Below are 113967 nucleotides of genomic sequence, written 5' to 3' on the forward strand. Positions count from 1 at the left end.
CATGAGTAAGTTATTACCCATAAGCAGGGAGTCGTGGAAACCGTTGTTTTGGCAGAAATACTGGAACACTGTTTCTGAGGGATTGAAATGAAGCTAGGATTGTTGTTTTCTTAAAGCTGCTATTTTGCTGCCTCTGACTGTCGAGCCATATCAAAGTTTACTGCGGCAGGCCGCGACACATCCAAAGCTACCAATTACAAAGCTGTCATGTTTTCCTTCTCACTGACAAATGATGTCAAACTTAAACACTTAGTAATGCCAGATTTAGATCAGGTTACTACTTACAAAGTAAGACATCCTGCAACTTCTCCATTTCATTTCTGCAATGTGCATGGAACATTTCTTGATCTAACCTACTTCCCCTGACGAGTATGGAAAATAATTTGCAAGTCAAGAGTTAGTTTTTCCTGCCATCTTTTTCAGACACAAAGTGGTGAGATTCTAACATCTGGTTGCCACGTGGAGCTAAACGACCCTGTGCTGCCAAAAAAAAAAAAAAGAAGAAGAAGAAATCTCTGGCCATCAGATCAAAAGCAGAAAACATCTGGATGAGGCCCAAGACGAGGCCTTATGAGCAGCACTCTGAGTTTTTAATGTCTTTTTTTAATTCTTACTTTTATTCAACATGCAACTAACATGGATGTGCAAGGCAAGTTTTAACTAATTTTTCCTTACTGAATTTCACTTAAAATTAATCATTTTCTGTGTTATAACATACTTTAAATAAAAATCAATTGAATTCTAAACAATTTAACTACAAAGGCTATTATGCACAAGTTGCTTAAACACAATTGCTCTTCAGAAATTTAACTTAAAGCTAAATAAAGGACACAAAACTCCACCCAATGGAAGCAACCTAATAAGAAAAAGGTTTCTGTAAAGTGGAACGACTGTGAGCAAGTACAATGTGTACAAACAGGCTTTAAAAAAGCCACAAAGACATCTGATCATTAAATACCAACGAGATCAGTTAAACAAACAGTGATGACTTGGGATCCCAGTCTGCAAACAGGTCATGGCGTAAGTGGTGGATGGTAAACAATTTTAAGAAAGCAGAAACTAAGAACTGGTGATAGAAGAGCCAACTTCCTGCCAACGTTCAAATGGGCAGAACAGCCCTTTAGATTTCCTTCCATTTGTATAACCTAAAGGCTAAGAACATAAATATATCTTTTAATCATAGCAGTCTGTAAAACTGCAGAGTGCAGCAAGATTAGATCTGCAGCTTGACAGATGCATACAGAATTTCTTTTTTGTCAGAGCAAAGGCATGTTTTAAATGAAGACATGTACTGAGCATTGTAAGAGTAAAAAATTCCCTGTGTTTACAATTTTCTTTATTTGCTTCCATAGATGCATATATAGTTTCTTAAACCATTTGTATTTTCTTTTTTGTGTGTGCAACATCACTATTTATCAGAATTTATTCAAAAAAAATAAACCAATTCATATAAAGGCCATTATGTTTTCTCATTATAAAAACTGTTTTTTCCTTCCTGTCACATACAGATCTTAATAAACAAAGGAATCCTGAGCCGTTTTGAAAAGTGTGGAAAATTGCAGGATCATATCAGTTTTTTCCATAATTGGACAAGTATGGAGAACTAAAATGAAGTATGGAAAAATATTCCAATGTCTCTCAATGTGATAAATACAGGGATCTGTAACCAATCCCTACCATTTATCTAATGCACATATGTGATATGTTCCTGCCTTGTTAATTCTTTTGTCATGATCATTTTCTTCAATCCCATTTGGTTTTCCATAAAGCTTCCTCCCCCCATTTTTCCCTGAAATAGTCATTTTCCTTCCTTTCTACATTCTTTCCATACACTTCTTCTTTCCCACACTCTGTTCTGTTTCCTTCTTTTCATCAAACACCCACTTAAAACAATCTTTGTTTTCCCATCAGAATCCCATTTTTCAGTCGGTTTCTTGCATCCTTCCACTCAATTTTCCTTCCTCACCGTCAGTCTGGTGTTTGCAGGTTCCGTATTTAAATTCAGACGACTGTAGAAACATCTGCTGCTGAGACATGCAGGACTTTTGTATGAAAAACAGATCCTGACAGTAAGACAAGTCAACAGCGATTTGAAGAAGCGTGCCAGTTTTAAATCAAGCGGTACCCGGAGCCCGCAGCCCCAGGACCAGCAGCTACACATCTGGCCTGGTTAAAAATGCCCCTGAATCTCAAAGATTCCGCAAAGAACCAGGTGAAACACCAGCCTGTAAACCCACCTCTCTCAGCGCCATTTACCCTCCTCTACTTGCTGTGAACGAACTCCTTCTGTCTGAAGCCAAAGGCGGCTTAAAATTGATAAACATGTCAACTTACCAACGTCCGTGAAACTGCCGAAAATTCGAAGAGGAAACGGACAAGGACCTCGATCTAAAATAAAAAAAGAAACGCCCGACACACGGCGGTTGTCCTCACGAGAATTTCCCCGCTTTTCCCTCCTCGGTTATTAGCCGCTCCACGTCACAGCGGCAATATTGACAACATGTTGGCATTAAATGAGAGAATAACTCGATGTTTCGACGCTTATCCCGGCGGAACTTTCATAGAGAAGTCGAGAAGCCTTTTACCGTTGGAAGGGAAAAAAAAAAAAACACACTGTCGACACGAGCAACACGAAGCAGAGGGAACTCGCCTCTGATTGGCTAACTGCAAAAGCTCGATTGTAACACTGCCTGTGATTGGTGGAAGCGTTAAAGGGCTATTCCGCCTCTTTGACAGCTCAATTCTTTTTCTACCACTGGAGACTAAAATTACTTTACCACATCGATTGGTTTGCTTTCAGCGAAAGCCCACCGGGGAAATTTAATCACAGTGAGGGATTTACTGGAGGTTAAAGCCGCCACGTTTAATTTAACCATCTTTTCATTAGCAACAGATTTTTGGTTTGCTCTAAAGTTACAAGGATCTTCTTGAGGAATTAAAGCCTTCTAGAGAAGGCCAAGTGTTACCAAAACATTTAAGCAACGTTGTGAAAACACAATAAATAAAACATCAAATAAGCACTTTTTAGATAAATAATGAGAGGCATAAATAACTGAAACAGTGTTTCACATAAAATAATAAAATAGTGACCTTTTTATTAACACTGGATGACAATAACCATGCATCATAATATTGACAGACATACAACTGGTGTAGACATATGCTGTCAAAAAGACAAAATGGCTGGGCCCAGCCAAGAGAACATTAAGTCAATAACACATTACTGCTGCTTTATGTTAATGCACTGAGACTGAGTATGAAATAGTTTTATACTACTGGGATTACATGAGCTGCAGCCAATCTATTAACTCTGTGCATCCCAGTCTGTGAACTCTGAGCAGTTGCCACTGCTGTGGTGCTGTTTCCTGCCTTCATTTTAACCTAAATCCAGAGAAATGAATTGTTTTGCAACTCAAGGTTGTATCAATACATGTGTGAGTTATACTGAGTCCCCACAACAACCACAAAATACTGTGAAGCAAACAGGAAATTGTGTTGAATGTCACACATTTTATAAAACAAAACGGAAAACAAAAGATGTTTAGATAAACTCTGAAATGTCTTGTGATTTCTGGATTATATAAGTTTCAACAACTTAATATTTCTCAAAACATGCAATAACTAATGCCTTGTAAAAGCATATATTTTATTCATAAGTATCAATGTAACTATGAGAAGTATTCTGAACTGGTATAATATATGGCTAAAGCTAAACAGAAATGCTTTTCACCAAACCATTCTTTTGTTATAATATTCCAGTCGAAGTCCATCCACTCTAAGTTAAATGCAGCAACTTGGAAAAAAAGCAGCATACCCCAAAATACATGCCTCCCTAATGACTAATTATGCTAAGCATAATAGCATTCCACACTTTTAAATATTTTTGGTAAAACAAAAAACAAAAAATGCACCATTTTCCTTCCACTTAATTACAAACTTGTTTGAGCTTCTCCTAACATGAAATTATAATAAAATGCAGTGAAGCAACAAACTGTGAACAAGGAGTACAAATAATTGCAAGACACTAGAAACAGAAGCCTTTGGTGAAATATTTTTCTCTCTTTTTCTCAAGAGGAGTTCTAGTTTTCTACCACTAACCTTTCTGAAGAGTTGTTTCTGTATTTCTGTCTTCTTATATGTGTCCCGTGGAATGTGTGAAAGGTTTAAGCTGGCTTAATGAGGTCAAATCAGGCTAAATCCCTGGTTTCAAGTGGCAAACACAACTAACTTCTTTTCCTCTGTGCTTCCTCGTACTGCATACAGCAGTACATTTAAATGAAATGAATAGAAGAAACACGATGCCTGAATGGTGAGAGAATCACTTATCAGTCTTGAAAGAAACCTAAAACCTTAAAGAACTTCAATAAGAATTCTTGTGATATCAAATTTCGACATGTTGAAATTTGTAAACTTTTATTCCCTTCTTAAGAACCACTTGTTTTATTGCCTTTGCATAAACAAGTTTTCTAAGTAGAAATGTAGCTGAAGCACATTTATTAGTCTTTATTTCAGTTTATCGGTCATAAATTTCTTGAGGGACTTTTCTCGAGAAATTTATGACTTTATGTTTACCAAGAGATGTGGCATTAAAGGTCATTGTTAGTAAACAGAAAAGAGAACTATTTCAGAAGCACAATAAGAGAAATAATTAAAATGTTTAATATGACAAAGGTTGGAAGAGGACTCAATCACACCTTGTCACTATTAACAATGAGCACAATGGTAAGGGAAGTAAAACATTAAATGTACAAAGCTCATCATTAGAGCTGCATTTTTTTCAATGTGGCTTAATTATATGGAAATTTAACATAAATTTATAGCAGCACTTTCTGCACACCTTTATACTTTATTTTCTTTCAGAAAAAGATTCAAATTCATATCTGTCATTTGAAAAATGTAATTTCTGTATTAGTATTTTAGGTTTAATGAGCCAAAAACAAATCAAATAATCTCCAAGTTTTCTTGGAGCTGTTTAAGGAATTTAAAAAAATGTTTGGTGCTTCAACTGTTCTCTACTTTTTCAAGGTTTTATTCTACAGACAGGCTCATCAAATTATCACAACCAGACAAAACATATTAGTCGAAGGCAAAACTATATAAATAAGGCAATCATGCAGTCATTGGGTGAAAAGTATGAAGAGCAATTTTCTTGCTGAAATAAGGAAACCACATATGTTACTAAGAAGAAGTTGAAGTTGTGTTATGAGATTTTGTTGGGATGCAATGACAAATGAAAAGATATTCTATCTTACATGTGAAGCTTACAGTTTCTATAGCTTTACACAAAGACATTTTTTTATTTGAAGTTGTAGACTCATGTCCTCTCTACTTTTCTTCTTCTTGATGAGTCTACTCTTTACTGTGGGTTTGTATACCAACTCTTTGTGGAGCTGAGTAAGAACAGGAAACTGACGTGATATGCAAACAGGAAGCCAAAAAAGCAGAAACCTTCACACTTGCAACCTGAACATTCTTCCTCTGCTGCAAGAGAACAGCAGCAAAACACAAACTATCCTCAGTCTGAAACTGAAGCATGAAAGGAAAGCAAGAGATACAAGGTTCCATCTCCCATCAATATAAACAAAATTAAAAATGAATATTGTGCTTTTGAATTGGCACAAAATTATTTAATTTATGTTTAAGGCTGCAGGTTACATAAATGTTATTTGACACATAAAACTGAACATCTCCGCTTTTGAGAGCACTTCTCTGTGCAATACTGACATGTTTTAAAGAGATTAATCTCTTCTGTGTGAAAGTGAGCACGTTTTGGTCCAACTGTTTTCATTGCCATATTAGCTGAATAAACAGGATTCACAACTCAGCTTTTAACTGCAGTCTTGTAGTCTCTGTGCATCCTGTCTTTGTGTGAAAAGTTCTGCAATGTGTTTAGCCATGAAACCAGTTCTTCACATGGAAGTCACCGTGTCACGACTGTTCTCCGTCTTCATCCATCTCCGCATCGGCAACCGCAGCTACGTTTTTCTCCTCTGGGTCACCTGGGAGGACATCTGCCACGTTCTGGATGAGCTCCTCGATCTGCTCCTCCGACAGCCGCTCTTCACTTTCCTCCACCATCTCAACACAACAAGAAAGTGGGGGCCACGTTTAGTCATGCCTTTTATGACACCTTACAGTTTTAAGGGATTTTCATTTTCTACAGAAAACCAATTTGTAGACCCAAAATTGTGTAAAAGGGTTTTAAAATATAAAGGTAAAAAAATGAAGAAAATGAAGGATGGATAGAAGGAAACAGGAAGAATAAGGAGGAGATCACAAGAAAGCAATGCAGTCAAGAAACATGAGAAAATGAAGGAATAGGGGAAGGGCAGAAAAAATGAGGTCAAGAACATGGGATGAAAGTAGAAAAAGAAAGAAGAACCCAAGGAAGGACATAACAAAAATACAGTCATGGAAGGAGGGAGCTGGAAGAAAGACCTGGGGGGAAAAACAGGAAAAATATGAGGAAGCAGAAGGACAAAAGGAAGCATAGTAGGGGGAAAGGCACAAAAAGAAAGAATATAAGTACACAATATTTAGACACCATAAGGAAACTTTGTAAATACAAATATTTCCCTCATATTCATATTTTCCTGTTCCAAAATTTTCCACCTGTCTAGCAGCTTGAAACAATACTTCAAAGGTTTTTGATTTCAAACTAAAAACAAAAGTCAAGCTTTTAGGAAATATTTCTACTTTCCATGATTTATGTAAGTCCATAAACTGGCTAACGAATCATCTTGCTAATGTCCCGGCATTATCCGGCAACAGCCATTGTGATTTGAAAAGTACTTCCAATTATTTCTCAGGACTAGTTCTGAAATTAACTAGTTTTGTGAAATAAAAGAACAGAGTCTCACAGAGTTTTGGTATCAAACACCAGCAGCAGATTTGGCAGACAGAGTCACCATGTAAAGGCGTCAGTAATATTAAATTATGGTAAGTAAAGCTTTTACACAGATATTATGATGGTGAAAAAGACTTACAAGCTGAATTTCCACTGCGGTCTGCGGTCGGTGGTTTAGCAGTTGTAGTTTTTCTGCCCTGGTGCAAGGAAACACATGAAATTCAGACTTAAAGAGACAGCAAGCATCTAATCAACTCTACAGAACTCTGCAGACATTTCAGGGCTTACTGACTTTGTGAGCTTGTGATGCATCATGGTGCCGAGGAACTCTTTGACGATCTCAGGACTTTGTCTGCTGCACGGCGTCTTCGACAGGTACTTCAGAGTCTGACGGAAAAGACAGAGGACGCTACTTCCATGCTTTTTATGGATAAAGAAAAGACAGAAAAGAAAAACAGAGGCGTGTGCCTACCTCATACATGATAGTATTGAGGTTCTGCTGCCCAACACTGTGTTTGCTCTTCCCGGCGTCTCTCCTTTGCTCCTTGAGGTCTGTTAGGAGTTTGAACACCTAGAAAACATGAAAGAAAACATAAAATCCACTTAGAAGCTAATGTGATGCTTTAACAACAAAGTTGTGTTAAGAGGGACTTGCTGCCTCACCTCATAGTTGCAAAGCATGGCAGCATTTGCATTTTTCCTGAGAAGACACAAACACGCAACAGTTCATTTATTTCATGCTTCAGGTTTTTCTGACTAAATACACAAGTTTTGTTGATTTATTTAAATTACTTTAGCTGCTTTGAATTACTTTGTCTTGATTTTTAAGAAGTCAGATGAAATTTCATATAGAACAGAAACATGGAGAAGAGCCAGGTTCTGTTTTAGACGTTGCTTTCATGTAACTTTTTATGTACTTTCCATAACTGGGATTATTTTTTTACTTCCTGGACAAAGCCACTGAATAAGTTACTGTTATCACTAAATCTACTACCCTCTTTGTTTTACATATATAAATGGTAGTAATGGATCAGTTATTGTTTTTAGCTGAATTTTTCTCTAAACACAGCAGCTAACACAGATGTTAGAACCATTTTCTCCGTTTTCCATAGAAAGCACTTCTGGCTTTTTCTCTATTATTGCCTTAATTCTTTTAAATAAATAAATTAAGACATATTTAACTGAACCTTCTTAGCTAAATAACATTTTACCATTCAATATTAAACCAACTAAATCTGAATTGAATATTTTAAGATGTGAATCATGCGATCTGAACTTGTGTATGTGATTGGACCGTACTAGAATCAATTGGATTCATTGATCCAAATTGATATAAAACCCAACTGCAATCTGTATAACGGATATTAATTAGTTTGCATCGAGATGACATTGTTTTACATAATTTGGTGCTTTTAAAATAAATTGACCTTTACTTAATACACATGTAATTAGTAAAATATGCGATTTAATCAGAGAGAATACGTTTATTATAAGTGGCCATTTGTTTTATCTTAAAATTCGCTTTAATTTGAGTAAATTTAGTTTAGTGTTAAAATTCAACGCTAAATCCGCTAGAAAAAAGCCAAATATCTGAGAAGATGAACCCAAAATGACTCAAATAAACCAGTCATTTAAAACCAGCGCAATTAGCATTAATACAGTGTTAAATGTTTTCCTGAGGATAAACGTACTTTCTTACACCGTTAGTTTGTACAATTAGTAACATATAATTGCAACTCAAATAGCTACGTAGACAAAATAAATGAAAATAAAAAAGACAAACTTACACTTCCATTTCACTCGCCGCTTTGATCCGTTATTAAAAAGAGTCCGTAGGAAACGAAAGAATTGCGCAAACGTTCCGCTGACTTAAAGCTACGTGTTTGGTTTGTGCTTACCCCCTTCTCTCTGTACTTTTTACTCCTAAATGGATCCATAGAAACACCATGCATCAAAATTTATACATGCATTAAATCCATAAACTCAATATATTAAATTTCATAGATTTAATGTAATAAATGACCTTTGGTTAAAAATGAAAAAGCCTCCAGCTCAAATTAATTTCAGCTGTCTACTGAAAATACAGTACAGTTCAGTACACTATATTCAATTCTGTAATAAAGACGGATTGAAAATCAATTACTTACAATTGACCCTAGATAAAACGATTACTAAAACATTGATAAAAACTTAAGTTTTAGTCTAGATAAAATTGGTAGATAAGCTCCAAAAAGCATTGACTAAGGCAGTCATTTCAACCGTTTTTGAAATGTAAAATTAATCATTATAAAAAATATATTTTACCTTAAAAGTATTTCAAAGATATCCAAGAATCTCATCAATACATATTTGTTTAATACTAATATATTTAAAGAAATGCAGCAAATCTTGAAAAATGAGTATTTCATTCATTGACATTTTATTACCCAGCAAGTCCCCAAATAAGACACAGTATTAAAAGTACTTTAAAATGGAAGAACATAGAGTTTTATTTCCTTCTCATATTGTATTGTAGTTAATTTTAAATGAAATAAGTGATTATAATATTTGATCCATTTTCACATTTACCTTCAAAAAAACTAAATCCAGATCTACAAAAAGCATGTGTTGTCAAACAGTTTTATTGAGGAATCAGACATGAAGATTGGAACAAACAATACAAATCCATCCTCTTTTTGATGTGAGCATAAAACAGAAAGACAATACAAAGTCAAAACAAAGGTAACATAAACAAGGGCATTTCAAAACCCACCCACCTCCTCATTCCCTAGGACTTGTCTTATCACACCGAGAATCAAATCAGATTTTTTAAAATGGAGTTATCAATATATTGTCGAAGGGGTTGCCAAGTTTTATTGAATCGCTTTAAGTTATTTGTTAGTGAAAACCGTATTCTTTCCAGATGAGAGCCTTACCAGTTCCTCCAGCCACAATTTGACTGATGGAGCCTCTGATTTTTTCCAAAACATCAGCACTAGCTTTTTTCCTATGATGAAGGCATTACAAAAAGCATGTGTACATAATTTTAAGTTGTTTAATAATAAAATAAAAAAAATGAGAAAACAGATCCCTAAATAAAACCGTAAGAAAATTTTGTCAACACTTTACCAATGGCATATTTAGGAAATCTCCATCGAGACATGCTCGTGTTTTTGACTGAAGAACTTCAAAAATTTGTTCAAAGCCAAATCATTAAAATTATTAACAGTGATCAAATTGTTGACTGCATTTTTAAACTCTATGAGATTTTCTTTTTCAACCAGCTTCTTTACGCCTTCCATAATGATTTCATGCTGAGTGTAACTGAAAGCCAAGTATTCCTTCAATGCCTGAACCTTCTCTTTCACAACCATGTAGATAATGAGTCGCTCCATAATGTCTAGCAAAGGATGAGCAAACTCTACCACACTTTTGGTTTCACCGTTGGCAGAATGGTACATGTACCCCCCTGAATGCATCGCCACAACATTGCAGTGTTTATCAAAAACAGGAGAACCAGAGGAGCCATGATAAAAGCAGGATTTGTACGTAAGAAAAGATTTTCGGTGAACAGATTTTGCTATACCCTCAAAGAAAGATTGAGTGACGAACTGAACGGGGCCCTGATTCTCCCTCCAGTGTCTTTCAACAACCTGAAGGCGATTTTGTGAGGGAACAATCAGACATGGATCTATTTTCTTCACTCCTCCATCTGGATGCCCAATGATGCAAATTCCACCATCTTTGGGAAGAAAGCCAATATGCTTCACCAGAGGCTCACCAGGAAGGAGGCTCTGGTGAGCACTGAGCTCTAACAAAGCCCAGTCACAACCGGGCACATCAGGGTTCATCTCAAAGCAAACAAGCTCCAATACATCCAGTTCTCCATCAGCCTGGCCCACACTTTCATAAGAGAAGTGTACAGAGACTCTCTCATTGAACCTGCACCTCCTTTCATCATAAATATCTTAAACAACGTGGCCGTTAGTGAGAACGTAGTTACTAAACCAGAGGAACCCACTTCTGTTTGGCTGGCCATTTATTCTCACCTGACAAACTGAATCACTGAGACACATCAGTCTTTTCATGGTTCTCACCTCACTGCACATCTGAGAATTCTGACCAAAATCCACACTGAACAGATTCTGCAAATGAGACAGGGTAGGAACCTGAGTTTTTATGCCTTTCACAAATTCCTCAAACTGGAAAAATAACTGGTTCTGCATCCTTTTTGAATTGGGTATTTCCACCACTAAATTTCTTGATGTCATTTTCTCATTGGGCTCCAATTTCTGTTTTATTGTGATGTTATTCTCTGCCTCAGAATGACCCTGGTCTTCACTTGACATCAGATATGCTTCATCAAGGCTACCAGGCAAACTCAGTGGTGGATCTGACTTGTCTAGCAAAATAATCTGGAATGTTTCATCATTAAGCTCATCAACAGGGTTAAAAAGCTCCGTTTTTAACTGATGTGCTTTTATTAGAAAGCACAAAGTTCTTCTTAAATATGGAGCTGTGAAGACGTCCATCTCGTTTCAGAGCCGCCTTCACTCGCTCTCCTTTGTAAGCATAAACAGAAATCTCTTGGAATGCTCGCAGAGCAGAGTTTTTCATGATTCTAACTATATTTTTACCTCCCTTTGTCAACACATGGAATATTACAAGGTTAAAATGCGGTTTGTTCCTGCAGAGAGAAACATAGGCACCAACTGGTTTCTTTGGCGGCTCTACAGCTTTTACATACTTCACAGTCAGACGGTCTCCTTTTTTAATTAAACTGCAAGGAAAGTGTGGACTGATGGCTTTTCCATCCCTTACAATAACAAGTTCTTTCTCTTTGTTCTTTGCTCCCATTTTTGTAAATTTGGAGCTTTTCTTAAGTGATTCCTCTACAGTCCCAGCTTTATTGCAGGTCATGCTGTTGAAATCTTTCTCATTCCCTCTCCACAAAAACGAATGAGTCGGATGCAGCTCTTGGTCCTATTAGAAGAAAAAATGTAGATAAACTTACAGCCTATTGTCAAACTGCTTTTCACATTCAAACCATCTGTGCCAAACTGCACTATATTATTGTTGACTTATCTTTTAAATGTTATAATAGAAAATAAATTGCATCAAATCTTTAAAAAATTGCATACAGTACGCGGCAGAGGAGTTTCATCTTTCTGGTTGGCCATGTTTTTTCTCTCTCTGGAAAACAGAAAACAATCAAACCTGGAAAAATAGTTTTCCAGGTTTGATTGTATAACAAGTTTATTAACGATTATGACTACACAGATTAATTTCTTATGTCTTAAAGTTAAGGATAATCTGACTAAAACATCTGATTTTTGTTTGCAACTTCTCCAGTTGTTCTCTGTCCTAAGTAATTTTAAACTAAACAGGATTAACAAAGTCAGGACTCTAAACATTTTTACTCAAAGCTGTAGCTATCATTAAAATAAGCTACTGTTCAGTACAAGGACCTGGTCACAATACGAAGAAAGTATGGATTAAACATTTAACCTTGTCAGGAATGAGCAAGCTGCTGGAACCTGGTGAGGCTGGTGACGCTGTTGTATTTCCCGTTAAGTAACAAAAGAAAGTATATTTTTAATTCTAGTAAAAAAAAAAAAAATTAGGGTAATGATAACTATATATACTTTCATTACTAGAAAGTGTGGAAAACACACCTTGAAAGTGAAGAACAAAAGTTAGCTAATTAAAAAACTGAGGAAAATAACATCCCGTTACCTTGTTTTAAGAAGCTAATATTTAGGTTTTTTGCTTTAAAATAAACTTTGCAATAAACTCAAACTCCAATTATCAAGGGCCAGGATCCTACAACCTTAGATTTATTTCTGCTTCAGCAGACCTGGCTCCAATATTATTAGCTCATTAGCAGAGCCCTGGAGAAGAGGTTTTGTGCAAAAATCTGTTCCCCTGTGAAAATTTGTTCCCCCAGTTTCGAGAGCGCGCATTGCGTCGCTTCTGACCGATTTCTCGTGAATTTATATAATATGTGATCGGTGAAAAACGAGCCAAGCTTACCTTAAATCGTTCACTCGAGACAAGAATTTCAAGCAATACTTCACACTTTATTTGACTGTTTTGGTTAAGGAAATCGAACTACGTTTACGCTCTATATCCAAGAGTACGATCAGAAAAGCTGTAAACACATATGAATGCTGTATACCTCTGAATATTATTGCATTTGTTATGTCTTTGATATCTGTTTTGTACTTTTTTGCTTTCATAGTTTGGCAGTATGCCCTGGAGGTTTTGAACGCACCACACAAGTGCTGGCATTTAATTGGTTGTGGCGCTGTTTGTATATAAGGGGCCCTCCCTCACCTGGTCAACAAGTGTTTCCGGTTTAGACCTCTGTTGCTGTGCAGCGCCAGTAGCACACTCAGGTGTGCACGTTGATCGCTCCTTCTTCTGGTAAGAGGCCGCTCCTATACTTGCTGTTTGTTAGCCTAGCCTTCGCTTAGCTTTAACTGTACACCTAGGTGGCCTGTGTAAATTGCCTGATCCTCCTCCCAGCCAGAGGCACTACACATAGAGCTTGTGGTAAGTGAAAAGCTCATTACCTGCATGCTTTTAGATTTGAGGTTTAACACTTATGTTTGCTATAGACGCTGCTGTTTGTCCTTGGCCGGCTGTTTGCCTGTTGCCCTGTGGTTCCTGGTTGATGTCAGCTGTTATTTTGGTTGTCCGTCGGCAGTCCATTTGTCGCTCTGGTTGCTGGCTCTCTGCCAGCCGTCGTGGTCAGCGTGAACCTGACTCCTGCCCTTTGTCCAGCTTGGCTGGTTCGGACTGGCGACCAGCTTGGACGGACTCTGCTGCCGCTCTTGAGTGGCGTCTGTGGCGTGGCATCCCAGGACGAATTCTTAATTGACAATTGCTGCTGATTGATTGTTGACTGAACGACAATTATGAAATGACTCATGTAATTTGAATGTCTTTTATCTTGACAGGAAAGGCCAGTTCGTGGTGTTGATGGTGGACTTTCCGGGTGGTGGTACTCTTTTGATTTGCTGCACAATTTTCTTTAGTTTTGTTGTTTTGTTTGCTGTGTTTCTTTTATTTAGGTCACTACCCTGAACTGCACTGCCACCCTTGACTTGAGCCGTCACTGTTATTTATTTAATGTGAGTGGTTTTAACTTAGTGTATTTTATTGATTAGCATGAACTGATGTAATAAATAAAATTATTGAAATTAGTGAGATTGTCTCAAGCCTCATATGTAGCGGCCTGTGTGCCTTGAAGATAACTTTTTGGGGATAAATTATTACAATTTTGTCTTAAAAATAGTTCTATTGAACCACACCGGTCCCACCACATTTTGGCGCTGTGAGCAGGATTCTGTTTTTTAACAGTTTGAGGCTGAGACTTTTTCACTATTTTATTGTATGTTGTGCCATTGATGTTTGAGCAGTAATCTTTATTCTTTTGGTGTGCTAAGGACAAACAGCAGCGGTTCATTTTTTTGAGCTGGTCATTTGTAGTCATGGAGGAAGAGCTACTTGAATTGAGGAACTTGGTTGCTCAATTGAAGGCTGACAATGAAAAGCTGCGTACAGAGCATTCACCTTCCACATCTAGCTCCAGTGCTGGGCCGTCTTCAGCCTCTGCAACCCCCACCGTCCAAGTAACAGACAGGTTAGTGTTTATCCCACGTGACCGGAAGTGTCCCATGTTTAGGGGGAGGATGGGGATTAGTGTGAGTGAATGGGTTGAGGAAGTACAGGCGTGTATGCGGGCTCGAAATTTGTCAGTAGCAGATCAGGCTTTCTTTTTGTATGACCATTTAGAAGGTGAGGCCAGGGATGAGATTAAATATCGGTCTAGTCAGGAAAGGGGTGATCCGGCAAAAATTATTTCTATCCTCAAGGAGCTTTATGGCTACAATGAGTCGCATGTTGCATTACAGGAGGCCTTTTTCTCCAGAAAGCAATTAGAGGGGGAAACGTTGCAAGAGTTCTCCCTCGCATTGATGAGCCTCATGGAGAAAGTAAAAGCGCAGGCACCTAGGGATATGCCTAATGCTGAAGTTCTCTTGCGTGACCAGTTCATAGAATATGTCCTTGATGGTGCGCTCCGTCGTGCGCTAAAACAGTATGTACGTCTGAAACCGGCAGCAACATTGCTTGATGTTAGAGGTGAGGCAATGAGGTGGGAATTAGAGGGTTTGCCAGCTAGTATGAGAGGCCGGAGTAATTCTCTGCCTTCAGCGCCCAGTTTTCAGTTTGCTGTCCATGGTGGGTCACCAGCTACTGCTAGCCCCACTCATGGTGAGGTCAAAGAGTTAAAAGAGCTTTTAAAACAGCAACAGGAGCAGCTTAATCGGCTTACTCAAAGCATTACCCTCCTCCAAACTGCCAAAGAGCGCAGCCGCTCTCCACGTCGCCGTCCTATCATATGTTGACGGTGCCAACAGCCTGGACATATCGCCAGGGAGTGTGGGGGGTCACAGGTTGCCTTCCATCAGCCATTTTTGCCAGGGCCACGTCAGGGGAGTCAGCCTTCGGAAAACTAGCGCCCACCGCGTTGCAGAGCCACAGCTCGGGTGGGGCTTCTATAGGCTCAACTAATGGTTTGTGTTCGGCAGATGCACCTACATTAATTGCTTCTTGCCCACATATTGAAGTGAACATGGCTGGAGTAAAGGTGCCTTGTCTGGTTGACACTGGTTCAATGGTGTCCACTATTACAGAGAGTTTTTTTACTGAATTCTTTGAGCCTTGGGGCGAAGAGCGTTTGAGAGCTTGTCACTGGTTACAATAGCAATACATTTACTGTTGAAGCCTACACATACTTTTTCATATTTTGTGTTTTATGTCTTTGTTTTTCTTAGTACATCTACCTAATCTGAAATCTGTCAGTTATTTTCAGCAAAAAAACTGTAAGCTGTAGTTTTAATGTTAATTTGCTTAAATTGTATCATTTCCATGTTTTGAACATGGACATTTTATGTTTCCATAAATATGGAATCAGAAAGTCTTCAACTGAGTTTATTCCTCTAATTATTGGCAACAAATCATATAGATTTGGAAACATTTGCTCTTTATTTGCCAGAGTTATGACGGATGAACAAAATATTTTAGCTGTCTGAAATAAGCTGTTCCCTCTCTGTAACATGGAAAATATTTTTTTTTCAAAAACTCTAACTGTATTTATTTCTAAAAACAAAACCTCTACATTTGGAAACATTTATTCTTTTTCTCTACACTGTCATGTTGGGAGAAAATTTTCATTCTTCATTTTTAAAACAAAAAAAATCTAATACATAAATAAACGCGTATTGCGATTGTTAATCTTTTTTAAATTAAATTTTGTTTAAATGTCGACTCGCTAATATACAGATAGCTCCGCAGAAATTAAATAGAAAATATATTGTTTAACAATACATCAAAACTATTATAAAACCTGCATAAGTAAAACCTGCGTCTCTTCCTGTTTTCCGGACTGTTTCCTAGCAACAGAAGACGCACTGACGTCTCTGCTGACGCCCTTTAAAGCGACACCTACTTGTACGGACCCTTGGCTTCTTTCCTTCCCACAGCGAACAACTATTCCCAGTTACGACTCTTCAAATCTCCGAGGACTAAAAGATGGCCAACACCGAGGTACGATTCAGCTGAAGAGACAACCAACAGTTGTTCCGATGTTGTCAGCTGGACTTTATCAAATCACGCTGTTGTTTTCACCGAAAGCGAAACTCACAGCTAGCTGTTGACACACTAAAGCTAAATCATAGCTAGCTGTTGACACACTAAAGCTAAATCATAGCTAGCTGTTGACACACTAAAGCTAAATCATAGCTAGCTGTTGACACACTAAAGCTAAATCATAGCTAGCTGTTGACACACTAAAGCTGAACGTTTTCACCCCATTTGTTGCTCTTTTGCTTGTTCTTCAGGGAAGCAAGCTGTGGGGAGGCCGTTTCGTGGGAGATACCGACCCAATCATGGAGAAATTCAATGCGTCCATCACCTATGACCAGAGGATGTGGGATGCTGATATCCGAGGCAGCAAAGCGTATGTCAAAGCTTTGAAAAAGGCGAATCTGGTCAGCACGGAGGAAATGGAGCAAATACTGCAGGGGATGGACCAGGTATGGATGAACTATCTGCTGGACCTGCGTTACTGGATTTTATAACAGACAGAGTTAGGCAATAACTTAAATAATATTTCTGGATACTCTGTTCTCTAAATAGAAAACAAGCTTGTTTTAACCAAAAATTATTGGACACCAGAGTTGGGTAGTAACTAGTTACATTTACTCAATTACATTTATCTGAGTAACTTTTTTAAAATTATTTTTTAAATGTGTTTTTTACAACACTGTACTTTTTACCTTTATTTTAGTAATTTTATTATGAAGTCTCTCCTATTTGAGAAAAGTTTCTAGATTTTCCACCAACTGAATAAAAAAATTACCAGACACAGACTCACAGCTGCAGTATTTGTTAAAGTTTCATAAGTTTTTTATGACAAGAAATTAACTTGGAAACATTTATTTTTTCCTGATTTTGTTGTATTTTGTTACTTATATAAATTATTGTAATTTTGGTACTTTAAAATTTTAGCCAAATTTTCCACATAGCTTTATATTTTGGTCTGTCTGGTTATGTACTTTTTAATTATTAAATATTTAATACATAAATATGTTATTTTGATCAGTTACTCAATACTTGAGTAACATTTTTACCAAATACTTGTACAACTACTTTTTACTTTTAGTTGAGTAAAATGTGTTGAAGTAGGGCTACTCTTTCTTGAGTACAATGTTTTGGCTACTTTACCCACCTCTGTTTTTATAATAGATTATTATAATAAAGGAGGTGAATACGATGCAGGCCTAACTCTAACCCCCTTCACATATTTATGTATAAAATATGACAACTAAAAATCCCAACATGATATACTGCAATTTATAGTTGTAATGTGGCAAAATTTGGGAAATTTTATGAGGACAAACAAAAGTACTCAACATTTGGACAGGGCTATTACTATGTTAAAACTTGCAGAAGATTGGTTCTGTGCATAGCTGTCTGTTGGACTTAATAGATGACAACTGAGAATGTGCCATTGTGCAGGATTCCTGCTGAGCGAGTTGCACACAATAGAGTCACGTGATGACACCTGTCATGTGACAGATTGTCAGCTGGCTCTTTCATTCAGGGCGGTTTTTGCATTACTCCATCTCATACTAGTGCTTGCTTCATCAGTGCAAGAAACACTGGAAAACCCGACTATCCAGCCTGCTTTACAGAATTTGAAAAATGTAGCTAATTATGGATACGTTTTATAATTATTTAATGTCATTATAGTTTAAAGGGGCATTATATATTTTTAGTTTTAGATCATTTTCTAATATTTTTCCTCAAATCATATCTGGAAAGCTGCTTTGACTCTTTCATGGATGTCTGAGAAATCCTGTATTCACTATAGCAACCATTCAGTTGTGCAAAAAGCCTCTGAATGGCTCCACCTTCAAAGTTGAAGCTTCTCCTCAGAGCTGCAGTTTCCAAACTTCAGAGCTTCTGCCTCACAGAGCAGCCCTCCCAAACACAGTTCCTTCAGACTAGCCAGCAGCAATTAGACACCTGGTGGAACTGTGCATCTGCTGAGCTCAATATACGAACTACTTATTGTGAAATACTGCTTGTTAAATGTTGAACAGAGGATCATTGTTGTGATTACATCCAGTTTTGGAAAGAACAAGAACTTCTTAAGTAGATAGAAAGTCAATTTTAATTTACGAAGTAAAACTGGCTGTTGGTCACATTTGGCATACACCTTTTTTTATAATGAAGATGTATATTATAAGATATAATATCTTACACCTATTTTTAAATGAAGGTATATATTATAAGATATAATATACACCTTCATTATAAAAACAATGGTGTATGTTATTCCATTATAATATTAACCTATTATATGTTGCAATCAACATAGTTGCTTGATTGTGCTCTGAAATGATTCTATGTGACTGGAAAACACAAGTTACACTTTAACAAAGTGTAACTTACAAGACAAATAGGTTCAATAACCAGGAATACTGAACCCAGCTTAGCTAATATTTTTGTTTGAATCAGTTTGGTTCATTCTAATTTCTATGAGATAATAAACATTTACCCTGGTTAACCCTCATTTTGCTCCACAGATTTCTGAAGAATGGTCTAAAGGTGCATTTTTGATCAAACCTGAAGATGAAGACATTCACACAGCCAACGAACGCAGGCTTAAGGTGATATACAGCTTGTCTCTTTCAGGATGGTATATAAACTTGTCCAAACTACTGTTTATACTAAAGATATAATAATGAATTTTAAAAATATGTAAAAAAAAAATAAATAATTGTTTCTTTGTTGCTGGTTTGTCCAGGAGCTGATTGGTGCTCCTGCAGGGAAGTTGCACACCGGTAGGAGCAGAAATGATCAGGTTTGTTTTTCCATCATTGAATCTGTAGTAAAGGTCAGCTGAAGGTAAAACATATCTATTGTGTGTTGTGATTCATTTAAACAGGTGGTGACGGACATGAGGTTGTGGCTACGAGACGCCGTCGCTACGCTAACAGATAACTCCCTGCAGCTCATCTCCACCATGGTGGAGCGGGCAGCAATGTAAGACCATTTTGAGTTTAAATAAAGTAAATTTTTTTACTCTACTTCATTAAATCTTTTGTGAATTACAGAGAAATTGATGTCCTTTTTCCTGGTTACACCCACATGCAGAGGGCTCAGCCAATCAGATGGAGCCACTGGATTCTGAGGTGTCCCTTTAACAATGAAATCCTCAGAGTTTATTTTTCTTTTTTTTTTTTTATGTTAATGGATGTTCACCGTGTTTTTCTTTTCTCATTTTGTTCTCTCAGCCATGCTGTAGCTTTAAGCAGAGACGTGGAGCGGCTTCTGGAGATCAAGAAAAGAGCAAATATTTTACCTCTTGGCAGGTGCAGTGCAAACGCTTCCCTCCGTTTTGTGATTTTTATTCACTGATGTGATCAAGTAACAAGAATGACTCTTTCTGTTTTCAGCGGTGCCATCGCGGGCACACCTTTTGACATCGACAGAGAACTACTGCGGGCAGGTCAGATCAGTTTGAGTGTTGTTGTGTTACTAATGCTAATAAAAAAATATGCTGAACATTTCTTCTTCTCTGGGTGTAGAGTTGGGATTTGATGGCATCAGCCTAAACAGTTTGGATGCTACAGGACAGAGAGACTTTGTTGGTATGTCAACCGTATATTTCAGCCTTTGAACATAAGCAATTGTTTTAAGCGAAGCCTTCTCATATTTGTGTTTTAAAGTACTTGTTTTTTTTAAAGCGGAGTTCTTGTTCTGGGCTTCACTGTGTTTGACCCACCTTAGTAAGATGGCCGAGGATCTCATGCTGTACAGCACTAAGGAGTACTCTTTCGTCACGCTCTCCGATGCCTACAGGTAAACTTTGTTCTTTTTTGTTTTGTTTCTTTTGCTTCAGTTTGTCAAAAGTCTTCACAAATGTGAATTAAATCTAGGAAAAGTTTTATTAACTGTTAACTATTAACGCCATTGTTTTAAAAAATGGCGATGAAGTTTGACCTGCAGATTCTGATTTAGACTTATCCTAAAAATTAGGACTAAACATTTTTGATTAAAAAAAGCCTGCTGTATAATCCAGCAAAAAATGAAAGTTTTGTAGATTTTTTCTTACCTCATTCATTGTTATATTGGTGAAAATAAAACCTTTTAGAATACTATGTAACTTAAGTACGTATGAGTTGTTTTTTCTTATTATTTATTGCCAAAATGTACAGATAAAGCAGAAGAAATTAACAATTGCATTTTTTTTAACATGTACCTTTTTTTTTTTTTAGTCCACGGATGCTTAGTTGATTGACTTCAAAGGTTTTTACAACCTGCTTTTATAAAAATTGGCCTCACCATTTTGGATCCAGTGGTATATTCAGCATGCACTACGTAAAATATGCCACTCAATTATAATAGTTAGGCTAATAAAATTAAAAATACTTTTTGAAATGTTTTTCTGAAGTACAATAAGATTTAAGAATTTTTACCCAGAAACGGGATGGTTATTTGTGTCCCAGTGAAGAACCATTGACTTTTATGTAAAACGATGTAAAAACAATTTCACTTCAGTTTAAAGTTGTTTTAAAAATTGCTCAAATAAACTGTTGTGACATGATTGAAGTCACAACAATCTGATAACTTTTTGATGTGTTTACTTTACAAAGTATCAAAGTGAAGATGCTAAAGTTTTCTTAAATATAATCTATCCCTGTCTACAAAGCAAATTAAAAGTTTGTTTTGCATATCGGATACATCTGTGAAATTAAATTATATTTTGTAAAATATTTATCTTACATCTGCCTGTCACTCCTAGAGTCAGTGTTGAGAACTATAGTTGGCTATAAATTATATTTATTGTCTTCTAATGCTTATTTTCTTTAAAAGCTGCTTTGAAATGTTGCCCTTCTGCAACACTCTTCTTCATCTTCTGACACTTATTTGTGTGATTTGTAGCACAGGCAGCAGTCTGATGCCGCAGAAGAAGAACGCAGACAGTCTGGAGCTGATCAGGAGTAAAGCAGGTCGTGTCTTTGGCAGAGTAAGACAAAAGATTAGTTAAAAATCTACTTTATATTTGTTTTATTGTAGGACTGGTTTATACCGAGGGATGAAGATTCATGATCATAATCATTTGTAGAGAGAACAGCATGAACTGTAAATAAGAAGTATCATTTTAATGCTTACTTAGTTCATTCACTTTACCAAAGCGACGATGCTCACTTTGATCTGTTGCAATAAATAATTAGAGGTATAAAAGCCGTTTCACTTTCAGAAATAATTTGATTTGGCACATGAAAACACCAGGTGTCCTGTCTGACTTCATAATGTTCTTCTGCAACCTCTTTTTGTTTTGTAATAGTGTGCAGGATTCATGATGACTCTGAAGGGTCTGCCCAGCACATATAACAAGGATCTGCAGGTTTAAAACTTTATCTTTTCTAATATTATAACTTCACTTGAAGATTTAAATGAAACCTCCTGTTATGTTGTGGTTTCTGGATTTTTTCAGGAGGACAAAGAAGCCATGTTTGACTGCTATGATACTGTCCATGCTGTGCTGCAGGTGACAACTGGAGTCATGTCGACTCTAAAGGTGAAAACATAAAAAGAAAAACCTAAATAATCCAGAGAGTTGAGACCCCAAAAATTAACATAATCTATCAGTCATTTTTTTCCACTGTACATGTTATTTACATCTATTTTTAAAGTTCCTGCAAGATATACATATTGTGGAGAATCTAACCTTCTATAAACCATTGTTAATCCTTTTGGATTTTATCTTAATATATTTTAAACGATAGTTGTGAAAGTTAGATTTCTTATTTTTCTTTAAATAGTGAAATGTTATTAATTTGGTTCTCTTGTGTTTCAGATCAACCAGAGTGTAATGGAAGCTGCGCTCAGTCCCGACATGTTGGCCACAGATCTGGCCTATTACCTCGTGAGAAAAGGGGTGAGATGCTCCAACAATATTGTGTAATATGAAGTAATTGTAAAACACTGCAAAATAACAAAATCTTACCAATTCTAGTCTAATTTCTAGACTAAATTAAGTGATTTAAAATATGTTCACTACTAGTCTAAAATTACTTGCTAAGATTTTGTGTTCTTGCAGTGAAAAAGTTTTTATTGTTTTATAATTTGTTAATGCTTATCTTTTGACACTCCTCTCATTCCAGGTGCCATTCAGAGAAGCCCATGGTCTCTCTGGAAAAGCTGTATTTACAGCTGAATCTAAAAATGTCTCCCTGAATCAACTGACTGAGGTGGACCTCACTGCTGTCAGGTAGTTTACACTTTTGTACGGATGCATAAATGTTTTTAATCAGATGAAACATCAAATTAATAGTTAGAGGAATAAATTATTGTGGGTTTAACTAAATAATAGAAGTTCTGCTAATATTTTTTTTAATCAATCTTCCTTTCCTCTGTCTGTGTGCGCCATGTGGATACGTGTGTGAACTTTAGCCCGTTGTTTGGAAGTGATGTGTCTTCAGTGTGGGACTACAGGAGCAGCGTGGAGCAGTACAGCGCTTCTGGGGGAACATCGAAGAGTAGCGTCTCTGCCCAGGTGGAACACCTGAGGAACTGGCTGAAAACTCAGTCGCAGTGACCTTCCCTCTGTGACCTCCATCTGTCAGACTCCAGTCAAAGTGAATTACTCACACCTTAAATCACACTGCCTTTATAAAGCTTGAAATCAATTTGCTTTAAGTGACTTTCATCTTAAGATACTTTTGTTGATCATGTATTCTTACCTGAGCAGTGGTCAATAAGTTATGAAATAAAGGATAATGTTACAGACTTCACTCAAATAAACCATGAGTGTTGATTTATTTAATTTCCAGCTGTTTTCAGATCATCCACTGATGACTGCATAAATTCCCTCCAGTTTTTACTGTTTTGTGCCTGTTGACACGTCTTCCATTCCTTCGCCCATTTTATACCAATGTACTGAAAATTTCTGATACTGTTTTTTTCTGAAAGACTTGCAGTATTGAACTCTATTTGCTTATGTGATTTTGCATCAATATGTATTATTTTATTGAAGACAATATAAACATGCTCTTTCTTTTGGTAAAAGTTTAATGTTCGTCTTTATTTTAAAATCTAAAAATGGAAATAAAATGACGGTTCTTTTATTCAAAAATAAAAACACCGAACATACACCATACCTTTGCTGGAAGATGGCGGCACAACCATGCTGTATGAATTGTTTACTTCAAGAGTAACAGGAAAACTTGTCATAGGAATCATTACATAACATCTATTGGAGGCTGTGTAATTTGAAACAAATTGATTTTTCTATTATATGAATATATGTTCTAAATAATATGTATCAGGATCATTGGCATGAACAGAGCGGAGAGGACGACGAACCACATTTGGTTCACCCTCTTCTGAGCTGCGCCTGACTTGGAGCTGTAAACTACTCTGCCATCCAGAGGCTGCGTGGGTCTGAAGATGTTGGTCATGGGCTGCCCTGTCCAAAATCTGCACTGCTTAAGTATGGCATCCAGCTGGGGAGCAGAGGAAAGAAAAGATGAGACTGACAAAAAACAAAAAAACAGCTGAAGGAAAACAAGTTTTACCTTTTTTACAGAAGTAAAGGTAAAATGTTCTGCGTAGTAAAATACTCATAAAAGTAAATTTTCTAAAAAAGTTACTCAAGTGAGTGTAATTTAGTAAATGTAGCTCGTTACTACCCTATGCAAATAGATCGTCATTAACTAGCAGATTTAAAATATATGTATTTTTTTAGATAAAAATCAGAATAAAATGTGACTCCTCACCTGTCGACTGCTGATTGACAGCATCCTATGAAACACAGTCCATGCAACCGCCTGCTCACATCCTGGAGTTGTCATGGAGCCCACATAGCGGTAGTAACTGTGAAGCTCGGTGGCTGGAGGGATGATATAACTCAGTCTAAAGTTTGGAATCACTGTGCTGCTACCTTAACACAGTCAGAAATAAAGAAGTAGCCAGAAAAAAAAATAAGTTAGCAAGCTTGTTTCTGTCAGATGTGACTTATAGTGAATTCCTTTGGTGCTGTTTCTTTAGTTCATGTGTGTCCTATGGTTGCCCTGCATGTTACTGCGTATAGCTGGAAATTTCGCGCATGCGCTCAGCGCTGGAGGGCAAAAGGCTCTTCTTTTATCTGCCATCTGTAGCCGCAGTAGAACGATACCATTAACTGACTAATTAAACCCAGAAATGTAGGTATTGTTAATTTAGTGCACTGCGCCACAGCAAAGAGGAAAATAACTCAGAAAGTCGTTAAAGGACAATTCAATCCCACTTTTTACTCTCGGTTTCTGTGTCGGCCGTTGTGCGCCCGCGCACACTCGTTGCCATAGCAACTGACAACAACGCCACGATACGTTTCCGGGTTCAACATTTTTAAAAAAATACTAAAACATTTAGTCCGGTAGTGTTTTTAGACTTGAGTCTAACCTAAGACCTTTATTTTGCGATGATTGATAAGCTAACTGCCTTATTAGCGATCTAACAAGATAGCAGCAATTAACCTAGCAGCTATTAGGCTAATAGCAGCAATAGCTTTATTTTATGCTTTGCTAGCAGCAATAGCTAATATACCGCTGCTAGATTAGCTAATAACACCGCTGCTAATACTGCTAATCTACGACAGCGGTGGCAGATCAGCTCATTTAAACACCTGATCTACTGATGATCTGTCAGAGTTGGTGTTTAGGTCGCTTTTTTATTTTGTAACTGAACCGGAACACATTACTCATATGTTTTTGTGCTTTTAAAGTAAAAAAATAATATATTTACCATTGTTTTGCACTTGACCCAGAGCAGCAATTATTGTATCTAGATGAGGATGATCATCTGCTGTTTCCTGTGAGGAAGTCAACAAAAATACAATAATCTATAATAGTAACATAAGATAATTTGATCTTTGAAAGATGTTTACATTATCATTTGCTCTTCATATTTTGTCAGATTACAATCCCAATCTAAATGTATTAGACCAACAAAACGCAGTGCATAGTGTGAAAGGTGTCCAAACAAAATCCCAAGCTGAAAGTATTCAGGGGTCAAAATTTGAATCCCCCCATTAAAAATACAAAAACAATAAATAAAACATGTAATATTTTACATTTGCTTTAATGTTTACAGTTATTTAACTCCCTGAACTTATTAATTTTCATTTATTTTGTGGCACAACTTATTATGAAATAAATAAAAAAGAAAAAATTATTTAAAAAAGGCTCAAGAAAAATTCTTTGTGTCTTACTTAACATTCTCAGTTTAAGAAGATATGAACTCATTTAAATCTCATCCTAAAAAAATTCCAAAAGTTGTTGGATGACCAGTTTTGAATTGCAGTCAGAGGCCACATAAAATTACTCCACAGACCACAAATGGCCCCCAGGCCCACACTTTGGACACCCTGGCAGTAGAGTGATGCGTTACCTCAAAGAAGAGGGCGAGCAGAGCGATACCCCCCATATCGTGTTCTGCTTCCTCCAGAGAGCCGTAAGGCTCTTTAATATGGACTATGTGCAACTGTGCAGACAGAAAGGAAAGGTATTATAAGGAGTCACACCCAGAACACAAACCTGCCAAAAATAATCCTAATAAACCAGTTTTCATTGTAATCGTTTTAAATTTGAAATGAATATTTGCGTTAATAATCAATACCGGTGTTACACCATATTCTGTGACCACCATACATTGTAATCCTGCTGCATTTTAACACTACAAGTCACTAAAAATGTAAAATTTGCTGGGGGAACTGCAACAATGCAAAAGGAAAAATACATAGAAAGGCGAAAAAAGGATAGAAAAATCTCAACATTAATGACTATTATGGACATATAGACATCCACATAATATGATAGTCCTGATTAGATAGTGTGACCAAACTGTAACTTATAGAAAAACTATAAATACTTAAGTAGTAGAGTTTAGTATTTCACCATAAGTTACAGAGTGGTTACAATATCTGAGATATTATATTTTATTTCTATAATAATCATAATATTCGTGGTCAAATGTCACTTTTTATTTTTTGTTTGGCTTTTTCTTTCATTTTATTTTTATGACTTTTTTCTTTATTTTTTGACAATTTTGTGAAAAACTTTCTTACTTCTACTAAACAGCTGCTTCACCTTTAATTGAGTAATTAAAAGTCATAAATAAGCACAAATATTTCAAAATTAGTACCACAAACACTTTAATTTTATTGCAAAAAATCACAAAAAGAATAACTAACTTTAAGAGCATTCATGAACATGTTAGTAGTGCCACTTTTTGAGGAACAGATGCGGAATAATTCAAAATCCTATAATTTACCTGGCCTTCACTCCCTTACCTCCATGGGGAATCTTTCTCCATCAATGGTGTGCTCTGATCCCGGTGTCCCAGTCCCTCCCCAGTGGAAGTGAAACTGGGCGGCTCTGTAGTGACCCGGCAGAGCTCCTCCTGTCAGCCGCACTGACTGCGGTAAACCAAAGTGAGCTAATGGGGGAAACAGAGTCAGAGTGTGAATCTAACAAGCATTGAGGCTCTGGAAGGGAGGAGAACAGAACAGGCTTTGCTGTTTTTCATTACCAGAGTGGCCCTTGTTCTCTACTGTGATGTTGATTAAGTCGGTGTGTCCGATGAAGCTGAAGGGAGGAAGGGCGCTGCTGAAATGAACTTTATTGGTCACGATGTTAATTGGCGACTGCCTTAAACCTCCACATCTGGGAAACAGAGCTGCCCAGCGGCTCGGGTCTGAGAGAGAGAGAGAGAGAGACAGAGAGAGAGAGAGAGAGAGACACACAGAGAGAGAGACAGAGAGAGAGACACAGAGAGAGACACAGAGAGAGACACACAGAGAGAGAGAAACACAGAGAGAGAGAGAGAGACACAGAGAGAGACACACAGAGAGAGAGACACAGAGAGAGAGAGAGACACACAGAGAGAGAGACACAGAGAGAGAGAGAGACAGAGAGAGAGAGACACAGAGAGAGAGAGACAGAGAGAGAGACACAGAGAGAGAGAGTTATCACATCATACTGTAAAACATTTGAAGTTAAAAGTCCACCTGCTGCCAATCAACAAAAAAATTGCTTTGGTTTTAACTCAGAAGTTAAAGTTCATGATGGTGATTTAACAATAAGAGGCAGGTTGTCTTTTTTAAGTTCACTAATCTTAAATTTTGAATTTTAACTTAATGCTGCAACTTAAACCAAATAGTTATTTCACAATATGCTAGAAAAAACAGAGCACACATTTGTGTATTATTTTACTCACAATATCAAGATAAAATAGAAACTTATTTTACTTTAGAATAATTACAATTTTTGTTTCAAATTGCACAAACAAAATTTCTGATCTGATGATGAATTTTATTAAGAATTGCATTAAAATGAACATTTGGTTTAATAATAAACAGGAGTCAGATCAATGTAACGCACTTCCATCTCATGATACAAAAACATGCCACTAAGCATTGTGGGAAATACTCTGCTCTTTTTCTTCTTTCAGTTTTTTTAAGTGATACCCTAAAATCTGTAGTTTATTCAACTTTTGGAGGTTTGAGAAAACTGATAAAAAAGTTAACACAACTTACTGCTGTAAGTAAATCTTTCACAAACATTTAGGTTCAAAATCTAAAACTGGCTAAATTTACTAACGATAATAGACAACTGAATGTGGCTCAAATGTTTTACAGTGCTCTGTCTCACTGCCACTGTCTCTTATTCAGATTAAGAATAAATAATCTGCTCTTCTGGAAGAAAGGAAACAGCATCTATGCACTACTGATCTGGAGCTTATTTTCCCATCACTGCATACTGAAGAGTTTCAGCAAAATGGTTCAACACACAGATATACTGGAGGTTCTGTGTAGGAAGAATCCTACTGATGTAATATTTGAATGTCAGTCTATATTAAAATGCACAGATTATTTGTGAGCTTTAAAAAGACTAAATTTAAACCAAATTAATGTGTCATGTCTAGGATTAAAAAAACATATTTACTGCTAATTGATTGTTTTTTTTAAAATTCATCCATAGATTTGAATTGGACCTATTTGAAGTTCCTTGATATAATATTTGTTGCACTTTTTAGCAATGTAGAGAAATCTGAATTAAACCGAGTTACATTACTTTGCTATTGTCTGAATATTTTTCTTACCTTTGCATGTGTCATCACAGTTCTGGCTCTGGTAACACCACTCAGCTGCAATCACATATGAAAAAATCTTAAACGGGGCTTTCGTTGCAACTTCTTGTTAAAAAGAGCATCCAGGAAGTTAATAAAATAATTAGGTCAGCTTTCATGCTCTAACAGTTCCTATTCTTCTGTTAATATGATTAATCCCAAAAACTAAACTTTGAGAAATCAGACATAAAACAACAAAAAATACAAACAAATCCAGCAACTGGATTGTTCACTAGTTTGTTATATGTTTCCGTGTAGTCTTTATTTTTTTTAAATGCTTTGTTTATTTCGATGCTTCTGTTAAATCAATAGGGAAAATGATACACTAAAAATTAAAATGATTCTTTAACTTTTGGGATGAACTGTAGATGTTCTGGATTTCAACTCCATGCTTTCAGAGAAAATAACCATCACAAAATGCATCCTATTAGTATTTTTTTATTCATTTTTATTTTTTCCTGTGTGCCATATTAGTTTGGTCTCACTCAGTCATAAAAAATATAGATTTTTTTTTTTAGACCTCGACAACCGCTGTGTCAAACTTTTTGTTTTGGAACAAATCAATATCATAAATGCTTTCAAAGGGCCAGTTGTGCCAGAAAGTATTAATAAAACCTGATCACAAACTGTAAAAATATCAATTCTTAAAAATAAACAATAATATTGACCATCTTTTTTCCAGGATTTTGTGATTATTTTTGTGATACTTTGCAATAAAATAAAAAGTGTTTGTGTTTGTAAATATTTCCAAGATGAGTTTGACTCTTGTAGTTTAGAGTATTCTCTGGAGTCTTACCTTTATTTTGATACCAGAACAATTCACATACATCTTATAATTTCTGAGAAATATTGAATTTATTTGGTCATATTTGAAAACTCCAGCGCCTGAATGTGACATGTATGCACAATCAGGTTTTCTTTTTTGCACATTTTCCTGAAAGACTGAAGCATAAGTTTCTTAATGAACAATAAGTTCCTATTATATTCGAACATAAATCTGTTTTCTCAAGCACCACCGCTGATTTAAAAATGTTCTTTTGACAAGGAGTGTAAGACTTTATTTGTGTCACAAAGGAGCAGTTGTGAAACTGCTGATTGCGTCACTTCGTCGCTCCGTCAGGTGCTGATAAAGTCATTTACTGTTGTCCTGCTGCTGTGTATTATGTTGCTGATGAGAAAAAAACCCTCCAGCGTTTGGCTCTGTGGTGGGAATGAAAGCTGGAATAGAGAACCATTTAGCTAATACAAGGACACAGATTAACCCATAATGGCGTCCTTTGAAAGGGGACAACAGTTCTCACCAGGTGAGAACAATGCACAGGTGGAAGCGGGTTTTACCCCACCTGGCTCACACACCTGTCAGAGTCAGCAGCAAAGAAAAGCCAAAGACGGGAATCAAACGTCTGCTTCAATTGGTTTCCTTTAATTAAATGAACGATTTACGGTCTTCATTTTAATTTCTTTGTCTGAAACAGACCCATGATGTGAACCAGGAGGTTCCTAAAAATCATGAGGAAACAATCATTTTATAGAAATAATACAGTATTTTATTGTATTTTCTTCCTGTAGGAAAAGAAAAAAGCTTTCAACAATGAGATTTTATGTGCACTAACACACATGTATTTCATTCTTAATCCCAAAAGTAGTTTTAATTTGTAAATACACAGACTTTCTGTAATTTATTGCATTTAAACATTGCACTTTAAACACTGAATTTTATTGTTATTAGTATTTAGAAATGTTGAAAATAATATTTGGACACAAATAAGAAAAAAAGTTTTTGAATTTAGGATACCTTATCAGATTTTGAAAACATTTGTATTAATATTGAACACACTGAGTAGTTTATTTATAAGTACTCCATGTAAAGGCACAATTAACATTTCTGTCAAAATTTTTATTCTTAATAAATCTCAGTTTAAAGGTTAAATGAAGAATATTTTAATTAAAGTTTATTGTTTTTATTTGCCATTGCCTTGACAGTTTGTTCCACAATTCACCTTGATCAGCCACACTTTCATTATTTCTATTGTTTGGTATTTTATTCAACAATAATTGCTGATTCTTTTCTTTTATTTAAATTTTTACTTGATTCAGATGTGTAAAAAAATATTTTCTGTCAAAACTGAATTTTTTTTTTTCAGTTTTCTTCACAAGTTCACAAACTTAGCATGTCTTAAAACACATTCAAGCGTTACACTTAGCTTTTTGGAGTTGCAGAAAAATGTCATAATTGCTATCATTTACATAATTTAAATCATTGTTTGAGTCTCACCTGATGCCCTGGAGCGCAGGTAGAGGAAAGCCAGGAGGTAGAGAGAAGAACGCATCGTTGGGAGCAGAGCAGGCGAGAAGTGAGATTTTATTCCATCGGCTGACTTGGAGCAGCATTTGTGGGTGGGAGGGCTTCAAATGATGTGTGTGTGTGTGTGTGTGTGTGTGTGTGTGTGTGTGTGTGTGTGGTGTGTGTGTGTGTGTGTGTGTGTGTGTGTGTGTGTGTGTGTGTGTGTGTGTGTGTGTGTGTGTGTGCGCGTGCGTGTGTGTGTGTCTGTGTGTGTGTGTGTGTGTTGGTTTAAAAAAAGAGAGAGAGAGACGGCAGGAAACAAAGGGCTTTGAGTCGCAGAGGCAAAAATCGACAAGCTGTATTTTATTATTGATTAATAATCATCTCATGAAAACGGCATTGATCATTTATTTGCTACTGATTTGTGTTGCATATTTGTTTCATCCACAGCTTGAAGTTTGACTCTTGAGCTAGAAACTGCAAACTGTTCAAAAAGGTTAAAGTAAAAATAAATTAAAAATAAAGCAGGAGGGAACAGGAACATAAAATGGTGTAAAGTTATCAAAAATAGCATATTCAGATCTAAATAAATATGCAATGTGAGCAAGATAATTGAATTAATATATTGTATATATGTAATTAATGCACTACTTTCAGTGCATTTAATAATAATTATTTAATAACTATTGTATTCTTTCTTTTAAATGTTTTAAAATTAATCTTCCAGGGATTTCAGATGGATTTTACATTATTTAATTGTTTGATCACTTTGGATTCTCCCTTTTTAATGTATATATAATATAATTTGATTTAATCTTTTCATGGAATATGAAATAAAAAATGTTATAGACTATAAGATACAGTAGGATGAAATAGAAAATACACAAGCAAATGAACAAGTAGAAATATATTTTAATATTAATTAGAGCAGACTTATTTATTTTTGTGATTATTAATAAGTTTGTGAAATGTTAATGGTACAATAAAAGAAATGTTTCACTTTTGTTCCTACTTACTGTATCTAAGTACAGTTTTCAGCACAAACGGCGTAAAAAGATCCTTCATGTGATTCTGATGTAATCAGAACAATCAGAACCAGAACCAGAACCTGGTCAATGCACAACAAACATAAAATCACAAACAAAATGGATAAAACTTCATGTTTCCAGCTTTTTAAGCAACAACATTTCTTCTGCAAAGCTAACGTCCTTCTTAGCTTTAGCTAAGCTTCAGTTTCTTCATTTCAAAAGCTTTAAAATCCTTTCAAGTTTTCAAACCTCCGCCAGGTTAAATAAAAACGTAGTGATGCTGAATACAAACGCAGATAATCAGTTTCCTTCACACTGATATAGACGACACTTCTATTATTGTTGGTGAAATGCTACACGGATTTAAGGCAACAGCCAAAAAATGGCCTACATCTTACTGAATATGATGATTTGACTTATTATGATTTCATGTATATTTACTCTGATCTCTTTTCCTTCTCAGGCAGAAAAAGGAAGACAGGGGGAAACGGGAGGTGAGTAGAAGATGTCCTTAGTGGAGATATTTCTGAAACAAAAGAAAAAAATATTAAATTCCGAATTTAAATTCAAAGTTGCATAAAAAGTTGACTCTAATTTTATGAATTAGGATATTTTTCAGTGTAATTTGTTGCACAGGGCTTATGAACGACACTTTTCAGATTTGTAGTTTTACAACTATTGCTGCTACTTTGCAATCATGCACTGTTTTATGTCGCTCCATCGCATAAATCCCAATAAAATGCATTGTGGATAAAAAAGTTCCTGTCTACCTCAAAATATTTCATGAGAATTTTAACTGAAGACATAAAATGACACAAACAGACATTTTAGAAAACAAACAAACACCTTTACTTTGAGCCCTTCTGAGTCCTGTGTTTCTCTTACCTGCAGCACAACAGCCGCCACCACCGCCATCAAGGCCAGCAGCAGCATCCTGCCCACCCAGCCCAGGTCAAAGGTCTTCAGGATGAAGAAGCGTGCCCAGCCCAGTTTCTTGGGTGTGTGTGGCGGGTAGCGCATGTTGTTCACTCCCTCCATCTTCAGCTTTTTGATGAGACAGCCGCGCAGGTGGCTCAGCTGGTCGAAGCTGAACTTGCCGTGGTAGCAGCCCATGCCGCTGTTTCCTGACCGAAAAATAAAAGAAGTTAGGCTGAACATAAGCAATCAGAACAAAGTTCCTGAAAGTGTCAATGTGTTAATTTTTCTGTTACTTTGTTTTAAAGTATTGTGGTTTTATATTTAGAGCAGCTATGTTTTTCAGAGTATATTTTTTTCAGAATATATTTTAAAGTTAATTAGGCTTTATAACTGCATCTGGCGTGTTTTGTTTTGTATGTTTTTGTGCTGTATAAATAAACTTGCATGATTGATTAATCTATTCAGTCAACGTTTTATTTTATCCAAAGTTTGACGCTAGAGGGCGCTCTAATATTTGTACATTAAACATTTGCTCCACAGAGATTAGCAGAGTAACCAAAACATTGTACTCAAGTAATAGTAACACTACTGCAACATATTTAATGTTTAAAAATTACAAAAAGTTAAATGAAATTTTGGTTAGGGTAATTTATATAAGTAAAAAAAATTAGGTAAAAAAAAAAATCTGTCCAAATCAGTTTCTTTCAATAAAAAAAACTAAGGAAACTTTAACCAAAAACTGCAGGTGACTGTATCTGGTGAATTTTTGGTTAGAAAATCCAGAAATTTCACTCAAATACAAACAGAAATACTTCATAATAACATTACTTACGTAAAGGTAAAAAGTACATCAAAGTACAAATATTTCTCAAAGCAATTGTTTAAAAAAAATCATTAGAATAAAGTGTCTGACTTACCTACTCCTCCAAAAGGCAGCGAACTGACAGAGAAATGAACCAGACAATCATTTGCCAGGAATCCTCCGCTGGACGTCTCGTCTCTCATTCTGTTGATCACCTGCAGAGAGAAAAACAAAACAAGAACCTGGTTACAAATTAAAACATATGCACAAGTTTAAAACAAATTAACTAACAAATCATCAAATTACATGTCTGGTGATTAATAATCTTACTTTTTATGTTAGTTAGCAATAAAATAAAGCAGGATGCAGTTGATTTAAAGTGTGGATATAAATAGGTCATCATGTGTTCTCTGTTCTCGATTTCTAAACTGAATCAACAAAACTGGAACTATATTGTTGTTTTGTTTTATTTTCATGCTTTGTAAATAGTTTGTGCGTGGGTTAATAAAAGCGTAGCTCTGAGATACCTTCTCATCTGCAGAGAAGACATACAGAGCCAGAGGTTTTTCTCCCTTGTTGATGAACTTTATGGCCTCGTCCAGTCCGCTGACGGGCAGGATGGGAAGAAGAGGTCCAAATATCTCCTCCTGCATCACCTTGGCATCAGGCTTCACGTCACGCAGAATTGTGGGAGCTGAATGCAATGTAAAGAAAAAAATGTTTTAGTTTATAATTGAATGAAAAAACCTCAAAGTGTGATCTTTGGTACCGATGAAGCAGTCTGACTCGTCTCCATCTCCCCCTGCAGCCACTGTGCTGTCCCCCACCAAGGCCATGATCCTCTTAAAGTGCCGCTGGTTGATGATGCGCCCGTAATCTGGGCACGTCTTTGGTTTTTCTGTGTAGAAATCCTGCAAATAAAAGGAAAAAAATCATTTTAAATATAAAATTATGTTACAAGTTCCATCAGCTCAGGGTCCAATTAGCGCTGGAAAATAAATCGGTAACAACATATATTGCAACAGACATGTGATCAGTATAAACAGATAAAACATTTGGTGGAAAATTCACTGATCCAGAACTGCACAGCATTCTGGGGGATGTAGGCAAAGTAAAGGTTTAGTTGTTCAGCCTCTCACAGCTCGTTAAGCAAAGTGACACCTCAACTACCTTCCTCACTTTTTGGTCACCTAGCAACAAGCTATAAAGTTACTCCTGGCTACCTAGCAACAAACTGTTAAGTAATTTGTGGTTGCCTAGCAACGGCCTGTTGCGTAACTGGCGCAGCAGCAGTTTCAGATTTCACCACTGAGCCTCATAACGTCTTAAAAATAATTATAAAAAACAATGTGGTGGAGTGAAAACAGTTTGAAAAAGAGCAAACGTCACATTATCAGTTTTCGATATTTCAGATTTTTAAGACAGAAAACTTGTCATTAATTATTGATATCGACTGATATGAAGAGTTTAAGTTTTTCAGCCGTATCGTCCAGCGCTGGTTCCATCGTGAGCTTCCCGTACCTTAATGGACTTCTTGACCTCCTCGATGACCCGGTCTTGAATGCTGGGGTCACAGAGGATGTAGTCTGGGGCGATGCAGGTCTGACCGCAGTTTGTGTACTTTCCCCACGTGATTCGTCTGAACAGAACATTTAACAGAAGGATGTAAGAAAGGAAAATATTTTCTTTCAGTAGGAGTTAAAAATTGTAAATATTAAAAGTGTGTGGGACCTGCAGGCTATGCTAATGTCGCAATTCTTGTCGATGTAGCAGGGGCTCTTGCCGCCCAGCTCCAGGGTCACAGGGGTCAGGTGTTTGGCGGCGGCCTCCATGATCACTTTGCCCACCGCACTGTTACCGGTGTAGAAGATGTAATCGAATCGCTGGCGCAGAAGCTCCTGGGTCTCTGGGACTCCTCCCGTCACTACAGGGTAAAGCTCCTAAAACAAAGCAAACAGCTTAAACTTCATAAAAATAAAGAGTCCAAACTTATTGGGAGAATTTGCTTTTATTTTATCTTGACTGTTCAAATACACACACAAGAAATATAATACTATACTATGTGTAATTTCCTTGCATGTCTGTTTTTCATTTTGAATTTCTAAATTAGCAGCTTAAATTAGCACATCAGTCTGAGCTATAAAGTCAGTTTATGTTTAATAAGGACATTTAAACCTGCAAAAAAATTGACTGTACACACACAGCCTGTTAATATGAATCAATGAACACATGAATAGATGGGAAGATAGATTAATGCACAAATGAATGAATAAACAGACAGAAATTCAAATCTGTGAATCTCTACTCATTTTTTCCAGTTTCAGACTGTTAAAGACAAAGTATTTGTTACTAAGGCTTCTTTAACACTATATTTATAATATGTATAAAGATAATTGGTAATTATTGTTCAAACTGAGTTGAATTACCAACTCAAACTTTATTTGTAGAGCAGTTTTCATTCAGCCATGTGTAAGAGAATTAAAGTTAATATAAGATTATTGTAAATTCATACTGACAGTAGAGTTTGAAATAAAATCCAGCTGATATCAGTCTTTCTTATTAATATTGTTGTGATAAAACATTTCCAAGTCTGAACTCCACAATGTCTTTTTTGTCACAGAAGCTGAATGTTTTCTTATAATTAAAAATCAGAGATGTCAATGATTAGGTATATTGTTACTTTTCTAACTCACACAGTTTTGGTTAAACGCTGAAATTAAACAACATAAAATCATAGATAACAGAAATTTCTCGTGAATACATCGTTTTTGTGTGTGGATCTTATTGCAATGTTTAATTCTTTCAAATTATTTGTTTTATTCAGAACATCATTAAACCAAAGTTTAATTTTTCTGTTTTCCTACTTTTCTGAGTGTTTGCGAATGAATTTTATCTTCACTGTTGCTGTTTTGTGTTGCTCTTTTTTCACAAAAAACAACATAAAAAATGCTGAGTAGTTTTTCCATATCAACTGATTTTCCATTCAGTTACCTTGTCGATATAAAGCGGCAACAGATCCTCCATGACCTTTGCAGTGTGAACGCAGACCTCTGACGGCTTCACCACAGCTGCGTTACCTGGACAGGTGATTTAGTAAAGAAAGAATAAAATCACGTATAGTTTCATAAATGTATAAATTAATTGAGCAAACAACAAGTCCTGTGTCGTCAGTTGGAAATGCAAACATTTAATGTAAATTGTTAGAAAAGGCGCACATTAGTCAAACACTGAACAATGACGTTGATTTTCTGTTATACAATTTTAGTCTGCCTTTAGTTTTAAAAATGGCAGCAGAGGAAGTGAACGTTTGGTCCGTATCAGCCAAACTTCAACATGTTAAATTAACATTAATTGATGTACCACTGCTGATTTATCATGGGACAAAAAATACAGACAAATTTGTAGTTTTAAAGTCACAAAACGTTATGAAGTTTAAAGGGTATGAATACTTTTACATGGCACAATATAAACATTAAACAAGTGCTGAATTATTCAGGACGTTCATCATTTGCACTACAACAGCTCAGATGATCCATTTGAATTTCCTCAAGGCATTACAAGCTCAGACAGCATCTTACATAACAAAATACAACATCAGTAACCTTTCATCTTATTCCTGGTGTGTGTACAGATTAGAGCTTGTGCAAGTAAACTAGTTTAAAACAAAAATAGGCTTTGTGTTTATTTGATTCATTAAATATTTACACTGTATGTGTTATGATTTAAACACATGTTCAAATTCATCAGAACATTTTTATCAACCAGATTAAAAAACAAAACATATGTCACCATCTTATCAAAATCCAAATTATGGGTATCATTGATTGCACAACAATATTCCACAATTTTAGTCATTTCAAGACAGCTGAAGATGAAGTAATGACTGTTGGCCTAAAGACTTATTTTATTGTGTAAGCTTATCAAAGACTTCTGACCCAGCAGGAGTTTGTGTTAAGCTCTGATACTGCAGAACAAAGTCCAACATGTGCAAACACCCCACTTAATGCTGCAGGCGCTTTCTTCTTACTCTAAATATGTAACTAAGTAGCATTTATTCAACAGAGCTGCAGACGAGCAGCTGCTCCAGAATACCTGTAAAGTATTTGTAAAGGAATATGCAACACAGGTGTGCTTAGATTATTGCATTGTCACGTTAAACAGCAGAGCAACTCCTCCCAAATCCTACGTAAGAATCACAAATAAATCAGAGTTGAGCCTCAGCATGAGAGCGCCAAATGAGACAGCAATTCATGAAGTTAATCAGTTGAATAAAGCTCAGCCTTGCAAGCTCACACTTCCAAACATAAAAACCTGAATTACAGAGAGCAGACTTTACAGGGATTTTAATCTCTAAAACGCTGCAGTCATGACAGCGGTCTGGAGTACACAGCTTGAGCTTTGACCCACTTATCTGTGTGAAAATGTGAAGCTTTTGGCAAAATTCTGGACACAAAGAGGAAGTAGAGCGGCGGTGATCACAAGACGGACTGAAAACCCACAGCAGAACCAGAAAGAACCTGAACAGCTTTATTCACATCCTTATGGTTTAAAAAATAAGAACATCCTCTCTAGAAAGATTAAATCACTTTATGTAGCTTTGAACAAACTTTAGCTACTAAAGTGTAAAATCTTGGGTTAGAATGACTCTTTTTCACCTGCAAACAAACTTCTTTCAGTAGGAGAATATTTTAATTAACTGTGTAGATAAACAGCTACAAGTGGTTATTGGGAATAATTGTATAATAATTTCTATAAACTTTATGATACACTCTACTTCTAATTATTCTAGATTTCTGGATTTTCAACCCACAAACATGTTTTAACCACAAATTTACCAGGTACATTCACACACCTTCAAATTTAGTTAAAGTTTCAAATGTTTTATATTAAAAAAAAACTGGATTTGGAAAAAAATATTTTGCCTGATTTTATTTCTTTGCTACTTATGTAAATTATTGTAATTTTGTTCCTAAAAATACAAACATTTTCACTTAATTTCATATTTTGGTCCATTTGATTATGTAACTTTTAAATATTAAATATTAATCATTTGGCCATTAAATACGTTTTTACTCTTACTTCAGTAATTTTCTTTTCACTTGACTAAAATATGTTGATGTATCGCTCCTTCAGTACAATTTTGGGTACTCTGCCGACCTCTGTCTGTCTACTGGTAGATATTTTCTGAAGTCATGTAAGCAGATTATAGATTAGGGATCTCTAACTTTATTTTCTAATAAAGTTGTCAGATGTGACTATAAACATTGTTGGATCCCACCTTAAATTTTGACCTGCCTCTAAGACAAATCAAGCCGCAGTACCTGCTGCAATCGCTCCAATGAGAGGCTGGACTGTGACCGCCCAGGGGTAGTTCCAGGCCCCGATAATCAGCACCACCCCCAGCGGCTCCGGTTGGATGTAAACCGTGTCAGAAAGGGTCATGAGGTTCTTCTCTACAGGACGGGGGGCGGCCCATTCCTTCAGCTTCTTGATGGCCAGGCTGATCTCCCCCTCCAGACCCAGAGTCTCATACAGCTGCGTCCCCACTTCACTCTGACGATGGAGAAAATGTTGAACCTAGCATTAGCTAACGTAGAAACAGTCCCACTGACTGCAGAAAATGAGAAGGAACCTAAGTGGAGTGTCTTGAAATGCATTTTAGAAATAAAATGTTTTACTATTATTATTTAAGTTCAAGTTGTTTTGAAAACAACCTTAACACACCATCCGAACAGAAACGTAGTGCTGGTAGCAGTTAAAGTTAGCAGGATTGTGTATGTAAACAAATAGAAGAAAATATGTTTTTTTTATTTTTATGTATTTCACCTCATTTTTCTCATCTTTTTGAGTTACATTTAGACAACTAATTAAGCATAAGAGCTGGTTTCTAATTGTTTATTATATCTAACATTTATCACTCACTTTATTGAGATCTTTCTTGACGGCATCTGAGATCTCTTTCTGCCTTTCTATGAATAAGCGCTGCAGGTTCTTCAGCTGGATGATCCGGTACTCCAGGGGTCGGGACCGACCCGTTTCGAAGGCCTTCCTGGCCCGGGCCACCGCCTGCTGCTCTCGAGACATCCTACAACCAAAACAGGCATCACAGTTCAGAGTTAAGTTTAATATCAACTTAATTCATAAAAAATAACCATCTAATCATCAATCAACAATCTAATCACACTTATTCATGTGACTGGTGTCCTAAAGAAACATGTCACAAATGGAAACATTTTTCAAGAGCGTTTTGGTGTTTGTGGGACTATAATTGCTGTGACACACAGTTAGAGTCATAAAATTACCTAAAACAATGTAAGAAATTATTCTTATCACTGTTATTGCTATCACAACAGTATTGCCAAGTATCGTGATAAAACTTTAAGTCCGTATCTCCCAGCCCAAGTCCAGGTGAATTTCCCCTTGTGATGCTTTGTGAAATAAAAACAGAAAGATACCTACATGTCAGACTCTGCAGGCCTGAGTTAGAAAGTTAAATGTCAAAGGTCATGACAATGTAACTAGAAAACGACTCAAACATCATGAAAAGACTTTGGACCAAAGGTGGGCAAAGAAGCCAAAAGCAGTAATCAACCAAGAGAAGAAGAACCACCTCAGCATATTTTAACTCAAGTAAAAGTAAAAAAAGAGTCGTCCAATAAATTCCTATAGAGTAAAAATGTATTATGTTAAAAAGGACACTTAAGTGCCAAGAAACTCATCAAAACATCAATCATTTAATATTGAAAAATCACATAATAGGACAGATCAAAATATGCGGTTAACTGGAAATTTGGTAAGTTTGAAAAAAATGTTGGTGTATATATATATATATAATATATAATATATATATATATATATATATATATTATATATATAATATATATATATATACATGTACTTGTGTGTACTTGAACATACATCAGAAGTACTTGATGCTGAAACGTGTCATTATTTTTTACTGGTGAGTGCATAAGACTAATAAATATTATTATAACTTGTGTACTTTAAAATACCGGAACGCCCTCATTTTTAACGTTAAACTTTCAGCTGTAAACATTTGCACTGTGCAACCCATCAGACTTGCTCTCAGTTCTTTAACATGTTCTGAAAACATTTCTATTCCTGTAAACTAAATAGACCAGAATGATGAGTCTATTTAGTAAAACACGTTTTCTTTTATCGCCCTGCTGTCATTTTGGCTGAATCGCCCTTTGTTTACAGACACAAAGAAAGTGCAGCAGTAATATGAGCGCAGCGAGCTTCCCATAACAGCAGCGGTCATACTGGGATGGTTCCCAGTTAAAGGTAGACAGACGTTCAACATCCGGGTCACGGCTTGCAGCATAGCGGATCTGTGTCGTTTAACGTAACTTACAGGTGCAACTTTTCCAGATCTTAGTCCAGCAGCTTTAATCATCTTGTTATTAGGATCTTTTCGACAAATACTGACCTACTTCCTTTACATAAACAGGATCTTCCGCTTAGTTACAGCTCCATTGATCTGCTGTACAGAGTGTTGGATGGATATAGAGGAAAAGCTCTAAAAACATCCGATTGTTGAACTCCTACCTTTATAATTTCAGAGAAATGTGAAGACCTTCACCGCCTGGATGGTGCGATTACCCCCGGGGCTGAACAATGACAGCAGGCCGACAGAAGCGGCCCTCCTCTCCCCGTTAGGTCCCACCCACCGTGGGCTGGTCCGGGCCGCTGCAGCCGGACTCAGTTTGCATGTTTTCCCACAGCCACGCACTGAACTTCAGCATCTACTGCTTTATGTCGCAATGAGACGTTTCCAAACTGTGATGCATTTCATTTTAGAGAAGACACAGTGGTCCAAAACATGATCTCTAGCGCCACCAGCAGGTCAGAACTTCACATTGTTGTGCAGTTTGAACCGCTACCTGCCGCCCCATCACTGTTTTTCTTTACTTGCACACTTTTATAAAACTATATAGCAATTAGAAAGTTATTGCTATTAATTACAAACTTTTGCAGCCATAAGCCTTACAATTACTCCTAAGTAGCCTACATAACAGCTTCATTACGGTTTTTATTTGGTGTTATGTAATAAATCATTACAAATATCATAAATAACTGGTTGCATATTTTGTGGAAAAGAAAATTTAGGAAATAAATCTACCACAGCTGCCGATATTTTACCACATATTAGAGATGTTACAAAAGCAAATGTTTTGGACATTTGAACAATTATTGTACAAATTGGCTCAATCAGATTGGATCTATTCAGGGTTGGAAATCCCATCTCACTGGAGGGACCCTGAACAGGGACATTTCTTCAGCGCAGTTTTGGAGGGTCAGAAAAATTGCAGTGATATTTTTAAAATGTGGTTTGAAAAGTTTTTAAAGTGTTCAAAAAATGACTAAGTGCATATCAAATGTGTCAGATCCACAGAAGTCAAACTAAAATTCAGATGTTTAGATACAAGCTTGGCTCATGTCACTGATCTAATCTCTACTGCACCTTGACAAAAATTTAAGACTCTAAATAAAAAGTTATAATGAGGAACTCCGCTGAATAAAATTCCTCATAAATATTGATTTATTGTAGTGGCTCTCAATACAAGTTATGTATTATTTAAATTTGTTAAGTTGCTTTATTTTTAAATATTTTTTTGTTTTGCCATGAATGACTGAGAACCTGCAGGCAGGTGGAAATGAATATCTGGGAAGTATCATAACTTCAACTTAATGCTCCAAACACCAGGGTTTTTATGGAAAAATATTCTGACTTTATTCTGTAATTTTAAAGGCTCTACATTGAAGGTATTAAATCCACCGCGAGTTAAATCCACGGGGGACTCCCACAGTCAGCTCTTCCACCAGAGAATCAGCTGCGACTCCCTGGGTGATCCGGCTGGTTTGTGCCTCAAAGAATTGGTGGGCGATCTGGAAATGTCTGCTTTCATGTTGGACAATGTATTGGCTTGTGAGATTTGATTTGCAATATTTTGTATCTATAGACACACATTGTCTAGACATTCCGTGTGGTTATGAACCCATATTTGTACAATTTTGTCGCCCGGCGCCGTGGCTTAGTTGGTTAAAGCGCCTGTCTAGTAAACAGGAGATCCTGGGTTCGAATCCCAGCGGTGCCTTTTGGTTATTTTAATTTTATTTGCCCATTTAATTTTTCCCTGTAGATTGTCATTCATCTATTTTCCAAACAAGCTTACCATTCCAAAAACTGAGAGGACAATGGAAAATAACATTTAGTCAGTCGGAAGAGTTCAGAAAACGTCTCTAAAGCGTCATGACGTACGTACGTCTATCTCGCTGCCATATTGTGGGTGGAAATTTTGTTGAAATATATATATATTTGACACTTCTATATGAAATGGTGTTAAATGAACCCATTTGAATTTGTGACATATGAAACAAAAAAATTGACTCCGTTATCAAAGTAGAAATAATAATAATTTGTTGGACATAATGTACTCTGATATGATGAACTGTTAGTCATGAAAATACAAATATTCACAACTAGTGTAAAGCAAATTAAATCAAAGTCATAATAAACACAGAAAATACGACTTGTGTTGTCAGTGTATTTTTTTATTTCATGTGAGGATTTTTCTAGAGGCAATTTGTCCACCAGAGGGCGCAACTGTTTCAAATATCTGAGACGCAAACCAAAGATGTTTTTCCAGGCAGAGGCAATATATAGCTGCGTGTCAAAGATTACACATAACACGAATTTTATAAACGTATCTGAGGATTAAAACGTTAAAAAGATAAACAACATGCATCAAGCATGCAACTTATATTGCTACAGGAACAGAACTACAAAGCATACTAAAATTTAAAGGAATAGATTACAATTTTTATCTTCTAACAAATGCATCTGGAAAAAAAAATGCACATAACTACACACCAAAGACATACACAAAACCAATTTCAACAAATATGATGAAACAGTCTTACTGAGATGGAAAGCCAAAGAATTCAAATGAAAGAAATTCATATAATGAGCAGGCTATTCTATAGTTAATTTTATTGCCATTTCATTAAGTTGTACACTGGACATCCTGCTTTCTTTTTACATAAAAATACTCACCATCTTCTGTCTGAATAATCACTAAATGCAATCATGAACACAGTTTAAACGTTCTTAAAACTGATTTTGCATCAAACTCTGTGATTGTTTTGAGACCAAAGGTTTTGTCTGTTTGGTCTGGGTGTTTTTCCGTCAGGTCCATCTAATCTGCATGTATGCTAAATAGTAACAAAGAGAGAGTTATGTAGTGTTAATTTTAACTGGTTTTCACTGTTTACTTTTAAAAAACTATTCCTTTAAAATGAATTAAATCATGCACAGGTTTAACACATGCATAAGAAAAAAGCAGTAGCAACAAATAAGTATGCTATTATCACTGGGTGCAGGGTGTTTATTGCATAGATGTGTCTGTGTCTTAGATGACCTATCTCTTCTCTGCCCTGGTTGAATCAGTCAGGTCTTCCTCTTCACAGCCCAACCAATATTTTGCAATGGATCTTGGGTAAGGAGGGCTAACAGTGTCCACCCGTTTAGTCTGCAGAGACACTCTGTAGTACTTGTCTGTCAACATCAAGAGAAACAAAACGGACAAGCAAAGAATTAAAAGTTACAGCAGAAACTTCAAAAATGAAGAAGTTCATTAAAGCAATGAGTTTTTAAAACATAATCCCCGTAATCATACCTTTCTTGAAAAAGTAGACATTTTGAACTGGGGTGCTTTTGTATTCCTGGACTGTAGCTACTTCAGCCGTGTCACTGTAATCTAGGCCAAAGTCAAACCAATCGTCATCGAACCACAAATCATCAAACACGTGGCGACTTTGCCTTGTGCGCTGAGGGCGACGTCTCTTGCTGGGCCTCCTCCTCCGCTCTCTGCCCCTCCGCCTTGCTGGTGGAGACGATATTGTTGGCTTGGGACTAAGAGAAACCTTTCCTACCAAGGCAGCATCAACAGGGGAGCTAAAGCCTTTCCAGTCCCTAAACATGAGTTGGGGGCTAGAGTCATGAGTGTCTGAATGAAGAGAAAGGGAGAACATGAGTAATGTTTATAAAACATACAGTCACTTGCCACTTTATTTGATACACTTTAGTTGTACCAGGTTGGGCATTCTGTTGTCCTAAAAAGTGTATTATGTCTTTGTGGCATGGATTTAGGAAGATCTTTGAAGAAGATCTTCTTACTTTCTTTTCTTCCTCATTCTGATGCTTAGTCTTCAGCACATCTTGATGTCTAACTGCACTTAATTTGACCGATTCATCAGTTGTGTTAGCAAGAAATTGAAGTGTACTTAATAAAGTGGCCAGTGAGGGAATACATAATGTAAGCCAACCGTATCTGGGTCTTACAGAAGCTTTCAAAGAGATCTTTGAAGAGGTTCTCTAGCGGATGCTCACAGAACAGGTCTGTGTACCGGGTGAACAGAACAGACGGAGAGGTACTGCTCATGGAGATGCACTCTTCATGGGACGGCTGGTGGTTGAACTCGTACTGGTAATACTTATCACCTGAGAGAAACCAAACAGACGCTGTTTTAGCAGAATCTTTTTAAACTAACGACAAGTTAGTGGCTTATTTAATCAGTATGTATTTGAACAAAAAGAAGAACATTATAAAGAATTTTAAAACTAAACGTAGAAATATTTTCTCTGCAAATCTTTTGCTCATGTTAGAGGCACCCTCTGGTGGCCATTTGAATAAATGTAAATGTAAGGCCCTTCAGCAGCACCAAGCGTCTAGAGACAGGATAAAAACAAGGTCTCTTGTCTATTTAAATGCTGCAATTTGTCTCTCTTCTCTCTGAAAATACCTTTAAAAAAGTAGGCTTTCTCTTTTCCTTGGTGACTTGGTGCAGGTACAGCAAAAGCTGCATCTATATCATTTGGGATGTCTTCAAAGCCAACGGAAATGTCCCTGGGATAGTCCTCATCTAAGATATCGCCATCAAATCTCCAGTACTGGTTGCCCTTTGATACAAAATATACAGAGCCAAATGGTGGGAGGCTTTAATAATCACTGTGCTTTGCAAAAGTCAATTTACATTTCATAACATCAAGACCATAAACATCAATATTTTATTGGCATTTTGTATGACAAACAAAAACAAAGTGGCATGTGGTAGAAGAAAAACAATAAGATGTTTTATTTAAAAAATCTGGAAACCTACTATTTAACAAAATCTAGTTGATCAAAATGTTATCAAAAAGTGACAATAAAATAACAATTGTTGAATCAGAGTTCCTGCTTAAATTATTCCCTAGCTTTATGAGAGAAACAGCAAGTAATGTTTGAATTTATAATTTATAAGACCATAATTTAAGAAACTACATGCAGCTCATTCTTTTCCTGCACTCTTGCTGAAAATAACCTTCCTACTTGAACAATTAGAATGTTAAAATATTACATTCAGACTGGATAGTTTGGTTTAAAAATAACTTCTTAAAGCTTGTAGCTGCTATGGTTCTCACCTTGAAGATGTACGACTTTCCTTGGCAGTTGATGCGGGTGAATGCGGCGCTGATGGGTCCTGCAATTCCCCACACCTCCTCGATGAGTTTAGGGTAACCAGGAAGAACAGACCTGTCATCCAGCTCAAAGAAATATAAACCTGGGGGCGGGGATATCAATTATAAGCATTTTAGATAAGATTCAAAGCAATTTCACCAAAAACTCACAAATCTTCGCACAAAAATGGATTCTTGCGCCTCAAGTGGTACAAAATGAACTATATTTCTCAAATCTGTTAATTTTTAATCCTGCTTTCATTTAAAAATTCATTTTTGTCACAACAGCATCAGATATTTTAGAAAAAAACCTTTTATACAAATACATTTCCAAAATAATTTAAAAACAAACATCAAGGTTATGTCTAAAAGTCAATAAACTAGAGTGATGAAACTTTGAACTATTTATAACATAAAAATAAATCAAATAAGCAGTATAATAAAAGTACTTCCTTGTAAAATAATTTGACTTTACAATAAAATCCCAAATTATTTAGACTCCAGGTAGATTTAAATTAAGTTATCTTTAATAGTTATATAATAATTGTTGAAAAAATGTTCTAATAAGAACTGATCAACTTTTATCATGTTTCCAGTGGTATTTTTAATAATTTATCTTTGATAATGAACTCCTTGTCATCACCCTAATCTTTAACTCAAGATTAAGCCAGGCCTTTGACTAGGCCACTCCAAAACATTACTTCCTGTCAGAAAAAAAACATGTTAATAAATTTTCAAATAATGTACAGTATAAATAAAAATATCTAAATTAACTTTGATGTTGTTTGTTGTGTTGGGAGAGACAATCATTTCCCACCAACACAAAAAAACTTTAAATATAAATTTAAAGTTTAGATTTAAACTTTAAATTTACAGTGTGAATCATTTCCCACCAACACGAAAAAACTTTAAATCTAAATCAACCAGATGTATGAATAATTTAATCTCATTTCTAGTTTCCTCTCTGAACCTTCAACGAATTTAAGTAATGAGTACAAAGCAACTAGATTTTACCTCTAAAAGCGTAGATGGATCCGTTTTTCAGCTGCAGGAATGCGTCAAAAGGTCGGCCGCTGCAGGGCGCTGCGTTGGGGTCGACGGTGGGCGAAGGGCCATGAGGGGGCCTGGGTGGCGGGATCAGAGAGGAGGGCACTGTCGGAGCCACCGTGCTTACATTTGGTGTTTGCTCTGTTGTGGTCATATTTGGGTCCATTTCTGTTTCTCCAAACGTGTCCCCACGAGAAACTTAGAGCAGAAAATGTTATGAATGACACCAGCTTGTATAAGTTCTTGCTTTTACAGTGTAAACTGTGGTCCGCGGGCGCCCTCTAGTGATCCGCGAGGTACTGCAAGCAAACGACCGTTCATTTTCCGTTACGTTAGCTCGACGCTAGTTAGCTTACCAAAGGATTGTGTTGATAAATAATAATGGATAAAGACCGAGTCGTTCAAAAGAAAGCCCGAAGATACCGGTGGAAAGTTTCTCAGGATGCAGATCAAGCTAAGGCTGGTCCTGAATGCAATATGGCGGCGACTAAGTGCATCTTAACACCTAAACTAAAATAATCTGTGATGGGCTATCTCCCGGCTGAAAGAAAATGCCTGACGATATTATTTAAAGAACCTTTTTCTATCAATGGAAAGCTTTACAGATTCATGCTTCAGAATCTGTAAATTACTCCAAATGACTTGTTCATGGTTTTATAGTGACCACATTTACAAAACAGCGCCACCCTTCAATTCAGGCGGGACAAAGACGTGGAGTAAAGACTAATTTTATTTCCAGTTGTATATTATTTTAAGTTGTTTTGTTATTGTGGGGGTGATTTTAAGTTAGGAGGTCTGTGAGTGTTTGTTGGATGGGGTAAGTGGTCCGCCTCGGCCTGAAACAGTTTGAGAAACACTGAAATAGACAGAAAGTTTGAGCAGCACACTCACCCTTTTTGGGGCAGATGGTGTGAAAGTCCTCACAGCAGCTCCCATAATACACACACATAGAGTCACATTGGCATTTGTTCCGTGAGCTGAAGGAGCCACAGCGACCCACGCAGGACTCTGTTGGAGTGCAATTTGTTTATTTCAGGCACAAAGTGTTTATTTTTTGACCAGAGTTCAGCATCAAAGATTTGAAGAACCGCTTAGATCTTTTGATCTTTTCAAACAGTGAAGGTTTTCAAATACTAAAGCAGTAATGGCTGAGAAACATCTGTATTTAAACTGCTTTTACACAGTGTGATATATTGCATAATTCATTCCATTGTGGTTCACAGGCTGTTAGTTTTTGAGTTGAATGACACCAGTTGGTTTTGACGATTAATTGACAAAATGTGATGTTTTTTATTTTTTATTTTTTTTTTTTTACCAGTTTCTCAGATTGTTCGACTTTTTATTTTTCTGTTTTTAAGATGTAAACCACTTTGAACTGCCTTGTTGCTGAAATCTGCCGTACAAGCTTGGTTGAAACTTAATTGATTAATTAGTAAATCATTTATTGCCGTGGTAATTTCAAACTTTTGGACCCACTCCACCCAAAAACCAGTTGAATGTGTGGAGCTATATAGACAGAAATATTAAAGTTAGGTGTTTAATTTTTTAACCAAAAAGAAGAAAATGGTCCTTTATAAACAAATAGCAATAATAATGAGTTTCAAAGCAGTCACTCCTAAAAGTACACCAAACCTAAGTGGAACAGAACTATACATTTTTAAATAATCTATTTTGGTAAAACTGCAATAACTTGGTTATTTTAACCTAAAACCAAATATCGTGAGTCAGTCTTACCTTCTGCTCCAAAGGTTGTGTCCAGCAGGAGTGCCAGGCCCAACAGAACCACTGCTGGCTTCATGGTCACTCACAGCAAACAAACTCTTTAAGTTATAACCAAACAGCAGTAGAAATTCTTTAATTTCTTCAAATAACAGCAAATGGACTGAGTGATCAGTCTGAGCTGAGTGCCCCACTCTGTGATTCGGATCAATAGATATTTTTTCAGAAGCTCCTGACCCCCAGGCATCTGCCGTCCTGATTGGTTGATGCTCAGCTGTGACGATCATTAAGCTGAAACCGGTGACCTCTGTCCCCTCCATGCATCAGACTAACATTAATGTTTATTTAGACCAATGAGAAATATATGTGACATGTGTGGTGTATGCATGTTCAGAGCATTTGCAGTTTGAAAAGAGAGAACAATATTTCTTTCAACATTGTGTAACTGCTGCAGACTTTCCATTCTATTGATCTCTAAATAAACACCCAAAAAAACAGTACACATATATTTATATATAGACAACCACAACCCTGTTCCTGCCCATTCTTGGTTCAATGGTAAACTAAGGGACACATACTGTACGTACTCACATATTCTTGGTATTTATTGGTGTTTACATTTGTTTTGTTTTTCTTAGGCCACAGCTATCCAGATATAACAGCTTTACGTGATTCTGCTTGCACCATCGCTGCCTCTCTTGCTGTCATGCTGCCTGTTGCCACACCACCCAACGCCATCGCCTTCTCTTTTGGAAAGATCTTTGACATGGTGAGACTTAATCACACCAATACATATCCATGTGGTTAATTTAAGAGGAAATGGTGAACCAAGAGTCACAGGTTGACTAGAATATGGCTCCTTGCTTCTTCAGGTCAAAGCTGGATTCATCTGAACATCATTGGGATCCTCTGCATAAATTTGGGCATCAACACCTGGGGATACATCATGTTTGACATGGGTATGTTTCTTCAGTGGGCCAACACCTACAGTAAACCCTGAGCCACGATAACAGGAGTATATAGATCTGCTAAAGCAGAACATATTTAGGTGAGGTCTGGTTAAACCTAAAAATTCTGCGTAAGTCCAAGAAATTACCAGAGTAAGAGTAAAAATGTATCTGGTAAAAAGTTTACTCAAGTACTAAGTAACTGATCAAATCATCAGTCATTTCATATTTAAAAATTACATAATTAGACAGACCAAAGTGTAAAATTAAGTGTAACTTTTTGTACTTTAAAGACAAAAATTACAACAGTTAATGTAAGTAACACAAAACAACAAAAGCAGGCATTTGTAGTTTGAAAGATTTGCCACTTTTCCTTTAAACATTGTGTAACTGCATCAGACTTTCCATTTTATTGATCTCTGGGATAAATAACTAACCAAAAGCAAACACAGAGGTTTCTTCTGCCAGATTTAGTCACACTATCACTTATTTAGACTTTTGATCTATATATAGAACTAGCTGTAAATATTTTCAGATAGGTTTTTCTTAAAATGTTAAATTAATAGTTCTGGCACCAGGGAAAGATGCAGAAAGATGAGCCCAAGTGTTCATTTAACAGCATTAAAACTTTGCAGTCACAGTGATTTTACAGTTACATATTTGCAGATATATATCATCCTCCCTGCCCTTTAAAAAAGCAAAATGCTCTTCAATGGCATACAGTAATTACATTAGGATTGCATGTGGACTTTGGTTGTCAATAAAATCTGTCATTGAACTGCTGCCATTTCTCCAATATCTCAAAGGAACGAAGCAGAGAAAATCCAGAACTGCTGAATCTCACATGGCACAAAAACATTTAAGGTGTCAGAACTGCTGTCGGTCCAACCTACACCCTATATGGCAATCTAATTATCAATTTGTTTATAAGTATTCTTGTTTTTATGATAAATATTAATCACTAAACAAGTCATCAGCCTGACTGTCGATGAAAAAGGAACTGGCTTTAGTCAATGATCAAACCTTTAAAGTTTTCATAGTACGTGGTATCCTGTAGAATATTTACTCAAATAAAGAAACAATTTTGTTTTTAAAATGACGATATTATAGTGATAGTGTCATAATAAAACCATATTCTTTAAATTCTTTACTCTTTTCTTGCTTTACTGTCACTTGTTTGTAAGAATGCAAAAATTTGCATTTGCAAACCAAAAACAAGGTTCATGTTTTTATTCCAAGACGGCAAGTCTGACAAAAGTTTTTAAAAACTTTTATAGCTACAAGTTGAGTAACAGGAAATAACTTTCTGCTTGTTGTATTTTATTGATGTTTGTTACAAAACATAAAATTATACCAGAATCTTTCAGCTGCCGAAATCTGTGTTTTGCTTTATAGTTGTGGATTGTATGATCTCTTATCTCACATGTAAAGTGCAGGAATAAGTAATTTATAGAATACACAAAATCTTATGAGGTAATTTTTTTTATTATAATTTCACAGCTGTTAAATTTTGCATTCATTTTTGGAATCAGCCATTTCTTTTCTGCTTTACTGGTCCTTTGTGTATTTGAGACAATACTGCATCCATAGATGTTTGCAAATAGGGGAAAGAACTTGTAAAAAAAATATTTTTTTTTTCTTGAAATTAAGTTTTAGAATAAAACTCTTATGTAAAAACTTGGCAGGTTCATGAGCTGGTATTGCATTACATGCACTCTATAACTACAGATCTAAGCATTGGGTTCCTCTAAAGCAGGGGTGTCAAACTCCAGTCCTCAAGGCCTGGTGCCCTGCAACTTTAAGATGTGCCTCTGCTGCACCACACCTAAATAAAAGAAGTAGGTCATTAACAGGGCTCTGGAAAACTTATCTACACAAGGAGGAGGTAATTAAGCCATTTATTCCAGTGTTTTGTACCTGTGACACATCTGAAAACTGCAGGACAAATGGCCCTTGAAGACTGGAGTTTGAGACCTGTGCTCAAAAGAAATATATTTGCTTTGAAGAGAATAAAAAGCTCAATCTTTAAAGTTGATGCCAAGTTAAAATTGAAATTATGGCTTATATCCCCTTTTAAACAGTTCGAGTTTAAAACTGCAGGCCTATTGAAACAAAATATAAATTAGATTCTTGATGTTATGTTCAATAACAGGTAAACTCATCAATTTTGTTTGAAATATAACAAAACTCACATATTTATACCTTTAAAAGAACAAGGTACTACTAGCATGTTACACATTATAAAAATATTTAAAAACTAAATATATAGATAGCTTTGTATGTATTTGTGGAAAATACATAATATCCCCTTAAATATTAGCCACATAAAATGCTTGAAATGTTGTGAATACAGAACTATCAACAATAAAACTATCGATTTAGATGGTATTTATTATGTTAGTCAGTAAGAAAAATAGTTGATTCAAGTCTATTTTCCCCTCAGTCATTTTGTTTAATACTGGTTTCGGTGAAAACACATCCATCAAAGGTCATGAACTTATTTTATTGATAAAAAACATTTAATATAAAACCAGATATTTGGTGTAAAAACAAAAAGCAGGGCAAAAAGAAACTTAAAAACAACAAAAGTAATGACAATTTATATGATCAATAAATTAGTAATTGAAACTATTAGGATTTAATTTGCATTTCCCAGTTGAAACATTTTGGATAACACACTCAGGAGTAAAACTTAGCCTTTGTTTTTTCACCTCAGGCTGTGAAACCTGAATTCTTGCAGACCTTGTAATTAAGACAGTCAATATGCTTCATCTTAACTGTAAACAGGAATTTACACCCCCTGACCTTTGGCTACACATGATGGAGATGGACTCCTTCACCTGATAAACCTGACCATTGTTTGTCTATCTTTGGCTCCATCTGTCTGCGCCGCCCCCTTTCTGTGCAGCTGCCTCCCTCTCTTTACCAGAAGCTTCATCTTCCTCCCTGTCCTGGATTGTGGACAATTTGTTGTTGAGTTAATGTTTGATGTTCTAGCTTAGACAGACTGAGTAACTTGCATGCGCTTTTTCTTTGTTTTTTTTTTTTGTTTTTTTACCAAAGCAGCTTTCTCCACATCTCCACTGTTGGATCTTGGCTGAAGTTTTCCCACCTCCTTCTCCTCTTCCTCACACAACACCGGTGTGTCTGGATCAGGTTCACATCTACCAGGCTTCAGCAGAGTTTTCTAACGCTGTTTTTTTGTTTTGTTAGAGTTTTAAGATCATCATGAGTATCATGTTGGATGTGTTAAAGTGGATGTGGTACCACAGAAACTACATCATCATCGTCGTCACACCACTCGCCTTTCTTGCTCTACCTCTGTGCGTTCATCCCAACGTGAGTAAGAATGAGCTTTACTGTTGAAATCAGATAAATTTTTAGTTTTATCTCACTCTGTTTTCCCGTTTATCTAACTGTGTTCTTACTCAAAGCGTTGACGTCAGACATCCAGGTGATGACAACATGTCTAAACTGAGAGGAGAACAAATAGTGGTCAGCTGAAAATTAGTCATGTTTGGACAATCTGTGAACTTGTCATCCAATCTGATGTTTGTATTTCTCCAGAAATTACACCAAATGGCATAAAAATTTTGAAAGCTAAAGCTGTTTGATACCAATTTTACAGACTGAGATTGATTTTTCATAAAATTTCTTGGCAAATCCTTTGCAAATAAATTACAGAGATTATAGGAGAAACAGAATTTTTTTTCACATGTTCAACAACAACAAAACATCTCCAGACTATGTGTAAAGTTACTTAATTATCTCAAATAACTGCAGAAGAAAACATAATGTTTTCCTCTGCAATAACTTGTTTTATTGATACAAATGAAAAGAAAACCAAAAAAGTATAATTTTAGATAAATGTAAACCAGCAGGATAGATTGAAATTCTTCAAAAATAAAAAAATGTCTGTAATGTTCAACAGTTACATCAATGCAAACCTCCCTGTTTAGGTTTTACAACTCAAAAGTAACAACTTTCTTTTTATTTTATCAGTTTATGGAAGGTCTGAGGAAGGAAAATAAAGTTAATTAGTTTCAGAAAATGTTAAATATTTTAGTTTTTTTGTAATTTATTATTGGAGGCCTATTTTAATCTGCAGTCAACTGTAATCACAAGAATGTGGATTGAGTCTATTCTACACATCTGATCCTGTTGTTTGTTCGGATGAGTTTGATTGTTATGTTATTGTAATAAATCCCTTACAGCCACTTTTAATTACAGGAATGTTATTTTGTAACATTTTTCTTTTTCCCCATTAAAAATGCCAGAACATAAAAAGTAAACAAGATTTTTTTATCCATGATCAGATTTCTTAACAATCCAAAGCCTGGTCGACTCTGCTGTCTTGTTATCAAAGCTTCCCAAGAAGTTTTTTAATGTTCTCTCTTTTTTGTTTTTGAACTACTAAAGCTCAAAGTTTCAAAATGAAAAAAACTGACCAACTAATGGCTCAAATGGTTCATAAGACTGAGACACTCGAATAGACTCACGACTCTTTATCAAAAATAAATAATGAAGGCAGATGTTGCATTACCTTTTAATATAAAATTTACAATTAATACCCACCGTAAAAATCACAAAAAAACATCTTCAATATTTTTGGTGTAAATGAATATTTGGAACCTGTATAAAGGATTTTGTCAGTGGAAACTTTTGTGTCGGGTAGTTCAAACGGCGTTTTATCTTTACTGAGGAACTATAAATGCTGTCTTATGAGACAAGAGCACAACAAATAGTTTGTTTAATGATTAGGGGTTGCTATTATCTGCTTGTCTAAAGTCTTATTACCTTTTAAAGAGATGCAGAGATAAGACAAAGGACATGAATGCTGTATAACTTTAAACTCTTCCTTTGTTTCTGTGTGCCTTTGCTTGGGTAAAATGTGATAAAATGAGCATCAGTTTTTAGTATTCAGTTAAACGTTTTATCCCCTCCACACAGATATTGATCCATACTTTTCTTATTGGTGTATGTAGCTGATCACAGCTTGTTCAGATCTTTTTTTCCCAAAATGCTTTCTGAGAAATAACTGCGGATGGGTTAACATCTGGGGAGTACCAATGCCATGGTCCTTGAGCCACTGTATTACTTTGCTCTGTGACACAGTGCTTCATTATGGTGGGTATAGCCAGAATCAATGCCAAACTAAACCTGGATGATCATGTGTTCTTGGACACCAAATCTTGGAAATGAATAATATTTGGTTGATATGTAAGCATATTTGTTTCTAACCTGTGTTTATATTTGTTTGTGTGTGCAGTATTCACAGGAAGCAAAATGTGGCTTCGTGATCATCCTGATGGCTTTATATTGGTGCACGGAGTGCATGCCTCTGGCTGTGACCGCTCTTTTCCCTGTCGTCCTGTTCCCAATGATGGGCATCATGAAGGCTGGAGATGTAAAGTTCCTAATAATACTTTTATATTTCATTACATTATGCAAAATTCTAACCACCCAAAAGAATATATATATATATATATATATCTATATATATATATATATATATATATATATATATCTATATATATATATATATATATATGTATATATATACATTTCCCGCTTCATTTCGTTGGGTATGTCGGAGGATGTAGCTTGTATTTTGGGGAGGTTCTACACCTTTTTGGGTGTGGGGTTGCTGACATTTTAGTTGGTCAGGAAGTGATCTTGAAGCTAGGCTTAGTGTTGGTTATCCCTCAGCTGAAGCTGCCGTGATGATGACGCTCATTTGTAAGGTTGCAGGGTGAATTGATTGTGATCTGTTGTTTGGTTGGACGAGCCTGCTGTGGTTGCAAGGCTTCTACTTAGCTGTATTTTTAGTCTGGTGTGGCGTCATACAGGTCTCAAGTTGCACCCGTCTATAATTTGGAGGACCATCCAAAGTATGAAAAATAATGACTTGTAGTCTGGAAAATACAACATTTCAAGTGGAGGATCATAGTGAAAGTTGTAATTCTCCGTTTATGAAAGTAGATCTTTTGGTAATTAGACAACAATTCTAAGTACCACATTAAAGAAAAAAAAAACAAACAAAGAAAGTGTTAACTCAGACGGCAAAGAATGTCTCAGCTAGCTAAAGATAAGAGATATTAGTTTTTAACCTGCTTCAATGAGGGGTTGTTCTGTCTCCTGTTTAGTGCATTTGAGATATGGACTCACACAAAAACACTAACAATAAAGATAAAAGCTCAATCTGAATTGGCACTTCAGTAACTTTAATATGTTTGGCCCCAAAGATAAAGAGACTGGGAACAAAGGAACGGAGAAAATGTGTAAAAATTACACACAAGAAGCTTTGGATGAGTGTGCTCAGATTCATTTTAATTCTTTTTGGAAATTGTTTTATTGTCATGAATTAATATTCTTGTTATGTTTTTTTCCAGGTCAGTATTGAGTATTTGAAAGACTCCAACATGCTTTTTATGGGCGGTCTCTTGGTGGCCATTGCAGTGGAGCACTGGAACCTTCATAAACGCATCGCTCTTCGTGTTCTTCTCCTGGTTGGTGTTCGTCCAGCCCTGTAAGAGCTTAAAGCCTGTGATGTCACACATACAGAGACAGCAGAGTGATGAAACAAATCATCATCCAAATGTTTCAGTAATTAAATGCCCAAAGTAGAGTCCTATATTAACAAGAGTTAATTTCTTTAGTTTGGTGATTATGTTCAAAGCAAATGAAAACCCCAAATAGTTTTTAGAAAATTTTAAATTTACAATAAAAATGATTTTAAAGACAGAAATGTTATGTCAAGTCTGCTGACTTGATAGCTTGTGGCCTTTATGCTGATCATAAAGGCCACAAAAGGTTGTTGTTGCTAAAGAAACTGGGTGTGCAGAAAGTGCTGGATCAAGAATATCAATGGAAAGTCATTGGCAGCAAGCATGGCTACATTCACAAGATGTGCATTGCAATTGGAAACAGTCCTTAAAGACCCAAAACCTTGCAAAAGTTAAAGATAAAGACTGAAGATTAAAAAAAAAAGACTGGACTGCTGGTCACAGGGTCCAAGGTATTGTCTTTGGACAAAAGCATATTTTACATTTCAAGGTAGAAGAGTGGAAAGAGACACAATTGAAGTTGCTGAGGTCCAGTAGAAAGTTTCCACAGTCAGTGATAATTTGGGGTGGTATGTAATCGCCTAGATCTGGTCCACCGTGTTTTATCAAGTCCAAAGTCAGAACATTCATTCACCATGATGTTGTTTAGAGGACTTCATTATTCCCTCAGATGACAAGCTTTATGGAGATGCTGATTTAATTTCCAGCAAGATTTGGCATCTATCCACATTGCCAAAAATGCAAAAGAACAAACAGTTTATGGACCATAACAAAAGTTGCTCAGGCTCAGTACTCACAAAAGATGCTGTGGAATACACTTTTTATCAGGCCAACATTTCTGCTCTAAAACTACCGTTAAGTTTGGGTTTGGCCAATGAGCAAAAATTGCCAAAACTGAGAAATCAAATGCATTTTTTAAGCCACTCATTATGTTTACCTGCACAAATTAAAGTCCAATTAATATTTTCCTCAACTATACATATTCCTTATCAACTGTTTTTTAATATTTTAATTAAATTGAATATAAATAAACAGATATTCATCTCAAAGTGAGCCATGTTATGCAGCTCATGTCAATCATAATTGTCTCTCCTCCACTCTCACAGTTTGATGATGGGATTCATGATTGTGTCGTCCTTCCTGTCCATGTGGATCAGCAACACGGCCACCACAGCCATGATGCTGCCCATCGCTCAGGCTGTGCTGCAGCAGCTGCAGGTGACGGAGACACAGGCAGAAGAACGAGAATTCCAGAACGCAGCAGAAGATAACCTTGGGTTTGAGATGGAGAACATAAAAACCAAGGAGGGAATCCCAGATGAGAAAAATACAGACACAAAGCTGCAGCAGGAGAATGGAATGGGTGAGTAAAATCTCAGTAATTTGGAAGGACATATAATAGAAAATAATTCTTTAAATAAGTTTTTCACTTTGTGGAAATATAGTTTTGTTTCCAGTGACTCCAGAGTCCATGAGGGAGGACAGGAGGAAAGCTATGGAGGAAAAGTACAGCCGCCTGACTAAAGGGATGAGCCTGAGTGTGTGCTACTCTGCGAGCATCGGTGGCACTGCTACCCTGACAGGCACCACTCCCAACCTCATCCTCAAGGGTCAAATGGACAAGTGAGACATCAGTTCCATCATATAAGTTCAAAGGGTTTAAATTATTCTCCTGCTTCTGCTCTTCTAATCACTATTTTTTCTTCTGAAGGCTCTTCCCTGGAAATGGGGATGTGATCAACTTTGCCAGCTGGTTTGGCTTTGCTTTTCCCAACATGGTGCTCATGCTGGCAATCTCCTGGCTCTGGCTTCAGTTCATGTTTCTTGGCTTCAAGTAAGACAACCAGAGATAGAAAATATACTGAAGCAGTTCCAAATATTTTGGTTGTACCTAAATTGTTATTGATGAAACAAAATCTGAACTCAAGAAAAACCTAAAAATAATATCAAATACTAAACACTCTGGGACAAGGTCTGTCAACAAGACCAAGACTAAACAAATAACAGGAAACAGAACAAAAGAAAAGCAAAAGTCAATTGTGCTGATCTGTGAAGACAGAAGCATTCTTAACAATATGACTGTGATTAGGATGTCCCAATGAGAACAGAGAGCTTATTCAAACCACCTCAGAAACGTTGATCAATCGCAAAATAATTTTACAAAAGCAGATCCCAAAAACCAACTCTACAGAGAATTAATTATCAAACCAGCAGCTTGGTGATCACAATGGTTAAAATGTCGATCAAATCCAAACATTATTTTTCCATGAGAACTGCACATGGCACAGTTACCAGTATGCTTTGACAGCTTACCAGTCATCTGCTTTGGTAACTTTTTACTAAAAATTTATTAGCTCCAAGATAGTGAGAGAAATAGGCTATAACAGCAGCCAAATTACTCACAGTTTAATGACAGATACGACTAATGATCACATCAATCATAAGGGAATGAGGCAACATGAATCTTCAACACTCACTCTTCCCTCCCACAGCTAATGTTTCCACTCATAACAAAGTGCTAAGCTAACATTGGCGTGGAGGGCTAACAGTAGCATGTCTGCATTTTGTTTTGATGTGTTGATATTGAACATATTTTATTGCTGTTCTCGTTAATCTTGTGTTGAGAACTGTTATGCAAAATGGCCACTTCTGAACATCTTGTTTTTAAAATCAGAAATGCTGAAATATTGCAATCTGTGTGGCTCTGATTTTTCTGCATGTTTTTATTCACTCAGCCTGAAGAAGTCTTTTGGTTGTGGCATGAAAAGTGAAAGAGACAAAGAGGCGTATGCAGTGATGAGAGAGGAGTACAAGAAGCTGGGCAGCATGAAGTTTTCTGAAGGAGCAGTACTCACCATCTTCATTTTGCTTGTGCTCCTGTGGTTCACCAGAGAGCCAGGCTTCATTCCTGGCTGGGCCACAGTTCTCTTCAACAAGGAGGATTCGTGAGTCCCTTCATTTTACATGTTATGTTTTTAGGTTAACATTCTGTACTTTTTTTCTCAACTGAGCATCAGTTCAGATTGTTGTATGTTTGTTCAATCTCTAAATGATGCGTTAGATTAAATTTAGTTCAAGTCGATGATCTAAAGACGTCCACTGCAACCTTTCCTTTTGCTGACATAGCTTGGCCGCCATACAGCAGGGGGTCCCCAGTGCTCATCCATAAGCGAAGCTGTTGATGCAAATTTAGAGATTGCGACAGGTCAAAATGGAGTCCTGTATGGAATAGAAGCTACACTTATACGGTTCTGTTTTGAAATATCGACAACTCATTAATTTTCACCTTAACAGTGCTCATTCAGTCGAGCTGCGTGACGGAGTCGCGTCAGTTTATTAAAAAAATACTGAAGGCTAAGAAGGCGAACTTGATAATGCGCTTAACTTAATTTTAATGTTTCTTCCTGCTTTTTTGATTGTTGCTTCAATGTTGCATGACTTTTTTGTGTTTGTTATGATGTAAAGCACTTTGAAATGCCTTGCTGCTGAAATGTGCTATACAAATAAAATTTGATTTGATTTGATTTGATTTGATTTGATATGAATAAATCTACATTTAAAAATATATATATTTTATAAATATGATTAAGTTTATTCATGTCAGAAAAGCGATGTTCTATTTATTCAGTCAGTATTTAAATTCAGCATATTGTAAAGAAAATAACCTACAATGTTGTGGAGGCCAGCCTCCATGATGCATGAGAAAACTCAATATTTTTAAGAAAATGGCTGCTTATAAACCAATTTTTGATTAACTTTCATCCATACACATGCTCTGATCTTGACTCTAAATACCGTTTTCTGAACAAGTTTCATTGTACATAATGAAAAATATATTACAAATAAATTGCAAATCTATATTTTATATAGCAAACATTAGAGTTTTGATTAAGTGTTTTTATTAAAGTCTTTCTTTCATTTTATTGTTCAAACGTTTTTATTGGTATCTTTTTCAGTAACTTGCGTTGTTTCCTTAGGTTTGTGTCAGATGGAACGGTGGCCATCTTTATGTCAATGCTCTTCTTCGTCATCCCATCTCAGCTGCCCTCATGGAGCGGCTATGGTTTCACCGAGGCAGGTGAGATTTTACCTGGACCTTCAGATTTCTTGTCATCCAAATTACTTACCGAATGTTTCTTCATGTTACAGGTAAGAGGATTAAGGCGCCTCCAACTCTGCTGAACTGGCAGGTGGTCCATGAGCGGATGCCCTGGAACATCATCCTGCTGCTGGGAGGAGGATTTGCGCTGGCTGCTGGCAGTGAGGTGAACAACCAGAAACATCACATTTTTAAATTCACAGCTTCACAATAATAATCTGTAAGCTGTCACACCATGCCTTTAACTACCATAAATTATTTCAAACTTTATATATTTATCTGCTCATGCATGTAGCTATTTAATGTTTTTATTTATTTTAAATTTAGTCTGTGTTATATATTAATATTTAAACAGTTTTTAAAATTAGTTATTTGACATGTTTTTATATTCACAACTCTAAAATATTTTCTGAATTCTTTAATTTTCTACTTATTACTTATTTTGTTACTTTTCAAAAGAATTTTGTATTTACAATGTAATTAATATATACATGTGTAACATTTATGCCCTGTAATTTATAATTTTTTTAAATTAGAATTTAAAAAAATATTTTTATACATTTTTTATTCTACTTATTCATTTTTCTTATTAATTTTATGTTAAATCACAGAATCTAGATTGTTTTTATTTTTGCTAATTTATTTTTTAATTTTCTGATTGTATAGTTTTACAATATCTGATTCATCTTGGATTATTATTATGATACATAATTACATCTTATGTTAAATTCTGATTAATAATATAACTAGGGGGATAAATGTATGTTTCTGAATCTATAGATAATGTGTGATATCATTAGCAGAAGAGTTTGACTGGTACTGTAACTAAATGTGCTTCAGTTTTACCAAATTATTTCTGAAATATGTAAATATTTTTGATGCTGTCCACTATTTCTTTGTGTTTCTATATTTCAATCTCTCAAACAGATAAAATGGGTTTTTACTAAAGAACGGATGATTCTTAACATTAGGTTATCTGACCTAATGTTCCTGTTATCTTCCAGTATGGATATTTACAACTAATTCTTTCATAATCTGTGCAGATATTTAACATTTCTTTCACCTGCTTTATGTTTCGCTTTCCGTTTATCTTTGCAGGAGTCAGGTTTGTCTAAGTGGCTTGGAGATAGTCTGGCTCCCCTGCAGAAAATCCCTCCGTTTGCCATCTCCATTCTGCTCAGTCTGCTGGTGGCAACGTTCACCGAATGCTCCAGCAACACAGCAACCACCACCCTGTTCCTGCCCATTCTTGGTTCAATGGTAAACTGAGGGAAACATACTGTTTGTACTCACATATTCTTGGTATTTATATTTGTTTTGTCTTTCTTAGGCCACAGCTATCAAGCTACACCCACTTTACGTGATGCTGCCCTGCACCATCGCTGCCTCTCTTGCTTTCATGCTGCCTGTTGCCACACCACCCAACGCCATCGCCTTCTCTTTTGGAAACCTCAAGGTTATTGACATGGTGAGAAGAATTTAAATATTTAGTTATTACTCACAACCATGTGGTTAATTTAAAGAGAAAATAGTGAACCAAGAGTCACAGGTTGACTAGAATATGGCTCCTTGCTTCTTCAGGTCAAAGCTGGATTCATGCTGAACATCATTGGGATCCTCTGCATAAATTTGGGCATCAACACCTGGGGATACATCATGTTTGACATGGGTACGTTTCCTCAGTGGGCCAACAACACCCTCACTAAACCCTGAGTGGGATCACTGCCTGTAATGCCTTTTAAAGTATTTTTATATCTGTTAGCACAACATCATGAAGTGAGGAAAGATCAGAGCACAGTGACATAAATTTGATAACTTATTTTAAGTTTTGATGCATAAAAGACATCACTCGGGATTATCCTGAGTCCCATCCACTGACCAGTAAGAAAAGCTTTTAAAAAGATACAACTGTCATACAAAATTAATAAAGTCAATTTGTCCAAATTTGTGAAGCTCAAAGGTTTTCTATTCCACCAAAGATGACAAAAAAAGACTTTAATTAAACAAATACATATCATAGATGTACAAAACAGACTATTGTATGATATATAATTATGATATAATGTATGATATAACATCAAACTTATTAAGGAGTTTGATGAAGTATAAAGAAAAAACTTTAATCTGCAGTTTTTGTCTTTAAATCCTTTTAACCTTGTTTAACTGATAGGTACATTGTTAAACCCGTGTTTATTACTTCCTGATGTCAAGCTCACAACAGAAAAAACATTGGAGGTTTTTTCCTTGTACACATTTTTCTGAAAGTGTCTTCACCTCACTATTAATTTTATTTACAAATGTTGCACATATCTTTCAGTGATTTTTTTTAAAATTCTGTTACTCTAACAAACATAGTCTTAAATAGAAAATTGAAATAAATGTAAATTAACTTTATGTGTTAACTTAATTTATTGCTGAAAGTTTAATTACAATAAGCTGTGACTTTTGGTTGGATTTTTGTTGTACTGTTTTTATCACAAGTACATGTTTCTTAACTTGTAAATATCACAGAATAGGACTTTTTCATTGTTTACATACTGTACTGTGTTTTTAAATCACATTTTTAAAAGATGTACCATTTAGCTGCTGAGCAAGTAAAAAAAACACAAGCTTGTTCATTCAAACTCAAATTGTCAGGAAGAAGTGATTTTGTCCTAATAAAATTGTTAAAATATTTGTTTTGTTTTGTCGTATTTGTAGAAATTTCTTTCTGTGGGTCTTTTGCCTATTCACAAATAAAATCAGCCGGATTCAAATCTTGTGAAAGTTGACTTATGATGAGTTTATGTCTTTAAACAGGAATTTAAAAGCATTTTTTTAGAAGAAGATTCCAAATGAATGCCCAAGTGCCTCTGCTTCATTAATATAAGTTTAAAAACTGGTATTTTGTAAACATTTATAAAATAAGGTTTTTATAAATCTGCATAATTTTTGAGAGTAGAAAAGTTGCTGCAGATGAAATATTTGAGAAAATTTCTGTGTCTGAAAGCTGCACTTTATTACTTTACTGCTATAAAAATGAATGGAAAATTTGTGGCTCATTTGGTATTTATCGATGCTTTTAGGTTTTCTAGGCTTTATAAGCTAATTTTGAAGATGTAGTGAATGCAACAATCTCAGGACCCAGTGAACGTATGATGTCATTCTTTACTCTTACTGTTGGGAAACCTGTTCATTCTGATAAGCAGCTTTGGAGAAACGTACTGTACAGTGAGGCCACGTACTTTTCTGCAAAGTCATCAGTACAGGTCACTGACACTGAAAGGTAACAAAGCTCCTTTGTTTCTGCTGTCCGTACATCTTTAATGCTTTTCTGCCTTCCTTATCAGGTCGCATGTTTCACTGCCAAACTGAACAGACTTCCTTATGGTAGTGCAGGGGTTGGCAACCCGCGGCTCTTTAGCGCCGCCCTAGTGGCTCTTTGGAGCTTCATCAAAAATGTTTGAAAATGGGAAAGATGGGGCTGGGAAATATATTTTTTGTTTTATTATGGTTTCTTTAGGAGGACAAACACGACACAATCATTCTGAACGTTTTCCAATGCTATAAAAATGTGTAGAAGAAACATTAAATTTTACAGTTGTTGGACCGAATCCTCTGCATTCGTTGCCAGGAAGGATTGCCTGAATGTTCGCTCTGCAGCGACAAGTGCAAAAAAAAAAAAACTGAAAACATACATAAATAAGCGATACAGTAATTTTCATCAGTAGACATTTAGAAAGACACTTAGCGATATTATTTTGTGTCGTTGCTCAGGTCGGGTTGCTCGTGGCTGCTTTGTGTTACTGTTGCACTGACTTGCTTGGCATTTGCACAGAAATTGAACTTAAACTCTTAATTTTATATACTTTACGTTTTCAAAAGGCTGCCGTTTTATTACACTCCGTTTATTGTTTTCAATACGTTACTAAGTTTTGCCTTTCTCCCTTCTGAAAAGGTGAAAGCAGCAAATCAAGAGCAGGCAGGCGCTAATAAATCTTTGTACTGTACGTACAGATTAAAAGTCTGTTGGAAGGATAACTGTGAGATAAGAGGCTGCCAACAGGATGTTACAGATGTGAAAGGCCGCTCTCTATCATGTTTATTACGAGAGCAATAAACTAAAAATACAGAGGTCAAAGTAAAGTTTTATGCTTCTTCCAAATTACCTGTGATATGCAGGATCTAAATCGATTCAGATTTCATTAAAAAACAATTTTGCTCTTTAATTCAAATCAAATAGTAAAAGCTTTATTAAACCCAATGTTATGTGTTTTAACTGTTTACTCTTGTTAGTAACTCTGTTGTCTTTGTTATTTTCACTGTATGCTTTTAACTTTTTTCATTAAATTGCTAAAATAAATGTTTTGTCTGTAAAGTTTTAATGTTTTAAGATGCATTTGATTGTTTTCTGTTTGTTTCTCAGTGAGCAGAAAGAGTCCGAACACTGTAATGGTTTAAAAAGTCCAATAAATCTTTATTGTTCATTTCTTAAGTCTCACCAACATCTGGAAATTTTAAATAATTTCAAAATAATTTGTACGACTCACAACAAGTCCTTTAAAAATCTCCTATATATTTATGAAACATGTTCTAACAAAACATTCAAGTCAATTAGTTTAATTCCCAATCAAATCCTGTCTATTATTCTCTGCAGTCACATTTTTAAACTTTTACCATATTTATTTTTCAACTATAAACCAGAAACCAGTCCGGCCCGATGTGAATCACATGAAAATGTGTCTTCTGTCAGGATCTGAAGACACATCTGGTTTCCTTTCAATTGATTGACACAACTGATCAAAACATATAATGCATCAAACCAGAAAACATGTAAAAACGAACACCTCCCCTCCTAAATATCAGACAATTATTTGGATGTTTCTGACTGAAGTGTGCATATTAGAGGCATCTCATGACAGATCTCCTTCAAACAAAAGGAGTTTATGTAGCACACTCAAAATCTCTGGAATATGTAGAGGTGAAAATAACAGAAACAACTTTGAGGCAGAAATTAAGACAAATAAATGATTTTTGAACGCAACAAAAAAAAAAAACATCCAAATATTTTATTGTGCTACGTTTTTCAAATGTATATTTTTCTAAACCAAACGTTCGCCTGAAATTGTAATTTTCCATCCTTCCTGCAGAGAGACGACAATCTTCACTTCAAACAATGAAACACAAGGTTGTTTAAAGTACAACACAAGCACAGATGAAAAAGTGCATTTCTGTCCACATAAGACCAGCCACCTTTATGAGTTTCTCTGAAAAAACTTGCACTTTGAGTAAATGCAGAACTCACATACGTCCTACAGTTATTAGAGGTCAACAATCAAATCAGGACCGGAACAAGATGGAGCAGAAGTCTCATAAACTTCAAACTAATCACTGCTTACTGTGGAGAAAATGAACTGACAGCTTCTGGAAATCTACTTGACCTTCGGGAGGCAGATTAGAACATTGCTGACATTGAAATAATATTCTTTATTTTACCAGAGAGGTGTTTATGTCTCAAACAAACTATGGATAAAGACACACACAATCGTACAAAATGGCAGCAGACACACTCATACACATAGATAAGAAAAAAATCAAATAATCACAATCTTCCCAAAACTTACTGAAGACCTAAAAACACATTTAGAAGTGTGAGATTTGTTCCTACAGTGCCTTGCAAAAGTATTGAAACTAGTTGAATTTGTTCACATTTGGTCCCATTACAACCACATACTTTGTATTTTCACTTGGATTTTTTTCAGATGGTTTTGAAGTGAAAATAATATTTGTAGTATCTTTTTTTTAACAGGTTTCATTCTACGATGAAACGTGGCAAAGAAAACCTGTTGGAGTCTGCAACAGGTTTGTGCAACCATACAGCTGCAGTTAGATCAAAACATAGCCATGTGTTGGCATGGCCTAATCAAAGTCCAGAAGCAAATCTGACTTTGAATTTGGTGCTCTACATAAAATAGAATAGAAAATTGTGATTAGGCCTGCCGCAATAAGCAATAAATCAATTAACTGCATAATATATTAAAATAAGCTCATTAATTTCAATCTGTATTATTTATTGTTTTTCTATTTTATCTCTTTCTACCAAAAATTGGATGATAAAAGTCTTCAGTGGGTTTCGTTGGTGTCAGCCAGCTCTTTTTTTGAAGGACAGTTTTATTTACAAAGACTCCACAATTCATTTAACTGTTGTTTCTGTTGCCTTTGTTTATTCATTTTGGATTTTTAAAATGTTTTCCATTTCCAGTGCTAAAAGTTTGTTGATCTTTGAGAATGTGCTCTTGCATTTTTATTCCCTTACTTGAAAATAAGCTCATTTATTGCAATAACTTCTGGACAAATTAAACGTCCAGCAAAATTGTGATGAAATCAGAAATTCAAGACTTATGAATATTTTTACAAGGCTCTATGATTCCTACCATTATCTACCTGAATAAAAAAAATAGTTTCTATTATTATTTGAAAACTTTTTTTCATGACGTGGCTAAAAACCATCTGAAATGTAAGCGTCGCTTTTCTGCTGGTTTATCATGTTACAAACACACTCCGTGTCTGTGTCCATGTGTGTGTGTTTGTGTGTATGCAGCTTCTTCAGATGCGTGTCTGTGTGCTTACACACAAACACTGAGATTATCACAAACCCATCTGCTGCTGGATGGAGTCGTATCAACAGGAGAAAGACAAACAGAGCAAAAGAAACACAGGAAGTTGAAGCCAACGCTGTCCTCTGACTGTCCTGCAGGTTGGTCCATTAATCCACCTGTCTCCTGCGGCAAAGGCGGCGTCTCTATGTGCCGCCATTGTAGGAGTAGTCTGCCTTGTTGTGCATCACCAGCTTATTGTCCACAAAGTAGAAGCTGTCAGACTGCGTCTCGTATGGGTGCAGGACCATCTCTCTGACTGTGGGTGCAGAATCAACACGTTAAGGTTCTAGTTTGTAACCTGGATGTAGTGATGGACTCTGACCTGACCCTTCTGGGTCACATAAAGACAGTTATACAGTGTACCACCTCTAGAATGCGCTGTTTTCCCCTAGTGATCACAGAAGTCTACTTTGTCTTTTTTTTTTTTGTTAGTTTGTTTTAAACTTTATTCTATGCACTCCGATTTTTTTTTTTTTTTTTTTTTTTTTTTTTTTTTTTGTGGAGGGCCCCCTGTGGTCAGGAGCCCGTAGAATTGTCATCACTTCCCCCTCCACCAATCCAGCGCCCCTGGATTTATACCGCAAAATGTCTTCCACTGTTTCTTTAACCTTTCCTCTGTCGCCCCCTTGAGGTTGATGACTAGAATATTTTTAACTATGCATGAACATATAAATGAACATAAATGCAGCTCTCACAGGGCAGACATTTATCCAGCGGCCCGCTGTGTTTTTGAGTTAAAAAAATGTTTAAAGTTGACAGAAAATATGAAAATATCTCTTGATAATTATGCGTTACTGGAAGATCGGAAGGGTAATACCTGAACACCAGTTATAAAGTACAGAGGCCGACAGGTGCAAGCATGCAGCAAACGGCGAAATAAATTGCGAACACATGTAAAAAAAAACAATAACAAATGCAATGGAAAAGCAATGCAAACAAAAAAATCCTGCAATAGCAGAAAATACAGGCAGAAACCTTCAATTAACAAAAAAAATGCAAACACAAACAAAATGCTTCTTGTTTGCTGCAGGTTGCGCTGTTTGCACTTGTCAGCCACCATAATAAAGTCTTCAAAACATTGTAAATAAACTATTTTTAGCCTGGTGGGGGCACCACTATAGTCTGGTGGCCCACCAGGCTTATCATACACTGGAGGAAACCCTGGAACTTCACTACCATTCTTAGCTTATTAATAAACTGATTTTGCAAAATGTTCAGTTGAAGCTTCCTTTACCCAGAGAGGTGAATAAATTGGTGCTGCTGTGTAATGTTTACTGGTGACTTACTGGTGTCCTCTGACAGAGGCGGGAATTCGTAGATGTGCTCACAGGTGTTCTTGCTGCTGGGCATACAGAAGCCAAACTCAAAGTCGAAACTCTTGAGCAGCTTCTCCCTGAAATAATGTCTCTCAATCATCCGGAAGTTTTCTATCGGCATGTCACCAACTGTAAACTCGACGCTGGATGGACGAAGAATCAAAAAAGATGAAAAGGTTATGAGAGATATAAACTACGACAGTTTTTAGTTTGATCTACTGCAGACTGTAAATGCAGATTCATTTATACTCACGTAGCTCCAACCTGCCGCAGTCGGAGGAAAGCAGGGGTGAACTGGTAACGAACAAAACGGCCAGCGTTCGGGTCGATATCCCTCTTCTCTCCTGACTTATCTGAGATGGAAACCAGTTTCGAAATAAATAAAACTAACATTTAACAAAAAGAAAATAATGCTTAAAATGCTCAAATGCAAATAAAAACCAAAAATAAACATGTAATAGAAAGGTTGACTTTTCACGTCCCTGAAGTTTTTTTGTTTGCAACCACAAATTTCAGAAAGTCTCATTTGTGGGCAGATGACATGAATTCCAAATTTATGAGAAATTAAAGTCCTAAAAAGTGCTTTCCTCCATCTTGAGCTCAAATGTTTTGTGGCCTATAATCAGATGTTTCCCCACAGTTCCCTTTATTTAAATCCATCCATTTCCCAACTCTCCGACAAAACAAAATCATCCCCAAAGAAATGGTTTTCTGGCTGATTTGCAATGTCAGTTTTCCTAACACTAAATTTTATTCATGAGTCTCTAAGTTGTTCAAAAAACAGATTAGATTAAGTACCGGAGAATTCTGCTTACTGGGTTTTATTTAAGAACATCTGAGTAAAGGGGACCAAATTTCGCAATATTTTCAAAACCGTTTATGCATTTTGTTCCACCTCACAAAATGGCCGCTATGTAGTGTTGCTTCATTAAATAAAACATTCCTACAAAATATATTGAAATTCTGACAGGACAAAAGTCAAAAAAGATCCAGGGGTGAAAATGAAGGGAACATTTCCTATTGGTTAATCTCAATCCAACTGATCACTAGGATTGCTTTATTTTTCCTTATTTTAATGTGGAATACTATATTTACCCAAATTTTATAAACCGGACAAGTAAAAAATACCATTATGTGTGTTAGGATGATGTCTCTGTGGCTAAATTTATTTTTAAACCCTGTTGTGTGGACACCACAGCTCTGATATTTGATGAACTAGCTGCTCAGGACTCGCCTGTGGACGGAGGTTTGGTGATTTCAAACAGCACTGTGCTCGTCTCCATGTCTCTGATCTTGAACCTTGTGAAATCGATATTGAAAACATTCTCGTCTGGGCTGCAAAGATAATCTGCAGGAGGAAAAACACAAAGAAGAAGAAGAAGAAGATGCTTAAAGTAAGACCACAAAAAGGGAACAATGCTGCGTGCTAATTAAGATGCGAAATACTAATTTGCAAACAAACAGGTGTAATGCTTTTTAAGAATTTACCAAAATCAATAATGTTTATCCAGTCAGCATTTGTTAAAAACTCTTTTCTTTATTTTATAGAATAATGGTGGCACAATGTGTTGAGAAAGCCTTTCCAGACAGATTCAACATCAGCACAAACACACCAGCAGCCAGAGAGAAAGAGAAGTGAGTTATTTTTATTCCTCTAATCCTCCCTGCCCTTAGCAGGCAGTGTCACTGCTTATTAGAGTTCCCCAACAGAGCACACACTTCCTGCTTTCTGTCTGATCCGACATCCATGCAGATGCTGCTGCTCTTAATGCCGTTCACGTCAGAAGCCATGAAATAGAAACATTTCAGAGGCTGGAGGGCAGCGACTGGCCTTCGTATGAGTGAAAGAGGGTCAGTTTGTGAGTAATTGTGTTTTCCATGTCACATCCAGCTATTGGTGCAGCTCATCCTTCTCATTGGACTGTGAGCTTTTTCACAGTTTCTCTTTCTGGAAATGCTCTGTCTCCTCCAGCTATCTGCTGTGTCAGCACATAAAACCAACAGAGGAGGAAACAGCTTCAGAGGGATGAGTTAATTGCTAATGATGCCAGCTCTGACTGGACAGTCAACCCACCAGCTGACTAAACTCCTGCTCAGTAACTCGTCCTTTCCTCTGGCTTTTAACGCTAACTCTGTATTTTATTGTTTCTGCAGTGTTAAAGAAAATTAGACTCCTAACATCTGACAGCAAACATGTTTTAATTGCATCTCATATAATGGTTGTTTTTGATTATGTGTTTGAAACACATTTTAAATTGCATTTATGCATAGAATCTTCTTCTGCCGACAAAAGAACTTTGAGACAGGCTGTGCCATTAACCAGGGGTGTCCAAAGTGTGGCCCGGGGGCCATTTGTGTCCCATGATGTGATTTTGTGCGGCTCTCTTGCACAGTACAAAAATGGTAGCTCAAAGTTGGAGGTCGATGCAGTTAAACAGATCTGCATTTGAAGAGTAAATGACCAAAGTTATTTACTCTAAGTTATGGAAACCTTAGAGGAATATTGACAACATTCGCCAAAAGTTTTTTTATTTTCTGTACTGATGTAGCCCTGAAGATGAACCGCAATCCTCAGTCCATGGATGCTGTCAACGCCTTCCCCTGCAGGGGTAAATGCTCTTCAAGAAGAAACAATTTATTCTGTCTGCTCTTCTGTCAGTCTGAATGCAGAGCTCAGCATTTCTAAACACATCAGCTCTGCATGCTGCAATCCAGCCGCAACCTCTGGGTTTTCACACAGTTTTAGCAAAATTTAAACCAAGACAAACTGTTTTCTATAAACAATTGTTGATGAGTACACACCCCCCAGCCTCTACGTTGTTGGCTCATTCTTCTGCCAACTTACTACTAATCATCATCTCTGAGCCTCCTGATAAAATCCCCTGGTAGCAATAATGCTAAATTAGAGACAGCGAGTTTGTTCTGTGTGAGAATTTATGTGTGTGCTTATAAAGGTCAATCTGAGCTGTTTACTGTAATTTACACAGTCTGTGTCTGTGACCTCGGTTATGTTCCTCACACAGCCACCCAAGGACAACCTGCGGCTGAAAATTGCTCAAGCAAGCTGCAGTTTTTCACCGCCTGCTCTCCTCTCTGGCGTGACAGCAAACAGTCGCACACACGCCAAGCGTTCACCAGGCCTCTCCAGTCTGTCTGTTCAGCGTTACAACACACATTTTCACACGCACATCTTAATTATTATTTAAAGCAGCACAATATATCAAATATTAAAATATTTGCAAGACGATAATCAGAAAGTTTGGATGCAGTATTTGGTTGGGTATAATATTTCAAGACAAAACTTGATAACACTTTATAAATGTTTACGACTGCTGTCATGAAGCGGTAAATAGTAACACTATTAATGCAAAATTGCATTATTTGGTAAGCTAAATAACAGTTAGCTTTTCAAAGAATTGTGTTTATAAATAATAATGGATAAATGGCTTAAAACCGGGTCACCAAAAAGAACGTCTGCAGAAATCGGTGTAAAGTTTCTCAGGGTGAGTTGCAGAACCTTTACTGTTGAACGTTATTACGATGGAGCAGGAATGCATTTCTAGCTACTGCTGTACTAGATGCAACATGGCGGTGTCATGTTTTCTTTCAATGACAAGCTGATAATCTATTCTCTCAAAATCTGCAAATAACTCAAAACGCCCTAGAGGACGTGTGACGGTTTCGTTGCCTCGTGCCCAGTCACATTTACAGAACAACCCAAAAGACAATCAGTTAAGAGGCTTGGCAGCGTAATTTTTATTTATTTTCCAGTTCAAATATCTTAGTTCACTTAAAATAAGACAAAGCTGACGTGCAAGTAACTTTTCAGCAAGATATATGAGTTTTAAAGTAAATAGTTCCGCAGTCTTGATGAAAATGTTCCAGTTCCATTGGCAGATTATTTCACTTCTAACAAGACATTTTCCCCATCAGTGAAATAATCTGTGAATGGAACTAGAACTTTTTAATTAATATTAAACAATTATTGACTCTAAGCAACTCCTACATCGTACTGAAAAGCATAACCTGTGAGTTAGCATTGTCTTATTTTATTGCACTGAGATATTTCTGCTAGAAACTGGACCAATAATACTTGGTAAGATTTCGTGTTTTTGGAGTGCACATAGGACAAGCAATTTAAAAAGACCAATTAACGTAATAGTAAAGTTATGGGAAGAAGTTGGAGTACCAGGAAGAACCCAAACATGCGCAGGGAGAACGTATAGAAACGCCCCAAGCCAAAGAGAAAACACCCATTTAGCTTTTACTTATGGAAACGTTCGACTATAAAGTTGCTCAACGCCACATTCATTTTAAAATAATTGTAATAATTTAGTGTGCACCTTCACTACAATCTAAACTCTCGATCCAGTTCAAACGTTGTTCTAGCAGCCAGTGGACGCTGGAGGAGCCTGCCAGGCACATGCAACCATATTAAGAGCTTATAAACTCAACATGCCTGCTGGCAAAAATAACAGCTGACACTGATAATGGGATCTAGTTTAGTGTGTCCCAGTTCAGTCATAGAATAGGTCCATCCGCCATTACTGGGAGTTTCTGCTGTTTATGGCACATTTTATGTGGCTAACTGCAGTTCTCATATTACATTATGGTTGATTGTTCAATCAGAAATCAAGGCACTATCTTTCTGTTATCTTTGAATAAATTAGAAATGTTTCTTTATGAACATCTGGAAGGATTATTACATTGAAAAACAAAAAAAGAAACACGACCAATGATATCCAGATAACTTTGTAAGCCCTGAAGAAAGAGATTTTTGTCTTTCATTTCTTCTTTTTGTGCTGTCTCTATTTATGGCCACTTCCTGAGTTGCTCTTTATGGAAACAAAACTGAACTTCTGCTTTAGGATGAGTGAATACATCACTTATTTAAAAAACATGAAATCAAAAAACAGCATGTTTGGTTATATATGATTTTAAAAACATTCAATTCAAAACATCAACAATAAAACAGAAATATTGAATGTCTAGTTTTTCTCTATTTCACCACCATGTTGTTATATTTATATACTCATATATTTTTACATCTGAAACATTATTGCTGATCTGGAATGAATCATCCCGGTTTGGAGTGATCAGTAATGCACCGATTTCTCAAAACGTCAGAAAATACAAATTGGTTATAATCCAAATCTTTGGATCTGGATTTAAACAGAGAAGCAAAAATGGAGTTTCAAAATTCCAGAAAAGCACTTAGATGAAAAAAAAGCAAGTTTTTACAGAACAAATCTAAGTTTAAATCATTTTAAAAACTCACTCATTTAGAAAAAAAAAAGATTTGATCCTGGAATAGGACATAAAGTTTGGCATTTTATTTGTTTTCTATGTTAAATGTAAATTTTTCCATATTTTTCAGACTATTCAACACTGTAGAAAACTACATTGAGTAAATATGCAAGAACAGAGATGTGGGTAAAATGTCATTGCAGGGAGTTCATTGTCTCTGCATCTAACCCTGGAAATTAAAACAATAAAAACAATCACAGCTTAATGCATCTGACTTCTTCCACTAGTACTTAATGACAATATGGCAACAAAGGCACTCCAGGCATTTGGATAAGAGAAAGAAGGCACTCATGCAGCTCATGTGGACTAATCCGGTTTAGTTTCTTCAATGAAGGCAAATCCAGGTAATCAGCAGAGTGAAGGGGCGGTATGTAGGAGGGAGACGGAGGAGTGCAGCGTGGACGGTACCAGATGAAATCAGGACAAAAGAATCACTGTTTCAAGAGGAACAAGGTTACATTTTAGAAAAAAAGATCCCCTAAAAGCCAAACTATGGGAATTTTACAGCTAATCTGAGTGTCGGAGCAAAAGAAACAATACTCTGTGGATGAAATCTAATATTATTTGTTGAGGGAAATTATTCAACTTAAACAGACTTTAATTTTCAATCATATTTCTTAACATTTCAGACAGTATGGAGGCTCATTTGGTTATTCATAGCTGTTAATAGTGAGAAAATATATGGTCCTCATAGTTTGATTAATGTGACTTATAATTGACTTATAATAAACTCCTTCCAATTTTATTTTAAAGAAATAAACTATGAATTAAGAGAGAAGGATTTATTTTTAGAAAACCAAAGACTGAGTCAAATATTAAAAACAACTTCAGTGAGAGGGATTCAGACGTGGATAATTGTTGAGATGAATTAAAACTGTGGTTTTCACTCTTAAAATTAAAGAAAATTATTAAAATCATCTGCTACACAAATAAAATACAGTTTATCTCCCTCACCTCCCTTACTCTTTGCTACAATGCAGATAGCAGAGCACGTTGTGAATGCTAGCGCTAACTAGCGTAGCTGCCAATAACGGTGAATAAAATAAGTTAGGGCATTTAGCAGCAAGTAAATGAGGTTGATTGACAGCGCTAAGAGCCTCCTCCTGGCTCTGATTGGTTGTTTTTTATCAGTAGCAGTGCATTTCTTCAATAACAACTCAGGGAGAAGGTGGAGAAGATCAATCTTTTCACATATTATCTGCCTCATAACAAACTATGACAGATGATCATAATTTGTGATGATTATGTTATAACAGGCTGTCAAACTCATTCTAATTTTGCGCCATATCAGAAACCTGAATGTTCTTAAAGGGCCGGTTGTGCCAGCATATATTGATAAAACCCATTAAACTGTTAAAGTATCAATAAATAACTGTTCCTCCAGGATTTTGTGATTGTTTTAGTGTTTATTTGCAATCAAAATGGCCCATTTTGTAGTGACAATTTATAAATGCTTGTTAGGAACTTTTACAATATTTGCGCTAATGCATGATTTTAAATGTGATTTTTTTATGACCCGACATATCAATTACGGACTATAACTTGACATACAGTAAGGCCGAGGCAGCAGTCACTGAAACTCAATGTTTTGGACCAATTTTGAGAAAATGTGCAGATTTGTGAAAAATCTGCAAAAGGACTTGTAATTTGGAGTCTTGAGGGCCACATAAAAAGTTAAAGTGGGCCAGATATGGCCCCCGGGCCTTGAGTTTGACACGTGTGTTATAAGTTACACACTGCAGGTTTAATGTTGTTAATTATTTATTTACTGCACATCACATCAGTGCAACAACATTCACCAACATTACTGCATAATGCATAGTTTTACAAAGTGAGTCTAATTGTAGGTGCTTGATTGGATGTTCTAATTGCTTTTGGGAATTAATTTGGAGACAGACTCCAGACCCTACAAAGATTAGGAAGCTAAAGAAAATGGACAGATGGACTCTTCAGCACAAAGAGGTGTCCCTGTGTAAGCTGCTTTGTTCTGTCACAGGTCAGCTGAACCCGTCCCACGACGATGGCACTGCTTGTGCCGACCCGACAGGTATGTACCGATTATCAAAAAACTCTGTCTCAGCAGCCATAATGATAATACAAAACTTTTCGTCTGCGATCTTTGGAAAACATCTGAAAACAAATCAATCCTCCAGCTGCAGCTGATCCAGAGGCTTCTGCTCGTGTTCTCACTAGAACCAGGAAGATAGAGACATAACACCAGTTTTAAAGTCCCTCCACTGGCTCCTTGTAGCTCAAAGAATAGACTTTAAAATACTGTTGTTAATTTACAAATCGCTGACAGTTTAGCACCACAATACATCAAAGATCTGCTGTTGTTGTATCAACCTTCCCGACCTCTCAGGTTCTGGTTCTGGTCTGCTCTGCATCCCCAGAACCAGAACCAAGAGAGGAGAAGCAGCTTTCAGCATCTATGCACCAAAAATTTGGAACAAACTTCCAGAAAACTGTAAAACAGCGGAAACCCTGACTTCCTGTAAATCTCAACTAAAAACACACCTGTTTAGAGTCTTATTTGAAATGTCATATGGAACAATGTATCTTTTATTATATGTTGCATGACTTTGTGTTTTTGTGTTTATGATGTAAAGCACTTTGAAACGCCTTGCTGCTGAAATGTGCTATACAAATAAAATTTGATTGATTGATTAATTGATAGTAAAAAAAAAGACATGTAAGTTCGTTTTGTCTTTATTCAAGTGAATTAAGATATTTGGACAAGAAACGAGGCCAAAAACACTTGGTGAGACTTTCAGGCTGAACGTGGCAGAAACACATTTCTGTGGTTTAGGATTGTTTTCTATCCTCTCTTAGTGCCGTCAAGCCGCTTCAGAGAGGGACTTCAGCCACTTGAGGATTCGTGGCAGCAACAAAACAAGAGCGCGGCTGCTGCAGCGGCTGCAGCGGCTGCAGCGGCTGCTGCAGCGGCTCCTCTGGAGAGAGCTCAGGTTTGCTTCCTGATGTCAAAGCGTGTGATGGGGGTCCGTCTCCGTTTCATCAGCGAGCCGCTCCGCTGTGAAACGGGGGAGAAAACAGGAAGTGTGTGGGAGAACAGAGATGCATGCTCTGCTGGCTGCAACCAGTAGGGAGATGCTTCACGTTGCTGTAGTGATTCAAGCGTGCATCTGCGTTGCCGTGGTGATTCACACATGCCTCTCTGGCTTCCCAGTGATGACGCCAGAAAGTGACCGCTTTTAAGACTCGTCCGGTTTAAATGTGATGGGTTCGCTTTACTCGCAGGTGCTGCTGTTTCAGTAACACTAGACATCTTACAGAAGATACCAGACGATTTGGCTGTGAGTGAAGATAAGCTGAGTAAGCTGTGGTTATTATTAGAAAACTGCAAAACAACCGAAACACCGAGATTCTTTAAATCCAAACACACCTGAATGATAATAAATGGAATATTGATCATCATATTTCATGATAGAACTTGAGAATATGTAATATTTGTATCAATTTTTAATTGGTGACTGTATTGTGTTTGAATTGCTTTTTATTTTTGTGATTTTACCACATAAGCACTTTGTTTTCAGAGGTGGGCAGAGTATTCAAAAGTTATACTCAGCTAAAGTACTTCAACATGCTTTTTTAAAAGTAAAAAATACAGCAAAGTAAAAATATTCCTAAAAGTACTTTTTTTTTTCAAAAATGTTACTCAACTAAATGTAACTAGTTACCACCCAACTCTACTTGTTGCTGAAATGATCAATAATGCAAACAAACATGGTTAATTGATTGATTGATTGATTGATTGATTGTCCTAGAGTGGAACAAAGAGGATTAATCATAAACTTATTCTCCTGCTTAGTCTGTAAATATGTCAAGAAACAAGAAGAAAAGATGAAAAGACAAGACGTCATCTCCTACATGAACAATTATTTGATGAAAATGTTCAATTTCAATTAAGACGTCAGCAGTGCTTTGGAGTTCAAACTTTGAATTGCCTTTTTAAAAAGGTGCAAGCAAGTCCAACAGTGTGTTTATGTTCTAACACTCTGTAACCAGGTTGTGTAAGCAGCCTTTAAATAGTCAAACGTCCTTCTGCCACCTGTTAGCTAACTTATTCTCGTCTACATAAGAGCTTTCTACAGATCTAACTGTGACATAATTAAAAAACTAAATTTATAAAATGAATAAGAATGTTTAAAATGTAAGTAGGTTATCTGATGTAAAGGAAGAAGCTGCTGGTAAATTCATTCATTCTTTCCAGTTTTTAATTTCTATATTGTTTATGTTTCTTTTTAAATAATACAAAATAGTATTATTTAGCTGTCAAGTAGAAAAAGAGAAACATCAAATATTATAATTTACTAAGGCAAATCAGATTTGAAAAAAATCCAACATTACAGCAACTTAGGGCCCCCTACTGGTCAGGAGGTCCTAACACACTTAAATTGTGAATTTGAACATTTTGTTTTTTATCTCCACTGTCGCCACGTTCTTGCTGTAGATAAAAATTGATGCAAAGTTAATGACTGAATGGATTTGATTAGGCCTCTTTTTATTCCTCTTGTAAAATTCAAAATCATTTTATAAAGTCACAATCACATTTCAGCAGATTTTCCTGAGATTCTGTACATGAAAAGCTGCACAATTTTGTGAAGTCAAGGAAATTTCAACATGGTTTTAATTTTTTTGGGCCAAAAAATTTACCAAAAATAATCTGAAAAGTGTAGCGTCCATTTAACTGTATGTATAATTTAATTTCAGCATAAATTCAGCTGTTTAATGAAGGCCTCGAAGGATTCGTCAGAAACCATCAGTGAACAAACAGCCTGATACAGAACAGGAACAACACAGCAGATTATAAAACAATAAGCTTCGAATATCTAATTGATCACCGATTAAGACAAACAAGAAAGACAAAATTACAACTTTTTTGGAAAAATGTACTTTTAGGATTATTTTTATAATTTTATTTGAGAATTTTATTATGAAATATGTCTTACTTGAGTGAAATTTCTGGATTTTCTATCCACTAAAACAAACATATTTTAACTAAAAATACAAACACACAACCTGCAGTTTAAGTTTCAAAAGTTTTTTTTATTTAAAGAAACTGATTTATAAAATATTCTATTTGTTTTGTTATTTATAAGAATTATCATCATTTTTGTCCTTAAAATACCAAAATCTCCATTTAACTTTATATTTTGGTCTGTCTGGTGATGTAATTTTTACTTTTTACTTTTACTTCAGTAAAAATATACTGAAGTAGAACTACTTTTGCTAGAGTAAAATGTTTGTACTCAAGCAAAAACATTGCATAAAATTGCCTATAATGAACACCGAGTTCTGTTTCTGATTGAAAAATAAGCAGGTTAATTAACGGGGTTTTTAAAAACACTGCATGCATAAATAATGTTCACCTGTGTGATTCTGTATTTTGAACCTAACCATCTCCAGTGAGAGCTCACCTTGGCTTCCACCTCAGCAGCTCATTTTTTGGTGTAACATCCACAAAGTGTGTTTGATGTGTCACCAGCGCAGAGCAGCTTCAGTTTGAGGTGTTTTCTCATGATTCAACAGGGCCTATACATTACATAAATAAGAGGACACAACAATGACGTGATGCATGACTCATTCGGGGTCTGACACATTTCCAGCACCTTTGTCCTGCCTTCCCTGCGCGCCAGCAGCCGTGAACTTACGCTCTGTGATCTTCTGCAAGCCCAGAACATCCTCCGGAGTGATCGCCGTCCTCCCCAGCAGCTCCTCCTCCGTGGTCACCGGGACCTCCACCTCGGCCGAGTTGCAGCCTTTCTTCACTTTCATCACCGCCGTTTGCTTCGGGCTGCCGTTGCCGGTGCTGTCCGTGCCGCCGTCGGTAGTTCTGGCTGGATTAGCGCTTGATGGGTCCTGGCTATTGCCTCTGCTGGTACAAGAATAGCTCATTCTCCTCCCTCCCTCCCCTCACCTCACCCAGGGTTTCCAAGATCTGCTAAACAGTTGCCTCCCTCGCTCCCTCCCTCCCTAAGCGAAGGCTGCAGAGTTGCTGCTTGTTCTCCGGTCCTTAGTTCAAACGCGCTCGTCTCTATGAACCTCCGCTGTCGGGTTGCATGGACGCGGCGCCCCGGTCCTCCTCCTGCGCGGTGGCGCTGCCTCTGTCCCGCTCCTTTGCGCAGTTGCTCTCCGTGAGGGAAGCGATGTTTGGGTCGTTTCAAGCGCAAGTAGACGTCTGAGGGAAATAATCTGCTGGGTTAGAAATTACAAAAAGAGGCGGCAGATGGTTGCGGCCGTTAAGAAGAAAGAGGAGGAGGAGGAGGAGGAAGAGGAGGGGTAGGATGTTCAGCCGCGCAGAAAGCGGCTGGTGGATCTGCGCACCGTCTGCGCTGTAAGCCACCAGTGCGCACAGCAATAAACATGATGAACAACTCTTTGTGTCTGAGCGCCTCAAAACATTTGCATTGCGTGGGCTGCTATAAAGGAGCCTCCTTTATCCACACCATAAAACACAATGCGCCATTTGATATGAAAAAAGTAAATCTGGTGTTTGGGTCACCACATGTCATAATCTCTGGAATCTGGAGGGATTAAAACAGAATATCTGCTCATTTTAGCGATCTGATGAAGCACTGGCGCTGAAAAAACCATTTGGACCCAAAATCCCAAAGGGACCCCAGGTTGTCTCAAATATTCATTTCCCCTAATGTGAAAGAATAAAAACATGCAAAATAAAAATTAGAGGAGGGAAAAGTACACAAACATCTACTTAAGTAAGAGCAGCACTAATTTAACATATTTTACTGAAGTTAAAGTAAAAAGTAAACATCCAAGAAGTTACTCAAGTAAATTTCAGAATTTTTAAGAGCGAAAATGACAATAAAACAAAAAAAAGTACAAATTCAGACAAGAGAAAATGTTTCCAAATCAGTTCCTTTCAATAAAATGGTAAAACTTTAACAGAAACTGCAGATATGTGACTTTATTTTTGTTTAAAACATGCATGTTTTAACCGCTGAATGAAAAACAAACATGTTTGGTTTTTTTGGGTAGAGAATCCAGAATTTTTACTCAAATAAGAGACATTTCATACTGAAACTACTCAAGTAAAAGTGAGAAGTACAGACTAGTAAAAATAGTCTTGATAGTACATTTTTTCAAAAAGGCTACTCAAGTAAATGTACTTGAGTAAATGTAACGAGCTACTGCGCAACTCTGATGAACATACATTTAAAGTTTGGATGATTTTGGACAAAAGTTTTGAAAATGATTCACACTCCCTGCAGATTTAAATTAAAAGTAACTTTCATTAGCAGGACTTAAAGTAGTATAACAACTTTTAAGTAATCCTTCAGTATACTGATCTAAATTTGACTGAGAATCTGTAGAGGTGGATAAAAATTAGCATCATGGTAAGAAGGCCTTCAAAAAATAATTGTAATGCCAATAAGTTTTTCTTTGAGCGATTTATGTCTCATGTATCAGAAACAAACTTTTTGGCTGAATGAAGAGAATTTTAAAATCACAATATCAGATTGTTTTGTGACAGTCTGGACACCACAAATCAAATAAACTGTTTTTCAAATGTAAAAAAAGAAATACTTGTAACCTAAAATGTCACATTTTATGCACCTTTTACATCGGAGTTTGTCAAAAACTCACATTTTTTGCATTGGAGTAAAAGGGAAGGGCAGTTGACAAAACACTTGTTGCAACATTGTGATAGCAGCTCTGATTATTGCACTGTGGCTCGGAGTTGCAGGTTTCAGTTGCTTCTCTTTATGCTGCTTACATGTCCTTTAAGCTAATTATTGTGACGTGCTATTTCTGGCTGATGGAGTCTGTCTTCCTAGACTCACTTCAGGGCCACAGACTGTTCACCCTGGATGGCATAAAAATATTTATGCAAACAGCCAAGAGTAAAAAAATGAATAAACACATTTTGAACGAGAAGAACACGAAGACCCGTCTTGTTTTTGTCAAATAAAAAACGATACGTGTGGAACTGAATCTAAGGAAGATGCTGTGCCAGGATCTAAAACTGGACATTTATGATAAAAACCATTAAAAATGTCTCAATTAGAAAAACTCTGCATGGGCCAAAGGTGGAATAACCTGGAAAACACTTTTTTACATCGGCCTGTATTGTTTTCCATTGCATTTCACTTAAAGGGGCAATATTATGCGTTTTTCAGACACACAGTGTCATTTTACAGCACAATTAAATAACTGTTAACTTCAGTTGTTATAAAAATGCAACATATCAAAAATGACTTGTAAATTTTGTAATTTGACAGCTGGAATTGGGCCTCTCTCTTTAAAAGCTCCTGCTCTTTTTGAAACTTTTTTCTCTTGTCCCTGGAGATGAAAGGATTCCTCAGGTATGTGAGAAAGAATCAAGGCAATACTCCAGGTTTGTTTTTGATGAGGAAATAACATTATAACCTGATGATTTTAGGTAAAACTGCCACTTGAATGAGTGAATTAAAGATTTAAACACTATTTACTGAGATTAGACATCTGTAAAGGAGAAAATTGTTTTGCACAGCACTTTATATGATCCAGTGGTGGACAGACACCACTGGATAAATTTCTTCAGCTGTGTTTGACTTGTGCCTGAAATCACACTCACTCCGAGTTTTACTCTGAGAAATACCTCAACAAGACATTTATTGTGAGCACTAAAATTTCCCAATTTGAACCTTTGCTATAAATATAACTGCCCACCTCATGGATGCTGAAGAATCCAATGCTTCAGTTCGTAAACTACCAGCAGGTCTGTTCTCTTTAAAGGCCGCAGGAAATGATTCACCCCATTTCACACTTATTAAGAAGCTGACTGGCCTCTGACGCCCCGAGAGAGACAACCTGCGTCAGAATAGTTCTTTACCAGCAGTCTTTTCGATCACCTTCAGATGCTGTTCAGTGAAAATATAAGCAAACTACAGCTGCTAGACACTGCAAACAGAGGATTCACATTTTTATTAAAGTTGTTGGTATCAAAAATAAGAGATCGTTTACTTTTATAGTAAAAGCACAAAGGTGCAATATCATCACACTGCATATTGTGTAAAAAAAAAATAGTACTCTGTGATTTTGCAAGTTATTGGTGCATTTCTCACATCAGCATCAACTTTTGTACAACAGCTGATGCATTTTTAAAAACAAACCCAGCAGTGGCACTTCTTCAAAAGCAAATATTTATGTCAGTGAAACAGTCGTCAAAGAGTCCAGATATATGAATAATGAAGCCAAATAGTTTTGTCAAGTTTTAATTTTGACAGTTTAATCTCTGCAGTGTTTTCTAATGCAACAAAGTCAAATGATCAGGGCATTTTTAATTTGCACAATAAATACTCTTTGCGATTATAATTGATCCACAACGTTGTGCAAGAGCAAAGTACAAACCTACATAAAACAAACATAAAAAACGTCAACAGGAATCAGTGAAATCAGTGAAACCTGGGAGAAATTGTTCAATATGAGAGACATTTTCAGTTCAGTTGTTTATTGTCATTGTAGCATAAGCAGCAAAATTAAAACAGTGTAGTTTGGTCAGCAATGAAATTAAATAGGTAGTACAGACACATACAGACTGAAGACTCGGTTGCAGTAAGATAAGCGAATGGTTGAGTTTCTCTTCAGTCTTTACTCCTCTAATCCTGGAAACGATCTTCAGCCGATGGAAGGCCGACTTTGTAACTGTCTTTGTGTGGAACAGAGCAGTTCAGGTCTGAAAGTCACAAAACAAAGTTTTAAGGAACCTCTTGCTTTGTTTTTGTTATTTTATGTAGCGTGTTTTCCACAAGGTATTTTACTGTGGTGGCTCACCGTTTGAAGAAGACACCAAAGTTTTGTGATGTAGATGGATTTCTGTATTTTCACTCTGGCTGTTGGCTATATGGTCACTGTGGGCTCTTCACATGGGCCTGCTGAGTCTGCTTGTCCCTTTGTCACGTCTGAGCTGCTGCTATCATCAGCAGAAACACACACACACACACACACACACACACACACACACACACACACACACACACATACATACATACATATACCCGTGTCCTACCTCTCACTTCGACCCACATAAATTCACATTGACTGAAAAAAAAAGTCACATTTTGACATAAATTGTAAAAGCGTAAGCGCTGCTCTCACTAATTGTGCGTCCGACCCGTTCAGATCATGTCATGGAGCGGCACGTAAACAGACATGTTCACACACACAGGCAGAGACGGGGAGTCTGGACAATGTGCTGACCTCAGGAAGCCATTCCTAAATGTTTATTGTTCAGGGCAGCAAGAAGAGAGACGAGGGTCAGCTCACCTACCAAACGCTCGTTCTGCTTACACCGAACCAGAGAAAACTAATCCAGCTTCTGAGGCTATTTCAGAAATAAATGCAATAAAAAGTTGAAGTTTGTTTATTTATTTGTGCCTGATTTATTTGATGAAACACAGAAAAGTAAATCAATGTGACCTGCTGGCTGCCAGTGAAGCCTTTTCAGTCCCACTGCCCCGCTCTTCACAGGCCATTACTCAGTGGCACAAAACGAGAAGCAGACATTTTCATTCATAAATCAGGATTTAAAACACATTCCACTCCGTTTCAATCAAGCTAATTTGCCCAAACCTCTTAATTTCATAGTTATTTTGCCAATATAATCACAGTTTTTGATATTTCAAAGTCACTGACGATGTCTGAGTTGATTATTCAAAATCACATGTGGCTACTTTTAACTAAAAATGACTCAAGAGGCATCAAATTTTAAATAACCACAGACAGAACAATCTGACAAAGAATAAATTGTCTATATTTCTATTTAAACAACCAGTTTAATGGTTTATTGAAGGCGCTGGATTACTGGATACTGTTTTAATTTCCAACATTTCTGTCACAAAACAAAAAATTCTATATATTTTATTAGGGTTTTATTGGAAGTCTTTCAGAAGCACGGTATTAATTTCCATTAATCTCTGCTGTGTAAAATTTCTAGAGGCATCTTTTCAATCTTTATCGGTTTTGTACTTTAATTTAAATTCTTTCAATTTTATTTTGCAAAATTGTCCAAGCTCAAACCGATCAGATGCAACATAAAATTTTACGTCATTTTTTATTTTATTTTGGACTTTAACTGAGCCATTGTAGCACCAGAGCATTTTCTGGCTGTAAGTTTAGCATTTTTATTTTCATCACAGTCCAGTTTTCTGCAGCTTCAAATTGTTTTGTTTCTTTTTTTGTCTGAATTGCCTGACATTTATCTCCATCCATCCACGTTCCTGCAGAAGAAAAACATTTCTGCATGTTTCACTGTGGAGATGTTCTGTTAGTTTTTCATTTTATTGAAAAGTTTATCTTCTGAGCAAATCACCTTCTTTTCCATGTTCTCTGCAAATCTTTCGTCTATGCGTTTCCAGATGTGAAACATTTTTAAAGTTAAACTAATAGTTGTCCTCTCAACAGAGATTCATGACTGTGCAGATTGAACAAGTCTGTAAAACCTCAGATGCTCTTTTTGACCTTGAAACTCCCCCTGACCTTTCTGTGATGTTCCTTGTTTCCCATGATGCTGTTTGTTCATTAATGATCTCTTAAAAACCTCTCAGGTCTTCACCTGGACACAAACTAAGATCAAATTATACAAAGGATGGCTTTGTTTACTAATTACCTGCCTTCAGATTTTATTTACTCTTTAAATTTAAATTAAAATTATGCTTCTACTTCACATTCATAATCTTCTATGTGTTGTTATACACCGCGTGAAACCCAAATAAGACACATTAAAGTTTGTGGGTGTAATACAACTTTTGCAGGAGTTAATACTGCAAAAATTTCGTATTTATTTGCAGAAAATAACAAAAAAAAAGGGGGCAGGGCTTTCATACTTCAAATAAGAAAACAAGTTCATATTTATTTAAAATCAACAATACAAATTTCCAAAATGATATGAGGGTCATCAATCTTTTCCAAAAACATTGCACAAATCCTCAAATCCAGAATTGATAAATTTACTTTCTAAAAACAGTTTTAACAGCCGATCAGTCTGATAAAAAATCCCTTTGTGGAAAGCTGCCCTCTGTTTTGTTTTTTTCACCTAATGTATAGATTTACCATGTAACGCAGTATAGCTGTGTCCCTCTTTGTGTTTGCATGAATCAAAGTGTGTCTGTGCGTTAACCCCTCTGTGGCCTCACAACAAAACAAAGCAAACTGCTGACAGGAAGGCAGGCGTGCCGAGCCCCGACCCCTGCAACCCGTGGGTGTATATATACCCCAATATGTACTGCTGCTGCAGACTGGAGCCCTGCACCACACAGCTCATCAGTTTGGGTAGGTCAAACAGATAAAAACAAGGCAAAACATTTTAAATATCTGTGGTCATCGATGTTACAATAAGCTGTAGCTGATTGTCACTGGAAAAAGAAAGTTAAACACAGACAAAAAGGAAGAAAAACACAGAAGGTGGAGAACAGAGCTTCTGCAAGCATCTTATGCCGTTAATATCCTGACTGCTGGTGTGTTTTCTTGACAGGTACAGCTGAAGAAAAGGACACAATGGCTCTGACAAACCCTATGCCCATGGGCCCTTGGAAGGTGAGCTCCACGCTGTACTTCCCACCCACGTCTCCAGCCTCATGCATCATGACCGATCCGTTTGTGCTCCGCAGATCACCGTGTACGATCAGGAGTACTTCCAAGGCAGGCGCATGGAGTTCACCGCCTGCTGCCAGAACATCATGGAGTGTGGGATGGAGAACATCCGCTCCCTGAAGGTGGAGTGTGGCGCGTACGTATCCACTCGGGCTTTCTCCTGATGTTTCACGTATTTCTGGGAAGAGTTTGCTGGTTACACGTTTCCCCGGTGTTTGACCCACAGCTGGGTCGGCTATGAGCACTCCAGCTTCTGTGGCCAGCAGTTTGTGCTGGAGAAGGGTGATTACCCTCGCTTCGAGGCCTACAGCGGCAGCAACTCCTACCGCATTGAGAGGATGATTTCCTTCAGGCCCATCTGCTGTGCTGTAGGTCCAAAAAGTCGCACAATTGAACCTTTTTTAGCACCAGCTCCAGCTGCAATGAAGCTGCTTTTCCTCTGCAGAACCACAAGGAGTCCCGCATGACCATCTTTGAGATGGAGAACATGATGGGGCGTCAGTTTGAGCTGTGTGACGACTACCCGTCCCTGCAGGCTATGGGCTGGATGAACAACGAGGTCGGATCCATGCAGATCCACTGCGGAGCGTGAGTTCTTCCTCCTGCTGAGCAATAGATATGCAAAAGAAATACAAGTTGATCAGTTCAATGAAGACTGAAAGGAGGTTAGATCAGTGGAGCAGATCACATTAAAACAGTCCATCTTTGTTACTTTATTGCATTTGTCAAACTCTAACTCCTTAAAATAACCTTTATGAGCTTAAATGTTATATTGTCAATGAAATCAAAGCAGTTTTTAATCTGTAATCTGTCAGATTACATCAGTGTGAAAAGATATTCAAATTTATTCATTGAATGCAGACAATAATTTTTATTCATCTTTTAACAGTTTTGTCAATACATTCAGCCACATTTATTGTCTTGATGTGGCCCAAAACAAGAATCAGGTTTTATTTATTTTTTTGTTTCATTTTGAGCAACATAAAAGAAAAAAAAATACCTTAATAAGTTAAAAAAAAAAACGGAACAAAGATTTTATAGATGTAAATTTGAATAAAATGACAATTTTTCTTTTGTTCTATGGACTATTGCCAAAATGTCAGCAAAATTCGTAGAAAAAATTTTATTTTCATTTGCAGAAAATGAGAAATGGTCAATAAAATGAAAAAGATGCTTTCAGACCCCAAATAATGCAGAGAAAACAAATAACATTAATTTAAAAACAACAGTTTTAGTGTTTTAATTCAGGAAGAGTTTAGATATTTGGTGGAATAACCAGGAGATTTTCAATGGGTTTCAGTGCAGTGGTTGTATTTACAGCAACAACAAGACATTTTCTGATTTATCAAACTCATGTTTTGTAAAATAAAACTGTATTTAGACATAACAAAAAGATTTGAGTACATTTTAATCTGTTGTCATTTTACAGGTTGCTATACAAACAAAAGCAGTAAATAAAACAGTAAATAAACAGTAAAATCATTGTAACATTTCTGTATGAACACTTCATTGCCCATTATAAAGTGTATTATGCCTGAAATATTACAAATACTGAAAGACATGATTGCATTCATAATCTGACTTCCACATTGTTTTTAAGTTTTATTGAGATAAAGACAAGGCTGTCTATTTCTAACTGTGTTTTTGAAAAAATTAATTGTGATCAATTTTGATACATTTTGAAGAGAAGCCAGTTGTTTTAAAATAAGGTATTGACTTAATGCTAGTAGATTTATTCAGTATCAGCTCAGGCTGATGGATGAATGAAACTAAAATCTGAAAAACCTGCTTTCTGACTGTTTCTCCTAAAAATCAAATTATTATATCAGATGAAAGGTTGTGGATGCTGAATAAGGCATTAAAAGTTACCCTGTTGCACATCAGAAGAGAAAATAAAATTCCTACTATTTGTGAAAGTTTCAAAGTGCTGTTTTGTTGTTTCCCTGCAGCTTTGTGTGCTATCAGTACCCTGGATATCGCGGCCACCAGTACATCATGGAGTGTGACTGCCGCGGAGGAGAGTACAAATGTTACCGTGAGTTTGGCTCCCACTCCCAGACTCCCCAGATCCAGTCCATCAGGAGGATCCAGCACTGAGAAAGGAGAGGATTTCCCTCACTCCACCTTCTTTCCTTCCCTTTTCCTCTCTTCCTGATACATTTACATCCCTTCTTTTCTTCTTCTTGTCCCACAACCTCCAACTCCCCAGCTCTGCTGACCCGGACGGTCAAAGCAGGACCAAAGGACTGAACTTCAGGTGCTTACTGACGTCAGTGGTTCCCTGCACACTTGCTTTATTTTTGTTTTAAAGGAGACGACATAAGTAAAGGAAGGCTATAAGAAAGACAGGCATTAGGAATGACAGATTTGAAAACAAATCAAAGAAAAAGAACGGATGCTCCACCTTGGTGATGAAAACATTTCAAAGTTAGTTGCTCTTTTACCTTCTCCTCTACGGATGAACAACCACCAATCTGGGTGTCGATGTGATATCAATGACTGCCTGTGTTAAGATAATAAATAAAGAAAATGAGCAAAGAAACAGACAGATTCATGACAATGATGCATTTCTATGTTTTCTTTTTCTTTCTCTGTGCTGATTTTTGACGCTGCTGTTTTAATAAACTAAAAAACAATGTTTTAATACTATTTAATGAATTCGTCAGGCACATGATACATGTAAATTTCCTTCTTTAAAAACCAAAACTCATATTTAACCCATTGCATTTAATGTGTGTGGTTTCGCAGAAATAAATTGACATAAAACAATAATTGCACCTACAAATTTGGGGTTTTACCAAATTTAAAGTCCCAAATTGGAGAAGGGAGGAATACTACGTAATAAAAAAATACCTCCAAATACTACTTTTTCAGAGTATAAATGAAAACCCTCCAACTAAATTAGTTTGTACATAATGTCATGATGTCACAGAAATATGTCACAATGTGATATAATACTGATGCCTCTCAATAAATCAGAATATAACTGAATATTTATTTAGAAATTAAATTAAAAAAGGAAATTATTATATTTGTTACACACAGACAGAATGATCAATTTCCAGTTAAATTTTATTTATTTTGAAGATTATTGCTTACAGCTAAACTCATAATTCAATTTATTTAAACATTTTTTAAATATAATATGAGAATACTTTTAAAAACAACACTTTTTGTAACATAAACATCAAGTTATGGCTTACTCCATTGCGCGGAAAAGAAAGTACTCTTCTGACTAGATTTTTAAAATGTAAAATTTACACAGTCAGTAATGCTTTGGGGAGTTATGCCATCTGCTGGTGTTGGTTCAGTGTGTTTTAACTTTAGCTTATCCTGAAGTTAGGTGAGCTAAATATAGCACAAATATTTGTGCTAAATTTACAAATACAGCAACCTGGACTGCCTCAAGTCCAATGCAATAGGCTGCAGCTTAATTTGGAGCAAAATGTATCATAACATTTTTTATCACAAATTTTTTTATTCACATTAAAATGTGAAGTACAATGTAACATAAACATTGTATTGTCACAAATATTGTCTTAAAATAATGATTTATTATTATTATTATTATTATTATTATTATTATTATTATTTATTATTATTATTATTATTATTATTAAAAAATAGATTTTCTTTACCTTTTTTGAGAAGACATCTTTGTTTACAGATGGAAAGAAAAAAAAACAGAAGTAAAACACTTTGTAGGTCAAGCACAAAGAAAAATTTTAAGGTTTGCATTTGCCGCTAGGGGGCACCGTGGGTCACGGAAGAAGTGCGACAGCTACTTCTCCCTTACGGCCGTGATGACATGTCAACAACAGTCATGGCAACCAGCTGCAACTACTGGGAAGGTAAGAAATGTTACAGAAATAAAAATAAAACAACTCTTGACTCATACTTGTCCTTGCAACTCTTTGTAAATTCGGGTCATTTATATTTATCGACTCACATCACTCGACGCGAATAAAGTTGTCGCCTGAGCGAATTAGATGTTTTAATTATTCCAAAGCTAACTTGTTAGCATCTGGCTATTAACGTCGAAGTTAAAAAGTTTGTCTCGGAAAAACTGAAGCGCTTCTATTTTGTTGATTTAATTTGGATATATTCACTCGTTTAATTTGCCTATAAACGAGTGAATTTAATTACAATGGCAGAAATTAAAACAAACCAATTACAACTGAAGCTTTATTACAACCCATTAACCTAAAACAAACGTTAACAGTGGTTTTGTTGCGTTACTACATGTTTTATTTATCTAAAACTTAAAATTTAAGCACAGTGGTGGTTAACCGTGACTTTAAAGAGGTCACAGAAAATATGCATTATTGCTTAAGGTTGTTTGAATCATGTTTGGGTAAATAAATAATTTTTGTTTAGGATGTAGAAATGATCTAATTACACACAGGATCACACGGCAATTATGGACCCCAATGAATCCTTTGCAATTGTGATGATGCAGACTTTTATTTTGCAGTGTTGAGATCCATTTACAAAACTATTTTCTGGTGCCAAGTTGTCACGTTTGTTACTGTGAGGCATTATAGTTTCACCAGTAAAGGCATCAACATACAACAGTGCTCCAGGAAATATGGCAAAATTTTGTGGCTAAATTCTGAAATTATATAGCTAATTCTGAAATTAAGCTAAAATTCGCTCAAGAGAACCATATGCTCATGAATCAAGTCAGCTGAGTTTTGGTATGCAAGTACTTGGAAAAAAATCATTTTATTAATATTTGATGTATTTCTGTGCCTAACTCATCTCCCTTATGTTGTGTTACACCAGTAATCTTCAGATGGCTTTATATTACCCTCTATTTTTCTTGTCACCTGAAAATATTTTCCCAGCATGTTTCTCCATTTCTTCCCTCAGATTTACGGAAGCAGGCCAGACAGCTGGAGAATGAGCTGGACCTTAAGCTGGTCTCCTTCAGTAAACTCTGCACAAGTTACCGCGGCGGCCATGACCAGCAGGAAAGAGACAGCAGGTAGCTGCAAAACATATTGTTACTAATAATGTGTGTGTTTTTTAAAGTTTTATGTGTTTATATTTTTACCAAATGAGTGATGAACCTTCTGGCATGTTTCTATGATACCATGCAGCGAGTATATTTGAATTTGATAAGTAGAATCGGGTGTTTTGTGTTCAGCTAGTGGTTACAGAGATAGAGAAAAGTTACATTCTTTTACAAACTTTACTGTTTTCGTTTTTACAATGTCAATTTGCATTGATTTTAGGTTGCAGTAAAAATTGACCAGTTAAGCTGCAATCAGAGTCATCTTAAGTTGCAAAATCCAAATTTTCCCTTGTTTAAGTCTACCACAAAATGACCTGTTGACATTATTTCAATGATTTCATGTTGAGTTAGGGGAAAGTAATAAATTAGGTCAACTAAATTAGAAAAGCCGGATTATTATTTTACATCAGAAGTGATTCACAGGCAAAAATATCATTGAACGTTGACAGAAAATTAGACTGAGATCAAAAATCTTATTCTTCTGCCTATCGGGAAAGATTAATCAGGTCTCCTTCAGAGGATTATTTTGGGCTTTTCACCACTATGGATTTTGCTCAGAAATGGAAACAGGAAGGTGTGAAGGTTTATGCACAGGTGAAAACATTGAAACGCTATCTTGGTGTGAAGAAAGGCAGCAAAAAAGTAAAACATCAAATAGTTTCAGACGTTAAAAAAATGTTTGCCAAAAATTCATGCCATGAATCACATCAGAACATCCTTTGTAAGTTTGTCAATATAACTCTCTGAGGTTTAGGAAATGTAAGGAATTAAACCTCAGATTTACCTAAGAAACATTTAAGGAAACACATCTAAAAACACAAATTCAGCACATTTTGATAAAAAAAAAAAACACTCAAAACTTTGCAGATTATGAAATAATTTTACGTGCTTCCTGTTTTCGGTCTTTAATAAGGTCAGAGTCTTTCGGGCCGTTCCAAGACAACGTGCTGGTGGCCATGACCTCCGAAGTGGAGCAGCTCTTGTCTAAAGTAGGTTACGTCTTTACCGTTAGGTCAGTAAATACTAACATGAAAATGATATTCATTATATTGTTTTTTAAGATTATTAGGAGAATAGATGTTTGAATTAAATTGAGTTAATTTCCATCATTATGTATTTATCTTATTTAACTTGTTAAATTATTTATAGTTTACTCTTATTCAAAATTTGCTTGCAGCTTTCGGCGGTCAATGACAAAATGGCGGAATACACGAACACACCTGGAGCTTTGTCTCATAATGCGGCTTTAATGCACACCTTACAGAGACACAGAGACATTTTACAGGTACTTACTGCTGAACGGTTCTGCTTTTGAAGGATTTCTGGCTTAAGATTTCTCATCATAACTGTAATAATGTTTTTTTTCTGTAGGACTACACACACGAGTTTCACAAAACCAAAAGCAACTTTGTGAGCCTTCGAGAGCGGGAGGACCTGCTGGGCTCTGTTCACAGAGACATTGAGTAAGCAAATCCACACATCGGCACATAAACACACATTCCATATAATTCAGATACCACACAACATTAGAGGTGTAATATGTAACTTTTATAAAGAATATATTTGTTATATATTTGTTAAACTGTCACCATGTTTGTTATGAGACAGATAATCTGTGAAAAGATCGATTTTCTCCCTGAACTACCATTAACATCCCTGACCAAAAGCAACCAATCAGAGCCAGGAGCAGGGACTTAGTGCTGTCTATCAATCTCATGTATTCTCTGCTAAATTTGACAATGGCTTAGAAATAACTTGCTGTTCAGGAAAACTGTTTATCAACCATCATCAGTGCTATGCTATGTAGCCTTAGCATTCACAGCAGGCTCTGCTGACATAGAAAAGCTGTAGCAATTTCCTCTGGCAGCACGGATGAGCAGCACCACAAAAGATTGTGATTGACAGCGCCAACAGCCGCCTCCAGGCTCTGATTGGTTCTTTCTAGTTAGGCAGAGGGGCTAGATTTTTTATTTTACAGATTATCTGTCTCATAACAAACTGTACTGTCATAACAACAGCTTCAACAAATATATGAAAAAATTGCTTTAAAGAAGCTATATGTTGCAACTTTAATATGAAGTGGATTTATAAATGCACAGTTATTTATGTTGTTCTCAAAATCCTGACAGTTTAAGATTTACCTTGTTATTTATTTACATCTCAGTCTTGTAGTGTCCATTCCTTTTCCTGTGTTGTTTTTCTTTCAATTTTTTCACTATTAAAATGTCCTAAGAGGATTTTGGTATTTTATTCTCAACCATTAGGGGGCAGAGATGTGCAGCTTCTTTCTGTACACCCGTCCTCATCTTCCATACTCTAATAAGAGGCACCTCCTTTCATTACGGCTTCCTCCTCCCTGGATTTGTATCTCCCTCTCACTGTCCGTTTTCCTCTCCTTCTCTGGGGAATCTCTTTTCCTAAGTGCCTTTTACAGTAAATCAAACCACAAGGCTTTCATTCAGCTCAAGAAGAGGGAGAGTGGTTACATGTGGCCGGCCCGGTCCGGAGAAATGCTGCATCAGAACAGGAGAGGGAGAGGAGGACGGACAGATGGAGGGAGGAGAAATGCGCCCTGATCTGAAACTGACGAGAAGAAAGGAATTTTAATTATTCCCATAGAGATACGTGGTGAGATGAGTGGTAACAAAGCAGATAATAGATGATGAATTGAACAGATTATTGCTCCAGATATAAGGTGTAAATAAGAGATTGAAGCAGAGAAAATCACTAAAAAGTATAAATACTGGTTTTAAAAACTTCTGTTGAATTTTTCTAAAGTCTAAAGCTAGAGTCTGCTTTTATTTTGAGGGTGAAATAACAATTTAATTTCACAAACTTCAAACTTTCCCACAATTTTATGGTCCAGGAAGGCAGGATTGATTACCGTCATTTCAAACTTTATCGTCTTTGTCAGAATTTCTTCTGATTTTCTTTGGATTTCTAAAGTTTCTTATCCAACTAACAGAGTTGAGTAGTAACTAGTTACATTTACTCTGTAACATTTATTTGATTAACGTCTTTAAAAGTGTTATTTTTACTACGCTTTATTTTATAATGAAGTGTTGTTACTTTTACTTGAGTAAATTTATTAATTTTCTACCCACTGATTGAAAAACAGACATGTTTTAACTAAAATTTCATCAGACACCGACACACCTGCAGTTTTATATATATGTATATATAAAGAGAATAAAGACGTTAATCAAGTAAATGTTACTGAGTAAATGTAACTAGTTACTATTCAACTCTGTTACTTTCTTATATTAGTTTCTCCTGTTACTCATACTTGTTTACTTTTGTTTCTTTTTTTAGGACAAAAAGTATTGTCCAAATGCTTGTTTGCTGTTTTACTTCTAATTTCTCATATTAAGTGTCTCTGCTGTATTTTTCTAATCAGATTCTACAAAAGCAGCTCAGGAGTGAATAACAGGAAGTCTGAACTTTTTCTAAAGGAACATGAACATCTGAGGAAGTAAGGAAGTTTTGGGAAATCCAATATTTCTCTCTCTTTCAGATAAAAAAAGGAAAATTATGTTTTGATGTGCAAAACGAGTTATTCTTTCCCATCTGCAGTATATAAAATATAATTTCCCATTCATTTTAAAAAGTAAAAGTACATTTTTAAGTTGTGAGTCTCATTTAAATGTATATATTGAACAATATTTTTAAACTTCTGCTTTATAGAGAGGTGAACAGTGAAGAAGTATTCTACAATAATGCTTTGAAGAATTTGAATTAATATGAGTAGCAGCAACATTTTCTTTTGGATCAGTACATTTTTATTTTTTGAATGTAGAGAACGGATGGATTATCTTGGTTATAGATTAATGTTAAATTGCTGCTAGTGTTAATCCAGTTGTTGGTCTGAACTTTTTCTAAAGGAAAAAAATCAAACAATCGCACACCACTTCTGTCTATTTGTGAAATTTGTGCATAATTTAGCTAATTTCCACACTAAATGCCTCCATTTTGTTTATTGTATGCACTATATTTATGTTAATTAATCTAGCATCAAGAAAAGTGTCAATTTAATCTCATTAAAACAGTCAAAAAGGGAGGAAGTGGGAAAAGCAGAGCTGGGAATCATCTGCATAGCAGTGGAAGTTGATATTAAACCGGACACAGAGCGGTGGGCGGTCAGTTTTTGGCTCGCCTGTTAGCGCACTGCTCTGCCACTTCTTAGTCTCTTGTTTGCTTTGCAAACACAGATAGATAAAATAAAGCTCCTCATCGTGTGTCGTCTCTTTAGAAGCTCCTCCATTCTCAGATGAAGGTAGTAAATCACCAAAACAAAACAAAGGAGCGGCCAAGTCAACAGCTTAATGCGTTCTGTGATAAAAGGAGCCGGGCAGCACAAAAAAGTCCGAACCGGAGCAACTGGATGGTTCTGATTTGTGTATGAACACAGGCGGCTCGATGGGCCACATATAGATTATTGAGACCTTTGATGAATGAAAGTCTACCAAATATTACCTCTTAACAACAGAAGGTGATTATCCACAGTCTATGATATTTAAGTAAAGTTATGGAAAGGTAATTGGAAGGGAAAACTCCCATCAGTACATTTTAATTGTTGTAGTATTTAATATTTATTCTAATGTTTCTCTTTGAGCAATTGGCAGACAATGTTAGTATAACGACAAGAAGCTAACAGTTCTGCATATTTGAGTAGTTAAAATACATCAGCAACATTTCTGTTGAACTTGTCACATGATGGTTTTATCAGGCAGGTAGGCTGCAGATGGATACTGATACCAGTTTCCGCTTTGCTTCTTTCCCGTTTGGCCTGATGTAATAATAATGAAGCTGCAACCTGCTGCACGCACATATAAAGGGATATGCATCACACATGCAGTAGTGAGGGGGTTATTTCATAGCAGAAGTAAGAGAAATATCTCCATGTTTACACAGATAATTTGAAGAAAATGTGAAAAATACATGCTAGTTTATTGCCCAGTACTACCCAACGTTCTGTTCAACCAGTTTCCCCGCTGTAGAATTTGAGTAAATCAAGAAAAATTGGATCATGTTAAAAGCAGAACTCTGTGCCAGCTAATGTAGGCTGGACAGTAATGCGGAGGACAGCAGTGGAGACGAATAGATGGAGAAAATATAAAGCTCCGTATTGATTTTTGGTCTCCAGTGGAGTCTGACAGGATGCTCGCTGCTGCCTTTCCATGCTCTTTCAGCTCTGGACCGAACACTTCATTTTTCAGTTCGTCACTTACCAGGGCTACTAATGGCTGCCTGCTGAAACACAGATGAGTGCGTTCAAGCTCAGTGTCTTCCCTCTACAGTCCTACTATCCTTACTTGCACCCCTAATGAGAAAGATCTGAATCGTTCATGTGTCCAGAGAAGATTTGTTACACAGAGTAACTGATGCTAATCGACCGAAACCCTCCGTTAAACAGCAATCAGCCCTGCAGGATTCAATAGAAGTTCTGATTTCATGACAAAAGGCCTTACTGTGTTGGTAGAAATGTTTTGCTTTTGGTTTAATTAGTCACAATCTGGACAGTAAAAATAAATTCTTTAATTTCTGTCCCGATCCCTCATAAAATCCCTGCTAAAACACAAAATGTTATCAACAATTTTTTCATCTAGTTTCCATTACAAATATCTTAGTATACTTGAAAAATGACAAAATTATCTAAAACGTAACTTTTCAGCAAAGTGTAGGAGCTTTAGAGTAAATAATTCCTTAATACTGATGAAAAAGTGACTCTTTCATTGCAGGATTATTTCACTTATAAAATGAGGAAAATGTCTTGCTATAGTTGAAATAATCTGCCAATGAAACAAGTATTTTTCCATCAATATTAATAAGTTAATGATTTAAAACTCCTATATCTTGCTGAAAAGTTGCTTGTTTTTGTTTTATTTTTGTCTTTTTTCAAGTACTAAGATATTTGTAAGAAACAAAAAAAATGTTGTGTTTTTTTGCAGAGAGTTTTTCAAGAACACAGAAATGTTACTGCCAAAAACCATTGCATTTCTACCATCACAAACATAAACATGGAGCCTGTTAAACTCCACAGGGGCTTTAGGTGAAACTGCTTGTTATTTAATTTGAAAAACAAAATGTTATGAGTGTATGAAATGAGTGTTTTGAAATGTTCATGAACACGTTCAGAAACCAGCGTAACGTTCTGCCTGACACTGAATGGAAATTTTATTTGGATTCAGTTTTTTGGTATAAACCATAAGATAAATATGTGGAATAACACTTTATGACCTCTTTAAAGTTTGGTGAAACGTTTGTAATACTTTATGAACCTCTAAATAAATTTTTTCATATGTGTATTTTTTAAATTAAACAAACAGCCTCATTTACTGTCTTTAACCATCTGTCCAAATAAAAACCAAATTGGTTTTATTTAATATTGGTTTGTCTGATTATCAGTTGCTCGGTATTTGAGTGAAGCCTTTTGTAAATACTTTTTTTATTTTGAACTATTATATCTACATAATGGATTTGCTTTGCTACATAAGTAAAGGTTGAAATTTTCTTAAATTTTTGCACAATTTTACCAGGAGAAGCAATAAAATTACCATCCAAAGTGTGTTTGAAATCGTCTCTTTAATTTGTCAGATGGAGCTCGACTTTTTAATCTCGTTTCTTTCTTTTTATGTTCACAGCTCAAATAGTCTCATCGACAATGCAATAAGGTAAGCTTCATAGCCACATCCTGTTCTCTCCCTTCACTCCCACACACCAGGAGGATTCCCACTCGCTCTGGTCGATTAAAGCCGACTTTTGTACTTTTCAGCTCATTAACTGAGATGGTAAATGCGGTGTAACATGATATCACAAAGGCAAATATGTTTCTCCATTTCTGCTCCTGATCCCTCTTGGTTTGTCTTCTTCCTCCAGCATTGCCATGGCTACAAAGGAGAACATCACATTTCAGCGTGGGATGCTGAAGTCCATTCAAACCAGGGTCACAACTTTGGCCAGTATCCTTTTAGCTCAAATCGATTCTGCTTTTGCTTCACTGTTAGATTCATATTTCAGCTCTTAGCATTTCTATAACAACTGCGTCATTCGCTCCCATTTATGCTTTTTTAATTATTAGTAGTATTTGCGTGGTTATATTAGAAATCCCACTAATGGATTTTGTTTTGCCTGCTGCTTTTTGTCTCTTACTGTGAGGAAGGTAGGCTCGGCTCTTAATTATTTTTCCTTCACCACAATTCCCCTCTCCATCAGATCGTTTCCCTGCTATCAACAGCCTCATCCAAAAAATCAATCTGCGCAAGAGGAGAGACTCTTTAATCCTGGGTGGAGTGATTGGTATCTGCACCATTCTCCTTCTGCTCTACACTTTCCACTAAACATACAGCTCCTGTAACTCAGACCAAATGTTGCCTAGAGATTTAATACTCTCTGTTGTAACTGAGATGAATAATTGCTAACGGTTGTTTTCTTGTGATGTTGACACTATAAATGCTTAGAGATATTTTCCTAGAATCATGTTCTGTTGATGTAAGTTTTTCTTAATTAAAAGGTGGTGAGCGTTCAATCTGTCATGCTCAGTCAAGTTTATTTCAGCCATGCAGATCTATGGCACAGTCGTACAGTATGAACGTATAAACATGAGCATCAGAGTCCGAACATGAGTGCATATGAATGGAAACGCCCCGTTTCATTGTTTATAGATTATTGTAAACATTCACACAGTTATGTGGAAGCCAACCAGGAGTCAGTACAGCTTATCAGGTTAACACGCGAAGCAGGACATCAACTAGAACAGCAGGAAGGCTTCAAATGATTTAAACTGGAGATGCACCAATCAACAGGTCGAAAACGGAAAAATCTGAATCTTTTCATTGAATCACTTTTTTAACCGAGGGTGTCCAAAATAAGGTCCAGGAGCCATTTGCAGCCCTTGGAATATTTTGTGCGGCCCTGTTTCCTAATCAATATTGGCGCGAAGGACACGTTTTAAAATGTTTTTCACCAACAAAACGTAAAAATACTGAAATATATTGGGCGTCACACCTTCCCCTTTTCGATTTTATAGTAAATAGAACAACTTTACCCAGAGGAAAAGTCAAATCATTACATTAAATGAATGTTTTCAAAGGACTGACATAAAACCTATTCCTGAAATCATACAGTTTCATTAAAATAAACTTTTCTAGTTTATCTACTTGGAATATTTTTGCCTTTTTTTATTGGATAAATATATCTTTGCTTTTAACTTAATTATTTGGCCCACAAGTCAAAAGTTGTGGCTATGAAAGTATCAACCAACCAAGCTGAGCTTTTAGGAGTCAGAACTATTACAAACATCAAAGAACCTGCAGAATAAAATGAAGAAAATCTAAAGTTCAGACCTGAAAAAGAAATCCTTATCGGTGCATCTCCATTTTAAACGTTTTGTAAACAGATTCTTTTTCCCCTCGGCCATAAAAGTCCAGCTGATTGTAGCAGATTTTGTTTTTAAACAGCAAGCAGGGTTTGCTTTCTTACTCCTTTATCTTCACTCTATTACACTCTTATGGGAGTCCTTAAATTCCTCTTGAAGTCCCTCTAGTTTGGTTTCTAAAAGGATTTCTTCTCATTCCTTTATTCCTGAGTTTGTGGTGTTATCAAGCAGGACGTTTCCTGAAAAGGACTCATGATGCACACCATCTTTCTTCATACTTTTTTTTTTTCTTTTGGTCCACAGCAGAAAAACCGAACAAAAAAAATGTGCACATTGGAATTCCTTCAGATTTTTCTCAGCTCGTATTTTGCTCTTCCTTCTGTCTTCAATCTGAAATCCTCATCCCTCTGTGGAATTTAGAGATCTGGAGAAGTTCAGGGAAACTGTTTCCATCCACCTTGACTCATTGTTGGGCCTCTAAGAGAAAGAGAGCAGAGGAAAATATCTTAAACATTTAAGTCTTCCTGCGGTGAGCTAGCACTCGGCCTGTCTTCATACCTATTGTAAGCACTATGAAGATGATTACAACCACACCCGTCAGCATCGCCAGAACACTGAGCAGCATAGATCGACGCCCATACTTTTTTGCTCCCTCGATGTCTCCCGTGTGGAGAACTGACCTCGACTGATGGGGGGGAAAAAAATTCACCAAGCATTAAATATTTAAATGCGCTGCTGGAGGAAAACCACCTGTGGTGCCAAAAAAAAAAAAATACTAGAAGAAAGTCGTTGAAGGATTGCAAACACTCACCACATTCGCGTACCACAAGGCGCAGACATTGAACGGCACTCCGGGGCAGAAGCAGGACACCACGGCCAGCCAGAGGTAACTGGGCGGCTCGGATCCCGGTGGAACCGGGGAGGAGAGCTGGCCCAGGCTGAGCCGGGAAGAAGATCTGGGTGGGGCCGTCAGCTGCCCGATGGAGCCCGACTTCAGCGGGGACCTGCGTCCGTTCTGCTCCGCGTCCAGGGAGCGGACGCTGCCTCTGGCGTTCAGAGGGAAGGAGTCGGAGGGTTTGAGGTTGCTCTCCCCGGTCGGTTCCGCGAGGGCTTTGCTCAGCAGCTTCTCGGTGTCCTGGAAGTCGGTTGGGTTGGAGACTTCCCTCTCGCCCAGGCCACTCTTCTCGAAAACGGCGTCAGTGTTGATAGCCATCACCGAGCGGTAGGATGGAGGTCCTAGAAAGTCTTCCCTCAGTTGTTCTCCTTGGGGGGTCATCACATTAAAGCGTTCAAATTCAGAGAGAGGCCTATTTAATAAACCGTCTAACTGCATCCAGATCCCTTATTGATGAACTCGATGTTATTGATGTCTCTGTCCCTCTGGCGTTTAGTTGCCTGTGACGCACGCCTCGCTTTTTACCCCCACCCTCTGGTGTTAGCTTTGTGAGGTATTACAGCATCCATCCCTCACATCCTAGGCGCATCACCAGCGCAGGAGCCCTACTTAAGCACCAGGCGAGGCATAGGAATGGCCAAAAAAGCGATTAAACCTCCTTTAAAGTGAACGCGCGCAGTGCGTAAAAGCATTCCATTTACGCGCGGCGGCAACAGCCAGATCAGCAGCCAGGACGCGGCCAAGTGCGAGTAATGGAGAAAGGAAAGAGAGCGGATCACAAACCTTTCAGTATATTCACGATCTGCTGACTGAGAAACTACTGCGAAGTTTGTCCTTATTGAGGTTTTTAAGTAGAGGAACCTCAGATGACCGGTGAAAATCTTTGGTTTTCTGAGTTCAATAAAGCCTTTGCTAAATGTTTATAGCATTCTTGTTTTTAAAAGCATGAGTTATGTACTTCAGTAGGGTCCAGTCTGTTCTGTTTCATATATTTACACCTGAAATGTGAAAAAGTGGAGCAGCTGCTCCATTGTTTCTGAAAATTGGGCTCCAAACTCATGTTTTTGCTCCTCGATTTTCCTTTTCCCAAAGGAAGGTTGTACCTGAGGAAGAATTTGAAGAGAAGTTCAGGTGCAGAAACTAACTTTTTTCTCAAGGTTGCAGCAAGATGTTGCATATCTTCTACAAGTCTGTTGTGGAGGCTGCAATTTCTTCAGCCACCATTTGTTGGGATGGCAGCAATTTGGACAGTTTTATTTTTGGAGATGAGCGACACGTCAGAATGGACGATAATCAACAAAACGCGTCAGGATTCACCAGAAAACCGGGTTACTGTCGGCGGGAAGCGGCTGAACATCGTGAACAGGTGAAGACGAGCATCTGCAAACTTTACCTAGCTGCTCAACTTTATGCATCAGATGTTTTATCTTCTAATATTTTGAATTATAATTTAAGAATCCATGAATTTGAGACGAAATGCCTAATTTTCCTTCACTGTTTTTATTTGATTGCAGTTTAATATTATTACACTTTCCATAAGGGGGAGGAGGATTTAGTTTTAGAAGAAATAATTTAGCTGCATTATTTGTACTGTCATTAACTGTTTGAGTTTGACCGATTCAGCGTGTCGTTCCGGAGTGGACGGCGATGCTTTGACTAGGACATTTGTCTTTTCCTCGTCACCGTGATCCTGAAGATGGAGAGCAGCACCACAAACTGGTCACAGTTCACTATAGTGATGCGTACAGAATAAACACCATATTAAGAGATCAACAGGTTGGTATAACATTTTATTTATGAAACAATTTGCAACCAACGAAGCAAAACTGAATTTCTGACACACAGAATAAAGATAATTGGTTGTTTATTCGGAAGTAACTGATTAATGAATTATAAACGTTGTATTTAATACCACAAACACCAGTAAATGTAACAAAATGCTTCCAAAGTGAACTAGAAATATATACTGCTCAAAAAATAAAGGGAACACTCAAACAACACAATAAAACTCCAAGTAAATCAAACAAATCAAACTGTCCACTTAGAAAGCAACACTGATTGACAATCAACCTGCTGTTGTGCAAATGGAATAGACAACGTGGAAATTATTTTTATATTTATTTCATTCATTCAGATCTAGGATGTGATATTTGAGTGCTCCCTTTATTTTTTTGAGCAGTGTATTTAGTATTTAAAGTTTAAGACAGCTTTGTTTGACTAGTTAATTCTGTAACCATTTATTAAACTATAATATTGAATTACTTTTTAATTTTATTTAAATCATTAGCAAATGTTTTATGCAACAGTCATATTAAATATGTGCTGCAGTTTCGCAGTACACATGACAAAACTGTTTTTATTTCCATGTATTTGACAGACCTGAATAATAAGAATATCTTCAGTAAAACTAGTTTGACAAACTCAAAGTCATGTATTTTGATCCAGGCTCTTGCATGCATGAGATAGAAGTCTGGTGAGAAGAAACTTAGCAAGAAGAAACTTGCTAAGTTTCAGATTAAGAAAATCTCACAGGACGGTTATTCTTCTAATTTAGCAAACAGTGTCACAAATGAGATGATTACTATATTGCGTTGTTTAATTTAAAAAATTATGTATTACAGAGCAAATGTGTCAAACTCTTCAAATTAATCATTTAAGTTTAAAACGATTTAATATTCAACCTAAAAGATGAAAAACAGAAACTTCTTTCACACTTTGAAGTCTCAATAATCTCCGTTTTATTTCAGTGAGAATTTACCGCAAAAACCTGTGAGCTTGAACTGACTTTCAGAGCAACTTAAGTGGACAGATCAGGACAGGATGCCCCTTCATCTCTTCCTTCACTGAAAACAAACCGTCTGTTTGTTTTCAGGGCATTTGCGCCACCTGGTGGTGAGTTTGAGGAAGCACACCCAGACTGTGCCTTTCAAGGAGCTCACAAGTTCATACTGGTCAGTAAAAACATAGAAATGGATTTATTTATTCACTTTTGACAACAAACTACTACAGGTCATGTTTATACATCAGTGATAGATTTTTTTTTATTAGTCTTCATATTTTATTTAAATGTCTTCATCTTAAATTTATTAAAAACCAGGAATATTTAAGCTAAATTTTAAAAAATGCCTTTTTTCTTCAGTAATAAATCCAATGCCTCTCCATGTTTGTCCTGTGACTTCACAAGTGAACATGCTGCAGAGGAATTTGATGAAAAGCCGAAGACGCCTTCAGGCACTGAAAAACAGACGTTATGCAAGTTTTTCCCCCCCTTTCTTTTCCTCTGGAGTATATGTAACAGCAACTGAAACGAGGCCACACTTTTAGTCTTAAAACTTGATGGAGAGCATTCAAGGAAACAGAAAACAAGAGTTTTCAGTTTTAAATCAATGCATACACGTTTCTGTGAGGTTTTATTTTCAGTTTTTGGACAGCAGATCGATCGCTGCTGTGGTGTTTTATTGCCTTTTACTCTGAAGCGCACTGAGACTTCTGAGTGGAACGTTTTGTTCTTTATTATAAGGCGGAAAAAATCCAATCACTTTGAACATTCATGCAGGAACACACGATTTTACCACAAAAACTAATTAATGGGTTAACACAGAATACAAAGATTCAAATTGTAAATTAAATATCCAGTTTACTGAACTGTATTCCCAGCAGTGTCCGTCCTCTTCTTCTTCTTTAGTCATGCAGGACAGTGCTGGCCAGAGCAGTTCTTCAGCTGGCAGCTTTAGCATGCATACAGGAACATAAAGCTTGCCAGTGAAGAACTGCTGTGAGTCAGCCATCAGCAGAACATGTCGGGCAGTGACACACCTTCTCCTAAACATCACAAACTGCAGCTCCGTCTCCTTCCTTCTTCTGATTGTGGTTCATCCCTGCAGACAGAGAACAACAGACTGTCAAACTTCCTCTATGAAGTTTCTCCACATGAAGCGTAGGCACGAGGTGGCCTGCAGCCAGTCACACGCGTTCGGTTAGTGGGCACAGAGAGAGAGCGTGTGTGTGTGCGCGATCAGCTGTGATTAAGTAGCTAAAACTAGACGATATGTAGGAACGCCTGAGGAGATGCACGCATAAGATCATGTGTCAGATTACCAGCAGCGGCCGCTCGGCTCTGTCTGTGCATGTTCTGCTGGGCCACCGGCGAAATTCTTGGATGTTCTTTTAGTTATTTAAAAATCACAGACGGCCTCTCAACGAAACAGTCAGTTACTGTGGTTACGGGATGAGCGAGAGGAGCGGGCAGTCTGTGCATGAGAGTGGAGACGCTGGAATCATTTCAGAAGTGCAAAGACCTTTTAGTGAAGCATTGAAGGAATTTCAGGGGGTTTAGGAGAAGTATCATGTAGTTAAATATGATATAGGAACTTTAAATTGGGTTTAGTCTGCACTAAACTTCAATGTTCACAAATTCAAATCAAAGTTTTATCTCAGAGAAAAAGAACATTAAATCCTCCTCCAGTGATATAAATCTAAGTGGACTCATTTTTCTTTTTGAAAACTAAACTATAAAGTACTTGGCCAGCATTAAAAATATTTTTTAGCCTTCCTGTCCTAAGAGGTGACATCACACTGGGTGTGTGAGGAAGTGCTTTCAGAGATTTGTATTAATATTAATATTTTACAAGTCAAAATAAAGGAATAAAGTTGACTTATTTAACTGATTATCGTGGTTAGCAACACTAGCATGAAAAAACAACATCCTCTGTGTGACTTGATGTGGAAACTGATGACAACAGATTTTCAAACATTTACAGAGAAACTTTGTTCACAGGAATCGGCCTTCCTGTTATCTGCAAAAATGTCTTTCTGGCTCACACCCTGAATGAACAGCAGACATGTATCAACATATTTTATCGTTTACAGTTCTTTTAAATAGCTTCTTTCACTTCACACTTCACTGACCTTCTTTCAATAACTGCCTTCTCACGAAGAGTGTTGCAGTCACTCTTTGCCAGTGGATCTTTATAGTGCAGCCAGAAATCAAACATTTCATTTTTGTGCTTCCCCCCTCCATGCTAAGCTGAATCAGTTACCTAGCATCTCACTCCAGTCTTTGGTTACCTAGCAACAACATGTTGAGTAACATGCGCAGCAGCAGTTTCAGTTTTCGCCACTGAGCCTTTAATAAACAATCCTGTTGTTTATTAAAAATAAACAACAGGATTAAGTAAAAACTGTAAAGATTAGGCCACCAGTGTGGTAATATTTCATCTATTTAAAACAAAAACTGATCAATAATGATAAATTTCAAGTGATACAAAAACACTTATTGTGATACGTTTCTCAGCCATATTGTCTAGATTTCCTCACAAGAGACAAATCAGGCTGTTTGAAAAACACTCAGTTGATCTGTCAAAAGTGAAGGAGGTAAATACAATGATTATCTGAAAATTGTGGTATTTGCTAAAAAACGTATCACAGTATATGTGTTTTATTTCAGTTGACAGTGATGATTATTGATTCGATTAGATTGCCATTGTACGGTAAGCAGTACAATGAAATTAATAGCACAGCTCTTAATTTCATTGGTGTCCAACTTCAGTCCTCAAGGTGTCCTGCAGTTTTTAGATGTGCCACAGGTATCAAACACCGGAATGAAATGTATTAATTACCTCCTCCTTGTGTTGATCAGTTCTCCAGAGCCTTAATGACCTAATTATTCTGTTCAAGTGGTGCAGCAGAGGCTCATCTAAAGGTTGCAGGACACCAGCCCCTGAGGACGGGACAGTGTCATCTGTAAAAAGCAATGTTTTGGCTAGTTTTTTATTTTAAATTTATAAAAATCCTGCCACACAGTTGGCGTGACATTTAGTTTTTTATTTTTAAGCAGTCATGAGGAATACTGGCGAAACCTGAAAATGCTGCTGTGCAAGTTACTCAAGAGGTTGTTGCTAGGTAACCAAAGAATGAGTGCGTTAGTTGATTTCACCAACCTAACGTTTGTTTCCCCATCATTGTAATTCTCAGTTGTGGCTGAGCCTTTTTCCTTCAACCCGAACCTAAAACAGTAAAAACTAAAATATGCCACATTAAAACTGGATAATAGCTGTTGAGTAAATGACCGTCAGAGCAAGTCTGTGCTTCTCCTGCTTGCAGAAAACCTAATCTTGAGTAGATCTGGAGGCGAGAAGGATGTGCTCACGTGAGGCAGACGAGCAGCAGTACATGCTGCACGTTTCTGCAGGTTGGAGCCATAATTATCACAAATATCTGGGAATATTTGCTGGGGATTTATCAATACAACTGAAATGTTGCAAAATAAGTGGCTCACTTAAATCATCTGAAAGAGATTGACCATAAAACTAAGAATCCTGTGTTGTGCAGAGGAATAAGCCTCCTGACTGATTTATCAATGTGACGAATGTGGTGAGTCAGCAGATATGGCGGCTGCCTGTGCTGGCCTGCAGCTGAATGCACATCGAAAACCAATCTCCACACAACTGAAGACTAGTCATCAACTGCACAAACTGATTTATGTTTCTGTGCCAGTCAAATAAAGTTCTCATAATATCAGAAATAAATGAAACCAGCAATGTCCTTTATTTTAGATTTCTCCAGTCAAAGCCCACTGGACCTTTTCTTTCCATTGATTGCATTAAATAGTGATTGGCAGCACATTTTGATCAGTCGTCTCTTAACTGTCCTCATACTAAGTCTAAAATCAGTTATAATTAGGTTAATTTCATTCATGATTGACATTGGATTTATCCAACAGTGCAACTGTTTGATGAAATGTGCAGACCGCACAGCTTATAAAAGGCCTTGCTTTTTAAAATGGCGGCCAACAGAGACCCAGTTAGAAACATGTCAGGGTTTGTGATGCAACAGTTAAATGGTAAATGATCAAAATCTGACATGTTTTCTTTGCATCTGCTGTTCTCTCAGGGTTCAGGTGAGGGAAGATCTCAGTAGATAACATGAAGGCTAAACGGAGTGCAGCAAGGTTGTTCTGCACAGGAAAATCAGGACATTGAATACAAAATTCAGATTGGTTCATCTCTAGCTTGATAAATATAACCGTATTTATGTAATATCTCTTGTTTTCTGTTGGATTTAGAAATAGTCCTTCAAATCAGGAAACCTGTAACACATTTCTGCTTTGGTTTATAGTCAATACTTTTGTAATTAAATTAACCAATATAAGGGTTAAAGTTGGGCCTGTCACTGTAACATTTTGCTGGATGATTAATTGCCCCAGAAGTTATTGCGATGAACCGTAATATTGTTGTTTTGAGATATTTTCAAGTAATATAACGGCAACGTATTATATGTAAACAAGACAATAAAATGAATTATGAAGTCTCTCTAAATAAAACTGTCCTTCAAAATAAGGGTTAGTTGAGGCTAAAGCACCAGAATAAAAACTTATTGTCCAGTTTTTGGTAGGAAGGGACAAAGGAAGCTGATAAACAGGAAAGGAGGAAGGAAGGACACAAAGAAGGAAGAAAGTGAGGATACAAAAGGAAAAGAAAGGAAGGATACAACAGTTAAGAAACAGGATCGGGAATCAAACTGGGAACAACAAACAAATTTCCATTTCTTATATTTTCCACATTTAGCCAGACATGTAAAACAAAATTAAATTCAGGCTTCCTAAGGACTCTGCAAAACATCCCAATAATGCTTCTTATTTTATTCTATTTTTATCATGTTAGTAGTTTTTGAAGTACACATACATACTTTGAACCCAATAATGCTTTTTAAAGGCAGGAAAGGCTGCGTCAATAAAAAGATGCATATGCAATCTGCTGTCCAACAACGCAGTAGAAATGTAATGGAATAATGAGAAAATGAAAAACAGCAGATGATCCTGAGCTCGGTTTCCTGAGACGGTTGCTCCACTCCCTCCTGACCTGCTTGGTGGTGCTGAGCCTCGGCCTCAGAGTGGCGTCTTCAGTTTCCTGTCTCCTTTTTTTTTCCATTTCTGCGTCAGCTATGACCAAGTAAAGTCTTTGTCTCAATTGGCCTTGTTTTTGAATGACAATGTTGTTTACAGAGACTTTAAGATATTTAAATGGCTTCCAGCTCCAGTGGTAAATAGTGTTAAATATAAAAATATTTAACACTCATGTTAAATATTCATCAGAATTTTAATTTTATTATTCCATTACCATCACATTATTGGAAATGGTCTCAGAACAACGTCATTATAATTTATCATAGAGGCAAAACCTTAAACTGCTGCTGCGCAAGCTTCTCAAAAAGGCTGTTGCTAGGTAACCGCAGTCTGAGTCAGCTAGGTGATTTCACCAAGCTAGCTTTAGCTGACTGTGAGAGATTGAACAGCTGCAGCCTTTCCTCTGCCTACATCCCCCAGAATGCTGTGCGGTTCTGGATCGGAGTTCTGTGAATGTTCTGAGCGCAGGAGGACACCAGGCCGGCGCTGAAGCTGGACCGGAGCTGCGGCTCCCGAGCCAAGCGTCTGCATGTGACCGCTGGGAATGAGAACGTGTTGACACGCTCGGGCTCCGGCTGGCTTGAATAAGGTCAGGGATGAGGACATCCAGCGCACGTCCTGAAGGCTGCGGCAGAGTTGCAACTGAATTGCTTATTTGTTCCATAATGTGACCCTCCCTCCGCAGACAGTGACTATACACGGGGCCTGACCTTCTGCAGTGCCACTTCTCCAGTGTCTTCTCTTCATTTTTTTCCTTCCTCACTGGCACGTCTGTCCTCCCCACCTTCTCTCGGTTAGATCAGACTATCCTGCATTCCTGACATTCCCACTGCGCATGTTAGAAATTCCACCCGGCTGCTGTGGGCTGGAGAAATCTCCTCCACTCCTCCTTTTCCATCCCCTCTCTTCATGCTTCACTCTCAGCCAGCTTGACCGTCCGGTTTCGAGGTGAATGGAGTCGCATGACGAGCAGCGTGGAGGTCCTTGAGACGGGCTTTCATGCACAGAGCAACAGTGTGAAGGAGATAACGCACAAAGCCCATCGAGGCCGCGCTGAGAGCAGCAAAAGAGGAAGGCAACACCGAGCAGGATGTGTGCATCAGAGGAAAATAGGAATGATGACGTACAAACACAAAGAGGAAACTACTGACATTAAAGTTCTTGAAACTGGGTTACCACAGAGATAACCCTACAAGGCTAATGAGAGGCGGCAACAAAGAGCCAGCACAGCTAAAAGTATTTAAGTAGGTTTACTTTAAAATGCTATGCAACTTCTGTAAATCAAAGGAGAGAGTAAGCCTGTTGCAATAAATCGGCTAATCACATGGTACATTTAAAATAAATCAATAATTTACCTTTGTGTAATTTTTCCATTTTCTTTCTCTTTATACCAAAAACTGGATGACAAAAGTCTTCAGTTTGCCGCTTTAGTCTCAAGACAAAAATGCTTAAATTTTTTGCTGATTCTGTTATTTTGTTTGGTTATTTAGAATGACTTCCAGGTTCAGTTTAATGTTCATTAGAGTTTAAAGTTTGTGTGTTCTTGCATTATTCTGCCATTGCCATTATAGTTGTGTTGCTGAATAGTTCTCTTTATCGCAAAAACGACTGTGACAATTTATCATCCTTCTAAATGCGTTATCATGAGAGGCCTCGTTATGAGGCACGGAGGCGAAACCTTAAACTGCCTACATCTCCCAGAATGCTGTGCAGTTCTGGATTGAGGTTCAGTGAATGTTCTATTAAATGTATCTATTCATAAGGATCTTGTAACTATTGTGATATAATATTGTGAAGTGGGAAGAAAATATAAATAAATATTTCTTTGCAAAATAGGTGAAGAGTTCTGGAGTTTGACTAGGCCATTAAAAAAAACCTTCATTGTAGCTCTGCTATGTGTTTAGTGTTCTTGTCCAGCTGGAAGGTGAACCTTCACCCCCATCACCTTTGACCAGATTTCCTGTCCCTACAAATTAAAGGTGTCCCCACAGCATGATGCTGCCACCACCATGTGCTTCCACAGGTTGGGGTGAGGTTGTATTTGCAGTCCACTGAAAATGGCACAAATAGTGACTTTGTTCCAACTTTAACATTCTTGTTGACACTCAGTGCTCTCCATATTTTGTTGGGCAGATGGGCTATCATTTCTCAGTATTCAACTCTCACCATGTCTCCATGATGCTGTCGGTTGAAACAAACCTCTCAGGCCTTTGCAGAATAGATTGGATTAGATTTTTAGTCACGAGCACTGAACGCACCTCTTTCAGAATCAGACTGAATTTTGTGATTGCAATATAACAAATGCTAAATACTTCTGCAAAGCATAAAGTTGTGATATAGTGAAGTCACACAATATCAGAGCAACTGTGTTACACAAACCTAACCATGAAGCTGCCACAAGGGAACGCATTAAAAAAAAGGAGAACAGATTTTGCATAATGCAGCTGCAGCTCTCTGAATGGAAAAAACTCAGTAATGAAATGTTAAATCCAGGTAGATTCCTCTGCTTTGGGTGTGGCCCGGGCAGAGGTTGTTTCACGTCCCAGATTGAAGTTTCTATGACAAACTCATCGTTTCATAATGAGAACAAGGACAAAGACGGAGAAAGGGCGGAGGCTCACAGAGCAGAAAGATCCTCTTCTTACACTCTGGTGCTCACAGTTTCCAAGACTTTCACCCTGAGATCACAACAAATAAAAGGTTGTGTGTTGACTACTTGAATGCTGTCCTGAATTAGTGACGCTGCATGAGGCCTATAAGCCCATCCTCAGGCATTCAGTACCATGTTTTAATTGAACCTACATACATCCCTTCTTGCCCCATTTTCCCATGACAAGGCATGTAACATGAATTAAAGGGTGGAACCCAAGTTGAGCAAGATGGCTTCACTTCTGCAAAATGAGAGCAGCAAGGCAGCCGCAGCAGAGGCAGCGAAGGAGCAGGACGTGAAGAAAGACGGCAGGAAGAGCCGCTCTGTGACTGACATCCTGTCGGCTGCATATGATCCTCATTGACAGGGTGGATTATGTCACGCTCCGGACTGCAATGGCACAAATGCAGCTCGTGACACAGTCTACTGCGCATTCCTACCGGCACACTGAACTCTGGCTGCACAATTATGTAACATGCATAACGCCAAGCTTTCCTCTACAACCATCTGAACCAGAGGAAAAACCGCCCATACATGAAGGCATTTTTGTCTTCTAAGCGTTTCAGCAGAGCTCCACGATGGACCTGGAGGGTTAAATACTTTAAGTCCCCTGCTTTTCAGAACGTACTTCTCGTTCTCATAAACATCCAAATAAACTTGAAGAATTTTCCATCCCTGCCAAATAACTGCCAGTGTCACTGCATTTCTGAGAAATGACTCTGCCTCAGTTATTCAGATTTTCACCTATTGCCTACTTGAGCGCAGGCTTCCTCCTTGGCCTGTCATGAACTCAGCAAATTTTAAAGAAGCTTCAGATGGAGGCCTTTCTGGATGGCTTAGTCCAGGTCTGGAAGAAGAAAGTTAGAACATTTCCAGCTTGCATTATAACATTTGTTCAACATGAACTGCCTGTTTGCCTAGCAAGCTTCCTCATTCCTCATCTGAATTCATTTTTACCCATTTTCTGTTACATTTGTGTAGTTATAGATATTATGTGATGAAAAACACTTAAACTGTTTGAATGTTTTCACTAGACATTATTAAAATGTGAGTTTACAGCTTATCCAGACTAACTGTGAGATTTCTTGTGAAATCAGAGCTGCTCAGAGTCAGAGGGTCTGAAAGGCAGCAGGCCTTCAGCCAGAACTCCTAAAACACCCGATCTAAATCCCCATGAAGCTCAGAGTCAGAAAAAATAAGGCGGAAAAAAGCAACAATCTGGCGTCTAGATGTGAAAATCACATGAATAATACGTTTCCCAGAGAACATTTTAATACAAACTGGGTCATGGAGCCACCACGGGCTAACGCAGGCTGAAAGAACCGAGCAGATTGTGGGAGAGAGAGGGAGAGAGAACGGATTCATCCAGCCCCACCTTCAGCACCAGCCGCCGGGTTGCAGCTCCTGCCCGCTCCCCGGCTCATCCGGAGCGCTGCGCCGGAGTTCGGCGCTCCGCCTCGCCCACTGCTCCCCGCGGAGTCCTCCTGGAGCTTTTCCAGGGTGTGTCGGTGTCTGTGGATTTCCTTCACCCACACGCTTCACAGTATTTAAAGGTCTGAGTGGATTTCTGGTATCTGGAGCGTTTTTTTTTTAATCGTCGGAACCGCGGCGGACGCAGCGCAGGACTTTCAGCCCCTCTTCTTTTTCTTTTCCCCGTTTTTAACACAACTCCTGTCTGTCCCAGTCCTCCCTCCCTCTATATCTCACACACACTCACACGCCCAGTACACACGCACAACCCGGCTTCCCACTCCGATCAGCTGGCAGCGTCATGACGTAGGCATCACGAGAATCGCACGTCAGTGGCGCGCTCACGTAGGACAAACTGCACGCAATGAGGCAGCAGATTGCAATGTTTCACTTGGAAACATGAGGACAACACAATGGAAGCATCAGTACTGGGAATGCACACGTTGTACATTGTATATATGTATTTATCACAATATAATTAAGGAAAGTTTCCCCCTCTTATTTGGAGAATTGTTTTAAACTTGTCATATTTTAGGGTTTTTTAGCATTTCTGGCCTATTTCTGGTCACATCACTATGGAGAACCAAAACGAACACAATTAAAAATATAATCAGAAATATATATGAATTGTTTTTCCTTCTGTTTCAGTTTCGGTTTCCCATCATGTCGGAGCGTCCACATGAAAAACAATAAAGTCAGGAAGTAAAGCATTGTTTTCTAATAAAGTTGCAAAAGTTCAGCTCACTGACAAACTTCTTGCCATCTTTGTTGATGCCAAGAAGCTGTAATGCTAACCAACCAACAGGCAGAAGTCAAAGCCTTAAACTACAGCCGAAAACGAAAAAGAGGAGACAAGGAAATGTAAAAAGAACAAACACTTGTATAAGAATAAATAAAATATTTATATTTCTGCTTTTATTTTTAGTTATGTCAGTTTTGATCCTCCACAATGTCTCAATCAGATTAATTTGAACTTTGATTAGAGTAATCCAAAACCATCACTGTGTGTTTTTAGCCATTAGCAGGTGACTTGCTGGAATGATTGGATCATTTTCTTCTCCATATGAGGACGTCAAAATAGCCCAAAACATTCAACTCATCATTTACATGGTGTCTTTCTTTTAGCAATGGATTTCTTCTGTAAAGGCCAGGTTGTTGAGTGATATGTTGATGTCAGATTGTCCTGCCTGAGCAGGTTGTTACTGCAGCTCCTCCAGAGTTACCATCTTGTCGCTTTTCTAATCAGAGATCAGATGGAACCAGCAGAGTTTCTTAC

The 113967-nt window shown here is 36.9% G+C and overlaps 10 protein-coding genes, 1 non-coding gene and 1 pseudogene across 14 annotated transcripts; 5 read left to right on the top strand and 7 right to left on the bottom strand.

Moving 5' to 3' along the window:
- Window positions 1–5917: 5917 nt before the first annotated feature.
- Window positions 5918–8673, bottom strand: crcp (calcitonin gene-related peptide-receptor component protein). Of its 2 annotated transcripts, none has more exons than XM_055051314.1 (6): window positions 8635–8673; window positions 7511–7547; window positions 7320–7418; window positions 7140–7234; window positions 6987–7044; window positions 5918–6078 (listed from the first exon to the last, which is right to left on the bottom strand). In XM_055051314.1, exons 1-6 carry the CDS (start codon window positions 8640–8642, stop codon window positions 5929–5931), a joined length of 447 nt encoding a protein of 148 aa, XP_054907289.1. In that variant the 5' UTR covers window positions 8643–8673; the 3' UTR covers window positions 5918–5928. The 2 variants fall into 2 exon arrangements, with proteins under 2 accessions (XP_054907289.1, XP_054907288.1); XM_055051313.1 differs by lacking the exon at window positions 5918–6078 and adding an exon at window positions 6090–6438.
- Window positions 8674–9468: 795 nt separating this feature from the next.
- Window positions 9469–12006, bottom strand: LOC129373410 (serine protease FAM111A-like; annotated as a pseudogene).
- Window positions 12007–13179: 1173 nt separating this feature from the next.
- asl (argininosuccinate lyase) lies at window positions 13180–23500 on the top strand. Of its 3 annotated transcripts, none has more exons than XM_055051642.1 (20): window positions 13180–13252; window positions 13321–13381; window positions 13789–13962; window positions 14278–14474; window positions 16292–16441; window positions 16735–16929; window positions 18988–19071; window positions 19209–19265; window positions 19350–19447; window positions 19519–19596; window positions 19699–19776; window positions 19861–19913; window positions 19993–20055; window positions 20152–20266; window positions 21350–21434; window positions 21756–21815; window positions 21906–21989; window positions 22269–22349; window positions 22576–22682; window positions 22865–23500. In XM_055051642.1, exons 5-20 carry the CDS (start codon window positions 16427–16429, stop codon window positions 23007–23009), a joined length of 1398 nt encoding a protein of 465 aa, XP_054907617.1. In that variant the 5' UTR covers window positions 13180–13252; window positions 13321–13381; window positions 13789–13962; window positions 14278–14474; window positions 16292–16426; the 3' UTR covers window positions 23010–23500. The 3 variants fall into 3 exon arrangements, with proteins under 3 accessions (XP_054907617.1, XP_054907619.1, XP_054907618.1); XM_055051644.1 differs by having other exon boundaries at window positions 16298–16441; XM_055051643.1 differs by having other exon boundaries at window positions 13903–13962.
- On the bottom strand, window positions 23500–30915 carry ca4c (carbonic anhydrase IV c). The gene is made up of 8 exons (XM_055051645.1): window positions 30855–30915; window positions 28553–28597; window positions 26981–27145; window positions 26742–26887; window positions 25841–25933; window positions 25196–25262; window positions 24190–24353; window positions 23500–23916 (listed from the first exon to the last, which is right to left on the bottom strand). The coding sequence occupies exons 1-8, from the start codon at window positions 30907–30909 to the stop codon at window positions 23722–23724; spliced, it is 930 nt and encodes a 309-aa protein (XP_054907620.1). The 5' UTR covers window positions 30910–30915; the 3' UTR covers window positions 23500–23721.
- An 840-nt stretch (window positions 30916–31755) lies between these two features.
- Window positions 31756–41350, bottom strand: aldh3a2b (aldehyde dehydrogenase 3 family, member A2b). The gene is made up of 11 exons (XM_055051687.1): window positions 41181–41350; window positions 39534–39696; window positions 38933–39164; window positions 36603–36688; window positions 35343–35551; window positions 35133–35250; window positions 34381–34522; window positions 34139–34305; window positions 33727–33826; window positions 32777–33015; window positions 31756–32417 (listed from the first exon to the last, which is right to left on the bottom strand). Exons 2-11 carry the CDS (start codon window positions 39693–39695, stop codon window positions 32403–32405), a joined length of 1470 nt encoding a protein of 489 aa, XP_054907662.1. The 5' UTR covers window position 39696; window positions 41181–41350; the 3' UTR covers window positions 31756–32402.
- Window positions 41351–42656: 1306 nt separating this feature from the next.
- On the top strand, window positions 42657–42730 carry trnat-agu (transfer RNA threonine (anticodon AGU)). The gene has a single exon. It is a non-coding gene; the product is annotated as a tRNA-Thr (tRNA).
- Window positions 42731–43166: 436 nt separating this feature from the next.
- vtnb (vitronectin b) lies at window positions 43167–49113 on the bottom strand. Its single transcript, XM_055051394.1, has 8 exons — window positions 48913–49113; window positions 48070–48186; window positions 47146–47376; window positions 46096–46235; window positions 45438–45594; window positions 44977–45135; window positions 44312–44641; window positions 43167–44190 (listed from the first exon to the last, which is right to left on the bottom strand). Exons 1-8 carry the CDS (start codon window positions 48974–48976, stop codon window positions 44054–44056), a joined length of 1335 nt encoding a protein of 444 aa, XP_054907369.1. The 5' UTR covers window positions 48977–49113; the 3' UTR covers window positions 43167–44053.
- Window positions 49114–52801: 3688 nt separating this feature from the next.
- On the top strand, window positions 52802–63185 carry slc13a2 (solute carrier family 13 member 2). Its single transcript, XM_055051395.1, has 13 exons — window positions 52802–52985; window positions 53058–53183; window positions 55114–55251; window positions 56237–56373; window positions 57517–57773; window positions 57856–58033; window positions 58122–58244; window positions 59146–59355; window positions 60388–60488; window positions 60560–60675; window positions 61608–61769; window positions 61840–61977; window positions 62091–63185. The coding sequence occupies exons 2-13, from the start codon at window positions 53073–53075 to the stop codon at window positions 62220–62222; spliced, it is 1803 nt and encodes a 600-aa protein (XP_054907370.1). The 5' UTR covers window positions 52802–52985; window positions 53058–53072; the 3' UTR covers window positions 62223–63185.
- A 1756-nt stretch (window positions 63186–64941) lies between these two features.
- On the bottom strand, window positions 64942–80081 carry unc119b (unc-119 homolog b (C. elegans)). The gene is made up of 5 exons (XM_055051396.1): window positions 79443–80081; window positions 69698–69811; window positions 68717–68816; window positions 68434–68606; window positions 64942–67403 (listed from the first exon to the last, which is right to left on the bottom strand). Exons 1-5 carry the CDS (start codon window positions 79684–79686, stop codon window positions 67291–67293), a joined length of 744 nt encoding a protein of 247 aa, XP_054907371.1. The 5' UTR covers window positions 79687–80081; the 3' UTR covers window positions 64942–67290.
- A 5938-nt stretch (window positions 80082–86019) lies between these two features.
- On the top strand, window positions 86020–88928 carry cryba1b (crystallin, beta A1b). Its single transcript, XM_055051693.1, has 6 exons — window positions 86020–86061; window positions 86264–86325; window positions 86400–86518; window positions 86609–86750; window positions 86828–86970; window positions 88332–88928. Exons 2-6 carry the CDS (start codon window positions 86287–86289, stop codon window positions 88477–88479), a joined length of 591 nt encoding a protein of 196 aa, XP_054907668.1. The 5' UTR covers window positions 86020–86061; window positions 86264–86286; the 3' UTR covers window positions 88480–88928.
- A 1207-nt stretch (window positions 88929–90135) lies between these two features.
- On the top strand, window positions 90136–98924 carry LOC129373608 (Golgi SNAP receptor complex member 1-like). The gene is made up of 9 exons (XM_055051627.1): window positions 90136–90233; window positions 91255–91369; window positions 92313–92388; window positions 92577–92684; window positions 92771–92862; window positions 94797–94871; window positions 98041–98070; window positions 98276–98358; window positions 98612–98924. Exons 1-9 carry the CDS (start codon window positions 90191–90193, stop codon window positions 98734–98736), a joined length of 747 nt encoding a protein of 248 aa, XP_054907602.1. The 5' UTR covers window positions 90136–90190; the 3' UTR covers window positions 98737–98924.
- A 2-nt stretch (window positions 98925–98926) lies between these two features.
- On the bottom strand, window positions 98927–101270 carry LOC129373609 (trafficking regulator of GLUT4 1-like). Its single transcript, XM_055051628.1, has 3 exons — window positions 100585–101270; window positions 100332–100458; window positions 98927–100250 (listed from the first exon to the last, which is right to left on the bottom strand). Exons 1-3 carry the CDS (start codon window positions 101104–101106, stop codon window positions 100237–100239), a joined length of 663 nt encoding a protein of 220 aa, XP_054907603.1. The 5' UTR covers window positions 101107–101270; the 3' UTR covers window positions 98927–100236.
- Window positions 101271–113967: the final 12697 nt, after the last annotated feature.

The sequence above is a fragment of the Poeciliopsis prolifica genome, unplaced genomic scaffold (genome assembly GCF_027474105.1).
Source record: "Poeciliopsis prolifica strain line A6 unplaced genomic scaffold, Auburn_PproV2 SCAFFOLD033, whole genome shotgun sequence".
Taxonomy (NCBI): domain Eukaryota; kingdom Metazoa; phylum Chordata; class Actinopteri; order Cyprinodontiformes; family Poeciliidae; genus Poeciliopsis; species Poeciliopsis prolifica.

Bases quoted from the DNA above. Each gene is read 5' to 3' on its own strand.
- crcp (XM_055051313.1), bottom strand. The intron at 7,235-7,319 runs GTAGGCACACGC...CTTTTCCGTCAG, and splicing joins TCAATACTATCATGTATGAG to ACTCTGAAGTACCTGTCGAA. The intron at 6,439-6,986 runs GTAAGTCTTTTT...TTTTCCCCCCAG, and splicing joins CCGCAGTGGAAATTCAGCTT to GTCTTTCTTCCAGCTCCCTC.
- asl (XM_055051642.1), top strand. The intron at 19,072-19,208 runs GTGATATACAGC...TGGTTTGTCCAG, and splicing joins CCAACGAACGCAGGCTTAAG to GAGCTGATTGGTGCTCCTGC. The intron at 21,816-21,905 runs GTTTAAAACTTT...GGATTTTTTCAG, and splicing joins CATATAACAAGGATCTGCAG to GAGGACAAAGAAGCCATGTT.
- ca4c (XM_055051645.1), bottom strand. From the start codon at position 30,909: ATGCGTTCTTCTCTCTACCTCCTGGCTTTCCTCTACCTGCGCTCCAGG. The intron at 27,146-28,552 runs GTAAGAAAAATA...TCTCTCTCTCAG, and splicing joins CTGTGATGACACATGCAAAG to ACCCGAGCCGCTGGGCAGCT. The intron at 23,917-24,189 runs GTGAGGAGTCAC...TCTGCTCCCCAG, and splicing joins TGTCAATCAGCAGTCGACAG to CTGGATGCCATACTTAAGCA.
- aldh3a2b (XM_055051687.1), bottom strand. From the start codon at position 39,695: ATGTCTCGAGAGCAGCAGGCGGTGGCCCGGGCCAGGAAGGCCTTCGAA. The intron at 36,689-38,932 runs GTACTGCGGCTT...TCACCTGTCCAG, and splicing joins CATTGGAGCGATTGCAGCAG to GTAACGCAGCTGTGGTGAAG. The intron at 34,523-35,132 runs GTACGGGAAGCT...TTTTATTTGCAG, and splicing joins AGGTCAAGAAGTCCATTAAG to GATTTCTACACAGAAAAACC.
- vtnb (XM_055051394.1), bottom strand. From the start codon at position 48,976: ATGAAGCCAGCAGTGGTTCTGTTGGGCCTGGCACTCCTGCTGGACACA. The intron at 45,136-45,437 runs GTATTTTCAGAG...GGTTTCTCTCAG, and splicing joins GAAAGCCTACTTTTTTAAAG to GTGATAAGTATTACCAGTAC. The intron at 44,642-44,976 runs GTAAGACCCAGA...CTCTTCATTCAG, and splicing joins AGATCTCTTTGAAAGCTTCT to ACACTCATGACTCTAGCCCC.
- slc13a2 (XM_055051395.1), top strand. From the start codon at position 53,073: ATGAGTATCATGTTGGATGTGTTAAAGTGGATGTGGTACCACAGAAAC. The intron at 55,252-56,236 runs GTAAAGTTCCTA...GTTTTTTTCCAG, and splicing joins GCATCATGAAGGCTGGAGAT to GTCAGTATTGAGTATTTGAA. The intron at 58,034-58,121 runs GTGAGACATCAG...TTTCTTCTGAAG, and splicing joins CTCAAGGGTCAAATGGACAA to GCTCTTCCCTGGAAATGGGG.
- unc119b (XM_055051396.1), bottom strand. From the start codon at position 79,686: ATGAGCTATTCTTGTACCAGCAGAGGCAATAGCCAGGACCCATCAAGC. The intron at 68,607-68,716 runs GTGAGTATAAAT...TCGTCCATCCAG, and splicing joins CTGCGGCAGGTTGGAGCTAC to CGTCGAGTTTACAGTTGGTG. The intron at 67,404-68,433 runs GTAAGTCACCAG...CTGCACCCACAG, and splicing joins GCCTCTGTCAGAGGACACCA to TCAGAGAGATGGTCCTGCAC.
- cryba1b (XM_055051693.1), top strand. From the start codon at position 86,287: ATGGCTCTGACAAACCCTATGCCCATGGGCCCTTGGAAG. The intron at 86,326-86,399 runs GTGAGCTCCACG...TGTGCTCCGCAG, and splicing joins TGCCCATGGGCCCTTGGAAG to ATCACCGTGTACGATCAGGA. The intron at 86,519-86,608 runs GTACGTATCCAC...TTTGACCCACAG, and splicing joins CTGAAGGTGGAGTGTGGCGC to CTGGGTCGGCTATGAGCACT.
- LOC129373608 (XM_055051627.1), top strand. From the start codon at position 90,191: ATGTCAACAACAGTCATGGCAACCAGCTGCAACTACTGGGAAG. The intron at 90,234-91,254 runs GTAAGAAATGTT...TTCTTCCCTCAG, and splicing joins CAGCTGCAACTACTGGGAAG to ATTTACGGAAGCAGGCCAGA. The intron at 92,389-92,576 runs GTAGGTTACGTC...ATTTGCTTGCAG, and splicing joins TGGAGCAGCTCTTGTCTAAA to CTTTCGGCGGTCAATGACAA.
- LOC129373609 (XM_055051628.1), bottom strand. From the start codon at position 101,106: ATGCAGTTAGACGGTTTATTAAATAGGCCTCTCTCTGAATTTGAACGC. The intron at 100,459-100,584 runs GTGAGTGTTTGC...CCCCCCCATCAG, and splicing joins CCTTGTGGTACGCGAATGTG to TCGAGGTCAGTTCTCCACAC.